At 43.4% G+C, this 112,666-nt stretch overlaps 4 protein-coding genes, 1 long non-coding RNA gene and 8 other non-coding genes across 16 annotated transcripts; 7 read left to right on the plus strand and 6 right to left on the minus strand.

The window, feature by feature from the left end:
* Window positions 1–300: 300 nt before the first annotated feature.
* Window positions 301–8,345, minus strand: LOC150052538 (uncharacterized). The gene is made up of 3 exons (XR_016538126.1): window positions 8,240–8,345; window positions 963–1,058; window positions 301–480 (listed from the first exon to the last, which is right to left on the minus strand). It is a non-coding gene; the product is annotated as an uncharacterized LOC150052538 (long non-coding RNA).
* An 89-nt stretch (window positions 8,346–8,434) lies between these two features.
* Window positions 8,435–37,338, plus strand: Patl1 (PAT1 homolog 1, processing body mRNA decay factor). 4 transcript variants are annotated; one of them, XM_090347611.1, is made up of 19 exons: window positions 8,435–8,758; window positions 11,116–11,227; window positions 13,464–13,681; window positions 14,083–14,163; window positions 15,850–16,044; window positions 16,945–17,046; window positions 17,678–17,767; window positions 17,971–18,188; window positions 19,945–20,034; window positions 24,172–24,352; window positions 25,310–25,433; window positions 26,771–26,868; window positions 27,217–27,276; window positions 28,912–29,060; window positions 31,455–31,614; window positions 34,352–34,501; window positions 35,107–35,198; window positions 35,285–35,434; window positions 35,751–37,338. In XM_090347611.1, the coding sequence occupies exons 1-19, from the start codon at window positions 8,744–8,746 to the stop codon at window positions 35,770–35,772; spliced, it is 2,307 nt and encodes a 768-aa protein (XP_090203737.1). In that variant the 5' UTR covers window positions 8,435–8,743; the 3' UTR covers window positions 35,773–37,338. The 4 variants fall into 4 exon arrangements, with proteins under 4 accessions (XP_090203737.1, XP_090203738.1, XP_090203740.1 ...); XM_090347612.1 differs by having other exon boundaries at window positions 18,148–18,188; XM_090347614.1 differs by lacking the exons at window positions 8,435–8,758; window positions 11,116–11,227; window positions 13,464–13,681; window positions 14,083–14,163 and having other exon boundaries at window positions 15,969–16,044; window positions 16,921–17,046.
* A 13,722-nt stretch (window positions 37,339–51,060) lies between these two features.
* On the plus strand, window positions 51,061–76,207 carry Osbp (oxysterol binding protein). The gene is made up of 14 exons (XM_090347615.1): window positions 51,061–51,497; window positions 55,630–55,838; window positions 58,245–58,495; window positions 62,712–62,910; window positions 63,151–63,253; window positions 63,609–63,663; window positions 63,836–63,967; window positions 66,946–67,191; window positions 67,460–67,580; window positions 69,770–69,873; window positions 71,632–71,727; window positions 72,508–72,689; window positions 73,625–73,845; window positions 73,933–76,207. Exons 1-14 carry the CDS (start codon window positions 51,091–51,093, stop codon window positions 74,073–74,075), a joined length of 2,469 nt encoding a protein of 822 aa, XP_090203741.1. The 5' UTR covers window positions 51,061–51,090; the 3' UTR covers window positions 74,076–76,207.
* Window positions 76,208–83,350: 7,143 nt separating this feature from the next.
* Trnaf-gaa (transfer RNA phenylalanine (anticodon GAA)) lies at window positions 83,351–83,423 on the plus strand. The gene has a single exon. It is a non-coding gene; the product is annotated as a tRNA-Phe (tRNA).
* Window positions 83,424–84,593: 1,170 nt separating this feature from the next.
* Trnak-uuu (transfer RNA lysine (anticodon UUU)) lies at window positions 84,594–84,666 on the plus strand. The gene has a single exon. It is a non-coding gene; the product is annotated as a tRNA-Lys (tRNA).
* A 1,844-nt stretch (window positions 84,667–86,510) lies between these two features.
* Window positions 86,511–86,583, plus strand: Trnaf-gaa (transfer RNA phenylalanine (anticodon GAA)). The gene has a single exon. It is a non-coding gene; the product is annotated as a tRNA-Phe (tRNA).
* A 640-nt stretch (window positions 86,584–87,223) lies between these two features.
* On the minus strand, window positions 87,224–87,296 carry Trnak-uuu (transfer RNA lysine (anticodon UUU)). The gene has a single exon. It is a non-coding gene; the product is annotated as a tRNA-Lys (tRNA).
* A 2,731-nt stretch (window positions 87,297–90,027) lies between these two features.
* Window positions 90,028–90,110, minus strand: Trnal-uaa (transfer RNA leucine (anticodon UAA)). Its single transcript has one exon. It is a non-coding gene; the product is annotated as a tRNA-Leu (tRNA).
* Window positions 90,111–90,696: 586 nt separating this feature from the next.
* On the minus strand, window positions 90,697–90,782 carry Trnar-ucu (transfer RNA arginine (anticodon UCU)). Its single transcript is given in 2 exon segments — window positions 90,697–90,732; window positions 90,746–90,782. It is a non-coding gene; the product is annotated as a tRNA-Arg (tRNA).
* Window positions 90,783–91,030: 248 nt separating this feature from the next.
* Window positions 91,031–91,103, plus strand: Trnav-uac (transfer RNA valine (anticodon UAC)). Its single transcript has one exon. It is a non-coding gene; the product is annotated as a tRNA-Val (tRNA).
* Window positions 91,104–91,439: 336 nt separating this feature from the next.
* Trnav-uac (transfer RNA valine (anticodon UAC)) lies at window positions 91,440–91,512 on the plus strand. The gene has a single exon. It is a non-coding gene; the product is annotated as a tRNA-Val (tRNA).
* A 4,074-nt stretch (window positions 91,513–95,586) lies between these two features.
* LOC150052549 (olfactory receptor 4D11) lies at window positions 95,587–96,522 on the minus strand. Its single transcript, XM_090348708.1, has one exon. It carries the CDS (start codon window positions 96,520–96,522, stop codon window positions 95,587–95,589), a length of 936 nt encoding a protein of 311 aa, XP_090204834.1.
* A 6,193-nt stretch (window positions 96,523–102,715) lies between these two features.
* Window positions 102,716–103,657, minus strand: LOC150052550 (olfactory receptor 4D11-like). The gene has a single exon (XM_090348709.1). It carries the CDS (start codon window positions 103,655–103,657, stop codon window positions 102,716–102,718), a length of 942 nt encoding a protein of 313 aa, XP_090204835.1.
* Window positions 103,658–112,666: the final 9,009 nt, after the last annotated feature.

Below are 112,666 nucleotides of genomic sequence, written 5' to 3' on the forward strand. Positions count from 1 at the left end.
TCCTGACTAGATGTGAGAGAGAGAATTGAGCTCCAACTTGTAAGAGTATTTGTCTGGAAAAAATAGATATTACATGGACATATATTTTCAAGCCACCACAACCTACTAAAAAGGCAAACTCCAAACATTTCAATCATGTCAAATATTCTGGGGCAGACAAACTGATTCTAATGTGTAGTGCAAATGAAGACCAAATAACTGTGATACCAATTGTGTGATACTGATGCAAAATTATGACTTATTATGGAACAGAGTCAGTAGCCAGGAAAATGATTAAATAGACATTTAATAGACATGTGTGTTAGTCATATTTCCAGTGATAGAATTCTTGAGAAAGACAACTTAAAAAGAGAAAGTTCTTTTGGCTCAATTTCAGAAGCTTCAGTCTAGCTGTCTCACTTCATTGCTTGGGGCCTAAGGTGAGTCTGAATATCATGGTTCTGGACAGCATGAAGGAAGAGACTGATCACGTCATGGCAGCTAGGAAAAAAGAAAAAGGAGCTTGGGACAAGAATATATATAAAATATATAATACATATATAATATATTATATATAACATACTATAGCCTTGAAGAGCATATCCCCAAGGACAATTTAGGAGATCCCATCTCCTAAATTATCACCTCCCAGTATCCCCCCAGATTATGAACCTATCATTGGATAATCCATTAATGAGCTCAGAGCCCTTAAAATCCAATCACTTCCCCTAAAATACCACCTTTGAACATATCTACCAACACTTTATACATAGACCCTTGTGTGGATATTTAAAATTCAAACTATAATAACATGTGGTTTAAACTTTTTAAAAAGGATATCTGAGTTCAGTGACTAAAGGAAATAAGATGTGAAAAAGTATACTGAAGTAGTTACTTGGGGATAAAGGCTAAATACCCATAGCACAGTACACAATGGAATAAATTCCAAAGTGGTAAATAAAAATGGCAGAAAAAAATGGTACCTTAGAATGTATCCCAGGCAACACTAATAGGAACCTTCTTTCCTTTACTTTCCAAGTTCTGGGGTTATAGGCATGTACCATCATGCCTGGGAAGTTCTAGGTAAAAAAAAATTAAAGATAACCATGTTAAAAGTTATGAAATCAGAATTACTATGACTTCACAGATAATGCCCAGGAGATTATTTCTGGGTAATGTATAAATTCTAAAATGCAGGGGTTACCTAGCACTGATGGGTTCATGCCTGTAATCCTGTCCACTCAGGAGGTAGAGATCTAACAAGGGCAGTCTAAAGCCAGCTCAGGTAGAATATGCCTAAATATTCTTTTATTTTTTTTTTTGCCAGTCCTGAGGTTGAACTCAGGGCCTGAGCACTGTCCTTGGACTTTTCTCAAGGCTAGAGCTCTACCACTTGAGCCATAGCACCACTTCCAGCCTTTTTCTATGTATGTTGTACCAAGGAATCGAACCTGGGTCTTTGTGCATGCTAGGCAAGCACTCTACCACTAGGCCAAACTCCTGGCCCACCTAAATATTCTTATCTCCAATGAACCACCAAAAAGCGGGATGTGAAGCTGTGATTCAAGTGGCAAAGTGCCATCCTTCAGTGAAAATGTCAAACAAGAATTCAAAGCCCTGAGTTCAAACTCCAGGAACACACACACACACACACACACACACACACACACACACACACACAATTTCAGCTGATTTTTGCAAAACAAAAATGAAGTCAATGTCTTCAGCTTAACACATGGAGCAAACTAACCTGACTCATTCATGATCATAAATTTTACAATTAAACTGAGTTAAGTCTCTTGAAAATGTAAGATGACAAACATGGCCTGCACAACATAAGGTCATCTTCCAAGTGACCCAGGCTGCAGGTGAATAGTATCATTGTCTAGTATCAGCTGGGAGCCCCAGGTGAGACTAGCCATCAATTGCTAGGGACAGAAAAAAATATCTTCTTTTCTGAAAAAACCCACTATGCCTCTTTTATGGAATAATCCAGTTCCATTTTTCACTCATCCTGTAGGCAGGTACAAACCATGAGTGAAATGATATAAACCATTGCATTCCTATGTGCCAGTTAGGTACAGTGGTTTTGTTCAGTTCGAACATTACTGTTCCAGTTTCTGATTAGAAAAAATAAATGCTTAGTCACTTAGGACTAAGTGCAAAAACAGATGTCGCGGTGAGAAACAAGAAATATATAGTTCCTTATCTGGAAAGGGTCTGGGGAGGGAGGGAACCATAATGTTCTAGTGGGCTGCATAAGTGACAAGGGAACCAACTGTTGCCCTATCAACATGAACTAAGCAGAGTCCAAGGACAATAATGGTGAAAGTTCCCCTTCTCTTACCAGTTCAGCAACTAATACAGGAACAAAATTACTTTTCACTCTTATCTTCCAAGGCCATGACCTATTCTGGAAAACTACTATATTCCTGACCTCTAAATGACATTGAACCAAATAACACAGGAGGGAACTTCTACACCTCATTCCTACTGCCAAGCCTGAGTTTCCTCTTCGATGGCTCCACGGAGGACAGAGCTGTATACTCTCTCACTCCATTACTAGCCTTCTAGTCTGTCCAGTTAGTTCACCTAATGATAGCTTCCATTTTTGAAATGTCATTATACACTACCAAAAATTATCTGAAATAAAATCTGAATGATTTGTTACATATCATAAGTGGTAGGCTGAAAAATAGCTCCCCAGAGATGTCCTAACTCCCAGAACTTATGAATATGTTTCTTTACATCATGAAAGGATTTTAAAGACATAATTTAATGATCTTGAAATATGAAGCGAATCCTGGATTATACGAGTGCATCTGTTATCATAAGATCCCTTTTTTGGGGGGAGGGAGGCACTGGTAATTGTTGTTGCTGCTGTAAACAGTCTTATTTTATAGGCTAGGATAGCCTGGAACTCATGATTCTCCTACCTCAGACTCCGGAGTGCAAGAATTATAGACATGTGTCCACATCCAGTTTTCAGAGAATTTTTTTTCCTTTTATGCTAGTACTGGGGCTTGAACTCCAAGCCTCTTACTCAAGCTTTTTCACCCCTACCTGGTACTCTACCACTTGAGCCATACCTATAATCCTGCAGGCTGCTGATTAACTAGAGATGTCTTAAGCCTTTTCTGTCCAGGCTGGCTTTGAATTGCTCCTCAGATCTCAGCCTCCTGAGTCGCTAGGGTTACAGGTGAGACCCAGGGGCACGTGGCTTTTTCAGAAGAGTGGGGAAAAAGAACAAGGCAATAGGAAGGTACAGAGAAAGACAGACAGACATGCTGGGCTTGAAGAACAGAAATTAGGACAACACACCTTCTTGAAAGGTAACAAAATACCATCAGAGCTAACAACAACATCAAACCCTGAGCCTCCAGAAGAACATAGTACTACAATCTACTTGAGACTTTTCACCTCCAGTACTCATAGAAAATAAATCTTAAATACTTTCAGACACTAATCTTATGGAAATATGTTACAGCAGCAAAAGAGATCAAATAGCTCATACATTAGAACTTAACTCACACCTAAAGAACTATAATATATTATCAATCTGCTTAATAGATTCTTAATATGTACTAAATATCTGGGAAATGCTTAATATAAATAAGTTTCTCAAAATAAAATTTCCCCCAAATTAAAATATTCTTCTATTTTCAAACCATGAGTAACAAAAATTTGTTTATCTCACTGAGTGAACACAGTAAGACAATGAAGCTGAGTCAAAAAAAGAAACAAACTATGAAATAAGCCAGGCACAGTGACTCATGCCTGCAATCTCAGCTACACTGGAGGCAGATATCAGGATTATTGGGGTTCAAGGCCAGCCCTGGCCAAAGATGTAAGCAAACCCTCCCTCCCCTTGCCCCATCTTAACAACACAACAACTGGGTATGGTGACTCGCACCTGTTATTCCAGCTATGTGGAAAGCTAAGTATGAGGATTATGGCCCAGACTGCTCAGAGGGGAAAATATGCAAAAATGGCTGAGGGTATGGTCTAAATGTCTTTGGAAATGCCCTCACAGATAGTCCTTAATCCAGTCAAACTGACAATCAACCACCACCTTGTGGTTTGCAATGTCTGTTTGGTTGTGCTTGTTTTGGCAGTTGGTAGGGTTTGAACTCAGGACCTCATACATGATAGGTAGGTGTTCTACCACCTGAGGCGCCGCACATGTGCTTTTCAGTACAATTTAGAAAAAAAAGAAAACATATGCAGTCTGAACCTATGGTTGATTTTTTTCCAACTGGAGAAGGCAGACAAGGAAAAGAAGTGGCATACAGTTTGAATATTACAACTACATTTTTCCCCTTCCTCTCTTCATTCATCAAACCTCCCTTAACACATGCTCCCCCACCTCTGCCACCCCCAACCTTGAAGTATCAGTTTTCTAAAACAAAACTCTAAATCTTCCTCACAAAAATATTGTATGAGAAGGGAACTTGTTTTATCCTGCCTTTACACTTTATTTCTGCTTTGTACTAATTCTTTATACTCTTTTTGGCCTTGTCTTATAATTTGTTTTTTTATAGTTTTTTGCCAGTCCTTGGGCTTGAACTCTGGGTGTGGGTGCTATCCCTGAGTTTCTGTGTTCCAAGCCAGCACTTTACCACTTGAGCCATAGCTCTGCTTCTGGCTTTTTCTGTGGTTAACTATAGATAAAGAGTCTCATGAAGTTTCTGACTGGGCTGGCTTCAGAAAAACCTCAATTCTCAGATCTCAAACTCCTGAAAAGCTAGGATGACAAGTACGAACCATTGGCACCTAGCTTATAATTCATTCATACTTAGGATTTCCTACTTTCTAAACTGCTCTAGATGAATTATTCTTGATACATTAAAATGTTGATCATTCAATTCTAAATATAGTTTTCTTAATTAGATGGCTTTTTGGATAAAACACTGGATGGCTCTTTTAATTTCTTAAATATATGGAATTGCTTACTAAATGATTATCAGCATACATTAGTTACACAAGGCAGGATGGTGACAGTTCTATACATGTATACAACATATCCAAATAAACTCACTTCCCCTCTAATTCTCCCTTACTTTTCTCCACATTCCAAAAGCCATCTCAACAGGTTTTATGTTTCTATTTTCACACATAATAAACTATCTCAACTATATTTATCGTCATTCATCCTTTTCATACTTGTTATACATTCCTGTCATTGTTTTTATATGTGTTAATTGTAGCAAGTGTGTGTGTGTGCATACTTGGGCCTGGATGCTGTCTCTGAGCTTTTATGCTCAAAACTAGCACTATCCCATTTGAACCACAGTTCTACTTTATCTTTTTGGTTGTAAATTGGAGATGAGGAGAGTCTCACAGCCTTACCTGCCTGGGCTGGCTTTGAACTGAGATCCTCAGATCTCAGCCTCCTCAGTAGCTAGGATTACCAGCATGAGCCACCAGCGCTTGGCTTTCCCTGAGCTTTTTAGCTCAAGACCAGCACTCCATTACTTGAGCCACATTCCTACTTTTTGGTGGTCAATAAGAAATAGAGTTCACAGACTTTTTTGCATGAGCTGGCTTTGAACATTGATCCTTAGATCTCAGCCTCCTGAGTAGATAGAATTATAGGCATGAACTACTGGCACCTAGCCCAATATATTTTCATCAGAATAACTCCGCTATGACCTTGTCTTTCCCTGCTCCCCAACTCCTTATTGATCAACTGCTCTGAAATTCCCTGTGGCATTGTCATTTTTTCCTCATTCTTCTCCCCTTTATTCCATAGCCAAAATCATGTTCTATGTGTATATTCTATTGACTACTTCTAACATAATGATCAGAAAATATGATGGGCAACACAAGGGGTGAGTCATTTCTTTCTCCGAAGGGCCAGGTACTAAATATCTTTCACGCTTAGCAGCTACTCATTTGTAATTGCTCAACTCCTGTCTTGCAACATGTGAGGGCATCTTATCAACTTGAAAAATAAATATTCAGGAGATAAACGGTCTAGGAACATCTGTAAGGGATTTCCAGAGATAATTAGATAGTGTTCTGACCTAATCAATAGATGAGGAGCTGGGAAAAGGCTGGGTGCTTATGCATGCCTGTGATCCTACTTCTCAGGAGACAGAGATCTGAGGATCAAAGCCAGCCCAGGAACAAAAGTCTGTGAGACCCATATCTCCAATCAGTCACCCAAACAACAACAACAAAGTTGGAAGTGGAGCTGTGACTCAAGTGGTAGAATACTAACCTTGAAACAAAAATCACAGGGGCAGCACCCAGGCCCTGAGTCCAGGTCCCAGGACCAGCATCATAAAAATAAATACTAAGAGGTGGGAAAAGGTCAGGAGGCGGGACCTAGTGGGAGGAAGTAGGTCAGTGAGGGGGTGGCCTGGGGGCTATTTATTGCCCCATCCTCTTATATATTTACTTTTTGCTCTGCTTCTAGTTCCCTCTGAAGAACTGCTTCCACTGAACCATCTTCCCCACTGACCCCTGACAAAATTCTGCCCAAACACAAGACCACACACCAACTAAACACTCTGAAACAGTAAGTTAAAACACAGCTTTCCTTCTTTTAATTTTTCTCCAGTAGTTTGGTCACTGTGATGCAAAAATAACCTAACACATAACAACACAATGTGTAAATGACACTGAATGTAATGGTCTTATAAAAATAGATGGCTGGGCCAGGTGCATTTGTGGGTCACAGCTTGTCAGTTCCTGGTCTATGAGACATTAATACTTTGGTAATGGTTTAAAAAGTTGAGGCTACCCGCCCAGTACCTCAAAGTTATGTTGTACACAAGCTTGAAAAAACAATTATCTTATTCCTGATCCGCTCTACTTCTTTAAAGCTGATGACTGAGTCATGCAATTATTAGCTTTTGTTATTTTGTCACTGTGATTAAGAGATTGGGTTTTAGAAAGTCCTCATTCGCCAGCTTTGCCATTTGCCATTGGCTTGAGGCAAATTAATTTAAGGTGTCTAACACTCAGGTTCCTTCTTATCCATAAACTGAAGAAAGTATTTGTGCGTACTTCTCTCCGGGTGAGTGAAAGGAATGATTCAAAGATAATCTATCTAAAGCAGCTTTTAATTATTATCATTATTAGCAGCTGCTGCATATCGCTAATTCACTCTATTCCGTGAGGCAGACGTGATTAAGCCTACTTTTACAAAAAGGAGGGCCCAAAGTCACATCCAAAATCTCATTACCAGTGGACAAACCAACGCTGGCCACCCAGACTTTCTATTTTCAAATCCTGTTTCCACGGCGTCAGCTCCAATGAATGCACCCCGCACAAACACGTGAGGAATTTACAGTATGCCATTCCTAGGCGAGGCTGCATTTTTCAGACGCTAGAAGGGGTAGTGCAACTAGCCAGAGTAACTTCTGGGAGGTGGGGAGGGAAGAACACAATGACAACACGCAATGACTTTTGCTATGAAATTAGGAAAATTCAGGGGATGGGTGGGGTTGAGAAGGAGGGGTGAGTGGGAATGATGTTTTAAAAGGGTGATAAACTGATCAAGATTCGTGGTACTCAAAACTGACGAGCTGAATGGCAATCCCTTGGTACAAGATAATAAAATGTAAGAAATTAAAAAGAATAAAACATAAGAACGATTAAAAAGAATGTCTCCTGGTACAGATTAAGGAAGGAGACAGAGAGAGCGGAGTGAAGTGAGGGAGAAGAGTGGGGAGAGGAAGAGAGAGGCTGAGATTCAATGGAGGGTCCAACCGGCTTAGGAAGGGCGGGAGATGTTCCAGGAGGTCGCGAACCGCCAGGACTCCTGGAACCGGGTGTAGAGGCTGACCGGGCGGCGAGGGCCCCCTCCCCGCCTCCCCCCCATCCACCCCGGCCCGGAGGTGGGGCTAGGCAGGGCGCACTGCGGGGCTGCAGGCCGAGGGCCCGCCCGGAACTCCCTTCCCGGCCCTCTCCACTCCGGTGGCCTCGGGCGTGCAAAATGCTTCCCGCGGCTCCCGGCGGCCCCGGCCCCGGCCCGGCCGCGGGGCGCGTGCGTCGCAGCCTCGGAGGCCGCCCCGGGCCACAGCCCCGGGCCAGAGCCGGGATCGCGCAGACACCGTGGACGTGTGTGCCATCCGTATCTGTCACCTACGAGCCGGGCGACCCGTGAAAGTGCCCAGGGCCCGTCTCCCACCTAGGCGAGGGACCATTCACGTCAGGTACACGCATCCCGCCCCGCTCGGGCGCCTGAGGGGAGGACCCTCCCCGTCCTCCCCCGCCCCCGCCCGGCTCAGCCCCGACCCCCAGCGCACACCGTGTGACCGTCACAAGCTTTCTCCCCGCCCCGGCGGTGACGGAGAACTCGTGACTGGCGGCGGGCGACTGACTGGGAGCAGAACGCCCGGCGGGCGGGCGGCGTGCGGAGAAGCCGGAAGGCGGAGCTGCTGATTTGCCCTCCGTCCCCCGCCCCCCAACCAACCCACCCAACGGAGGTGCGCATGCGCAGTCGCTCTCCACGGGACCTCCTTCCCGCCGCGGATTCTAGGAAGCTGCACGCCAAATCCGTCCCCGCGCGCAGCCTCCGCTGCGCTGCCACGGCCGCCGCCGCCGCCGCCGCCAGGCGCCCAACGGGCCCCGTCCGCCCTACCCGAACTGCGCCTGCGCACGTTCCCACGCACGCTCCGGCGTACGGCGGCGGCCAGGGGTCGCGAGCCGGTGGAGGACCCGCGCGCGCCGAGGAGACCGGAGCGTCGGCGCTTCTTCCCCCCCCTCCCTCCCCCCCGCTCCCCTCCCCGCTCCCTCCCCCCCTTCCCCAAGAATGTTCCGCTACGAGGTGAGTGCGGCGACCGGAAGTGGCCCCTCCCTCCCCCCTCACGCGCCCCTGTGCGCCGCTGCCCGCGGGCGCGCCGGTCCCGTGCTCCGGGTGTGTGTGTGTGTGTGTGTGTTGGGGGGGAGGGGGGAGGAGAGAGGCCGGCGCCCCTGGGAACCCCGAGACCCGCGAGGGGCGCCGCGGGCGGGCGAGCGGAGGAAGCGGGAGCTGTCTGCAGGTGGTGCGACTTGCCCGGCCGGGCAGTGGGCGCTGGGGAAAAGTTGGCCCGTGTTTGGGGATGGGGAGGGGCCCCCACTCCACCCACACCCCCCCACCACTCGAGAGAGGGGCCGGCCGGCCGCAGGGCGGCGTGGGCTCCCACCTGCCTGGTGGCTTTACTCTGAGGGAGACCTCCCCGGGTACCCGGAGGTGAGCTTCCCGCCCTGGCCCCGACACCCCCCTGCGCAGTGGCACACGTACCCACGCACACACTCAGGAGGCGTGCGGGGGTGCGGGGGGGGGCGTCCTGTGACTTGAGCTGGGGAGCTGCGGGCTGGGGAGGGGGGCGTGTCCACACGTTCCCGCAGACCCTGGAAAGGTAAACGGATTCTGGACTCTGTGACCTTGAGTGACTCTCGATCTCCCCAAAATAAGGAGGGACCGCGCTGGGTTATCCCTGAGTCATTTCAGGGTCTGGATTTGGTCCTTGAGAGCAGTGATTTGGTGAAGGAGATCTTGTATGGTTTGGAAAAGAGTAAGGCTGCGAGTTGCCTCTGCCGCAGAGACCAGTTCCACCGCCGCTGCTTTGTGTCAGCATGAGAGTTGTAGGATGGACGGAAAGGCTCAGGCAAACTCTTTCACAAACTAGTCCATAATAAAGAGCGTGGAATGATGACTTAAGGCATGATAAGGGATCCACTTATTAGCATAATGTCTAATAATAAGTGAGGAGAGAGAATGATGAGGTACAGTGGGTATAGAAGTTGTTGAAAGAATAGTTGGGAGAATAAGTCAATTGAATAAAATGAAGTTGAATGAAATGAAGATGGAAAGGGGAAATGTTTAAAATAAAATACACAAACCTGTAATTCCAGCACTGTGGAGGCTGAGGTAGTCATGAGTTCAAGGCCAGCCTGGGTTACATGATCAGACACTGAGTTGTGGAGGGCCTGGGTGGCTCACACCTCTAATCCTAGCTACCTTGGAGTCTAGGTTTGAGGAAAGCAGTTCAGAACCAACCTGAGTAATAAAATATGTGAAACTCATCTCCAGTTAACTACCAAAAAAGCTGGAGGTGGAGCTGTGTGTGACTCAAGTAATAGAGCTCCAGCCTTTAGCACAAATGCTCACAGACTGCTCCCAGGCCCCTGGGCTGGCACCAAAAAAAAAAAAAGACTTTGGTTTCTTTGGTGCCAGTCTTGGGCCTTGAATTCAGGCACTGAGCACTGTCCTTCAGCTTTCTCAAGGCCACAGCACCACTTCCAGCTTTTTTCTATGTATGTGGTACCGAGGAATCAAACCTGGGTCTCAGTGCATGCTAAGCAAGCACTCCACCACGAAGTCAAACTCCTGCACATCCCCCCAAAAAAGACTTTTAAAGAGTAGAGGTTGATGTCTCAGAGCTCTTCCCACATAAGTGGTAGAGAATGTAGCTTTCAGTAGGAGTTAAAACTACAGGACACAGAAGGGGAGATGGAATGCTAAAGTTTTAAAAGCAATAATAAAATTGAATGTAAGGAGGCAAGTATGATTTTGGTTGAGAAAGTTACATGAAACACAAGCAAGATAACAGTGTTCCATTTTTATTTGTAATCAGTATTCCAGCCTGTGAGAGGAAGAATGTGTACACCTTATTTAATGTGTACATGAGGATATCCTGTTGTTGGATTTTGATTAAATAGAGAAAATAGACAAGCTTTAGGGGTGGAGAATAAAGTAAATGAAACAATGAATAAGAAATAGAAACAAGAAGATAATGAAATCTCCAACTGCCAGGGAAATTGGATAGGGAGGGAAAACCCTGCCCGGTACTGGTGGCTCTTATTGTACTCCTAGCTAATCAGGAGGCTTAGATCTGAGGATCAAGTTTCAAAGCCAGCCAGGCAGGAAAGTCCTTGAGACTCTTTATCTACTATTAAGCACCAGAAAACTGGAAAGAGCACAGTGGCTCAAATAGTAGAACAATAGCCTTAAGCAGAAAAACACAGGGACAGCACCTAGCCCTTGAGTTCAGGCCCCATGACCAACAGAAAACAACTTATCCTTACAAAAAGTTATAATGAAGCTAATGTACTAATTAAGAGGTATGGTAGACATTTTTAGGCCTTTGCAAATGAGCATGTAAGTTTAATGAGCAGCTCAACTCTTGTTTTTTTTTCTAGTCTCTGGAAGATTGTCCTCTGGATGAAGATGATGATGCATTTCAAGGCCTGGGAGAGGAAGATGAGGAGATTGATCAATTCAATGATGACACGTTTGGGTCAGGTGCCATTGGTAAGTGACTTCTTTCTCTTATGGTACCATGTTATTCTGTGGCCCTTCACAAGGGCTTTGCTAGGGGCAACACCACACTCTTCAACCAAAAAAAAAAAAAGAAAGTTGCCAGGAGTTTGGCCTAGTGGTAGAGTGCTTGCCTAGAATGCACGAAGACCCAGGTTCAATTCCTTGGTACCACATACTTAGAAAAGGCCAGAAGTGGTTCTGAGGCTCAAGTGGTAGAGTTGTAGCCTTGAGAAAAATCCAAGGACAGTTCTCAGGCCCTGAGCTTAAGCCCAGGACTGGCAAAAAAAAAAAAAAAGTTATTTATGGCAAGCTTCTGAGAAGAGGGAGAAATTACTGCTTTTAAATACTGAAAGAAGTGGGATTATAAGTTATTAAGAAAGCAGAGTGGAATGTGAGATACGATAGAAGTCTATTTTCTCTAGTTCTAGAGAGCTGATGATGGTTCTAAAGATTTTAATATATTCTGCATTGGAACTCAAAAGTAATGCTGTAAGGTTATTAGTAAAATAGTAAAGCCATAAAGGACAGCTTGACCCTGGTACAAGTCGTCTCCTTGGTTTACTTCAGTAGCTACATAATTGGCTTCCAGTATTAACTCTTCTCCCTTCTCCAAATTGTTTTCATTTTGATAGCCAAAGTTATTTTCTTTCTTTGCCCTTTTTTTTTTTTTTTGGTGGCGGGGGGGGGGGGGGGGGGTGTCAGTCCTGGGACTTGGACTCCAGAGCCTGGGCCCTGTCCTGAGCTCTTCAGCTCAAGGCTTCCGCCCTACCCCATGAGCCATAGGGCCACTTCCTGTTTCTAGTGATTAATTGGAGATGAAAGTCTCACAATTGGCTTTGAACCATGATCCTCAGACCTCAGCCTCCTGAGTAGCTAGGATTATAGCCGTGATCTACCACGCCCTGTCCAAAGTGATTCTTTTAAAAGGTTAAACTGCATTTAAACTTCCTTTAGCCTGTCCCCATATCAATCTAAGTGGCTTGAACTCAGGGTCTGGGTGTTGTCCTTGTGCTTCTTTTTGCTCGAGACTTAGCACTGTGCCATTTGAGCCACAGCATCATTTCCAGCTTTTTCTGTTTGTGAAGTACTGGGGATCAAATCCAGGGCAGCACTAACACTAGGGCACTCTTCTAGCTCCCTGAATTAACTTTGATCTTGCCTTTTTGCTTCCCTTCTCCTCTAACATCCCCTCTTACTCATACCATTCCACAGTCCTTGCCAGTATGCCTTGCTTCCTCCATAACTCACTGAATTTTCATTGACTTTGTTATATATTTTCTGTCTCTTCCCTGCTTGAATGATGGAAAAGTAGAAGCCCCGACTATTATACCACTGATCCCATGCACCTAGAACAGTGCTTAGTAGATACTTAACAATTGAATAAAATAAACCACTTATAATAAATGTAACAGTTACAACTTTACAAAAAAAAAGTGCTATGCTAGTGCTGTGGAGTTTTTTTCTTTGAAAACAAAACGTAATAGTATACATTTATAGCTGGGCGTAGTAGCTCATGCCTGTAATCCTACCTACTCAGAAGGCTGAGATCTGAGAATCACAGTTCAAAGCCAGCTGGGGCACTAAAGTCTGTGAGACTCTTCTCTCCAATTAACCACCAGAAAACCAGAAATGGCACTGTGGCTCAAGGGGTAAGATGGTAGCCTTGGGGTGAAGAGCTCAGAGACCATGCGCAGGCCCAGAGTTCAAGCCCCACAACTGACACAAATCATCATCATCATCATCATTATTTAGGGTAAAAATTGGTTTCAGATTAGACATCATTGATAAATGTTTATCCAAACATTTAAATTCTCTAGTATGGTGTTACTTGCTTATAATAATGAAAAGCCCATGTTCTGTCTCATAGATGAAACTTTATATCTCTAGATGGAAACTTAACTTTTTTTTTTTTTTTTTTTTTGCCAGTCCTGGGCTTAGGCTCAGGGCCTGAGCACTGTCATTGGACTTTCTCAAGGCTTAGCACTCTACCACTTGAGCCTCAGCACCACTTCCAGCTGTTTTTCTATGTATGTGGTACCAAGGAATCGAACCTGGGTCTTCGTGCATGCTAGGCAAGCACTCTACCCCTAGGCCAAACTCCCGGCCCGGAAACTTAACTTTTTACCTATGTTCTGGATGTGGATTGTTCATTTGCTTAAGATAAGAATGTCATGAAATTCTTCCCTATGTGAGCTATATTTCTAACCTGAATGGTTTTGTCTTATAGATGATGATTGGCAGGAAGCTCATGAGCGGCTGGCTGAGCTGGAAGAAAAGTTGCCATCAGCCACTAATGAACAAACAGGCAATGGCGAGAGGGATGAGATGGACTTGTTGGGTGACCACGAAGAGAATTTGGCAGAGAGGCTCAGTAAGATGGTGATTGAAAATGAATTTGAAGATCCAGCTATCATGAGAGCAGTGCAGACAAGGCCAGTTTTACAAGTGAGTGAATTATTCTGATTTGGGAGCTTTAATAACGGTTCAGATAAGAAACAAAATCAAGGATTGAACTTCACCTTGTTATTTCATGTATTTAATAAGATAATTATATATATCATCAATTATAGACATTTCCTTATGATGGCAGTTCTGGAGATGAAGGAATGATGTAAATTCTGTAGTAGTGTAATATATTATTCCCAAGTAGTTGAGGCTCTTTTATTTGGGTTGTTGTTTTGTTTGTACTAGGGATCAAACCTAGCATGTTGCAATTCCTAGGCCTTGCCACTGAGCTGTATTTCAGCCTTATTGTTGAGGCTCTTTTGAACCTTGTTCCTCAATGGTGGATTAGTCACCCAAAGAACCACACTATTTCCAGACTTGATGAGTATGTTTTTTGATAGCCTCAACCGGGAAGCCTGAATTCCAGTATCTGGGATGGATCTGAAGTTCTGAGGCGAATACGAGGACCACTACTTGCTCAGGTATTAAAATTTTTCTTTATATAAAATTTCCCAGGCTGGCTGAGAGTGTGGCCTAGTGGTAGAGTGCCTGCTTAACATGCATGAAGGGCTGCATTCAGTTCCTCACTACCACATACCCAGAAAAAGCCAGAAGTGGTGCTGTGGCTCAAGTGATAGAGTGCTAGTCTTAAGCTCAGGGACAGGTCCTGACTTCAGACCCCAAGATTAGCAAAAAAAAAAAAAAAAAATTTCTCATATCCTCAAATTTTAAGTTACTTCCTGTTACTATCTTCTGCCATACTGTTCCTGTTACCATACTCCTAAAAATGGATAGGTATGGGGCTTGGAGTTTGGCCTAGTGGTAGAGTGCTTGCCTAGCATGCATGAAGAAGACCCAGGTTCAGTTCCTCAGTACCACATACATAGGAAAAGCCAAAAGTGGTGTTGTGTCTCAAGTAGCAGAGCATTAGCTTTGAGCAAAAGGTGTCAAGGATAGCCCCAGGATAGGCAAAAGGAAAAAGAAAAGAAAACAACAATGTATAGCTATATATCACCTCCTCATACGGTATGGACTACTATATCTAGCACTTAAATGGCCAAACCTGTTGGCTGACATATGTCAGTGTATGCTACATGTTCCTTAAAAAGCCCAGGCAAAACTATATACATGAGTTTTTGGCAATGTTTGAGCATAACACAAGGGATTAACTATCAAGTAACAATACCAAGGAATTTGAGTTCATGGTAAACTGTTCAATAGTTTCATTGGAGTGACAGTTTCATTCCATGTATTTACCAAAAAATCAGAACTGCATACCTAAAAGTGAATTTTATCTAATAAGGAATCCTAAAAAGATAAACTTTGACTCTATAGACATGTTTTATTTCATAAATTAATGTTTCTATGACATACAAACCCTTAGCCTAATTTTGATTAAGTTCTAAATACTAAGTCCCAGTGATTGTAAATAGAGATTCCCTCCTTGAACACTTGTTTGTTAAACTTGTCATTTAAAATATGATGTAAAAATCAACGTTAATAAATTCTTTAATAAAAAAAAAACTTTACAAAAAGGTGACGTTTTACTAACTAGAATGACCATTTACATTTTGTAGAATTTATTTTCTGTACATATGAAATAACATGACTTATTGGATAATAATCTGAATAAAACTGACTGTAAGCTAAAAAAAAAGATAAACTTTTTGTTTCCCAGTTCTAGAGCTTGAACTCAGGGCCTGAGCACTGACCTTGGGCTTTCTCAAGGATAGAGCTCTACCACTTGAGCCACTGTACCACTCTTGGCATTTTTCTATGTATATGGTAGCAACAGATGGAACCCAGGTCCTCGTGTATGCTCGGCAAACACTCTACCACTAGGACAAACTCCCAGCCCAAAGATAAACATTTTTTTTTTTTTTTTTTTTTTTTTGCCAGTTGGGGCTTAGACTCAGGGCATTGTCCTTGGGCTTTCTCAAGGCTAGAGCTCTACCACTTCTGGCTTTTTTTTTTTCTAAGTATGTGGTACCCAGGAATTGAACCTGGGTCTTTGTGCATGCTAGGCAAGCACTCTACCACTAGGCCAAACTCCTGGCCCCAAAGATAAACATTTTTAAAACAAATTTTTAAGATCTCTTTGGTAGCCCAAGAGATGATCTGACCATTCCAGTTTGCTAATTTCTCTCTGTTTTCTGAACAACTTCAAGGAAATGCCGACAGTGTCTGTATTGGAATATGCCTTGCCTCCGAGGCCCCCCCAGGGCCTGGAAGATGACCGGGACCTTTCTGAGCGAGCATTACCTAGACGATCAACTTCACCCGTCATTGGGAGTCCTCCTGTTAGAGCTGTCCCCATAGGCACACCACCTAAGCAGATGGCTGGACCCAGCTTCAACCAACAGGTACTTCTCACAACAGGCACTCAGCCCAAGATACTGGGAATCTGGGCAAAATTACTGGGGAATTGGTGATTGCTGGGAGGAGGGTGGAAGTTTGGGATAGGTATTAGAAGAATAGTTAGAGAAGTTAGTGCAAACAGGAGACACTTTCCCTAATACCTTTTGCTGCTGCTATTGCTGCTGCCTCTTAACTGGGGGAGAAAAGGGTAGTTTACCACATGTAGTGCCTATATCCTTTTTCAGTGTTTTGCTGGCTGCCCAATACATTGGCAGAGAGATAACTGAAAGCTGGGGGGGATGGGAACACACAGCACTGTCCACATCCCTTTTTACCTTTAAGATATCCCTGCTTTCCCTAGAGCCTGTGCAGTCCTGTTCCATAGACTTTCCTCCACCTGAAACCAGCAGCTGAAAAGGAAGGCCAATTTGGAAGGTATGGGGGGAGGGTGGTGTTGGTATGGCCTAGTTAGGCTCAATATCCTATGAAATGGTGGAGTCACAACATAACACATTGCTGAGCATGGTGGCCATATCACAGAGGCTTCAGAATAGGACTTAGTTAATCCTCCAGCTTTCTTATTCCTTCTCCCTCACTACTGCCAAAATATTTCCTCTTGGAGAAAATTCAAAAGTCACACTGTCTGCTGGTACCTCCCTCAGATAGCATGGAAGGGTGGGGATACCTGGAGAATTAGCAAAGTCTTTCTTATTAAAATGACACGGCTTGATCTGTGAGAGGAATTGACTAAAGGTACTGTGTTCAACCCATAGCCATAGCAATTTGCTTAGAAGTAGGGCTTTATGTAGAGTTCTGTGTCTCTGCTAGTACTTGAGGAGAGGGGGTATAGGTGGAAGAAAAACTGATTTCATTGAGTGTAGTTGTGTGTATGTTTGTCCTAATAGATTCTGTGTCCGAAGCCTGTCCATGTTCGGCCCCCAATGCCACCACGTTACCCCGCTCCCTTTGGTGAGAGGATGTCTCCAAACCAGCTCTGTGGTGTCCCGGTATGTCACTCTATAGTTTAACAAATGATCACTATCAGTATGTACAAATGCTGACATCTCCTAAATTATACATATGGCTTATAGTCTCTATCTTTGAACTTCTGGGACTTAAGATCCCAAGAGAAGAAAGATGTGGTTCACTTATATCTTACGTTGCCTTTGTTTAAAAATCTAAGATTAGGGCCAGGAGTTTGACCTAGTGGTAGAGTGCTTGCCTAGCATGCACAAAGACCCAAGTTCAATTTCCTCGGTACTACATGCATAGAAAAGCCAGAAGTAGTGCTGTGGCTTGAGTGGTAGAGAGCTGGTCTTGAGGAAAGTCCAAGGACAGTGCTCACCCTGAGTTCAAGCCCTAGGACTGGCAAGAAAAAAAAAAAATCTAACATGATTCTTATCTAGTTTCTTGCTACTTTAGACCTTCCTAGTCTTTTTCCTTTTCTATAGATATAGTGTTTTAAAATTTATAGAATTACTCTTTATGTTCCTCTAGTAGAAAACTACACTTGGGGAGTTTTTACACCCAAATTTATACATTTCCATTAAGTTTCCTTATTATATGGACTTACTGGTTTCATAATATAAATGTTATTTTTTCACATCCCCCTCTCCCCCCCTTTTTTTTTCTCCTTAGAACTCTTCCCTCCTGGGTCATCCTTTTCCTCCTAGCGTTCCTCCTGTTTTCAGCCCCCTCCAGAGAGCACAGCTTCTTGGGGGAGCACAGGTAAGCTTGTGGTTAGCTCTGCCTTCAGGACTCCTACTGTTTTCTTACTGTCCTAAAATTCATTAATGACACCTCCTTCCTTTACCATTAGTCACGGCTACCTTTTGGTTATTCAAACTTACTGATGGAAGCGGTATTTGCTTTTCTGTGAATAAAAGCAGGGGACTGTCTGACTATATCTAAGATGCTATCCCCCTTTATAGTTACAGCCTGGACGAATGTCTCCCAGCCAGTTTGCACGAGTCCCTGGGTTTGTAGGTAGCCCATTGGCTGCCATGAATCCAAAGCTGCTGCAAGGGCGAGTTGGGCAGATGCTTCCCCCAGCACCAGGCTTCCGTGCCTTCTTTAATGCTCCACCCACTGCTCCACCCCCTCCACAGCAGCACCCTCCTGGCCCCGGACCTCACCTGCAAAACCTAAGGTACAGAAAACATGCTAGTGTTTATCCAATGTCAACCATGTCTCTTGATCATTCACATCATAATGCAAAACTCTCCTGATAATTGCTGAGCCAAATATTTTGAGGTGTTACTCAGCCCTCAAGTTAGCAAACAGAAATATCTGATGGTCTCCAGGCTTCCTTACATTACCCTCAAGAGCAGCATGATTCATTTGTACATTATACATTAATCACTTTTTCATACTAAGATACACAATGCTAATGACTTAAGAATTAGCATAAAGAACAGAAATAGAATTGTGAGAACTTAGCTAATATCCTCATTAGTTAAATTGCTTAGTTCTGTCCTCTTTCTGTTTTATAACAAGAGGGTTTTAATTCTTTCTTTGGTAAGACTTTTATTACATTGTATCAAAGTTCTAAAAAGAAAAAGTTAATACCAGAGTTAGTACTATAGCTATGGCTCCTGTGGTAAAGTGCTTGCTTGCCTAGCTAGAGCTGAACCCTGAGTTCAGATCCCTGTTATACCAAAAACAAAAGTAAATTACATATATATGGAGAGTTAATTTTAAGGAATTGACTTGTGATTGTAGAGGGTAGCAAGTCAAAATTCCAGTTGTTAACACAGCAGGCCAGAAACAGTAAGAGTTGAACATACGTTCTCTTGTCCTTGTGTTCCCAAACCCCAGGTGTGGTAGCTACTTCGTTGAGTACCAATTCTGTTGCCATAGTGATTGCTTTTTACTATTTTTCAGTTTTACCACAACCATTTAACACATTCCGTGTATTAAACTTTCAAATACCTTAAAAAAAAAAAGTAAGAGACCAAGTACAGGTGACTTATGCCTGTGTAATCCTAGCTATTCAGGAGGTTGAAATCTGAGCATTGAGGTTCAAAGACAGCATGGGCAAGAAAGTTTATGAGATTCCTATGTCCAGTTAATGCCAAAAGCTGGTGATAGAACACTAGCCTTCAGCACAAAAGCACAGGGACAGAGTTCAAGCCCAAGGATCAGCACAAGAAAAATAGATTGATATACATAGTTTGAAACAAAGGCAGGCCTTCTTTGTTCTACTTTTGATCCAGATTCTTTTCTGAGAGATTTCATTGTGCTCTTTAAGCCTTAAAATGCTGGGTGGGTAAGGATCACTCCTATTATGATAAACTTGTTAGTCAGCTGATTATTAATCACATCTTAAAATGTTGGTACAGCTGGGTATTCAGTGGCTCACACCTGTAATCATAGCTACTCAGGAGACTGAGATCTGAGGATCACACTTCAAAATCAGCCTAGGCACAAAAAGTCTGTGAGACTCCAATTAACCACCAGAAAACTGGAAGTGGCACTGTAGCTCAAAGTCATAGAGTGCTAGCTTTGGGCTGAAGAGCTCAGGGACAGCACTTACAACAGACCAAAAAAAAAAAAAAGGTACTCTATCTCACCTAGTAAACAGATGAAATGGACCAACACATGTATATTTTATGTGTCATTCCTGCATAGTTAAAGCTGAATATCTTTACCCTACTTGAGACTTGTTTTATATAAAGTCTCTTCTACAATTCTTTTTCTTTTTGTACTACTAATGCATTGAAACTTCATAATCATCCTCTCAGTAGCTAAGAAGTTGTTTGGGGGAAGACATGAGAAATATGGCTCAATCTTTTTTTTTTATTATTATGGCTCAATCTTTCTACAGTGGACAGTTTTTAGTTCTTTGAATGAAGTCATATTATCCTAGATGAGAGCATTAAGGATTTTTTTCTCCTTTCTCTTAGATCTCAGGCCCCAATGTTTAGACCAGATACAACTCACCTTCATCCACAGCATCGGCGACTCTTGCATCAGAGACAGCAACAGAATAGGAAGTAAGTATTCCTCCTAATCCTTGATTTCTTGAACAGTGTAACAAAAAAAATTTTTTTACTTAGCTTAATTTGTGTGAAGCTTATTTTACTGCTAGTTACCATAAATACTATCATTTTATGTCTTTGATCCTCTTGCTTAAATGACAAGGTGTTGTCAATGAATTTCCAACCTATTACACTTTTGATGATAGTGAGTCTGAATTAAAGTCAAGCTCTTGATTCAGCCAACATTTAACATTGCTTACAAAGTTCTTAACCATACTTCTTTGTTGTGTTTTTAGCTCAGAAATATATTCAGATATAGTGGTCAGTCTTGCATGTGAATTTTAATAGACTTAGCAGTTGGTTATTTTTTTTCTTCAAGTTATTGCTCCTCATTCAGATATAAGGGTATGTGTACACACACACATACACACATGCATACAGCCCTGCTAGGTGCCAGGAGCTGCTATGTTTTGAAGATTATTCAAAAGAAAAGGATAAAGTGTGGGCCCGGGAGTTTGGCCTAGCATGCACAAAGACCCGGGTTCGATTCCTCGGTATCCCACATACACAACCAAGCCGGAAGTGGCAGAGACGAGACACAACCAAACCGGAAAAGTGGCAGAGAGAAGACTGCAACAAGCGACAGAGAGCGAAAGAAGCGAGCTGAGCTGAAGTGAACAGAGCCCAACCGAGTGGTGGCCGGAGCGAGCAGGACCGGAGCGTGCAGGACCGGAGCGTGCGGGAGCGAGCCGAGCCAGAGCCAGCGAGGCCGGAGCGAGCGGGGCCAGAGCGAGAAGGGGCCGGAGCGAGCAGAGCCAGGAGCAAGCGAGAGCTGGCCGGGCCAGAGCGAGCGGGGCCAGAGCAAGCCAGGAGCAGGGCCGGGCTAGAGCTAGCGGGGCCAAGAGCAAGCTGGAGCGAGCCGGGCGGAAGCAAGCAGGGCCAGAACGAGCGGGCCAGAGCGAGCGGGGCCTGAGCTAGAAAGGGGGGCCTAGCCGGGCCGGAGCGAGCGGGGCCAGAAAGAGAAAGGGGCCAAAAAAAAAAAAAAAAGGATAAAGTGTTTGCCTTGCTGGGTCTAAATAAAGTAATTCTAGCCAGATGTGGTGGCTCACACCCGTAATCCTAGCTACTCAGGAGGCTGAGATCTGAGAATTGAGGTTCAAAGCCAGCTCGGGCACTAAAAAGTCCATGAGGCTCTCATCTCCAATTAACCACTAGAAAACCAGAAATGGAGCTGTGGCTCCAGGGGTAGGGCTTGAGCTGAAGAGCTCAGGGATGACCCATTAAATGCAAAATGCGTAGGGAAAGACTCGTGTATTTGATGTATTAAAATTTGCCTATGGGAGTCAGGAGTTTGGCCTAGTGATAGAGTGCTTACCTAGCATGCACAAAGACCTGGGTTTGATTCCTCAGTACCACATACATAGAAAAAAGCTGGAAGTGGGGCTGTGGCTCAAGTGTCTAGCCTTGAGAAAGCCCAAGAACAGTGCTCAGGCCCTGAATTCAAGTCCTAGGACTGGCAAAAATAAATATTTGCCTATGTATAGCGATGCATGCCTGCCCATAATCCCAGCACTTAGGAGACAGAGGCAAAGGAAAGAAAGAGAAGGGAAAAGAGCCTCTATATGGCAGAAAATGTATCCAATCATGCAATTATTAGTAGAAGAAACCCAAGTGGCTCTTTGGGGGTGAGAGAAATAGCAAAGCTTACTCAAATTAGAAAAATGGAGATTAAAATTAGATCAAATTATCAGACCCGGGAATCTTGGTGTTTCTTACCACTGTCACTTTAGGCAAGATGGTGGGTATAGCTTCTTGAATGAGAATTTGAAAATAGGTTAAAAATGTAACTGTAGGTGGCTGGGAGTTTGGCCTAGTGGTTAAAGTGCTTGCCTAGCATGCATGAAGACCCGGGTTCGATTCCTTGGTACCACATACATAGAAAAAAAAAAGCTGAAAGTGGTGCTGAGGCTCAAGTGGTAGAGCTCTAGCCTTGAGAAAGTCCAAGGACAGTGCTAGGCCCTGAGCTCAAGCCCAGGACTGGCAAAAAAAAAAAAAAGTAACTGTAGGGCCGGGAGTTTGACCTAGTGATGGAGTGCATGCCTAGCATGCACGAAGCCCTGGGTTCAATTCCTGGGTACCACATACATAGAAAAAAAAGCCGGAAGTTGTGCTGAGGCTCAAGTGGTAGAGTTCTAGCCTTGAGAAAATCCAAGGACAGTGCTCAGGCCCTGAGCTTAAGCACAGGACTATTTATATATATATATATATGTGTGTGTGTGTGTGTGTGTGTGTGTGTGTGTGTGTGTGTGTGTGTGTGTGTGTAACTATACCACATTCTAGCAGATCTTTTTAATTATTTATTTTTCATAGTGCTTAAATTCTGGGCCTGGGCTCTGCAGCTCAAGGCTGCTGCTCTACTCCTTAAGCCAAGGTGCCTCTTCCAGTTTTCTGGTGGTTAACTAAAGATAAGAGTCTCACAGTCTTCAGTGCCCAGGCTGGCTTTGAACCGTGGTCCTCAGATCTCAGCTTCCCAGAGTAGCTAGGATTATAAGCGTGGGCCAGCAATGCCCAACCAGATCTTTTATTTTATACCAGGGTATGTCAGCAGGGTGGATAAGAATGAAAGGTATATTTGGAGGTGAAGCAAGGAGAATTGTGTTTTATCACTTAGATAAAATGTGAAAGCATGCAGGGCCCAGAGTTCAAGCACCATGACCAACAAAATAAATAAATAAATAAAATTTTTTTGAGTGTGAAAGCATTCAGAATACTACTGCATAATATTGAAAATGATATACAAGTATAAAAACATTTTGGGAAGGAGTCATACCAAAGCCAAAATAATGCTTCCCATATGAAAAGGCATCTGGAAACAGATCTAGAAGGGTATATGAGGGCTTAACACTCTGTAACTTTAATAGCACACCCTGCCCCCACCCCCTCCCCGATCTAGGAGCTTGAACTCTGGGCCTGGGCACTGTCCCCTGAGCTCTTCAGCTCAAGGCTACCATCCTATCCCTTGAGCCACAGCCCTACTTCCCATTTTCTGGTGATTAATTGGAGATAAGAATTCTTTAGTACCCTGGCTGTCTTTGAGCCGAGGTCCTCAGATCTCAGCCTTCTGAAGTAGTTAGGATTACAGATATGAGCCACCTCGCCCAGCTTTTAATAGCACTTTTTAAAGAAAGATCAAGCAGATTTAACCAAATACAAAATGTTTTTTCATTAAGATCAGATGTGGGTTAATTAGTTACAGTGTTTTCTGGAGTTTTTAATGTTTTATTTTTCAATGGGCTAAAAAAAATTATATAAACTTTAAAGTCAAATTGACCTGTGTTCCGACTGGGGTAAAGCTCAGTCTGCTGTGATTGGCTTGAACAAACAAGGTACTGCATTGATCCCCAGCACTTTAAGAAAAAATTGACCTGTATTCAAATATTCCTGTCACCAGGGATGCAGCTTTAATCTTCCTTGGCCTTAGTTTATTGTCCTAAGTGAAGGAACTTTAGATAGTTTGGGCAAAGTCGACGGGTAAAAGTGCTTAGCATATAAAAAGGTCTTCTAATTTTAGTTTTTATTTACTTGATCCTAAATCATATAGCTGTTTTGTCTTACATTCTATTAAGACTTCTTTTTCACTTTTATTAAAAACTAGATTAAAATATAAGCATACATGATAACATATAGAGTTATGAATACACATAGAAACTGATTAAAGGATGGCATACTTAGCGAAGGAGTCCAAAGGTGGAACTCCTCTGAACAACTAATGAGCTGTTTATCAAAGTGAATACCCGGAAGCAGGAACATGCTTGTGAGAGATGGGGAGGATAAGAAGAGGTACATAGATGGAAAGAAGAAGGCTGAATATAATACAATGTACATTTCAGTAATCTGTATTATATAAAAGTTGAACTATACAACTTGAAGGTAGGAACAGGAGGGGAAAAGTGGACAGAATGAATGTAAGGGTGACATTGACCAAAAGAAGCATTGTATTTATAACCAGGCTTGAGGAATTGTAACCTCTTTGTACAACATCACATCATAAAGCAAAGGAAGGTATTTCCTAACTGCCCGTTTTATTCCTGCTCTGCTAAAAAGGATGATTAAGCCACCTTGGAGTGATTGGTCATACATATTGTTTTCCAGTCAGCATCGGAATCTCAATGGTGCCGGAGATCGAGGAAGTCACCGGAGCAGTCACCAAGATCATCTCCGGAAGGATCCCTATGCCAATCTCATGTTGCAGAGGGAGAAGGATTGGGTCTCTAAAATCCAAATGATGCAACTACAAAGCACTGACCCCTACCTGGATGATTTTTATTACCAGGTACACCCTCAGTGCTAGTTTTTTTGTTTTCTCTTTTTTGTTTTGTTTTCATGGGGCTGGGTGTGTCGCTGATCTCTTCAGCTCAAAACTACCGACCTACCCCTGGAGCGACAGCACCACTTCCAGTTTTCTAGAGGTTAATTGGAGATAAGAATCTCACAGTCTTTAGTGCCCAGGCCCAACTTGGTGGTAGTTTTAAGGGTAACACTGTGGTCCCTCATGCTAGCTAGAAAGGATATTCACTTAAATACTGATGAAGTTAAATACTGGTAGGATTTTTATCTTCAAATGGGTGAAAACTGACTAAATCCTGTTTTCATGCTAGAAACTCTTTCAGTGTTCCCTAACTACGTTTTGGTTCTTTTTTTTTTTTTTTTTTTTGGCCAGTCCTAGAGCTTGAACTCAGGGCCTGAGCACTATCCTTGGGCTTTCTCAAGGCTAGAGCTCTACCACTTGAGCCACGGCACCACTTCCAGCTTATTCTATGTATGTGGTACTGTGGAATCCAACTCTAGTCGTCATGCATGCTAGGCAAGCACTCTACCGCTAGGCCAAAATCTGGCTCCATTTTTTTATTCTTTTTCTTTTGACAAGAGTAACCTCACTTTTATAGTTATAAATACTAGTGATGTACATTTAAAGACCTTTCCCTTGATTAACATTTATGAAATGGGAGTTTTTCTTGGGGTTTGAATGTTGGGGTTTTTCTTGACAAATTTGAATGGGGGTGAAGGGTTTATAAGTACTGGGGACTGACCCTGAGGCCTTGAACACACCAAGAACACATCTAGCCCAAAGGCTAGATTTGGTTTCTTTTTTTAAGTAAATACATTTTTAGCAATCTAACAAATTAGAGATCAGTATGTTTCTAGAGTTGACTGGTTGTGTTACTTAGAGTGGTACAAATATTTAATGGTCTGTGCTTGAGTTGCCAACTGAAATCATCTTTTGTGGTAGAACTACTTCGAAAAACTGGAGAAACTGTCTGCTGCTGAAGAAATGCAAGGGGATGGCCCCAGAAAGGAGCGCACCAAGCTCATCACCCCACAGGTGGCCAGGCTAGAGCATGCCTACAAGCCAGGTAAGGTCTCCGGCCCGCGGTGAGTGGAGCTGAAGATGCTGCTGAAGTCATGAAACATGTATCTCTATATGGATGGAGGGATAGTAGCAATGTTTGGAAATGATTTACAAAGGACCACTGTCCTTAGTAAATGGCAAGTTTAGTATAGAATGAATGGCCTGACAGGTGCTATCTTTTAAGTCCTTTCCTACTTGAAAAGAGTAATTTTGATTACTCTTGAAGTAGAACAGATGAAATACTTTAGATTTTTCTTTACTGTTTATTTTATCCTTGAATAGTTATACAAAGGGATTTCAGGTTAGATTTTTCTTCTGATAAATATTGTAACAAAATAAAATAAGTAAGCTGGGTGCTGGTGACTCAGGCCTATAATCCTAACTATTCAGGAGGCTGAGATCTAAGGATTATGGTTTGAAGCCAGTCCATAAGATTTATCTCCAGGGCCGGGAGTTTGGCCTAGTGCTTGCCTAGCATGCATAAAGACCCGGGTTCGATTCCTCGGTACCACATACATAGAAAAAAGCCGGAAGTGGTGCTGAGGCTCAAGTGGTAGAGCTCTAGCCTTGAGAAAGTCCAAGGACAGTGCTCAGGCCCTGAGCTCAAGCCCAGGACTGGCAAAAAAAAAAATAAAAATAAAAAAATAAAGGAGGTGAACTTCATTAAAAAAAAAAAAAAAAAGATTTATCTCCAGTTAACCATTAGAAAAAAAGTTGGAGATGGAGCTGTGGTTCAAGTGGTAGAATGCCAGCCTTGAGCAAAAAAGCCCAGGGACAGTGCTCAAGGCGAGTTCAAACTTCAGGACCAGCACCAAAAACTAAATGAAAATGAACTGGCATTGTAGCTCAAGTGGTAGAGAGCTAGCCTTGAGCTGAAGAGCTCAGGAACAGCACCCTATGACCAACCAAAAAAAAAAAAAAACTGAAGGAGAAAAGGTAGATTCTGATAAAAAGGCACAGTGGTGTATATTTGCAGTCCTAGCACACAGGAGATAGAAGCTAGAAGACTCCAAGTTTCAAGCTAGGCTAAGATATACGGCAAGAGGGAAGAGGAAACAGAATACAAATAATATGTAAACATTTACAGGGGCCAGGAGTTTAGCCTAGTGGTAGAGTGCTTGCCTAGTGTGCTCGAAGACCTGTATCACATACATAGAAAGAAGCCGTAAGTGGTGCCGGGCTCAAGTAGTAGAGCTCTAGCCTTGAGAAAGCCCAAGGACAGTGCTCAGGCCCTGAGTTCAAACCCCAGGACTGGCAAAAAAAAAAAAAAAAATGCAAAGCCAAGAATTGTTACCTGCTTATACTGTTGAGTTTTTTATTGAAATTACTTTGTCCTTGCAGTGCAATTTGAGGGCTCTTTGGGGAAGCTCACTGTCTCTAGTGTGAACAATCCTCGAAAAATGATTGATGCTGTTGTGACATCTCGGAGTGAGGATGATGTAAGTATCAAGAGTTGTGTATTTGAGGACATCTGGATTATCGTCAGTCCTTTGTGACACTGGGATGAGATGAGGCTTTGTGGAATAGAGGGCAGAAATCTTAACTAGGTGCTTCTAGCTATGCACAATACCTATTCACACCATTTTGCTGTTTAAAATAATTACTATTTTCTGTTTTTTCAAATTTTCCTGTATCTTCATCTTTTATGACTCTTAATTACCATTTACCTGTGAAATTAGTGTGTGATTTAATTCAGTCAAATCTAGTACCTTAAGTAAAACTGTAAGTGTATATTGGGTAAATTGTTCTTAGCAAAACTGAATTTATACTATTGTTCTTTTTTTTAGGAGACAAAGGAAAAACAGGTTCGAGACAAAAGAAGGAAAACCCTTGTCATAATTGAAAAAGTAAGTTCTAGAATTTTTTGCTATAGTTTCAAATAGGAAAAGGTAAAGTGAGCAGTTACCATTTTTTAAGAAACATTAATTATATAAAAGGGTTTTATTGTGATGTTTATGTGCATGCAGACAATGTATTTTGGTCAACACTGATCAGATTCACTCTATCTGCATTAGCTCTCTCAGCATGTTCCTCTTCCCCCCCTTGTAGCAGTTTGTAGTGAATTTAATTATGCTCTTCTCATAAATATATGATATACTTTGTTCATATTTAAACTGTCCCTTCAGTGTCCTATGATTGTAATTAAAAATATATATATATTTGGGGGGTTGGGAGGCCACTCCTGGGGCTTGAACTCAGGGCTTGGGTGCTGACCCTGAGTTTCTCTGTGCTCAAGGCCAGCACTCTACCACTTGAGCCACAGCACTACTTAATGGCTTTTTCTGAGTAGCTTAATGGAGAAGAGTCTCACATACTTGCTTGCCATAGCTGGCTTCGGACCATGATCCTCAGCCTCCTGAGTAGCTAGGATTTACAGGCGTGCTATACAGGTGCCCCTCTAAGAATGTATTCTTGTTACATGCCTAAATTACTAGTTCCCAATGGAAACCATTACAGTATACTTGGCCAGTGTATCATGGAGAGAATGCTGCTGTTGAAGTTGGAAGTACTTGGGTTTTATTCAGATTTGCCGTTATAAGCTGAGTACCTTCAGGCAGATCACTTTCCTAAATTCTCGGAAAAAAATTAGAATAAATAAAATTGCGTTGTTCTGAGCTGGACTCAGGAGGCTGAAATCTGAGTATCATGGGTTGAGCCATCCTGAGCAGGAAAGTTTTTCAGACTTTTACCTATAACTAACCACCAAAAACCTGGAAGTAGAGCTGTGGCCCAAGTGGTAGAGTGCTAACATTGAGCCAAAAAAAAAGCTGAAGGACAGTGCCCAGCATTCACAAACACATGCATTGTGTGTGTGTGTGCGCGTGCGTGCATGTGTGTGTGTTATCATATATATATTCTGCCTGTGGCTTAAGTCACTTCACATATAATTATTGGGCACTCGCTTGGTGCTTAAAAAAATGAGCTACAGAAATAGTTGTTTATAAAGTACAGATAATGGCATTGTAAGACCATGCAACGTAATGGTTCAAAGGACAGACTTTCCAGGATGCAACTCATTCCTTTTCCATTTCTGCCTGAGGTGGTGACTTGGGCACAAGTTATTTAATCTTCGTGGAGTGATTATAGTAGTACCTTCATTGGGCTGTGGTAAGTGTTCAGTTAGGTCAGTGGCTGGTACCCTGAAGTAAACTATTAACATTTTTGTTGGTATGAAGGATGACCAGTGGCAACAATATAAAATGCTTGTGTTGTAGTGTAATGTTTGCTGTAAACATTAGAAATTTCATTATCTTTACCTGCTAATTTGGAGGTCAGTGAGGAACCAAGAATAGTGTTGAAACAATTGTTTAAGTTCACAATGTTCTCTGTGTATTTTAAAGAGCATCTCCCCTCCCCATCTTAGTCTTTGTATGAGATTTCAATTCTTATTTCTTGACTAGATAATCTAAAGTATAAAGTTGTTTATATGATACCCTTTGGTCCTGACCTAGTGTACTGTGACTGTTCTGTCTCATCCATAGACCTATAGCTTACTCCTTGACGTGGAGGATTATGAAAGGCGCTATCTCCTAAGCCTAGAAGAAGAACGGCCTTCCCTGATTGAAGAAAGGAAGCACAAAATCTGTAGCATGTATGACAACTTGAGGGGTAGATTGCCTGGACAAGAGAGGTGAGCAGTGCTGGGAATGTGGCTTAGTGGTAGAGTGCTTGCCTAGCATGCATGAAGCCCTGGATTCTATTCCGCAGTACCATATAAACAGGAAAATCTGCAAGTGACACTGTGGCTCAAGTAGTAGAATGCTAGCTTGGAGCAAAAAGCAGCTCAGAAACAGTGCCCAGGCTCTGAGTTCAAGCCCTAGGATTGCCCACTGCCCCTTCCCAACCCCCTACCCCCAAGAAAAGAGGTAAGTATTGTATACTCTAAGGAATAAAAGTAATAAATTCCTTCCTTTAGCCAAACTGAGTTTTACACACTCCTGCTTTCTGGTTTGCTCCCTCTTGCCTCTAAGCTCAGAATCTTCTCCCTCTCCTCTCTTCTCCCTCTCCCTTTCTCTCTCTCTCTCTCTCTCCCTCTCTCCCTCTCTCTCTCTCTCTCTCTCTCTCTCCCTCCCTCCCTCCCTCCCTCCCTCCCTCCCTCCCTTCCTCCCTCCCTCCCTCCCTCTCTCCCTCCCTCCCTCCCTCTCTCTGTCTCTCTCCTTCCCTCCCTCTGTCCTTAAATTCAGGGCCTGGGAGCTGTCCCTGAGTTTTTCTGCTCAGTGCTAGTACTGTACCACTTTGAACCACAGTGCCACTTCCTGTTTTCTGGTTTTTCCTGCTGGGGTTGACTTTGAACCATGATCCTTAGATCTCAGCCTCCTAAGTAGCTAGGATTACAAGCATGAGCTGCCACCACCTGGCTGCTCAGAATCTTTGGCTAAACTCAAATGCCACTTCACATAAAACATTGCATCATCTAGGGGAAAGGCTGTATTTTAACAGAGTTCATGTATTCAATCAATACAAATTTAGTATCTACTAGAAGCTGTGCAGGGTGCCAAAGAGATAGTTGGGGGACATTTTATATTTCTGGTTTATAGTTTTCTTCTCATTAGCTTCTTTTTTATTAGCATCAATTGACATATCCAAGTAAGTGTTGCCATGGGCTCAAAGTGGTAGAGTGCTAGCCTTTAGCAAAAAAAGCTCAGGGTCAACATCCAGCCCCAGTGTTCGAGTCCCATGACTGACAGAAAATAAGGTTGACTTATCAGTGTATATCTTGATCAGACTCACACTGTTACTCTCTTTCTTCTTTCTCTTTCCAAAGCAATCTCATCAAACTCCATTATTCTCTGCATAGATACACATAAAGATATAGATACACATAAAGGTATTTTGGCCGTACTTACTTTCCTTCAGCTGGCACTGGTATCCAGTCTCCTTTGTGGAATGTTTTGCATTTCTTCTAGTGCATGCTAATTATTCACAGAACTTTCATTGTGATAGTTCACACATGTATATACTTTAATTAGATTGACCCCTCCACCCCATGCTTTATGATTATACTTGTAGTCATGGCTACTCAGGAGGCTAGGCTGGAGGTTCAAAGAACCCATGCAGTCAAGAGTCCACAAGACTTCATCTCCAACTAACCAGCAAAAAGCTGAACTAGAGGTATAGCTTAAGTGGTAAAGGCACAAGGAATGAGTAAGAAAAGTGGAACCCTGAATTCATCAGGTGTGAGCCACTGGCGCCTATCATGTTAGTTATTTTTTTTAGATAAGGTCTCAGTTTATGCCTGTGCTAGCCTGAACTGTAGTCCTCCTGTTTGTGTTTACCCCCGTCTCTAGAATGAAAGGTACAAACCACCAGACCCAGCCATTATTCTTCCCCTATTAATAGGAACGATAAACAAATGCCACCTTACCCAGCCATTGGTTAACATGGAGTTTCAGACTTTTTACTTGGCTTGCCTCAAATCATAATCCCATGGTCTCTGACCCACAAGCAGCTAGGATTTGAGACTTGATATACACAGCCATGGGCACATTTTTTAAGGAAAAACTATGTAAGATACAGTAGACAGGGTGTGTCTTTACCTTACTACCTTAAAACTTAGAAATTGATTGTGAAGTTATATTTTTATTTTCGATAATATTTTTTCAGATTGCTTTATTAACCATGTTATCTTTATATAGTTGTTTAAATTTAATAATGAAGAAATAGAGCTGTTCAAGTGGTATAGTGCTTGCCTTGAGCAAAAACACTCATGGACAGCACCCAGACCCTGAGTTCGAGCCAGGACTAGCCAAAAAAAAAAAAAAGGAAGATCATGCATGTAGTTAAACCATATGTTCTTAGCATATAATTTGTGAAATGATAATTCTCTACCTTGGTGAAACTTGAAGTTTTACTTTTTGTTGAGTTAAGGTTGAAGAAGTAATTCTTACTGTTTTTTTTTACTACAGATAAATGTAAGAGTGAAAATGAGTGCAGTGTATTTGTTCGGTGACATCTAAGTGGGGGAAAATGAGGATCTCCTAAAATGCTGCTGCTGACACAAGTTGGCATTTTTCTTCCCTTGTAGGCCAAGCGATGACCACTTTGTACAGATCATGTGTATCCGAAAAGGGAAGAGAATGGTTGCCCGCATTCTCCCTTTTCTGTCCACAGAGCAAGCAGCTGACATTCTCATGACAACTGCTAGGAACCTCCCTTTCCTTATCAAGAAGGATGCACAAGATGAGGTGATCTGCCTTGTGGATATTATGCCACACCTTTGTTTTTCCTCTCCTTCTTCCTTCTATGTTGCTTTGTCCTCTTTGGCAAATAGGATTCAATTAATTACAGCAAAACCTTAAGAACTCTAGGCCTGCCTTTTTAATCCCATATTTGACCAAACAGACCATGTCTCTAACAGAAGAAATCAGTAATTTTGTCTTACTTGAGAAATTATATTCTATGTCCAATTTATTTGGGAATCAGATAATTCTACCCTACCTCAGAATTCTGAATGAAAATTTATAGTAGCCAAATCAGAATGTTGATGTTTTAACAGGGTTCCTATCTGAATTAGGTGCTTTGAAAAGTTGGGAAATTCCTGATCTTGGTTATTTTTTCTGGATATAAAGTATCATTATTGGGCTATTACCAATAGCTTAATATTAGCCAATATTAAGCTTAATAGAATAGACTCCCCCCAAATAGTCACACCAGTGCTTTTAAATAATTCTATCATGATTTAAACTTGGCTTGAAACTTGACATTTAGAACATACCTGTCAAGTCTGGGTTTTCATTAGACTTTTCTCTGCTCATCCATATAATAGCTCTTGAAAAATTAACAAAATTAGCAAATTCAACACATTAGTTAAATAATTAAGACAAAACTAATTTCTGAGATTTAGAATTTAAAAAATATGTGTTAGTGAACTTAAGTTGATTACAGTTGAGTTAGCTATTGTCTGGGTATTTACAAATGATGCTAGTATATCTTGTTAGTGGGATACAATGAAAGAGTTGGAAATGATTCATTCTAACCTTTGAAATTTAATCTCTATAGAAATGAATGAGATGTAGATAGTAGATGTTTAGATATTACCATTAGAAAAAAATGTGATAGGATAAAGTAAGTACATTTTAAGAGGATTCCAGGAATGAAATGGCCTGGCGGAAAATTTAAGACTATGAGGGTTTTTTCCTAGAAAAAAAAAGATGAAAAAGTTTAGCTACTGTATAGCAGACACACTGTAGACAACAAGGCAGTAGGCACTCTGTTCTCATAATCTCCCAGGAACTCAATATGGAAAGCTGGCTTGGGAGAGCTTTATTAAGCAGATACTAATGAAGTACTTCTGCGTACCTGGCACTACATTAGTGCTAGTTGATAGGAGCTAGCATTAAATTCATGCCTTTGTAGCGCTTTCTTGCTAGTGAGAGAAACAGGTAAAAATCTTAGTGTGGCCGTGTTTAGCCACGTGCATTATAGATCACATCTCTAAAAACCATTCTCTTGAAGCAATAGTCTGAGGTATGAAAGATACAAGATAATCCCATAGGGAGGAAGCTAGCAGATTACAAGTGTGCTCTGATGTACAATCCAACTTGATGGGATTGTTGGCCAGAAGTAGGATAATTTATATTCTAAAAACTACAGCTAGACTGAAATTAATTTCATTTAATCAGTTCTTAATACCAAGAATTACACATTTCTCAAGTTGTCACTGGAAAACAAGCAATCTAGCCTGACAGTCATCCTTACCTGCTAAATGCTTTAGTTAAAAAATGGGTAGAAAATATTAGAATGGTTGGCAAGCTGACATCTGAACCCAGTAATGCAGTCTTAACACAGTATAAGCAGGACACCCAAGCACTATATGCTTCTTGGAATAGAAAGCCTGCAGCTCTAGCCATGAAGATTTCCCTTACCTCTTCCCTGTTGAACTTGAGTGTAGTTGAACATAAAATTCTAACCATCAGCTAATTGCAGCAAATGGCAGAGATCCAAATGACTCACAGTTTCTTCAACAAATAAATGGCAGGAGGAGATGGACAGCGACAGGAGACCTATTCTGGTCTTTAAAACCTTATCAAGCAAATGTAGTCAGTGTATCTTGTTTGAATTATGATTAGAACAAGCCATGGGCTAAAAGATTCTTGAAACAAGTGAAGAAATTCAAACTCAGTTATAGTGAGAAATTATTAAGTTAGATGTAATATTGTGGGAGATGATATGATATACCAGAGAAACAGCCTCGATAAAATTAGAATGTTGATAATTTGGCTGTTGAAGATGGCTAAAACTTTTAGAGGTGAACCACAGAAAGTAATGTGGTGTCTATCCTTGGATAGCATTTCAATAAATACCACTAATTTTATAACTTGAACATGGAGTAGCCTGCAAAATACCTTAGATTTTCTCTCATGGTGTATAACCTGCTTTTACTAAAAACTTCGTACCTTTCTAGTTTGGGCCAGGTGGCAAGAAGTTAAAATGGTTAGTTCCTATCTCTAGGTTCTAGCTGTATGATTCTGAACACTCAATTTCTCATCACTTCTCTAGTACTTCATCTTTTCTTTGCTGAGGTTCTATAAAGCGAAAACAAGATGCAAGTGGTTCTAAAAACACTTGTCAATTCTGTAGCACTCTGAACTTAAAGAGTGCTTTACAATTTATTGTAAGTGCCGCTTAGCTATGTCTTCCCCACTGCATTCTGGATCCATGAGAGATGGTTCTGCTTACCATTTGTTTTTAGCCAGTTTTAATGTTTGTGGAACAAGCTAAACTATTGGGATTTAACTGTGAATCTTGGTGTGTGAAACAAGAGCTTAACATCAGATACATAAGTCATGAAGTGTAATGCAAATTGAGATGAATCCATTATTGAGACCCTAGTCATACCTGCTAGACTTTTTTCTTCTAAAATCTTGCCTCAGTTAAGCATCCTTCCAGACCGAATGTAATGTTTTCATGTATTTCTTATAGGTGCTGCCGTGTTTATTGAGTCCCTTTTCTCTCCTCCTCTATCATCTTCCATCAGTGACTGTCACCAGCCTTCTGCAACAGCTAATGAACCTACCTCAAAGTGCACCAGCACCCTCCAACCCTCACCTCACTGCTGTGCTTCAGAACAAGGTGAGCATGCCTTTTGCATCCCTGAACTTTGTGAGGCCTTTGAACTTGAGTTACAGATCAGAATAATGGCTACATGGAAATAGGTTTTGGATGGTCTTGTTTGGTTTGGGTTTTTGTTTTTTTGTTGTTGTTTGGCTTGGTATGTAGTATGGGTACTTGTTAAAGGGCCGCTTTGTATACAGTAGAAGTGAAAATACTTTTTTGTATGCTTTGTTTTGTTTTCCTATGAACCTCATTCCTGTCATTTTGGTTCTTGTAAATAGGAGAAAAGCCAAATCTCAACTTAGGCAGGGAGGAAAAGACACCTTTTACCTCAGATTCGACACAGGAATGCTGGGCTCTGTCTTGGGCTCTTTTGGGTTCCACTGGCTGTGCTAGGTTGCTATTGTGCCAGAAGTGAAGCTTAGAGAAAGGCACAGTTAGAGGCCTGGGGCTGTCTGATCTCCTCTGGCTTCACAGAAATGTGCAGCAGAGAGACCATCTGTTTCCCAGCCTGTGGCAGGTTCCCATCTCCTGCAGTGAGGTGGCTGCATTCCCTCTTTCTCTTCCAGTTTGGCCTGTCACTGCTCCTTGTCCTCCCACTGCATTCCCTCTTTCTCTTCCAGTTTGGCCTGTCACTGCTCCTTGTCCTCCTGAGCCGTGGGGAAGACCTACAGAGTTCAGACCTTGCTACAGAATCTACACAGAATAACCAGTGGTTAGTATTGACTGTATTTCTGTCCTGCTTGTAGGTAACCCTTGTTTTACTTTGCTTTGCTCATTATTTGGGGTTTTCCCTACTAGGACAGAGATGATGTTCATGGCAACCCGAGAACTTCTACAGATTCCCCAAGCTGCTCTGGCCAAGCCAATCTCTATACCCACCAACCTAGTGTCCCTTTTCTCTCGCTATGTTGACCGGCAGAAATTGAACTTGCTGGAGACAAAACTACAGTAAGTTTAAACAGGGGAAGTCCGTGTTTTGCTGAAGTTGGTACTTGGAAAGGGTGGGAGGGTGAGATGAACTGAGTTGGGTAGAAGTGGAAAGGGTGGGGGGTGAGATGAACTGAATTGGGTGGAAAAGGTTGAAGGCTTGGATGAAACCTATAGTGTTTAACAGTGCCTTCAGAGAAGCGGTCCAATGTCGAGCATGGAGAAATACCTTGGGTGCTTTCTTTTGAGAATTTTCATGAAGATGTAACTTTAAAGCAGAAGATTGCTGTTCTATTTATACCATCCTATTTCTCTTTTTCTCTCTTTATATCCTCAGGCTAGTTCAGGGGATTCGGTAGAAGATCTGCAGATGTGCCCTGTACCTCCTTTTGGCTGCCACTTGCACTGCTGCCAACACCAATGGAGTGTTTTTAATAAGGGAGGGAAGGTAGCTTATTCCCCAAAGCAAAGTCTGGGAGCAATTCCTGTTTTCAGGGGTTGTCCCCAGATGCCAGGGATGTTTCCCCACTGCTCTATGAAATTTGGCCAGGTGATACTTCTGCTGGTTTCTTCTTTACCTTCTATGTTACACTTCTGCATGTCCTGCCTTTATGCAACTCTTCTCAATTTTGCGTTTTCTTTGCCCTAGAGATACAAATATAAAATCTCCCTTCATCCCACCACACCACTACTCCAATTCAAGTAGATCGTAGCCTGCCAGTGGATCTGTTCCCTCATCCCACTGAAGTCTTTTATTGTCCCATACTAATATGACTATAGGAGAGCTAATTAAGTAAAGTCAAGACATTTACACACACATCACCCTATCATACTTTTACATGGTCTCCATTGGATCCTTAGGGAATGAGCTTTAGACTGAATCATATTAGGTTGACACATACCTCCTTCTAAATACAAACCAGTTGGCATATTTTTAACATTTCTGTTCCATCTTGTAATTTGGTGAGTTCTACTTGTTTTCATAGAAATACAGGGTATACAGCATGTCTGATGAGGGAAGAATTCTTCATCAGCTGATGCCCAGCTCTAGGCTGAGAAGTCCTTTTACTCCTCCCACCTGTCTCCTTTGGTCTGCTCCCTTCCCACCTTCCCCCCCTTTAGTGGAAACAGCACACGGTTAAGCCTGTTACTGGTAGAAAAACACCGTACTTGAGCCTGTCCCCTCAAGTGCATTTAACAGTACCCAAGAGGGTCCTCACGAACAGCCTGCTTCTGCAGTGTAGCTCTGCACACTTGCACTGTCTTCCTGTGATGACTTCAGTAAGCCATGCTTGTACTTCTCTCTTCCCCTTTTTGTTATCAAGTAGAAACCCCCAAACGTAGCCATGGAAGCTAAGCTTGGCCAGCTCTGCTCTTCAGTCTCCTCCACCCCTGAGCAGAGCTGCCCTTCAGCTGCTCATTCTCACCCATGCCCCGTTCACACAGGCAGCCAGGGGCCTGGGTGTGAATCTCAGCAGGGACAGCCTGCCATTATCTTTTTTACTTATTTACCCTTCTGCCATTCAGCAATCAACCAGGATAAGGGGTTTTGCTCCCTCGTGATTATAGTCCTGAAAAAGAAAATAAATAATCTTGAGTTTTATATTCCCATCTTGCTCTACTCTCTGCTGTTCTCACCTTTTTGAATGTAGTCAGGGGACAGGCTATGATATTTAAAGAGAATAAACGTTTTGCACATACATGTATTGTACAACAGCAGACCCCTCTGTTCTAACCAGCTGTCCCTTCTTGCCTTCCTTCTGTTCTGTAGCCCAGTGATGCCACCTACTGACCACTTCCACCATGCGCCTTTCCCTCCTTCCCCTCCCAGCCTATCAAGTGAACACTTGATTACTACTTCTTCCTTCCCGTGCTTTATCTTTTTGTTCGGTTCTAATTAATGAAAATAAAAGTTTCTAAATTTACATTTTTATAGGGTATTGTAAATAAAAACAAATTGTATACTTGAAAATGTGTATTTCCACTTTTTCAGTACTGAACTGATGTTAATATATTTCTAGTATATTTCAATGTATGTTAAGACTCTTTATAGTGGGGATTCATAAGGGTATTGTTACTGGCACTGGGGTATGAAATCATTGCCAACGTGCATGCTAAGCGGGCATTCAGCATGTCTTGACCCTTTTTTGTACTGATTATTTTTGAAACAAAGTGTCTTACTTTCTGCCCAGGCATAGTTTCAGTGGTAGTCTCATGCTATTATACCCAGCTTCTTCATTAAGATGGAGTCTCACAGAATTTTCTGCTTGGGAGGCTTGGAACCATTGCCCTCCCAATTTCAATCTCCCATTTAATTTAGAATGATGGGTGCATGCCACTGTGGCCAGTTATGGTTTAAGGGGCTTTCATGTGATACAAGAGGTAGGATTGATTGGAATACAAGGTATGTGGAGACCCAACAATGAAATCTCCTTGCTGGGCATGATGGTACATTGCCCATAATCCCTCTATTCCAGGCAAAGGCCAGAGGATTGTGAGTTGAGAGCTGGCCAGGCCTACATAGAGATACCCATCTTTAAAAGAAAATGGAGGGCTGGGAGTTTGGCCTAGTGGTAGAGTGCTTGCCTAGCATGCACGCAGGCATACATAGAAAAAAGCCAGAAGTGATGCTGTGGCTCAAGTGATAGAGTTCTAACCTTGAGAAAACCCAAGGACATTGCTCAGGCCCTGAGCTCAATGCCCAGGACTGGCAAAAAAAAAAAAAAAAAAAAAAAGGAAAAGATTAATCAACTTCTAAAGGGACTGGCTTATTTCAATTGTCTCAGACTTGAGTATCATTTTTTACTTGGAAAATACTCAAGAGGTACAGTCAAGAAAAAGGCAAGCCTGGGCACGGTCACTCATACCTGTAATCCTACCTACTCAGGAGGCTGAGATCTGAGGATGGTGTTCAAAGCCAGCCCAGGTGCTAAAGTCTGAGACGCTCTTATCTTCAATTAACCACCATAAAACCAGAAGTGGCGCTGTGGCTCAAGTGGTAGAGCACTAGCCTTGAGCTGAAGAGCTCAGGGACAATGTGTAGGCCCAGAGGCAGTCTCACAACTGACCAAAAAAAAAAAAAAAAACAGTCAGTGGGAAGGGAGGTAGTTGGGCATCACTGGGCACTGCTTGCTCATGGGCGCTTTTCCTAATGAGCAGAGTCCTTGAGGTCACATAGCTTGCCTGCAGGGACACAGCTAGTAGGTAGCTGAGCAGGGTCCTCAGGCAGAATGTTACTGCTTTGAGGCCTGAGGCTGTGGCAAAGCCAAGAAAGCAGCTTCAGCATGTACTCATTGTTCTTCACCTCTGCCATTTAAAAAAAAAAGCAAACAGTTTTTCCCAAGAGCACTTGGTGAATTCTAATGCGAAACGACTGAAAATAGTTTGTAATACTTGGGCCCGTGTTCTTCGTAAAGAAACATAATCCTAATTCATGTTAACTCAACATAAAGATGGCTTCTTGTGCATTGAGGTATAGGGCAGACAGCTCAGAGCTGGTTTAATGGCTCACTGAGGTCCTGTCTTTGTGAAGTTTTGTTTCCAGATGTCTAGCGATTACAACTACATTCTAGGCAGAAAGATGGAGAAGGATGAGAGGTACAAGGGGCAGCCCAACTTTTAAGAAGTAGTTTTTCAGAAGTTGCTCAAGCTGTCTTCATGCTTCCCTGTTAGGTGGAGAAGTCGTGAAAAATGAGCTTTGCTTTTTCTGACACTGCAAGTGTGTGTCAAGTTCATGTCATGTTCTTCCTTTAAATGCAAACACCTTCCTTTAAACATTCATTTTAAAGAGACATAAGTGCTCAGAAATATAAAAAGAATCCCTCAAACCTTCCAGATGTTGTATATGGTTATACCTAATATTTTAGAAGCTCTAATAAGTATTTGGCACTTATGTATTCATTTGGTAGAGCTACTGCAGTGACTATATAGATTTTTTTTTTTCTCACAGTTCTGGAGATTAGAAATCCAAGATCAAGGTACTGGCGCAGTGGATGTAGTAGTGTGAGGTCTCCCTAGCTTCTGTCTTAGCATGCTCTTCCCTTCCTTTGCTTCCTGGTCTCTTAGAGAGACACCAGCCCTGGGACTAGAAGCCACCCTTCTGACCTTGTTTTGATTAAGTACTTCTTTGAAGATCCCATCTCCAAATATAGTAAAATGCTCATAGTATTGGAGGTTAGAACCAAATCAGCCCCATAACATGACAGAAAGCAGATGATAAATGAAAGGTAAACACAATGGTAAAACTAGTTAATCCACTCAATATAAGACAAAGGAGCATTTTCCTATATCCTTCCTATATCCTATCTCACATGAACATTCCAGAGAGGACTGTTCCAAATCAATTTGCAAAGAGTTTATTTCCTGAGTCATTTTGTTTCTGAAGTCTTGGGGCTTGAACTCAAGGCCTGGGAACTGTCCCTGGAAATTTTTTTGCTCAAGGCTAGTGCTCTAACACTTAAACCACTGCTTCAATTCTGGTTTTCTGGTGGTTAATTGGAGGTCAGAGTCTCACATTCCTCGAGTTGACTTCGAACCATGATCCTCAGATCTCAGCTTCTTAAGTAGCTAGCATGACAGGTGTGAGCCACCATCACCGGGCCTCAAACTTGCTCTTGTCTCTGGAACTCCTGAACTGCTGTCCCCTCATCACTATTCCATCTCTAATTAAATGTCACCTGTCATCAAGGCTTCCTGTGGCTACTCTCTAAAGCACCATTCCTCCTCTCACACGGTTATTCTTTCATCTTCTCCACTGTCCCTGTCTCCTTCAGAAAGTTAGACATGCCACAACGGTGGCTTAGCTTGTTTACCACTTCTGTAAGCAAGGGCCTGTCTGACTTAATCCTATTATTCCTGACTTCAAGGCCACTGTGATAAAGTGAGAGACAATGTATTTCAAAATGGGCCTTCAGTAACAAACTCTAAAATCTGGATAGCCTTTTACATTTGGTTTCTTAATAACATAATTATTTCACAAGCAGATGCTTGTGGATTGCCTGCTACGTGCTGACTTTGTGGGAAATTTTGGAGTACGTGGTACCTTCTATGTGTGGTAGCCAAACCCGTCGTGACTTAAGACACCTTTCAAAACACTGGAATGGAAGAAGAGCAGAAGGAAGGCATGTCGTTTGTTTCAAAATATTTATAGGATGACTGACAGCTGCATTCTCTTGCTCTTGCTCTTACCTGTTTCAACTGGTCCTGATAATTACAACCTGAATCCACTTCCTCCCATTTTTTTTGTTTTTGTTTTTGGCTTTATTTTTAACATTCTCAAGGAGGGATTGTTTAATTTGCCTTCTGAAAGTGAAGACAGTGAGATCTACCTCGGATATAACAGATTTTAGCTGCTTCAATTTGAAACATAGGTCTGGAATAGGAGACTTTTCATAGCCAGGATACAAAGCCAACTTTTAGTCCTTACCAGATGAGTGCTCTAGGTGGTCAGTTTGGGAACAGAAAAAATTGTGGTTGGCAAGCTTGTTTCAAAAAGCTAACCAGATAGTGGCTCACTCATGTAATCCTAGCTACTCAGGAGGCTGAGATCTGAGGATGGATTCAAAACCAGCCAGGGCATAAAAGTCTGTGAGACTTACCTCTAATCAACCACCAGAAAACCTGAAGTGGTGCTATGGCCAGAGTGAAAGAGTGCTAGCCTTGAGCATGGAGAGGCACAGGGACAGAGCTCAGGGCCTGAGTTGAAGCCCCAGGACTGGAAGGGGGAAAAAAAAAAAAAAAACTATTGAGAAGAGTAGAAAATAAAATAACTATTTTTTGCATTACAAATATAAAATGATATTGTGAGCTGGCTTACCTTTGTTTGCAGCTGGATAAGCAATGAGTTGATAAGTAGTATTTAAACATTTTAACTGAGAGGGAGGGGGATCTATGGTACAGTGGGAAACAGTGGAACATTATACTACTATAAAAAACAGCAGAGTAGGGCCAGGAGTGTGGCTTAGTGGTAGAATGCTCACCTAGCATACATGAAGCCCTGGGTTCAATTCATCAGTACCACATACACAGAAAGCTGGAAGTGCTGTTGTGGCTCAAGAGGTAGAGCTCTAGCCTTGAGAAAATCCAAGGACAGTGCCCAGGCCCTGAGCTGAACCCCCAGGACTGGCCAAAAAAAAAGCAGAGTAACTGACCTTACACTGACATAGAAAGATATCCATGATGTATTAAGAGAAAATAAAAGTAAAGTCAAAACATCTCTGCATTCATATGCAAAGAAAAATCACTTGGAGGGAAATCCACTAAAACTGTTAACCAGTAGTTTTTCTGGATGGGGTGAAGTAGAGATGTTTTCTTTTGTTAGGTATGGAAGTTTTCTTCCTTATTTAGACTGTGTACAGCATAAGCCATTTTAAGAGATTTTACATTCGTAACTAGCAAGCTATGCACATTAATGATGCTTCTACTTCTGCTGTGGATTGCAAGGGTGATTTTGGTTAACATTGCTTTGGGAGAATGAACTTGACTAAATTGGGAGCAGGGAAAGTCACGTTGAATGATGAACACGCCCTCAAAACAACCTTCTGTACAAAATTTGCAAATTAAAAAGCAAGGCCCAGACTGTCATGAGACTGCATCTTCATAACTGTGCCTCTAATGCAAGAAAGAAGGTTAAGCCCAGACACCTGTGACGCATGCCTATAATCCTAGCTACTCGAAAGGCTGAGAATCTAAGGATCACAGTTCGAAGGCAGCTCTGGCGGAAAGTGCCCCATAAGACTCTTATCTCAAATTAACCACTCAAAAACCAGAAGCGGTTCTGTGGCTCAAGTGGTAGAGTGCTAGCCTTGAGTACAAAATGGCTCAGGAATAGCGCCAAGGCGCTGAGTTCATAACTCCCAGGAAGTGGGAGTTATGGCTTAAATGATAGAGTACAAACCTTGAGTGATAAAAGCTAAGGGACATGGGCCGGGAGTTTGGCCTAGTGGTAGAGTGCTTGCCTAGCATGCACGAAAACCCAGGTTCGATTCCTTGGTACCACATACATAGAAAAAAGCCAGAATTGGTGCTGAGGCTCAAGCGGTAGAGCTCTAGCCTTGAGAAAGTCCAAGGACAGTGCTCGAGCCCTGAGCTCAAGTCCGGGACTGGCAAAAAAAAAAAAAAAAAGAAAACAAAAGCTAAGGGATAGTAGCCCTAATAAAATGCCAGACATTGAATCCTTAAATTTACAAGATTTGTTTAAAACAAATATATATATATATATATATATTTGTTAGAGATTTAATTGTCAATTTAATCTATTGGACGCAGCTGGGAGGGAGAGGAAATGCTAAAGATCCCTTCAGGCATCTCACATAGTGAACTTTTCTGTGCTCCGAAAGTAAAACATTATGTAATTCACAAGTCATGCTATGGCTTTCCTGAAGTTATGAAGACAGTGGTGACTATTCAGTAGCAACTGTGGGGGCGGGGTAGAGGGCCCTTACTAGGAGATACAGTTTGGAGTTATTAAAGTGGCTTCTTTTGATCCTCAGCTGCTGTCTTTATCAGCTGCTTTGCAGTCAGGTGTAATGGCCCTGAAGCTAAGTACATCTAAACACTCTTTTCCTTACAAAACGTTTATCTTGCCACTAGAGAAGGAAGTTGCTATTTTGGCACCTTTTTTTTTTTTTGGCCAGTCCTAGGGTTTGAACTCAGGGTCTGAGCACTGTCCTTGGGCTTTCTCAAGGCTAGAGCTCGACCACTTGAGCCATAGCCCCACTTCTGGCTTTTTCTGTATAAGTGGTACTCATGAATCAAACCCATTACCCAGACCCTGAGTTTAAGCCCTAGGACTGAAGAAAAAAAAAAAAGAAAAGGAAAAGGAAAACAAAAGTAACCAAGTCAAAGGTGGTGAGTCACACCTCTACTCCTAGCTACTCAGCAGGCAGAGACAAGAGTATTGAAGTTGGAGGTTTTGGAGACTAGACTAGCAAAAAAAACACAAAACTTCATAAGAGCCACCCCTTCCTCCCTGAATCTCAAGCAATAAAAACTGGAAGGGCACAAGCATCATCCAGTTAGGTAGAAAACATACACAGAAGGGTCCTGGTCTAGTCTTGACTCTGCATAAATGGGAGCCCTGTTTTAAAACCATCTAAATCATCAAGGGATAGGGGTATGGCTCAAGTGATAGGGCACCTGTCTATCAAGAGAAGGCTCTGAGTTCAAACCCCAGTACCACCAAAAAAAGAAAATCTATGCCACATGAAAAAAATATCATGAATGAGTGTGGCAGGCAGAGCAGTTGGATTGAACGGAGTAGTAAAAATGGGTCGATAACAAAAAGGTAAGGCACGAGTAGTAAAGGGTCTCTGAAGGCCAAATGAGTTATTAACTCTGTCCTATAGGCCAAAGGGGCTGTGGAGGCTTCCTGCACAGAAAGTATACATGGGTTACTGTTGTGGTCTGGATATGAAGTGTCTTCCAAAAGGCTCCTGTGTTGAAGGCTTGATCCCTGGCTGGAGGTGACTGGACCAGGACGGCTCTGTGTTCACTTTAACTAATGGACTAAGCCACTCAATGGATTCCAATTCCAATAGAGTAATAAATGCTAGTGGAACCAGGAAGGAGGTTGCTGAGTAAATTGGTCCCTGGCAAAGTAAATCCATCAGCTGGATGCCAGTGGCTCATGCCTGTAACACTAGCTACTGAGACCTGAAGAGCTCATTTTAAACGCAGCCCAGGCAGGAAAATTGATGAGACTCTCAGCTCCAAGTAACCATACAAAATATGGAAGTAGAACTGTGGCTTACGTAGTAGAAAGCCGGTCCTGAGTGAAAAAGCTAAGAGACAGTGCCAAGGCCCTGAGTTCAAGCACACACACACACACCCTTCCTTTTTTTTTGCCAGTCCTGGGCTTGGGCTCAGGGCCTGAGCACTGTCCTTGGACTTTCTCAAGGCTAGAGCTCTACCACTTGAGCCTCAGCACCACTTCCGGCTTTTTTCTATGTATGTGGTACCGAGGAATCGAACGCGGGTCTTCATGCATGCTAGGCAAGCACTTTAACCACTAGGCCAAACTCCCGGCCCCCCCTTAAATTGTTTTTCCAAGTATTTTGTCACAGCAGCAAAAATTGACTGATACATTGAATAAATTTGGCTGATTCTGTCTCTCTCTCTGTCTCTCTGTCTCTCTCTGTCTCTCTCTCTGTCTCTTTCTCTCTCTCTGCATCATTTAAAAGGAAGTAGCACTCCACTCTAAAGTTTTCTCCAAGTTTTAAAAATGTTTTCCTTCATATCTCCCAGAGAAGATTTAACAACTGCTCACTATAAATCCACTATCAACTTGCCCCAACTGTCTTCACAATGTCTAAAAGCCCCTCACCCACCTTTTTTGCAGAAACAGAATAGAATCAAGCATTCAATTGCATGTTGACAGGCAGACAGGCAGGCAGACAGAGATAGGTAGGTAGATATTTAGACAGACAGGTAAGACAGGCAGCAGGCAGGCAGGCAGGCAGGCAGGCAGGCAGGTGTCTGAGGATATAGACCAGAATGCCCAGAAACTCATCATCCTCTAGCCTCTACTGCTCAGGGCTGGGAATATGAGCTTGTACCATCATGCTCTCTTCATTTGTTTTGTTATTGTTGTTTTATCAGCACAACATATGTGTGTGTTGTTTCCACACAAATATCTGGTGAATCCTGATCAACTCACCCTCTCTATTGTGATATCTTATTTCCTATCCCCTTTTTAAAATAATTTCAACAGGTTTCAGTACAGACATCAAAGTAAACTTCTTCAAATATATCCAATCTCATTCACTTTCTTTGTTAGCCCTCATCCCTCCTACTGGAAACTGCTCAGCACTTTTTTTTTAAGTGTGTTATTTGTACCAAAAAGGCTTCACCATGGTATTTTTTCTTCCATGCCAATCCTGAGACTTGAACTCGAGACATTTTTGCTCAAGGCTAGTGCTTTATCACTTGAGCCACAACTCTACTTCTAGCTCTGTGTGTGTGTGTGTGTGTGTGTGTGTGTGTGTGTGTGTGTGGCTAATTGAAGATGAGTCTCACAGACGAGGCTGGCTTTGAATAGTGATCCTTATTTCTCAGCCTCCTGAGTAGCTAGGATTACAGATATGACCCATGGGTGCTTGGCTTTTTAAACTGCTTTTTATTATCGATAAGTAGTTGTGTAGTTTTACTACATATATATGATGTGCACGTATTCTACTTTGCCCAGAATAAGCCTGTTGCTTTCTCTTTCCCCACCCTATAGATCAGCAGCTTTCACTGAGGTTCCTTAGGCTGTCTTCATACAATGTATTTTAAAAATATTTGCCTTCCATCTTTCTTTTTCTCCCTCCTCATTCTCAAGAGTCCCATAGTTGAAGCATGTCCCCCTCTGTACACATACCTATGAGTATGTATGAATATGTAATGTATATTTGTGTGTATTAAATCTAGCTTCCTGTAAGTGAATGCATACAATATTTGACTTTTTTGAACATGGTTTATCTTGCTCAACACGATGTTCTCCAATTCTATCCATTTTTCTGCAAGTGACATGATTTCATTTTTCTTTCTGGCTACTAATATTCCATGAGGTATATGTGCCATATCTTCTGTATCCATTCATCTGTTGTTGAGCATGTTAGCTGATTCCACCTTTTAGCTGTGGTGCACATCCCTGCAATATATATGTACAAGCATCTTCTATGTGTGTGGTGGGGTCACAGGCTGATCTGCAGTCAGGTTTTTGAGAAACCTGCATTCTGCTATCCTTAGTGGTTGCACTAGTTTACATTCCCACCAACAGTGTCTTAGGTGCCTTTTTCCCTACATGCTTGCTAGTATTCTTTTTCCTTGATGACTGCTAGTCTGACTGTGGTGAGATTGAATATTTGCATGGTTTTGATCTGTACTTCCTTGATGGCTGAAGATATTGACATTTCTTCATGTACCCATTAGCCATTGGTACTTTTTCCAGAACTATCTGTTCAACTCACTTGACCATTTATTAATTGGATTTTTTTCTTTTGAATTTTAATCTTTTGAGCTTTTTGTTGCTCTTTTTGTTTTTTGGCTTGATAGCCAAGATTTTTTATGGGTTGTCCTTTTGTTTTCTATGTGTGGGTTGTCTCTTGGTTTGATTAATTCTGCCTTTTGCTGTGCAGAAACTTTCTAATTTGACATAGTTCCATTTGTCAGTCCTTGTTCTTATTTCCTGAGTAATTGGAGTTCTAGTCAGAAAATGACTGTGCCTATAGCTTCTAGATATTTTCCTATAGTAGATTTGAAGCTCCACGTCTTTGATCATAGTTGGTTTTTGCACAGGATAAGAGATCAATTCAAGTTTCAGTCACCTGCAAGTATTTTTGCCAGCTCCTAGAGATTGTCTTTTCTCTAATGTGTCAAAAATTAAATGGCTGTAGCTGGTAATTTTCTCCTGGGTATCTTATTCTGTTCCTTTGGTCTCTGGGTCAGTTTCTGTGCTGGTGACACCAACATTGTTTGGCTGTTTCGGGTCTTTTATGTTTCAATGTGATTTTAGTACTAGAGTTTGAACTCAGGGCCTTTATTTGCTTGGCTGGTGCTCTACTACTTGAGCCATGCCTCCAACTTGGATTTTTGTTGGTTATTTAGGAGGCTGCATCTTATTTACTTTTTTGCCTGCATTGGCTTCAAACCTCAATTTCCCAAAGCTTTATCTAAATAACTAGGATTATAGGCATGAGCCACTGGCATTCAGCCGTATGAATTGCTTGATTAATTTTTCTGTTTCTGTAAAGAACAACATTGGTATTTTGATGGGCATTGCATTGAATCTGAATGTTACTTTTGGCAGTAGGTCCGTTTCACACATTATTTCTGCCAATCCACGTGCATAGCAATTCTTTCAGTGTTCTTAATTTAAGGTTTTAGTTTTCATTAGAGAATTTCTTCATTAAATTAATACCTAGCTATTTTCATTTTGTTGAGTTATTGCAAATTGAATTGTTTTCTTGATTTTTCTCAATTCTTCATGACTAGTATATAAAAAAAACTAGTATATAAAAAAGCTACTGTGTTTTGTGTGATTTCATATCCTGCTAGGTTTCTGAATGTTTATCTTACTTTGAAGTTTGGTCTTGTTCTTTTTTTAAAATTAAGAACAATCACCACTGACTTTATGATATTGATTCCCATAATCTACTTTTTGCTTTTGTAAACAGTTGTCTTATTGAATGGTGCACATTCGTGACCTGACTATCTCCTTTAGTGTATCATTTAACTGGTTTCTCCAGCCCCTATAAACTGGACATCAGATCAGAAGGCTAGATTCAACGTCAGAAATTTTGGTAAGAAAACATCATACTGTGCTGCCACATAACAGGGACCTTATAATCATTTTGATTGTGTGGGGGTTAGTGATACTAAGCTAGAGAATTAAGATGGCACAGCCAGACCTCTTAGTAGCACATTTCACCACTGAGAGTGAGCTGAGGAATATTTGGCTCTATAACTCATATCTTTGTAGCAGTTCGCAGTTATCAAACACATTCAAGTATACTTACAAGCCCTATCACACACCTGTAAGTTTTTATTCCTTTTTAAAAAATAGTTTTAATAAAATTTCAATTTAAAAATTTCAATAAAAGTGAAAACTGAGCCTGTTAAAACCAGTGTTTAAATGATGGTGTCAAAGTCAATTCCAATAAGTAGAAAAAGCAATACTCAAGCATATATTTAGTAATTTTACTTCACTTTAGAATGCTTGCCTAGCATTCATGAAGATCTGGGTTCAATTCCTCGGTACCACATACATAGGAAACAGCCAGAAGTGGTGCTGTGGCTCAACTGGTAGAGCTCTAGACTTGAGAAAACCCAAGGATACTGCTCGGGCCCTGAGTTCAAGCCCAGGACTGGAAAAAAAATAACCTTGGGGCCATGAGCGTGGTCCAGTGGTAGAATGCTTGCCTAGCATGCACAAAGATCTGGGTTCAGTTCCTTGGTACCACAATACATAGAATAAGCGGGAAGAAAGTGGTGCAGTGGCTAAAGTGGTAGAGTGCTAGCTTTGAGAAAGCCCAAGGCCAATGGTCAGGCCCTGAGTTCAAGCCCCAGGGCTGGAAACATAAAATAACCTTATCCTTTGTTATGACCTATAACAGAGGGATGCTTTTTAGTGTATTTTTTACCTACAAAATTCAATAAACATATGGAACCATTTTTAAAGGGTGTTGGTGGTGTATTTTTCTTTACTGTTTTTGAAATTACTGGGGAAAGTTATTTTGTTTCATAGTGTCTAAAACCTATTGTATTAGCTGTTCAAACTGGTAAAATGTAATCTGTGCCCATTTTCCCAAAGATCCTGCTTTTGGTCACATTCCTTAGTAATAGCTTGGAACATCTAAGCAGAATATTAGTTGCTGAATTTATATTCACAACGGTGTCAATAAATCCAACTGATAAGATAGGCTTTGGTGGCCAGGCACCGGTGGCTCATGCCTGTAATCCTAGCTACTCAGGAGGCTGAGATCTGAGGATCATAGATCAAAGCCAGCCAAGGTACTAAAGGCCACGAGTCTCATCTCCAATAAACTACCAGAAAATCGGAAATGGCTCAAGGGGCAGGGTGATAGCCTTGAGCTGAAGAGCTGCAGGTCCAGAGTTCAAACCTCATGACCGATTCTCCCCCCCCAAAAAAAATAGACATTGGTGGTTCACAGATTCACACTTGTAATCCTAACTACTCAGGGGGCTGAGATCTGAGAATCCCAGCTCAAAGCCAGCCCAAGCAGGAAAGTCCCTGGAAGTGAAGCTGTAGCTCAAGTAAAGGAGAGGGGGAGGGAGAGAGAAAAGGAGTGGGAGAGGGGTCGGGGAGAGGGAAGGGAAGAGAGGGAAAGACACCCCCTAGCTTGGGGGCTTTGCCCTGTCCCTTTCCAAATAAAATTTCCTATCTTTTTTTAGGTCTGAGCCCAAGCATTGGTTACCGTTCTATCAACTAAGCCACACCTCCAACCACTAAAGGGTTGGTTATTTTTTTCTGTGTAAAGTCAAAGAAAAGTATATGCATGTATGAGTGTGGATATGTATGTGGATATGTATATGTATATGTGTGTATGTATGAGATCATTAGCATCAAGTTGTACAGTGGGCTTTCACAAGTCTATTTATGCACATAATGCATCTTAATCATAATCATTCTCAGTCTTACTCCCAATCCTTCCCAAACCACTTTCATTTATACAGATATATTATACAAAATATTTTACCCTGTTTGTTGTCTGCCACCTCTCACTAGTTCACACACCCTAGACATGTTTCAATTTCCTAATACTCATTTTTGTTCAAACGAATGCTTAATTGTTCAAAAGTTTCATCAGTTTCTCACACTTACATATATCACAGTCTGATTGTGTATGCGTGTGTAAAACCCTGAATGTGTTTACTTGTAGGTTTATATTTTAGGCCACATATGCATTTTTTTTCCTTATTGCTAAACCTAACATGAGCCTTTAGACCTACTAGAGACAAGTGAAATCAGGTCCTGGCAAGTATATTTGCTCCAGAAGATAGGTCAGCAACTGTGGAAATGAATGAGCAGGGGCCCATGGCAGTCTAGAAGCTAGAGCTCAATCAGGGAATGATGGGTCCAGGAAGGGTCTGGGGAAGATTTCATCCTCCAGAAACCAGGCCTCCAGCTCTAAGTGAGAAGAGGCCACGTAAGAGGGGCTCTGGAGGGGCCTGAAAGGGTCACCAGCTCGTCCCTTCTCCTGGGCGAACACTCCTGAAAGCCTCAATTCAGAAAGAGGAACCTGGATAACGCGCCCTCAACCAATAACAAGGATTCAGAGAGGCAGATGAGCTGCCCTCCTCCCACCAACTTCCCTAAAGCTAAAAGTAGGCGGGACTTCTCCACAGGCCTACATTTCACTGGTTGGCGTGACCTGCCATTCTCTTGCTTGGCCTTTTCATTGGTCAGCATTGCCAAACTGCCGCGCTCACAGACCATTCCAGGAACCAATCATCGCCCGCACGCCTTTCCGTCGTATGAGCGATATGCATGTTAACCAATAAGAATCGAGAGTGAGGATGTCAAGGCGAGACTCCTCCTCTTTTGCCCCGACGCGTTCAGCAAGTGGTAGAAAAGGTTTGAGTAGCTGATACCAACCTCCAATCCGTCTGGGCGGAAGGGAATGACGCGAAGGGTGATGGGAGGAGGTGACGTGGCAGTGACAGAAGCATACACTGAAATGAGTGACGGAAAACGCCAGCCAATCGGCGATCAGAGTGGCCAGGCACTCGGCCTGGGCCCCGTCCTCCCGGAGCGCCGGGGACTTGAAGAACTCGCCAATGAGCTGGCCTGTGCTTTTGATTGGCCTTCGTCTCAGCCAATGAACGCCAGGGTTGGTGGACGCGTCCCACCCCCCTCAGGCTCTCACTGGGCGGAGTAGAATGACAGGCCCGAGAGAAATGCCAATGTCCGCGGGGTCTCCCGCAAGTGACACTCGGCGGCACCAATCCACGTCCTCCTTCCCGGCGGTCGCGCCCTCCTTTCCCCGGCGGGCCTGGCGGGGCGGGGACGCTGCGCGGCGGCGGCTGATGCGCTAGCCGTGTGGGGAGCTCCGGGAGGCGGCGGCGGCGGCGGCGGCGGCGGCGGCGGCGGCGGCGGCGGCGGCGGCGGCGGCGGCGGCGGCGGTGGAGGTTCTCGTAGGCGGTTCCGGTCCTGTATCTCAGGGCGGCGACGGTTCATGGCGGCGACCGAGCTGAGAGGAGTGGTGGGGCCGGGGCCGGCAGCCATTGCAGCTCCCGGCGGCGGCGGCGGCGGCGGCGCCGGTCCTCCGGTGGCGGGCGGCGGCGGCGGCGGCGGCGGCGGCGGCGGTGGCAGCGGCGGCGGCCGCGGGGACGTCGGGCTCGGCTCCGGGATAGCGTCAGGGACGACGGTGGCCTCTGCGGCCGCCGGTGGCCCGGGTTCCGGAGCCGGAGGAGTGGCGGCGTCGGGCCCGACTCCTGCGCCGGCGGCCGGGGGTTCGGGCGGCTCGGGCGCCGGGGGTTCGGGATCGGCTCGAGAAGGCTGGCTCTTCAAATGGACCAATTACATCAAAGGCTACCAGCGGCGGTGGTTCGTGCTGAGCAACGGACTCCTGAGCTACTACAGGTAAGTACTTCCGGGGCGCTGTCACCCACCGGCCCCGCGCCCCCCCGACCCCCGGCGCGGCCGCCAAGGTCGCCCCCCACCTCCCCCGGGCCCCGCCGGGATTGACGGCCCACCGTCCCCGGACGACTCCGCCCCTGCCCCCGCCCCCGCCGGTGCGCCGCCGCCTCACCTTCCCCGCCCCTCGGACGGGGACGGCGGGTTTGGGTTACTTGGGGTGGGATGGGGCGGGGCGGGGCGGGGGGGGGGGACGCCTCTGTTTGGGCTTCCATTGTACTTCCGCCACCACGTGGGTGCCCGCGACGGATTCCGCAATCGGGGCACCCACGGGCGGAGGTGCCCCCGGTGGTGGTGGTGGAGGGGGGACTCGACGAGCGCCCTGCCCAAGCAGCATCCGGACACCGCGCTCCGGGCGGCCTCCGAATTCCGCCCCTCCGCGTCCGCCTGGCCCCCCGACACGCGCACCTAACTCTGGCGTTCTGGAGAGCCCGGGGTGGAGATGGGCGCTCCCGTGCCGCTTTTACGTTGTGTTGGTCTCGTCGTCGTCTTCCTTAGGAACGGTTGGCTTCCTCCCTCCTCCTCCTCCTCCTCCTCTTCCCTTCTCCTTCCTCCCTCCTCCTCCTTCCTCCCTCCTCCTCCTCTCCTTCTCCTTCTTTTCCTCCTCGTCCTTCCTCTTCTCCTCCTCCTCCTTCCTCCCTCCTCCTCCTCCTCTTCCTTCTCCTCCTCCTCCTCCTTCTCCTCCTCCTCCTCCTCCTCCCTCCTTCCTCCTCCCTCCTCTTCCTTCCTCCCTCCTCCTCCTCCCTCCTTCCTCCTCCTCTTCCTCTTCTTCCTTTTCTTCTTCCTCAGTGTTAAGTTATATTAAAAGAGGAACCTGTGTCCTGGGTATGTGTTTGTTTTGGAATGGTTAATATACACCTACGGTGACTCACAACTTGGTTTTATCCTAACACGCTTTTGGGCTTATATTATTTCGGATAGAAGTGCTAAGATAGGTGATCCAGGGACAGGACAAAAGCATTTCCCAAGGGCAGGAGATTTCACATGAAGTAGTTGGCTCCTAGCCACAGCCTTGGTGTGCAGAGATAGTCCCATCTTCCTGATCCAGAAACTGAGGCTTAGCATTCACACATCCCAGGGAGTGAAAGTATTACTCACCTACACTAAGTAAATATGACACAGGCTGTATTTTATACTACATTTAGATTCAGAGGGAAAACTTGCTTCCTAAAAATGATTGTTTGGCATCCAAAACATTGATGTCTGTAAGTAGCTCACCTTGTATTTCTCCCCCCCCCACCAGCAGTCACTTTGATAGCACAAGTTAAGGTGACCAAATCCTTTTCCAATGCCATTGCCCTTCAGAATTTTGAGGAGAAATTGAGAGTTGGTGGTTATTGGCAGGAAAACATCTTGTTTGTCCTCAGTAGATAAGATTCATTCCATAGTTCCTCCTCATTGCTCAAGTGGCATTAACTGTGAACTGTTCTATGTTATCATTGGCATTCTATTTAGGACTGATGTTAATCTAGTTTTTCTAACTGGATTAGATCACAAACCTAAGATATTTAGTTTGCCCTGAAATTCTTACCCCTACTCAAACTTATTTTTCCTATTATCACAGTATTTGGGTTCAAATCCTGATTTTGCTCATGAATCACTATTTACACTGATTCTTTTTTAGAAATTATACGTAAATTGATGTGTGTGTGTGTGTGTGTGCGTGCGTGCTCAGTTCATCCAAGTTCTTGATTGTCCAGTGTCTAGGCTAGTTGATTCTTATTCAGTACTGGTTATTAATTTTGGATAGTAATGACTTACAAATCGCTGTTTTCTCAAGTATTTGTACCCACTTTTGATGTCTCTGTAACAAGAACCAGTGGTGACACATGTCTGGCTACAGAAAAACTCCTAAAACATACCAAGCCATATTTTAGGAATTATGACATTGGCCTGTCCTACCCACCACCAATGAAGCAACAGAGGATTGACACCCTCAAAACCACAGTAAAGTACTACTTCCAACTCTATTTGCAGTTTATTCTTCCTCTCAGGGCTCTTCTGGTCCTTGTTGCCCTCTTAGAATTAATCAGTCTTTTTGTCATTCCTCCTGCTTTTCATACCTTCAGAACCTGCAGTCTGTACCAATCTATGCCCTTTTCAAAATACCATTTTCCTTTTAACTGAGATCATGTGCTTCCTAGACCCATCATCTCACGAACTATCCTAATAAAAGTTAGCAAGCCACTTATTTCTTATATATTCTGGCTTTCTGTACATACCCAATTATATAGACACCTCTCTACCTAAAATCTCACATATAATCATTGCTCTCAGAGACATGACAGGCTGTCGTATTTGTTTTCTTGACTAGCTTCAGGAGATTGAATTACTATTTTGGCTGGTCTTTTTCAGGCAAGATCTTTCTAGCCAGAAAGCACCACATCATGCTGTAATACCATGAGAACTCTCCTTGTACTCTGAGTATCATGTTTTTCTGGTTTCTGAACTAATCATTTATAAGTGTGGACACATCTACCTCCCTAAGAGCTTTGTAATCAAGCCTTTCTCCTAAAATTCCTTGGAGTTTGTTAAACTGCTATACACTTTGTTATTTAAGAACCTTCTTTAGCGCATAAAGATGACCTTGACCTAGGCAGAAGAGACTGCTAGGAAGTAGTTAGTGAAAAGTGCTTATACGTTGGAATATGATAGAAGGCCCAAGTAGCACCCTGCAAATAGAAGGCAAGGGTGGCGGGCCTGTCAGCTGTCCATCTGCCATTCAGCCTGCATTATTCATAATGTAACTAAAGCTTGGGAATGGGAAGGTAAGACTAGGAAAGAAAAAGAAGAAAACAACAACAGGGATTCATATTACAGTGTGGCAGGTGCAGGGGTTGGAGCACAGCCTGGTCCTATGAGACCCCCGTGTCAGCCCCAGGCTGTCATTTTTGCATTTGAGGAACCAAAAATGGTCTCATGTGAGAAACCAGATAACAGCAAATCTGTCTTCCTAGACCTAGTTAACATACTTTTACAGTCATACCAAATCTTTGTTTCTGGAGATAGGGCGTGTGTACCATTTCTGGCATGTAGGAATTCTGGATGTGCCAGGTGTATGTGGCTACTTGGCTTGATTGAAAGGGAAATGGCGCTGCTCTGTACTGTGGCAGTTGGCAAAGGACTTGAACCGATTTATGTTCCAAGTTGGACAGAGTAAACTGCAGTAAACAGTCTCAACATATAGATCCCTGAGGGTGAGCAGCAGGTGGTGACGTCATTAGCACAATTTATTCTGTGTATTCAGTTGTGCTAGTAGCTGGAAGCTGGTTTTATGTGAATTCCTTGTAGCTTGTTGTCACCAAGTAGCACTGTGAAGTGGAGAATCTATTAATAGAGCTGTCAGTCAGTAGACATTGGGAAAATTTTTACACCCAGCCCTCTGGGCGTAAAGATCTGCTGAATCTTTCCTTGCTATTAATAGGATGGCTTAGGAGTTCCCACCAAAAGACGTCTGTTGGCCTTCGTGGGCAAGAGCAATTTCCAGAAAGATTACAATGTCTGGTAATCCACTTGTGATGAGTTTTTTCTTTTCTGTCTCTGATAGCCAGATGCTCTTATTTTGCCCCATCGCCAATAGGTAATAGTCTACACATTTGAGGTCTGCCTTTTTAGACATTTCTGAAATCGAGTTCTAAGCATGGTGTGATAGCGCTTGTTTTGTGGTGACGTATGATGAAGGGGATGCCCTACTGCACGTAAAATGGAGCTGTTCCTAGTGAATCAAATTGTTGTACAAAATGTTGATGCGTGGGGTTATAAAACACTTGGTAACTTACTAAGTAGTAATTATTGACTGCAGAAGAGCATGAGGTCAGACTATTGTATGTCTGTATATACTTATCCAAACATTTAAAAATTTCTAAATTAATATAACATGTCCTTAAACCTTAGTCAAGCCTATTTTTAAACACCAATGGTGAGAGGAACAGCAAGGCAGTAAAACCTGATTCAGAAACTTCTAGGAAATTTATGGTGCTTCGTAATCCTTCTGAATTTACAAAGGGCTCAGAGTTACGGAACTTGAAGGTTAGACTATCACCTTTCTTTTCAGTTTATCTTTGTGTCATTATTGCAGGTCAAAGGCAGAAATGAGACACACCTGCCGTGGTACCATCAACCTTGCCACTGCAAACATCACTGTCGAGGATTCCTGCAACTTCATCATTTCCAATGGGGGCGCCCAGACCTACCATCTAAAGGCTAGCTCAGAGGTAGAACGGCAGCGCTGGGTGACAGCTCTGGAACTGGCCAAGGCCAAGGCCGTTAAGATGCTGGCAGAATCAGGTGGGGAGCAAGGAATACTATGCCTAGGAATCTCTGTGTTGACCTCTGCGTCATTTGATTATCATCTGTCTCCTAGATGACTCATGCTTCTTATACAGTATTTCTCCTGGAGTGCTGGCTTTCAGCTGGGGCCAGTTTTGTGTGTGCACAGATGTGCACATGTGTCCACACACACGAGGGGTAGTTGGCAATGTCTGAAAATACATTTAGTTGTTACCTTGAAGAGTGGAGATATTACTGTCAGCTAGAGAGTAGAGATGAGCAGTACTGCTAATCTCCCTCCAAAGCACAAGATAGTACTGCCAATAATGAGAGTCTCCTGGTAGCTTATTATTTGTAGTTAAGTTGAAATAAGCTTAGTAGACACCCCAAAACTATGTATGTAATGCTTCTCTAGAAAGTCATTTTACTTTAAAAGGTACAGTTTATTTTACTATTGGAGGGCGGGAGAGTGCCAGGCCTTGAACTCATGGACTTGTACCTGCTAGAGTGTCACTCTCCTGCTGAGCCACTGCTCCAACTACTTTTTTGCTTATTTTAGAGATGGAGTCTAGCAAATTTTTCAGCCCTCTGACCTTTAACTGTGATTTCATCCTCTTGAATAACTAGGATTATAGACATGAGCCACAAGTGCCTGGCAAAAGAACAGTTTGTTATGGTCTGATTTTTTTTTTTGTTTTTCCCTTTAAGAAAAATGGTAAGACTTGCCCATAGTTCATCATAGTAGCTTTTTTCTTTTCAGTGAGCCTAGAAGGTCACTGATTGACTTTGCTATGGTATTGTATTTAATGACTCTCATTTTGTTTTGTTTTATTTTGTTAGTCCTGGGCCGTGAACTCAGGGTGTAAGCATTGTCCTTGGGCTTTCTCAAGGCTAGAGCTCTACCACTTGTGCTACACAACTTCTGGTTTTTTTCCATACATGCAGTACTGAGGAATTGAACCCGGTCTTTGTACTTGCTAGGCAAGCAGTCTACCACTAGGTCCAATTTCTGGCCCAATATTTAATGACCCTTAAGCAATGAAAAGAAAATTCTCAGCCAAGTGCCAGTGGTTGACGCCTGTAATCCTAGCTACTCTGGAGACTGAGATCTGAGGATTGCGGTTCAAAGCCAGCCCAGGCAGGAAAGTCTGTAAGAGTCTTATCCCCAATTAACCACCAGAAAACCAGAAATGGCACTGTGGCTCAATGTGGTAGAGTGATAACCTCGAGCTGAAGAGCTCAGGGACAGTGCCTAGGCCTCAGAGTGCAAACCCCATGACCAAAAAACATAACAAAACAAAAAATTCTCTGCTTGGTAAACTTTTCAGTAATAGGTTATATTTTGACGCTAGTCCTTCCTCTCTCTTTCACAGATAGGACAAGTCTTTTCTTCTTTTGTTTTAATTTTGGTGATGGTGTTAGCTCTCCCCAAAGGAAATGGCACTGCTGGAAGAGCACTTTGCAGGGCATTTTTACAAAGTGTTGCGTACACAAGTGATAGAGGTACAACACCACCTCCCATTTACTATTGGAGAAGTAGTTTATATAAGATTTTGTATTGCTTTTATTTTCTTCTGTTTATTTATTTTTATGGGTCATGGGGCTTGAACTCTCGGCCTGGATTCTGTCCTTGAGCTGAAAAGCTCAAATCTACCACCCTACCCCTGGAGCCACAGCACCCCTTCCTATTTTCTGGTAATTGATTCAAGATAAGAGTCTCATGGATTTGTAGGCTTTGTAGTTCCTGGGATGGCTTTGAACCAAGATCCTCAGATCTCAGCCTCCTGAGTAGCTAGGATTATGGGCATGAGCCACTGGGCCCAGCAGACTTTGTATTGCTTTTATAATGGCTCTTATGTCAAATGAATTCTTCCTCATGAAATTCCTAAGCTGTCCTTCAGAGAAGATAAATTGATTAAGCTTGATCACGGAAGTAGACTCTGATTCACAACTCATTTTTCAGAGAGTTCATTAATTACCTGACAGATAGTGGTAGATTTGTCTTAGTATTAATTTGAACAATCTGGAACTCACAGGGTAATGTTTAAATTCTGATAATACAGTTCCTAATTCCAAGAGCCATTCAGGCTCTTCTTCATACCTACAAGACCAGTACTTCTTAAACAGTAGTATGCAGCTGAAACACCTGAGCAGCTTATTAGAAGTACAGATTCCCAGGCCCTCAGCAGCTGAACCAGTGTCTCCGGGAATGTAACCAGTGACTTTGCAACTTTAAGAAGCACTCTAGATATTTATAGTACAGGTAGTCAATGGACCACATTGTAGAGAAATTGTGTGGTAATGGCAGGCTCCCGGTCACTGAGAAAGCATATCAAGAACAGTGTCCATTTGGCCCAGTAGGTAGGGTTCCAACTCTCAGTCCTGATCCTGGAGTCCAATAACTTACCCTTTGTATTCCTACAGATGAATCAGGAGATGAAGAGTCTGTCTCACAAACTGACAAGACTGAGTTGCAGAATACCCTCCGAACCCTCTCCAGCAAAGTAGAAGACCTGAGCACATGCAATGACTTGATAGCGAAGCATGGCACAGCCCTGCAGCGCTCCCTTAGTGAGCTGGAATCCCTGAAGCTGCCTGCTGAGAGCAATGAGAAGATCAAACAGGTCAACGAAAGAGCCACACTCTTTAGGATAACATCCAATGCCATGATCAATGTGAGTGCAGATGGTGTCTCTGTTGCTTTCTGATACTTCCCTTCTGTGAAACGCAATTCTTTCCCCAATGCTGAATTGTCATTGATAAAGCCCAGAACATTAGGTCCTACTTCAGCGCTCAAGGGCTTTAAGGTACATGGTTTGTTTCATGAGATAGAACAGGCTGCGCAGATGGAATGATTTTCATGCTCTGCTCAAGTAGTCAGGAAGACATTGCTCTAGCCTGGAAGTTTGTTAGGGCTCCAGCCCTGCTTCTCACCAGCAGGACATCCGCTGGTCATAACTGTTGAATCCATGAATCTCTTCAGGTTGTCTTTATTTGCTTATGTTTATCTAGTTTAATCTTTCGGCAAAGGATTACTGTAGGTCCTTTTCAGTGTCCTATTATTTACCTTCATGTCGGGGTCTTCCTCATTACATGGCTAATATATTCTGGCATGCAAGGTGGTAATTAGAGGATTAAGAACTAAAGAGAACTTACAGCACGAGTTAGTCCCATCATTAGTTCTCAATTTTGGGAGCCATTCTGTTGCTAAGACAAAATATTCAACTTTGGTTTCCTTTCCTTAAAAAAGAAGGATCAGTGGTATTTCTGCCTCTGCATGATTGCTGCCTTGGGTGGCTATCATTTGTTTGCAGGATATTTTAGCTGCTTGGGTGCCAGATTCCTGCAGTCACAGGTATGAAATGAATACATGGTTTTAACAATGCTGTTTTTTCCTCTACTGGTAATTCATTCTCACTTGGCAGGTTGTTGTAGTTCCCGTCCACATAAAAACACTCAAAGACATTTCATAAGTGAGAAGAGAGTATCCTGTGAGAAAAAGTTTTCAGGCTTCTTTCCCTGTCTAATTAAGTGGGATGGAATTACCTCACTAGCACCAGATTTTCTCTTGGTAGTTTAAATCACCTGACTCTAAAAGATCAAAGACCTTTTCCTGTGACCAAGTTTTAGACTTTCCTCACTTTTTTCCTTTGTTACTTGCTGACAGTTGTGATACCTTTATTTTATACCACATTCTGACATGTTGGGCACTTTGTTCCGTCCTGGGATCTACAGAAAGGAGACAGATTTGCTTTACCTGGAGACTGCAGGAAGATCTCCTAGCATCCTGAGTTCTTTTGTTTAAGGCTAGCACTCTACCACTTTGGGCCACAGCACTATTTCCAGTTTTCTGGTGGTTAATTGGAGGTAAGAATCTCACAAACTCCTACCCAGGCTGGCTTTGAACTGCGATCCTCAGATCACAGCCTCCTGAGTAGCCAGGATAACAGGCATGAGCCCCTACAGCACCCGGCATCCGTCAGAAGGCTGGCCTTCTCAGGGCTAGTCAGTTATTCTTTTTCCCAAACTGTTGAACTTTTTAATAGCTGTATGCTTGCTTTTCTGTTTGCCTCAATCTCAGAAATCCTACAATTCAGTACATAATTTTGGGGTTCTTTTTTTTCCCCTTAGACTGGGACTTCAATTAGATACCTGATGCTTACTTGTGTTCATTGGCTGGTGCTCTACAACCTGAGCCACACCTGCAACCCAAATAATAATTATTTTGTATAGATCAATCTTACTATATGCCTTTCAAATAGAAAAGTCAGGGCACAACGGTCTACTGAGAGGGAAGGCTACTTTTTAATAAATGGCAGGTGAATACCTCATTCTGTGACAGCTTTTATTTTCTATTATAAAATGAAAAATTTTCTAAGCTGCACTGAATTCTGAGATCTGTGATCACAGTTCAAAGCCAGCCCAAGCATGAAAGTCCATGAGACTCTTATTTCCAGTTAACCACCAGAAAACCAGAAGTGGCATTGTGGTTCAAAGTGGTAGAGTGCTAGCCTTGAGCTGAAGAACTCAGGGACAGCAAACACACACACACACACTCACACGCGCACGCGCGCACACACACGGAAAGAAAGTCTGATTCATAAAGCAGACTATTGGGGCCCTGTCTCTTGAAATTGTATTCCTCTTTGTTCCTTGGGGAAATTCTTCCCTAGGTTTTAAGTGTTCAGAATTTGTGTTAAAGAGAATGATCCCTTGAAAGTCAGAGATGTGCTCTGAAGCTGGGGGCGTTGCTCAGTGGTAGATTCCTTGCCTCGCGTGCTAATCAAGTAAACTCTGAAGGAACAATGAAAGGCTTCCATGAAATAAAACCAATACAGAGGTTAGGGCCTAGATCCCAGCTGCCTCCTTCATCTTCTGCGTAAGCCAGGGCAGCCTTGGTTATGTGTCCTCAGTTTGTTATCTGTAAATGACTTTCATACTAGTAGACCTTTTACTGTATTGTTGAAAGGCTTTTATTAGATAATTGATGTGAATTACTCAGCAAAGTACTTGGCATGTAATTGTCTAAATTTTAATTACAGTCCGTGTTATTAAAGGAAATGAGAGACAAGAGTTTGTGGAGTGGTGACGAGGTGTGTATGTGGACTACACTCCCCGCCCCACTTCTCCACAGTGTGGGAACTGCTGTAATTGACTTAGTAGAACAAGGAAGTGGATGGAGGTGAGGCTGGAGAGGAGGAAGAAGGGACGCAGATCCTGTTGCCTGGGCTTGGTAGAACAAGGAAAAGAAGACTGGTTTTGTTGTAAGCATTATAGTAGTGGCTAATTGAATGCTTACGCTCAGCCCTGAGCGATTCTCATTGCTTTACATGGAAAGCAACTACTCTTGGAGGTAGTTCTGACTGTAATGCTGTGTGTAGATCATGAAAGTGAGGATGGAGTGGTGCCCAGCGGCTCCGTTCTTAATGTGGATATGTACTTTATACCACCTCCAGCGTAGAGGACTGGACGAAGTGTAAAAGCTCAAAATAGTAATAGTAGATTTGGTAACTGAAGATGAGGGAGGAAGCAAAACCAAAAAGACACCCCTCTGGTTACTACCTTGGGCAGCTGGGAGAGCCGTGGAGCTGGTTCTAAGCATGGGGAATATTGAAAGAAGAAACAGCGCTATCAAGATGGTACATGGTACATTCAGTTTGGAGCTTTTGAGATTACTTTCAGCCATTGAGTAGGCATTTGTGTAGTCTAAATTAACTCAGTGAGTGATGTTAGAATTCCTGGTTTAGCCATTGACTTGTGGACAGTTGTTGACACCATGGGAGGAAGTAGGCATTCTATGTGCCTTTTAGTTTCTCTGTAATAGGAAGTAGATTCAATCTTATGTTATTTCCCTCTTTCATGTATTTATTTCATAAATTTTATCAGGATCTGTTATGTGTTAGGAGGTAGAGATCTGAATAAGCTATAAAATGTGTCTTTAATGTTGCTCATGATTCAACTGGATAGACAGTCACAAACTCAAGTGTGGAAAGTGCTAAGTAGAAGTAGAAAAGAGAGTGGCTGTTATGAGACTAAAGGCAAGTACCACAGAAGAAATATCATATAATGTAGATCTTCCATAGAGAAAGTGGATAGAGACATGCGCTGTTGGCTAGGTGAGTAGCCCTTGAAGAATCCCATGTGTCCCAGAAACAGTGAGCTTCGTTGCCGGGCCTGGGGTCAGTGTACCTGCCTGGAAAGGAAGATGCAGGGCAGGTGGTGTGCGCACTGGAAGGGCTGGGAAGGGCTCCCTGTGTTCCTCACCAGTAAGTAGACTGTGGTTCTAATCACAGGGGAGAGCTAGAAAAGGGATTGTGATTGAAATGGTAAGATTTGTGTTTTGTCTCTAGACACCTTCTTTGATTCCTCAAATAAGCTTCTAATGTTTAAGGTCAGATGTTTCTCGTAATGACCAAAATAAAAGAAAAATGTTTTCCTGAGTTGAGTCTAATTTAGTGCAGGTTCTCTGATCTTGCTATCTAAATTCCTCTGCTTCCACTTGAGTTTAGTCAAGAATTTATTGAAAGAAGTTATCTTTCAATAAAGGTAACTTTTTCTCATTTTTTGTCTTAGATCGCTTCTGGTGTTCACATACCTGCCCTTTGTGATTTTACCACAAATGCTTTGCCAGGGTTTACTACTCACTTGGCTATTTGTTTCGGCCTCATGACCAGGAAAATATATGAGAACGCTGACAACTGTGTTTACTCTGTTTGACCTTGATTGCAGCACAAAGTGAGTTTTCCCTGATGCTGTGGCATTGCAGGGAAAGCCTTCACTATTACATGCCCACAAAAGTGCCTAGAATAAAGTCACTTAATGGGCTTACGGAGGCCAAAAAGGGAATCTCTGCCTCATTGGAGTGATACAGTCAACGCTCTGTCTCTACAGGCCTGTAGAGATTTTCTCATGTTAGCCCAGACCCATAGCAAAAAGTGGCAGAAGTCATTACAGTATGAAAGAGACCAGCGGATCCGATTGGAAGAGACCCTGGAGCAGCTGGCAAAGCAGCACAATCATCTGGAGAGGGCCTTTCGGGGAGCCACGGTCCTGCCAGCAAACACTCCTGGCAGTGCTGGTTCTGTTAAAGGTAAGACATGTGATTCTTGCATGGCTCATTCTGATAGTAGCCAACTAGTTGATAGGACTCCAAACTTTCCACAACCAGTGACTAATGTAAAGTGCAATTTGAACCATTTATTTCTTCTGGCTTACCAATGCTTTCTACCATTTGGTATCTTGTCTGGGATTAGTATTTAAAAGAACCAGCTGTACCAGGCAATTGGTAAATATAACCAGAAAAAACAAAAAAAGGCTTTTCTCCTTGTAGATCAGTGCTGCTCTGGCAAAGGGGACATGAGTGATGAAGATGATGAGAATGAATTTTTTGATGCACCAGAGATCATCACCATGCCTGAAAATTTGGGCCACAAGTAAGTTGTCCTAGGCTGTTGAAGAAAAGGAACATCACAGGTCATTAAAAGCTGAGAAACTAGCTGAGTGTCTTTGGCTTCTACCTGTAATCCTAGCTACTGAGGAGGCTAAGATCTGAAGTTCAAAACCAGCCCAGGCCGCAAAGTGTATGAGACTTGTACCTTCAGTTAGCCATCGAAAAGCTGGAAGTAATGGTACGGTTCAACTGGTAGAATGCTAGTCTTGAGCAAAGAGCTCAGGCACAGTGCGCAGGCCCTGAGTTAAAGCCCCAGGACTGCAGAAAGAAAAAACTGTTGCGGACCAAACTATAATTTTGGCCTTTTTCTAATTCTCTTGTGCTTCCCCTCCATGCAGACGCACTGGCAGCAACATCAGCGGCGCCAGTAGTGACATCAGCCTGGATGAACAGGTAACCGTTCTGTGGAAGTTACAAGAAATCAGGGCCCTGGGTGGGATTCCAAAGGATTTGCTTGTAAAATGCTAAGACAAACTGCATGTTTAGCATGGGGGAAGGGAAGGTTGTAAATAGTGGATTTTCTGTTCTTTGTGGATGATTGAATGAGCTTTGTGTTTGCTCTCAGTACAAGCATCAGCTGGAGGAGACCAAAAAGGAAAAGAGAACAAGAATACCGTACAAGCCCAACTATAGTCTCAACTTATGGAGCATCATGAAGAACTGCATAGGAAAGGAACTCTCCAAGATCCCCATGCCGGTGAGCAGAGCACAGTGTGACAGCCCAGCCCGTTTAAGTGGCAGTTTTGAACGTGGTCTTTCATTATTTCTCTAGTCATAAACTCTTCCTTTCAACAAGCTGGCTTAGTTTGGCTGTGGATCCAGTATTACTCCCAGATCACCTAGAATCAGATGTATATGGTCAGTGACATGATGAGCAAATTCCTGTGGTAGAAGTGCTGAGGCTTGCAAAATAAATACAAGAAGCATAAAATTGACAAGAACCACGAACATAGACAACAACTGGTATTTTCTCCTAGTGTTGGGGGAAGTGCTATACATACAAATGTTTAAGGAGCAGAGAGGCAAAAGCAGTGCATTCCAACCAGACTGATCTCTTTGCCTCTAGTCCTGTTTTCTCCACTCCATTCTGTCCACACTGTTGCCAAAATGACCTATTTAAAATTAGAGGTGTGGTCACGTCATTCCTCAGTTTAAGTCATCCCTTCATTGCATCCTTGTTGCTTTGAACATAGTCTAGATTTCTTTGTGGACTTGATAATTCCTCCATGTGCCATCTGCATCCAATGTTCTGCTTAGTACATTGTTGTCAGGTACTCAGAAACATCTTGTCTTTTTTCTCAAGAGCATTTACATACTCTGCTCTTTCTGCTTAAAGTCCTATCTACCTGTCTGACTGTCTTCCCTCCTTCCCTCCCTCCTTTTTTTCCCTTCTTTTTTTTTTTTTGTCTCTTTGCAGTTTTGCTTTCTGAAACAGGCTTTTGGTATGTAGCCCAGGTTGGCCTGGAACTCCTGGCTCTCTTGCATCAGCCTCCCAAGTGCTGGCTTAGAAGTGTGTACCACCGAGGCCAGCTTCTATTTGACTTTCTTCAGTTTCCTATAGACCCTTATCACTTCTTTTGCTGTGGCTAAAACCTTTTTCTTCTGGATTCATCTACAATGCTGCCTACCTGTAAACCTGTCCAATACATCCAGGCAGGATGAGCTGTTTCTCCTCTGTGCTCTAACAAGTTAGACTGGACAGTGTATTTCAGTCGTTTATTCATTATACAAGTGTGAATTAAATGTCTCCTCTTTGCCCAAAGTACCAGTTCAATAGTGGTTCAATTTAAAGGTCTAAGATACTACATTGCTTTGAACCAAAGTAGTAAAATAAGGCCCTTGGGCCAAATCTGGAGGCAGACCATGCAGTCCTCGAGTCAAAAATGTCTTCATTTTTTCTTTTAAGTGGCTGAAATGACTGAAAAGGACTAAGATAATTTATGAGGTTAATGTCCATAAAATTTTACTGGAGGGGCCAGGTGCATAGCCTAGTGGTAGAGTACTCGCCTAGCATGTACGAAGCCCTGGGTTCAATTCCTCGGTACCACATACACAGGAAAAAGTGGAAGTGGTGCTGTGGCTCAAGTGGTCGAGCGCTAGCCTTGTGCAAAAATACCCACGGACAATGCCCAGGCCCTGAATTCAAGTGCCAGGACTGGTAACAACAGCAGCCACAAAAATTTATTGGAACACAAATACTTGTTCATTTAGATCCTGTTTGTGGCCACTGCCACACTGCAACAGAAATGTTGAGTGGTGTGACAGAGACGGCCTGTTCTAAAAGTCCTTTACGGAAAAGCTGGCAAACTCTGGCCTTACACAGATACTGGCTTAACTCATTCTTGTGTTAAAGTTCAGAGGTCAGTGGTCCAAAGATTCTACTCCACTCCACAGTGTCAGGACAGGCTTCCTTCTGTCCTGTCATTCAGCTGCCTGGTGGCCTCTGTGCCTAAGTGCATAGTGATTGCTCCAGTGTGAGCCATGCAGGTCACACTGCAGTCAGCTGCAAGATAGAGAAAGAAGCTGAGCAGCCTGTCTTTTAAGGCTACTTCCTGGAAATTGCATAATCCATTAAGCTCTTAAATCTCTAGAATTTATATATGGCTAGAATTTATGTATGTTCACAGCTAGCTGAAGAAAAGTGGGGGAAGAGGTGTCTCTTCCGCATAAGGTTCTGTCCATAGCCATTATTTGACAGGTATAAAAACATTTTCCCTATATTTACCAATATATGATTTCTGCCTGTTCATATACTTCATTACTCATGGACAGGATTTGTATCTTATTGTTGGTCATGGAGAACAATTAAGATTCTATACAGGTATGTGGGATCTGTATGTTTTTAGATATTGTCTTGGGTCAGGGTTATAGCTCAATAGTGTAATGCTTGCCTATCATGTTTAAGATGTAGGTTTAATCTTCAGCATAGCAAAGGTGTAGGGGGCGGGGGAGGAGAGGAGAGGAGAGAGGTCGTGCATAAGACCCACTTGCCTGGGGCAGTAGATGCCTTTAAGGAAGTAGTGGGCAGATAGGTGTGCAGGTCTTCACAGGGTTAGAAAATGCAGTTTCTAATTAGATGTAGCTCTTCTGGGCCTGGGTGACCTTTCCATCCTCCTTTACTTCCTGAATGACACTGCCATAAGATTGTACAGTCCTGTACTTCTTCATCTGAAGATTAAGTCCTTATCCTTCTCTGACTTTGTCCTCTGTCACTGGAAAGCTGACCTCTCTGGGCTGTGAGGCTTGGTGTCTGTTGGAGTCTGGCTGGTCTCCTCCAGTACAAAACACTGGTAGGAGATGAGAGCTGAGAGGAAGGGTGTTTTTCCCCGGGGGCAGTTTTCTGGCAGCCCCTGAGTAGACCTAGCTTTTAGTGGACTGTCTCCCCACTTGACCAGGTTTGGCTTATGTCCAGATGCCCTCAGCCTCCGGTGGCAGCAGTACTTCTTCATTTCTTTATTCTTCCCTCTGTTCATCTCCGCTCTCCACTGGCTGTATGACGGAGTCGCTGCTTCCTTCCATGTAAACACTCATTTGTTTGTTTCCTTATTTAGCCCCCGAGAGAGGCCAGTGGTTTATCAACTCAGCATCTTAATGTCTGTTTCTCAACCTGCAAAATGTGTAAACTGGCTCTTATAAATGTCTGGCAAGCTTTTGACAGCTCTTCCTTTCCTACAGGTAAACTTTAACGAGCCCTTGTCCATGCTTCAGCGCCTTACTGAAGACCTGGAATACCATGAGTTGCTAGACCGTGCCGCAAAATGCGAGAATTCTCTGGAGCAGCTCTGCTACGTTGCGGCCTTCACCGTGTCCTCCTACTCCACCACTGTCTTCCGAACCAGCAAGCCATTCAACCCACTCCTTGGGGAGACCTTTGAGCTGGACAGGCTAGAAGAGAATGGGTACCGATCCCTCTGTGAGCAGGTGACGGAGCACCACCATCGTAATACATTTCCTTCCCGAGGACAGGAATGGGATTTGGGTTGGTCCTCCAGTGGGAGCTGAAGGATATGCCAGTTCTGTCATCCCCGTCTGTTTCCCCCTTTCCCCCGGAGTCTACCCTGAAGGCCCTGCTGCTCACCTACTGCCTCTGGTATAATACAAGGAAATGCTGGGTGCCTATCACCAGTGGATAGGTAATGTCTTCTCCTATCCCTTTCTGCCTTCTCAGTCTGAACCTGATGTCTTCCAGGTGAGTCATCATCCCCCTGCCGCTGCTCACCATGCGGAGTCCAGAAATGGCTGGACATTGCGTCAGGAAATCAAAATCACCAGCAAGTTTCGGGGCAAATATCTCTCCATTATGCCCCTCGGTAAGACCACCAGTCCCTGGAATTACCATTGGGGGATGAGCAGTTTTCTGTCAAGGTGGAGAAGTCACTGGATCAGTTCTGATTGGAGAGATGATTGGATTTCTCAGTTATCAGTGTGTTCCTCAACTTTGTTTCATAATGCATTGTTGAGGATTCATAGGCTTTTCGTAAGGCATACTGATGGTGTGGTTTTGTTTTCTTGTAGTGGATTTTCTTGCACTTGTCTGGCTTTGGTATCAGAATAATACTGAGCTCATAGATTTGAGCGGTTGGGCAGAAGAAGAGTTATTGATAGGAGATTAAAGATATATTTAGGCAAACACTTCAAAGATGTTTGTGAAGATTTGAAGAGCAAATATGTGAGAAGAATGTAGTGCAGAGCCAGGCACATGGCAGAGCTCGAATCATCATTAGTGTTATTGCCACCACCATTGTCACCAGCCAAGCTACCAGAGTTACTTGAGCCTTTATTTTTTTGTGGGGCTTGAACTCAGGGCCTGGACCCTGTCCCTGAGCTTCTTTTGCTCAAGGCTAGCACTCAACCACTTGAGACTCAGTGCCACTTCCGGCTTTTTCTGTGTATGTGGTACTGAGGAATCTAACCCAGGGATTCATGCATGTTAGGCGAACACTCTATCACTAAGCCACATTCCCAGTCCACTTGAGTCTTTTCTACATGACTCTCCTAATCCACAGCAAGTTTGTTCTTTTCAATCGTGCTTAGAGAGGAAACTTAGTTGTTCTGTTAATGCAATTGATCAGATTACCTACTATTATTTTGTAAATATAGATACATATTATTTTGAATCCTCAGTTACTTGTGGGCAAAGTACAGATTTGGATTTGGTAGTTATTTGAAAACAACTCATGGGATCTGGAACCTATATCAAAGGGCACATACTGTATTTCAAGCATTTTATTGGACAAATCAACATTGCTATACACCATAGTTACCCCAAGTCTATAGATGATAAAACCAAGGCCTCTGGAATTTAAACACAGGGTTGAGTACTATAACGCAATTCTGATGCTAACCACCAGAGTTTCTGCAGACTGTATACATTAAGCACTCAGTCTCCAACAAGACTGTCCTTGCTTTGATGCAGACCACAAATTTGGGGTTACCTAGGCCACTCATACTTCGTGGGAGCTCCCACAACTGCCTCAGATTTAATAATTTATTAGCATGACACATAGGAGTCAGGGAAGTATACTTACATGATGGTTTTACTCAGGGTACTAATCAAATGAAGAGAACTATAAGGTGTTATCTAGGGGGGTTCTGTGAATAGAATTTACTTGTCTTCTCCACATGAGCAGGGCACATCACCCTCTTTTCACATTGGCATGTTCACTGGCCAGGGGCCTCTTCTGGGATTTGGTTTCCAGGGATTTTACAGGGGGTTCGTTGACTGACTTATTTCCCATATGATTAAATTGAGTATCTAGTCCCCCTTTGGGAAGTTAGGGGGTTGGGCTGATAACAGATGACTCTTAAGCCCTAACTCTCTTCTGGACTGCCTTCTTCCTGGGTTTTCTCATTGGAGTAGCTATCGGAGGCCTACCTGGAGTCATCAATATACAGTATCAGGCCCTCTCCAAATAACAGATGATCCTATTCCTAGAAAATGATAGGAGTTTAAAGGTTCTCTTGCAGAAGCCATAAGTGAAGACTGGGCACAAATCTTTCTTATACAACACATATTAACAACATAGTACCAGGACTATGGTCTAGCCACTCCTCTATTTTAACTACTAAAGGCAGCAGATAAGTGATTTGTTTAAGGTCATACAGCTACTTGGTTATTAATAACAGGTCCTGGCCTCCAGAATGATTAACCAGCATGAGCCCTTTTTATAATGCAGCTTCATGTTTTCTTGTTGGGTCATGTTTGACTTGTTCAGTCATATATATTTTGCCGTTGGTTTTATGAAATGTAATTTCCTAGCTAAGATATATTGGCTGTTAATATATGTTTATCATGATTCAGCTATATTATTTACATATTTACAAATCAAGAAAGGAAAAAAATTGAAACAATGCTTCCAACATTTAAGGAGGCTATGTCCATTTTGTATTCTTTGTTTGAGAAATAGTAATAGAAAGGAATTGGTCCTTTCTTAATTCTAGCCTGTATGGTGCTGTTTTTCTGATATGTGGCCTGATTTGCATTCTTCTTGGTATTTAGGTACCATCCACTGTATTTTCCATGCAACTGGGCATCACTATACTTGGAAAAAAGTGACTACAACAGTGCATAACATTATCGTGGGCAAGTTGTGGATAGATCAGGTAAGCAAAACTACCTACCGTGCTTCTGAAATTCAGAAACACACTTCTTCCTATGACCTCTGCTTTTAAGTCATGGGAACTGACCTCAGAATGTTGCTACTGCTTTATGTATAGTCCTACCTTCCCCTTGCCAAGTTTCTGTACCACAAATAATTATGAGTGGCCAAATTTAACATTTCATCCGCGACAACTAAAACTGTATTAGGCTGTATTAGACTGCACAAAGAATAAAGACTAGTAAACAGCACTTAGCTGGGCACCTGTAATTGTAGCTAGTCAGGAGGCTGAAATCACCCAAATAGAGAAGTTATGAAACTCCATCTCAATTAAAGTAGGGCATCTTCAGCAAAAAGTAGGTCTGGAGTTGTAGCTTAAGTAGAACACGATTGTGAGCAAGAAAGTTGAGCAGGTAGAATATTCTTGCGTTAAAGCCCTGGTACCAGGAAAAAAAGCTTTTAATTATTTAGCTAATTTAACTACTGCTTGAGCCATGCTTTCACCCTTAGCATGATTTCCACTCTTCTTCCCCCCCCCCCCCCCCCCATCATGGGACTTGGACTTGGGCTGGGTGCTGTCCCTGAGCTCCTCAGCTCAAGGCTTCCGCCCTACCCTTGAGCCAAGCCCAACTTCCCGTTTTCTAGAGGTTAATTGAAGATAAGAGTCTCAGGTCCTTTTGTGTCTGAGCTGGCTTTGAACCTTGAGCCTCAGATCTCACCCTCTTGAGTAGGTAGGATTACAGGCGTGAGCCACTGCAATCAGCATGATTTCTTTTTATTATTATTATTTTTTTAATGTTTATTGTCAGGATAATGTATAGAGATGTTACAGTTACATTTGTCAGGTGGTAGGTGAGATTTTTCTTTTAAAGAATTTTAGTAAATACAAGAAGGCTTTCATTATGACATTTCTGCTCCCCCCCACTCTAAAACTTCTGCTATGTTGCTGTTAAGACAATGGTTGCTGTAAATTCACAAAAAGAGAATACTATCTTCTAAGCAGTGAGGAAAAGCTTCATACTAGATAAGGAATTAAGCAGTCTGGGATTCAGAGAACATAAAGGAGGCAAAAAAAAAAAATCAAGTCTAGAAAGTCCTTCTACATATAACATTGAAACCGAGTGTTGGGGTCGGGGAGGGAAATGGGGACAGAAACTCTATTAATTACAACAACAACAACAAAAAGAAACTGAGTGAATACTCTGATGTAAGCCGAGGAGTTCAAGGATGGTACTCTTGCATTGGAACGGTAAATTACTATGTGAATAATTTCATTATTCAGAAGGTCAAATCCTGCCACTTAACATGTCACCTAAAACAAGTGGTATTAATCCCAACTTGAAATGACAAGGTTATAAAAGATTCCATAGCATCCACAAGGCTGGCAGAGAGACCCAGACTTAAGCAAGAGAGTAGTAGAATCTAAGACCAAATGCTCAAGAATTAGGAGGTATAAGCCAGGTGCAATGACTCACACTTGTAATCCTAGCTACTCAGGAGACTGAGATATGAGGATTGTGGATCAAAGCCAGCCAGGGCACTAAAGATTGAGAGACACATCTTCAGTTAGCCAGCAGAAAACTGGAGGTGGTGCTGGGGCTCAAGGGAAGGGCTGTGGCCTTGAGCTAAAGAGCTCTGGGACAATGCCCAGACCCAGAGTTGTGTCCAGTGACCAACAACAAAAAAGGAGGTGTGGGTGTTGGAAGATATTCAAGTCATCTAGTCTCCATAAAACTAATCCATGATTCTTTTCACTTTCCAGTCTGGTGAAATTGATATTATAAATCACAAGACAGGAGACAAGTGTAATCTTAAATTTGTTCCTTATAGCTACTTCTCTCGGGATGTTGCAAGAAAGGTAAGAGAAGTTGAAATTTATATGTGTTTTTTTTTCTTACGCGTATACTTCTAAGAAAACCTGGCCCTTTGGGGCTGGTGTTTAGGTATACATCCTAGTATGATGATTCAAAACAAGTAGACAGTGCCAGGTGCTGTGGACTCAAACTTGTAATCCTAGCTACTGAGGAGGCTGAGATCTGAAGGTCAGGGTTTGGAGCTAACTAGAGCAGGAAGGTATATGAGACTCCTATCTCCAATAAACTACTCAGAAAAGGCCAGAAATTGAGCTGTGGTGAGCACAAAGAGGCTCCGGGACAGCACCCAGACTCTTGAGTTCAAGCTCCAGAACTGGGAGGGAGCTGGGAGGGAGCGAGCCGGGGAAAGCAAGTAAAGATAGAGAAAGTCAGCAAAGGGGACTGTACTGCATCACAGACTCCTTTCACTTCTTAGACCACAAGTGGGACACGAGCGTGGGTTAATGGTACTACAGGAAGAAGGGGGGAAGGGAAGGACTGCTGTTACATTCAGGAGAGAGCTGTGTTACCACTCTGTTCTGAGTACCAATCTGATGCTTTTCACTGCATGGAAAGCCCCGTGCAGCACACAGCGTCGCCTCCATGTCATGACAGAATTCCAAGTCATGTCTCAGGACAACAAAACAACTGGGAGGGCGCCACGATGTGTGTTGTAACAGGGAGTGCGCAGTCTGTACCCTAGGACTTTGATTTCTGGATTAGTCGAGTTAAGCCCCTGCAGTGTTTCCTTGGATCCAAAGCACCTCTCTTAACCCTTGCTGCAGGTGACTGGGGAAGTGACAGATCCATCAGGAAAAGTTCACTTTGCCCTTCTGGGGACATGGGATGAGAAAATGGATTGCTTCAAGGTACAGCCAGCTGCCGGAGAGAATGGGGGTGATGCCCGTCAGAGAGGCCATGAGGCAGAAGAAGGCAGGGCCATGCTGTGGAAAAGGAACCCTTTGCCGTGAGTATGGGCTTGGGAGCCACCGGGAGGCACCTGTCCCTGGCCAGCCTTCCTACTTCGTTATGTGAGGGTCCACCCTGGGAAATAGAACCGTTAGGAGAGGTCTTCAGCAGGTTGTCACAAGACCATTTGAATTGTAGCCTGCCTTGTCCCAAGAAAAGCTCTAACTAACATCTGCCACTCAATTTTTTATTTATTTATTTATTTATTTATTTATTTATTTATTTATTTATTTATTTATTTATTTGCCAGTCCTGGGCTTGAGCTCAGGGTCTGAGCACTGTCCTTGGACTTTCTCAAGGCTAGAGCTCTACCACTTGAGCCTCAGCACCACTTCCGGCTTTTTGCTATGTATGTGGTACGGAGAAATCGAACTTGGGTCTTCGTGCATGCTAGGCAAGCACTCTACCACTAGGCCAAACTCCCAGCCCCTGCCACTCATTTTTTTTTTTTAATGTATTCTATTGGATTGGGATTCAGAAGAATACCTCTCCATCGTTTAGTACAAAACTGTTCACCAACAGCCAGAGAAGCAAGGTTCCCAAAGGCCCCAAGGCAGGTCTTGGACCTCATTTAATATATTCCACTGACAGTGATAGCCAAGACTGTCCTAGGAAAGGGGGGAAAACGTTTGGAAGGACGCAAAAGCAATAGAAATGAGTAATTTTGATTAAGTAGAGTGCTTTCTTCATCCCAATGGAGACAGACCGTTTGGGCTGTGTAGTGTAAAACCCCAGATGACAGTTTAGTGGAATCACACTGGAGGGGCAGAGAGCGATCTGGGTTGGCTCTTTCCATTAGAAGTACCTGACATGGCCCTAGAATTTTTTTTTTTTTCCCACTTGTAGAATAATCTTGGTAATCTCATCTTGGCAGTATGCTGAATTGTTGCTCCTTAACTCAGACTGAACTTTTTCTTGTTGTTCCTTTTTTAGGAAGAATGCAGAAAACATGTACTACTTCTCAGAGCTGGCTCTAACTCTCAATGCCTGGGAAGGGGGCACTGCACCCACAGACAGCCGGTTACGGCCTGACCAGAGACTGATGGAAAATGGCCGCTGGGATGAAGCAAATGCTGAGAAGCAGCGCCTGGAGGAAAAACAAAGACTTTCCAGAAAGAAGAGAGAAGCAGAAGCTATGAAGGCCACAGAAGATGGTAATGAACTTGCCGTCTATTCCTGCTTCTTGGTAGGTGGATACAGCCAGCTCTTAATTTTGCTTCTTTTCCCTCTTCCCCTTTTAGGCACACCCTATGATCCCTATAAGGCACTGTGGTTTGAGCGGAAGAAGGACCCTGTGACCAAGGAGTTAACCCATATTTACAGGGGTGAATACTGGGAGTGTAAAGAAAAGCAGGACTGGAACTCGTGTCCAGACATCTTCTGAAGGAGCAGTGGCACAGAGGAAGAGGACCGATCCGAGAAGAGGACAGAGGATGTGTGGGAAAGCTGGCAGTTGTGACTCTTACCAAGTGCTTTCCTCAAGTTTGTCTGTCTTAACCAATCACTTTTTCCAAATCAATCACCAGAAGCAGATACCAGTGGTGGTGATTGGCTGGTTGCCTTAGCTGATTGACACTGAAATCAACATACTAGATCACTATGTTTGTAAGGGAGAGGATTAGTGGCTGAAAGTTAGTGTTACTCTCCATCTGCGAAGTCAAGCATTCTTGGCTCTTCTTTCTCCTTCTGCGCCCATTTAAGATGATGTCATTTACCCTCCCCTCGTAGCCTCCCGTGCTCAGCCAAGATCTGCATAAGATTGTGATTCATGAGCATTTTTGGTGCTGTTCAGAGCGAGAACTGATTTTAAAGTTCCTTTAAAAAGAAACACACAAGACTTAACCAGCAGAGGCACTGTGCATGATTGCGGTGGTGCTTAGGTCTAACAGGAGGCACGCGCACATGGCGTCCGCGGAGTGCACCATCGGTGTGTAGATAACCAAGGTACTGGATCGGCTACAAGAGAGATGGCTCTGTGGGGCTGGAATATTAAGTTACGTTCTTGGAAGTTTCTATCTCCACTTGCATCAAGTACCCTCTGCCATTCTCTGCCTTGGACTGCAGCTGGAATCCACGTCGGTGGTTCCTATGAAGGGCATGGTTCCCCACATCAAGCGTTCATTAAAGGACTCCAGGCAGAGAACAGGCAGGATGGAAAAGGACTGCTAGCCACTGTTACCATCCCAAGTCCTCACCCACCCCCTCCATTGCCTTTCTCCCCCTCCCCCTCTCCCAGCACATACCTTATATGGGTTTGTGTCCCAGTCTGGAGCCAAACATTATCTGTCCATTCTGATATAGTTCAGAATTTGAAAGCAATTAATCTGGAACCAAGTTTTCACCATCTCTCCAACCCCCTGGACTGGAGCCACCTCGGGAATAATGGTTAAATATCTGTATATTATATATATGTAGAGAAAAATCTTAATTTTTTTGGTTTGATTTTCCTTCCCCCATTAAGAATCTTGGTTTTGTACATCATTCGTCTCCCTGGGACTCTGTCTTAGACGTATGTTCACAAGGATGGGCGCCCTTCCACTTCCTCCCTTTCAGGAGCACATTCGGAGCCCAAGCCGGATCACCTCTGGTAGTTACTGGACTGAGACGTGTCCAGGATCTGTATCCTGGGGCGCCCACGGCTGTGTAAGCTCTCCTCTCCTTTGAAAATGAAGTCCTGGTCTCTTTTCCTGCTTCCTTGCTGACTTTATTAGGAAGAATATGGGTAGAAAGTTAGGAGAGTACTTGCCAGTTTATTTCAGCCTCTGTTCCCCACACAGTCTAAATCCCGAAAGAATTTTCTTGCCGTAAATGGGGTGGGGGACCTGAAATCGCCATCATGTGAGGTGAAGAAGAGAACTCCTCCTGAGCTGGCTTCCTTCTTTGTTCTGTATTTGTTCTCTTTGTCTTATTCAGAAATCTAACCCCTGTGCCACCTGGCCTTGGTTGAGGATCACAAATCGAGGTGCCTTCCTTGTATGCTTTCTGTTAGCGTTTTCTGTTTCTGTTCCTTAACTGCTGAGCCTCAGCCAGTGTGGGGTCTGGGGGAAAATATCATTCCAGAGGAAGCCAGCCCTCCCGGGAAACTGGGTTTTACTGGGTACATCAGTGCTTTTACACTTCTCCCCCATGCCTTCCTCCCTTGCCGAAATAAGCATGAGAGAGGAGCACGCTGGGAATTCCTCCCAAGAACCCTTTTTCCATCCCAAGCCAGAGTTATGCAAGGGCTTGTTCCAGAAGGCCCATAAAAGCTGAGGCCTTCTCCAGGAACTTTGGATGGAATGGGAATTCCCTAACTAAACTGAATGTCCCTGCTTTCTCTCCCCTTTCTTCCTCTACAATCTGCACTACATTTCTGGCTCAATCCCCAGATTCCTGCTAATGGAAGAAGCTTAAGAGTCCTTAAAGGTGGAATAAAGTCACATCAAAACAAAACTATATATATTTTTGGTTTTTTTGCCTTATTGCTTTTTTTCCAAAAAAAAAAAAACCTACTAAATTAAATAATTTTTAAAAAGCCATACTGTTTGTCTGATTTCATTTCTTCTAGGCCAGAAGCATGTGGGGGAGGGGAGAGTGTAGGGGGAAGAGAACTAGCCGATGGTTTTGTTTTGCTTGGGAATCTGGGAGCCCCGATCTTTGTGAGAAATTGAAAGGGGGCACGGAGCACTAATAGTTGAACTATTGAGCACGGCTCCAGCGGGCCTGTGAGCAGACAATTAGATTTAAAAGCCCTGCCACTTCAATGCCATGTGTTATACATTGCCTCATCTTGACCTTGATGGAGGAATAATTGCCAATGGCTTGGTTTTTTAAAATATTTTTTATTGTAATTAATAAAAGGGTTACATGATATTTGCCAGATATAAGGTGCATTAATTCACATACATTGATATCCTTTCACATGTCTTGGTAATGGCTTGGTTTTAGCGCTGAGCCTGCTTTACCTCAAAAATAAATAAAATAGGGGCCTGCACCAGATCCTGAGTTGAAAAGTAGCACTGCAAATAACACAATTCTTACGATTAGCTGGTTTATATAGGAATTCATTTTGTTTTGTTTGTCCCTTGTGGGGCTTGAACTCAGGGAGGGCCTGAGCACTGTTCCTGAGCTTTTGAGTGGTTAATTGGAGATAAGAGTCTTATGAGGACTTTTTAATTTCTGATCCTGCTTCGCTTCCAACAGCGATCCTCAAGATCTGAACCTACTAAGTAGCTAGGATTTCAGGCATGAGCCACTGGCACCCAGCACCTTTTCCTTTTTTTTTTTTGCCAGTCCTGGGGCTTGAACTCGGGCTGGGCACTATCCTTGGCCACTTTTTGCACTAGGCCAGCGCTCTGCCACTTGAGCCACAGTACCACTTCTGGCGTTTTCTGAGTATATGGGACTGAGGAATTGAACCCAGAGCTTTGTACATGATAGGCACTCTACCACTGAGCTATGCTCCTGCCCCATTTTTCATCTTAAATGATATATTTGGAATTTACCACTATAGTTCCGATGTGCTTATAATGGCACAGATTTGAAGACATTCTTTTTTAAAAATGTATTACTATCATTACGTAAGGGTCTACAATTCCATGGTAAGTTAGGAGTACAATTCTTGGTCAGTACTCAAAGACATTAATTCTTGCAACGAAAGGGAAAGAAATCACAAAATTTACCTCTTCAGCTCCTGTTTCAAATGAAACAATTGGCATTCTACCGCTTGAACCACAGCCTCACCTCCAATGTATTGCTGTTAGTTCATTGGAGATAAGTATCTCACAGACTTTCCCGACAGAACTGGCTTCACACTGTGCTCCCCAGATCTCAGTCTCCCGGGCAGCTACAGGCATGAGCCATCGGCGTCCAGCTCAGAAATCCTTTATCATCAGTGTTGGAAGACACACACACACACACACACACACACACACACACACACACACACACACACCTCAGTTGCTTTTTTCTCCCTGGAGAAGTCCCCAGGAATACTGCATCCAGATGGCCTTGTGGCAATATTTACAAAATCCTGATAGTTCAAAAGGAAAAGTGACGACCCAAGAAGAGCAACCGAGTACTGGGGAAGACAGAAATCCTTTGGCAAGTCCTGAGTTCCCTCATGAGGTTCTGAGAAGACTATCCAAGCGTCCATGGTCAAGAACATGCTCTTCCTGTATGGTGTTTCCAGTTGATCGCTCTCCATGTTCACTCTTCTTGGTCCTCTCACCCCATCCAGCTGCCTTGCTTGGCCACTGCAGGGCTGGTTCAATCTACCCCTGGGCCCAGAGGTCAGCTGGCCTCAAGGAACCACAGTCCATCTTCTCTCCTCTCTAGCTTGCAGTATTGAATGTCCTGCGTTAAAGGCAACAAAAACAGTAGTGATCCTTCCTCGAGTCCTTCGATGTGGTCTGGTGGTTAGGGTTACGAATCCTAAGGGGTTTACCATACTTGGTCATGATTCAGAAGGATACCTCGGCAAAATTAAATTCTTAACACGTCTCACAAAGATGTGAAACATCTATGTCTCAGGGGTTTGCTTTACACTTGTCAGCAGCATGATTCCCCAAAGGAGGTGTGGAAAACTCGACTTTATTCACTCTCTGTATATACCATGGGAATTTCTAAAGACTATTATAAAAAATATAGAAGCTTGGGGCCATGAGTTTGGCCTAGTGGTGGAGTGCTTGCCTGGCATGCACGAAGAGCCCACCTCTATTCCTCGGTACCACATACATAGAAAAAAGCCAAAAGTGGTGCTGTGGCTCAAGTGGTAGAGCTCTAGCTTTGAGAAAAACCCAAGGACAGTGCTCAAGCCCTGAGCCCAAGCTCAGGACTAGCCAAAAAAAAAAAAAAAAAAAAAAATATATATATATATATATATATATATATATATACAGAGAAAGAGAGAGAGAGAGAATCTATCTTTCTGAAACTTCCTATGTGTTTTTGCCCTAGGGCCAGAGTATTTCTGAAGCTCATACAATAAGCTCCTGAGGCTTTTTTCAAGGGTTTCCTTTTTTTTTTTTTTGGTATGGAGGGGAAAAGGCATTTGCCAGTCGAAATATCTTTTTATTTTATTTAGTTATTGTGTGTGTGTGTTCTGGTCCTAGGGCTTGAACTCTGGACCTGGGCACTGCCCTTAAGTTTTTTTTTTTTTGTGGATGGCTAACCCTGTATCAGGTAAGCCATACCTCCACTTTTGACTTTTTAGTGGTTAAGTGAAGATAAGAGTCTCACAGACTTTCCTGTCCAGGCTGGCTTCAAACTACAATCCTCACATCTCAGCCTCCTGAGTAGCTAGGGTTACAGATATGACCATGGATGACTGGCTTGAGGTATCTTTTTTTTTTTAAAGAGCATAATTAGTTCCACAAAGAAGTGCTTTATGATATTTCCATACATGCATACAATGCACTCCACCAACGTGATCCTCTGCCACGTGCCTTAAAACAATTTCAGCAAGCTTCATTGTTCTATTTTCATAATTGCTTATGAAATACTACTTACATATTCATCTTCCCTACTCCAACTGCTCCTCCACACTCAGAAGCAGATAAGGTACCTTTAGAAGCAAGGTACGGATCTCAAGAGCTTACAGTAGACAGCTCAGTGACAGAGTGCTGAGTACTTATGTGCAAAGGTCCTGAGTTGGAGAGGAATGGGGTTCAGAAGCTTCTATAAATAGCCTCGAAAACCTTGCAGAGGTTCCAGTCTCTGACCTTGATCCGGTTCAAGGTTACTAAAAAATTGATCCTAAAAACTGTCACAACCAACTCTTCCTCCTTGTAGAACTAATGTATATTCATAGGAAAAAAGAAATACTGGACCCATGATATGACTAGGAATGTTTCAATTCATTTATTCAAACATGCATGCATCATGCATTTGTTCACTATTCCACATATAATCCAGTCCCTTTTCTAACATAGACTGAGAGATAAAAATGGGAAGAAAGTTAAGGTAAACAGGGAGAGCTGCAATCTAGTTTGATAATAAGTGGTGTAAAAGCACTGAAAAGGGACAACTAGACTGTAGGTGGGGAAAAAGACATGGCAGAAAAGCCTCTGAACCCGAAGAATGTGAGGTGGGAATTGTGGGTAAAAGAGAAGTTAGGGTAAGAGCAATACTTAAAAAAAAAACTTCATGGACAAGTATGAAGAACAAGTTTTATAAAGCATACAGAGGGCCGGAAATTTAGTCTAGTGGTAGGGTGCTTGCCTAGCATGTACGAAGACCTGGGTTTGACTGATTCCTCGGTATCACATACATAGAAAAAGCCAGAAGTGGTACGGTGGCTCAAGTAGTAGAGCTCTAGCCTTGAGAAAGCCCAAGGTCAGTGGTCAGGCTTCAAGGGCCAGGACAGGCAAAAAAAAAAGCATCTGGAGCTGGGCCCTGGTGGCTCACGTGTATAATCCTAACTACTCAGAAGGCTGAGATCTGAGCATCGCGAGCATCCTGGTTCAAAGCCAGCCCAGGCAAGAAAGTCCATGAGACTCTTATCTTCAATTAGCCAGAAGTGGAGCTGTGACTCTCAGGTATTATCTTTGAGCAGAAGAGGTGTATGCATGCAGGCATACACACACACTCACATACACATACACACACACACACACACACCTCTCTCACATATATATACATATGTACATATATATATACATATATATCTTGAACCTTATATGCAAAAATTCTACTTATTTTACTAGGTGAATTACATATGCAATAACTGCACTATCTGGATATTGGGCAATTATGTCCAAAATATGACTAGGAAGAAACTGACTTGTCCAAAATCACAGGCAAATAAACGGCCAGGCTGGGATTAAAATGTTCTCTTTCTAATCTATCTGTACAAGCTGGTGCACTTCTATATGAGTTTTCCATTGCTACAACTGCATTACCACAAACTTGGTGGTTTGAAGCAATTCCTGTTTATTAGCTCATAGTCTGAAAATGGTGAGAATCCTGTATGGTGTGGCTGCCTCCTCTCTGCTCAGGGTATCTATCCAACAACCAGTGGAACTACTGGGCATCCTTCATTTTCTTTTAATTGATGAACGGAGGGCTGGTTTTGTTGGCAGTTGTGGGCTAAGGTAGCCACTGTCAATCGATGTTTAGAGGCTCTCTCTATATACCTTGCTATGTGGTTGCCATTTTAAAGCCAGTGAGTTTATATCGTGTCCTTATATTTTGAATCTTTGAGTACCTTTGTGGAGAAAACCCTGTTTTAGCCAGAGTTTGGCTCAATAGGACAAATTCTTGAGAGAAACGGTTTATTTTGGCTTCAGCCATGGTTGGCTAGTTCCATTACTTGGGGCGGGAGATGGACTGGGACATCATGGCAGAAAGGGAGTGAGTGAAGCAGAGCTGCTCACCTGTTGGTAAGCAGCCACAAAGAAGAAAGCCCTAACAGGAAGAGGGGCATTCAAAGGCCGCCCCTACAGGTCCATCTCTTCCAATTAATACCACTGTTTGGGTCAGAGCCCTTCGGGTCCAATCAACTCTAGAAATACCTTTAGAGCCACATCAGCAGTGTGTGTGCCAAGTCTTGTCTGTCTTCGCCACAACTCCACAGCCTTTCCAGGGCACCTGAACTAGGTCAGGTCTATCTAGATAATTATATAGCATAGAATGCTATCTAATGTAACCTAATGAAATCCCTCATATTAGCCACAGTTCCAGGGATGATGCAGTCCCCACTGGACTGGCTGAGAGAGTGTTGTGTGGAAAAGAAAAGAAAAAAAAAGTGTAGTCTAAGCTAAACAAATGAGTTTAAGGCATCTCAGCTCTATACTTCTCTCCTCAGATGCACTCTTTCCATAACCTCTCAGGATGTGCAATCTGGAACGATTCTCCACTTTACATCTATTGTTTAATTCGGAACCAATATATTCTGAATAGGTTCTTTGCAAGTGACATCTATGGTTCTCTCCCTGTGTATGAATTAAGTGAATGCTGGATGATTCTAATAGTCTTATGGAATTTATTTAAGACATTGTTTTAAATTGAATGAATACCTCGTTATGCAAGGAGAGGCAGAGGTGGAATAGCATTAGCCTGCTAAGGGTATTATGAAACCACAGGTGGCTTCTTAGAATGTGAAGAGGCCTTTGAATATTAGGTAGGCCTTTTTCTCAACTGCATATGTATATAAAAACTAAGAAGAAGACAACCAGACATGTATATTTGTGATATTAGGTGTAGCAAATTGATGCTTTAAATAAAGATGACTTTGTATACAATGGGGATAATATCAAAAGACTACAATATGCAAAGATTTTACAAATGGGGGAAAAAAGATAGAAAGAAAAAAAAAAGTAACCAACCCCAGGGGTTGAAGGTATTGGCTTGGCCATCAAACTAGCTAAGCATCAGGTACTGAGTTTCAATTCCCATCTCAGACTCACAACAACAACAAAACCAAAACCAAAACACCAAACTAAATCAAAACAACAACAAAAAACCCCAAAACAACAACAAAAAACCCAAAACAATAAAAAAAAAGGAGAAAAGAAATTTCAGTCCCAGACTCACAACAACAACAAAACTAAAACCACAACACCAAACCAAACCAAACCACAACAAAACCAGAAAAGAAGACTTAACAAATGGTCTTCCTGTGCTTGTGTTTGTTTTAATTTGGTGGAACTGACGTATTGCCACTCAAGCCACATGCCCATTTTTTGGGGGGGTGGGGGTGGGGGAGTCTCTTTTCAGTGCTGCAGATCAAACTCAGGCAGATTGTGGAAGGAAACAGAATCATGAGGTTATCAGAATGAAGAAAGGGCAGAAAGCCAACTCAACAAGTCCAACAGGCTTTCTGGGGAAGTCTCCCTCTGCCCAAGGGAATGGTGCACTCCTTTGCAACTGAGGTCTCTTTAAATATTAGGCAGAAAGAATGAAGTGAAGGTGTGGGGGAGGGCAGAAGGAAGTGGGGTGAGATGGAGGCCAGGTGGAGTGGGTGAGCAGTGTTATTTTGACTGAGGTTATTTTGAAGAGGCACTTTAGGTTATGTCATTTTCCGTCATATAGGACAGGCTACGTTTTTCTAGTATTCTTCCAAATATTTTCTAACCATAACCTGGCACCAAATAGATAACATCTCATAAAAAAAACAAAAAACTTACCAAAATGTTCATCTTTTGCCCTTGTAAAATCTGTCTTTCCACAAATACATGGGGGGGGGGGGGGAATCAAAGGCAATGCAAAAAGTTTTTGATTAATTTTTTTAGATGTCTATTTCCTGCACAGAGGGTTTTATTGAGTTATTGTTGAACATTGCACAGAAGGTAATTTGACCATAGGGACCCGTCCTATTTCTTTTTTTTCTCATCCTAGTATTGTTTTACACAAGGAAGTTTTGACTAAATAAACGTTTACAATAAATCCAATTTAATTTCTGCGCGAATAAACCATGAAGTCAACACAATTATAACCCTCATGGGGGGGGGGGAAATCTGTGAATTTCTCTTTTTTTTTTTCTAAAGGACAGAAACACGTTGCAGAACGATTAGAAGAGGGGGGGGGGGGACACAAAAACCACAGCAAAGCAGTTGAGCAGCTCCAGGGCGTCCCCCAGGCCTGCGCCTCCTCACTGCCTCTGCCCAGTGACCTTAGGCGGTTGCATTGTTGCATCATCATTACCTGGGAGAGGCGGGGAAGGGACGACAATGTTGGCTTGCCGAAATAGCTCAGTTGGGAGAGCGTTAGACTGAAGATCTAAAGGTCCCTGGTTCGATCCCGGGTTTCGGCAGTAGTTTTTTTCACTTCGATGGGCCTGCTCTTGGAGCAGGGGTTCAGCCACGCCCCCGGGGGTCTCCCTGACGCCCCCCCACGTCCCCGCCCCCTCGGGTTCTCATCATCTGCGTCCTTCTCCCCGCTCCGCCCCGTGGCTCCTGTTTGGGCCCTTGTAAGAGCCAAGATGGCTCTGGGATGGGGAAGGAATCCAGATCGCGGGGGCACCTGACTTCCCGCTCTCACCCAGGTTTTCAGACGGTCCCCCCTGTCGACCCCCAGGCTTGGCCCTCCACGTCCTCCACAATTGTCTGCGCCAAGCCCCACTTCATCTGCTTCCTTTCCCCTTCCCGCTACGGTTTTGTCCATGTCTACACCTTCCTTTCTCATGGGCTTTGATCACTTCTGTCCCTCTGCTAATAATGCGTTTAGAATACGTTTCCTGGGGTCCCTCGAACTGTTTCCATACACGGACAGGGGGTGAAGGCTAAGGAGGGGGGGCTGAGGCTGACCCCCCCCCACTCCCACCCCGAGCCCACCCAGGACAAAGCCTGGTGGCTCACCGATCCCGGGTCTGGAATTCCGGAGGGACCCACTCAGGAGTGTCGCCTGGAAGGAGTGGGGTGGAGGGTGGAGGGGATGGAGGCTGGAGGGGGCGGGGACACCGCGGTCGGCGCCGCGCATGCGCAGAGGCGGGTGGGTGACACCCGGGGCGAGCGCGGGGTCCTCGTGGTGTCCACGCTCTGAAGACCCCGGCGGGCTTGCCAGGGTCGCCCATCGCATCGGATTCCACTCCCCCAACTCCAGAACCGCCCCCCCCTCCACCCCCGACGCGCACACCTTGGCAGCGGACCTGCCTCGCGCGCCTGGGGGTGGGGGGGGGACAGGCCGCGTGGACGGCGCCGCAGAAGGCGGGGTCCACAGTGGTGGGGGTGAGGGGGAAGCAGGGGTGCCAGTACACGGAACGGCAGCGTGTCTTATTCGAGTCCGCACCCAGCTGCCAGCGCCCTCCTCCGCCCCGCTCCCTGCGCCCTCTTCGCGCCCCCTCCCTCCCCCGCGCCTCCAGGCACCCGTGCGCCCCGGGAACGGCGCGGCTCGCCCACCCCAGCCGGACGGGCGTCGCCGTGGGCGGGCCCGGCAGAACGCGGAAGACCGTTTTCACGGACCAAAGCGCCCCCTCGCAGCGTGAGCCCGGATAGCTCAGTCGGTAGAGCATCAGACTTTTAATCTGAGGGTCCAGGGTTCAAGTCCCTGTTCGGGCGGAAGCGTTTTACCACCCCGTCCTGATGAGAACCACATGGAAGGGCGTTTAGAAAGCGCCCTTATTATTATTTTTTTTAAAAAGAAAACCATAGTAAAATCTCGGCGTGTGCACAGTGTGAGAAAAAGCCCGGGATGGCACGGGGAGAAGCGCACCCCTCTCCACGCGTTCACTCAGCCGCTCTGGATCCCAGCCTCCCAGTGGTTGCATGTCCCGGGGGGACACTCAGCTTTCCACCAGACCCGGCCGTGGCAGCCCCGGCTCCTCGCCCCTCGCCCCTCTGCGGCGCCTGCTGGCCTGGGCTGGGTGCCTGCGAGTGGGGCCTGGCCCACCCCGGAGAAGGCCTTTCCCGCCAGTCCCCTCCTTCGGAGGACCTCAGATCCTCCCCCTCGCTCTCCCCCGGGGACTCAGGTCAGGGTGCGGGGTTCAGGGTTGACGGTTGCTGCGGGACAGTGTTCCCCAAGGTACCAGAAGAAAACTAAAAAGAACAGCAGAACAGCCAGCGCCCACCCGCAGCGAGAAGAAGGGAAAAGCTTGGCTCTTGGAGGTTGTTAGAAAATGGATCTCAGCCGGGGGCTGGAGGCTCACGCCTGTGATCAATCCTAGCTGCCCAGGAGGCTGAGAATCCGGGTTCAAAGCCAGCCAGGGCAGGATAGTCTGAGAGAGTCTGAGACACCCAAACAAGCAAACACCAGAAACATGGTGGAGCTGTGTTCCAAGTGCTAATGCTCCAGCCATGAGCAACAATGCCAAGGGCCTGTAGTCAGGCCCTGAGTTCAAGCTCCAGGACCAACACACACACACACACACACACACACACACACACACACACACACACACACACACACACACACACACACACACACACACACACACACACACACACACACACACACCCCCTTCCTCATTCATAGAGCTCAACTTCCCAGGAGAAGAATGTTGATGATGATGATGATGATGATGAAAGTCACGACCGTAAATGAGCTGGCAACCCCATTTAGAAGAATCTAAAAGCAAGTAAGTCAGACATACTTGCTATTCTAGAACAATCGAGATTTCAGGCTAGCCAAATAAGGGATAACACATAGAAACAGGAAAGGAGTCATTTTAGAGAAATCTATGCCCAACGTCATAAAATATAAGTTAATGATTCAAAGAAGGGTGAAGTGATCAAGATGGCTATTCCCCCCCCCCCAAGAAACAGCTGTAGTAAACACCCATAGTTTTCTCTCCCCTTCTTCCTGCCCCCAGGCCTTAGGGAAGCGATCAATCAAGTTAACTTTTGACACCTTTGGAAGATGGAGTCTCTTTGCCCCTACCTATTCTTTGGGCAAGGCAAGAGATGGAATTTATATTTTCAGCCATTGTTTGCTCCCTTTGGTGAAAGTTGACAGACTAAAAACTGAAGTCTGTCTCCACCTTAACTGAAAAAAATGGGGGTGGGGGGAGTGGGGCTTCAGAGCTGCCAGAGAGAGCTCCTTTAGTCCTTGGAGGATTGAGGACTCTATGCCTGCATAACAGAATGGGTACTGAGTAGTTGGTTTTAGCCTAAGGCTAGGCAAGTCAGAGTAACTATTTCCATTGTCACTGGGGCTTCCAGGAGGAGCAAGAATGTCTAAGAAGATCATGAAAGGTAACCAGAGGCAAGACAAAACAACAACAAAAATGTCCCTACATGACAGGGATAAATGTTCTTTTTTCTGAAAAAAAAAAGAGCATAGAACTAAAAATAATACAGTTTGAAAGTTAAAAAGGTGGAAACTAAAAGGTTGAAGATGAAGGGGATTTTTTTTTTCTTCCACTTTTAAATTTCCCATTCGTAAAGAAAGGGTTTTCAGTATCCTTGCCGAAATAGCTCAGTTGGGAGAGCGTTAGACTGAAGATCTAAAGGTCCCTGGTTCGATCCCGGGTTTCGGCAGTGGTTTTGTTGGTGACGGAATCACCTTCCATCTCTGGAGGTTTGCTTACATACAACTCATATGCAATAAATAACCTCATAATGTTTATGAGGGTCCAGAGTTAGAAAAAAAAAAAAACCCTAAGTCGTAGAATTATCACAATCTGTGTCCACAGTGTCTTACCCACAGTGTGTTTCAGGGTCTGACATTGTGCAGACTGTTGTGTCTGTGACAATCAGTGTAAGATCATGGGTATTACAGCCCCCTCATCATCATCTCAGTAGGATTACAAGTTTTCTTACCACTGTAGAACATAAGGAGAATTTTCAAAATGTTTGTTTCTACAGTTAGGACTGCCAGATGGATGAATACCTTCTGGAGTCTTCATCTATTTCTTAGACCCTATTTCCTCACTTTACTCTCAATACAAAGGACGTTTCCACATTTCTCTGCCCAAACCCGCACAATTCCTACAATTCTGCTGTGATTCTATCCAGAGGGCAGGTATGTACATCTCCTGGTTATATCTTTATTGAGGTTTAGGTTAGTTTGAGGGGAACTACTTGAAGAAAAGGTAACAGTAAGTGGGAAGAGAAACCACCTTAGGAAAGGTTTGCTGTTTTATTTGAAGCAGGGACAAAGAAGGCTTAAAATGAGTTCCGCCCGAACAGGGACTTGAACCCTGGACCCTCAGATTAAAAGTCTGATGCTCTACCGACTGAGCTATCCGGGCTCACGAGAACTCTCATTTCCTTAGATTAACCACAAAAAAATAGGCAAGCATTCCGTTCGGTAGTGGGGTAAAATCTCATTCCTTCGGTGATTTCCCCAGATGGTGGTGGGCAGTGCAGGTAGTGATCTGGAGAAAGAGCAAAGATTATTTTATTTCTCCTTTTTCTTTCCTCATATCACACACACACACACACACACACACACACACACACCCTGTCCATTTGATTAGTTTGCTTAAGACAGTTAAGGCAGTATCCTCTCCCCACTGGTCAGCCTGGAAGGGGACCTTTTTCCTATGAGATGAACCCCAGATTTCAGATGTCTGGGCAGACAGGCTTTGTGATGGAAGCAGAGAGTTCCACTGTATGACCACAGAACAGTAACACTTGCTGAGGTTGAAGGGGAGAGGGGAGGGAGAAGAATGAGGGGCTGAGATTGAATGGAATAGATGGTATACATGCCTGGAAATCTCCCAAGCGGGCTCCCCTTCCCTGGCAGGAAGGACAGTGGTGGGAAATGAGGTCTTTTATTTCTCTAAAGCACCTGGACATCTCCCCCCCCCCCCCGCAGCGTCCATGGGAAGAGTGTGATAACTGGAGAAAGGGCTGGAGTTGATATTTTATGGGGGGCAGTGTCCCAGGGGAATCAGATGAGTCAGTTTCATAATTTATCCCGGGGCTTGGTGATCTTCCTTAAGTCAGGGGGTAAAGTCCCTTGAAGAGAGATTTGGGATTCTGGGAGGTGTCATAACTTCATCATACGTGAGGACATAATTTCTGTAAGCAATTCTTTGATGTAAGGATGCTGGGCAAAGATGAAAGAAAAAAAAAGATAGCCAGTTATGGGAAGATAGCCAGGTTCTGATAAATAGAAAGAATACATTGTGCCAGCTAGTATGTGTGGAAGGAAGAGTGCTTTGTAAAAAAACAATTTAAAGGGTGATGAACATATATGGGCACTTACGGAACGAAACAGTGATGAACTCTCTTGACACAATTAATGTCCATTTACACAAAAGCATAATTACAGGTGGGCAAGACAGGGTGTGTTGGGGGAAGGATGTCAGGCTGGGGGGCGGTGAATGGAGAGGGTGGAGATGGGTAAAGTGCTTTGTATGCATATATGAAAGTCGACAAAATTGGATTATCTGTTTATTTTTATTTTTTTTCCACCAGGTTGAAGGTTTTTTTTTTTTGTCATGGGGCTTGAACTCTGGGCCTGGGCACTGACCTTGAGCTCCTCAGCCCTACCTCTGGAGTCACAGCTCCACTTCCCATTTTCTAGTGGTTAATTGGAAATAAGAGTCTCATGGTCTTTACTGCCTGGACTGACTTTGAACCTCGAACCTCAGATCTCAGGCTCCCGAACAGCTAGGATTACAAGGGAAATTCTTTTATTTAAAGGCGATGTACAGAAGGGCTACAGTTACGTAAATTGGGTAGAGAGAAAGTTGGAATTTTTAAGTGTAGGGGTAAGAGGTAAGGAAGAGAGTTAGAAAAAGTAAGGTTTATAGATTGTCTCTGTAGGTATGGTAGTGTCTTAGGAAAGCGTCATCCTTGTACAACCGATGTGTGTGAAAAAAGACTTTTAAAAAGAGGAAAAATAAAGGACACATGTGTATCTGAGAATATAAATCTATTAATTGCAGGTACAGTTGTATGTATGTTGTCGTGTACCAGTGGAAATCTCTAAGGATAATTAGTCACCTTTCAAAAAATGGCAACCGGGCTCTTATTGTTTCCTTTATGAACATCAATCTGTACGCTTCCCATTTCAAAGACAAGCACGCATTACTTTTTTTTTATAAAGAATTTATTAACGTTGATTTTTACATCATATTTTAAATGACAAGTTTAACATACAAGTGTTCAAGGAGGGAATCTCTATTTACAATCACTGGGACTTAGTATTTAGAACTTAATCAAAATTAGGTCAAGGGTTTGTAGGTCATAGAAACATATTAATTTATGAAATAAAACATTATGTCTATAGAGTCATAGGTTTTTATGTCTATATAGTTATGTTTATATTTCCATTACCATGTCTATAGCTTTGGGTATGCAGTTATTGAGTCCTCGCTCTTGTACTCTTTGGATTTAATAGCCACATATTAAGGATACCATGCGCCTTTTGTTCCTTAGGTCTTGACTTGTCTCACTCAACATGATTCTCTCTAGATTCATCCACTTCCCTGCAAATGCCATTATTTTATCTTGTCTGTTGGCTATGTAGAATTCCATTGCGCATTACTTTTTATTGTTATTTTTTTTATTAAGTAATTGTACAAAGGGGTCTCAGTGCTAAAAGTCACACTGTGAGTCCACTCCATCTTGACAATGTCACCCTTCCTTCCTTTCTTCCCCCTCTCCCCATCCCACCCATACCCTCAAGGAACTTGTTAGATAAGGGCCACTAAACCCTAGCCTAAAAAAAAACAACAAAAAACAAAACAAAACAAAATCAACAACCCACCCCCAAATCAAGCCAACAAACCTGCCTGCGTTTTTCTCCAGAGTAGAAGAAGAGTGTTTGTTGCCTGCTCCTTGCCCCAATCCCAGCCTGCAGAAGTAATCCCTTTCCGCCCACCAAGCCATCCAACAGTCCTGACGTTGTCTTGTCCCTTCTGAACTGACCTGAATGAAATACATTGTTACTGTCGCTCAGGGGTGGCACTGGAGAGGCCAAGAGGCGCTCAGGAAAAAAAAAAAAAAAAAAAAAAAAAAAAAGGCATCTACCAGAAGTGGGGTTCGAACCCACGCGGATATGAATCCATTGGATCTTAAGTCCAACGCCTTAACCACTCGGCCATTCTGGTAAGCGGCGGACGGGGCCTCGCTGCCGGGTAACCGCGGCGATGCGGGGCAGCGCGGCGCCCCGGGGACGCGCCCTCGGCGGCGGGCGCACGGACCGCGGACCCCGGGCGGAAAACCACGGGTCCGAACCCGGGGAGGGGACGCACGCTGGGGCCACGCAGCCGCTGGAATGACCCCGGGACGGGAGGGTAGGTGGGAGCTGGGCTGGAGAAAGGGGGTGACTCACCCCCTGACCCGTGGAACTGGAACGCCTTCGTACACCCACACGACCCCCACGCCAGTCCCTGGCGATCCATGTACTGGAAACCTGAAAAAAAAAAAAAAAAAACCGATCCTCGCCCCCCCCCCCAGAAAAAGCTTCCAAACCATTTTGATGTTTTATTTTATTTAAAACAATTTTCTTGAGGTCAGTTATAAGAACAGGGCGGGGGGGGGAATGAGGGACCCTTAGAAACTGGGATGGCATCTCCTGGATCCCTCTGATCGTCAGAAACGCGAGGTGGGTTGGGGGGGGACGCGCCTGCACCCGCAATGGGGTGGGCAGACAGGACCATCCCGCAGGGTAAGGTTTCCTCAAAAAACAGAAAACGACTCTGGTGGGACTCGAACCCACAACCTTTGAATGCCTCCATCCGTCTAGAAGTCCAATGCGCTATCCATTGCGCCACAGAGCCAGTTATTGTTTTTTTTCCTCGGCGTTGCCTACATCAGGGCCAGGACGGCTCACGCCGTGGCTTTCCTCCCCCGGGAGCCCGTGCGAGGCCTTCGATGGCTTGAAAACCGCGGTCAAAGGTCCCCAAGCCTCCCGGGAACTCTCGGGGCTCCGCCGCCCATCCCGTGCACCACGTTGTTGCCTTGGCTCGCGCCAGCGCCCAAATCTCGGCGTCTAGTTAAGAAGCCGAAGCGAAGGCCCTGAGCGCCTGGTTCCATAGTGTAGCGGTTATCACGTCTGCTTTACACGCAGAAGGTCCTGGGTTCGAGCCCCAGTGGAACCACGTGAACTTTTCTTTCATTCTACCCATCCTTTTTTTCCCCCCCTTTGATCGAGGCCGGGATCTTGACGTCTCCCCACCCCCACCCCCCGCCGCGATCCTCCCCCTCCGTCCTCCCCCATTCCTCCGCAGTCCTCCCCCAGCCCCCGCGCAGCGTCAGCAGAGCCGCGCGGCGGGCGCTCCTTCCCAGCGCTGAGTCCTTTCGTCTCCGCGCAGCACCCTGTAAAATCCCTTCCAGCACTCTTGTTTCCTCTTGTAGATGTAGAATAACGTCTCCTAGGTTGTCAAACACCGTTTCTCTCTTGATTTATTGCCTTCCGGCAGCCACCTCCGCCGTCTGGTTCCGTAGTGTAGCGGTTATCACGTCTGCTTTACACGCAGAAGGTCCTGGGTTCGAGCCCCAGTGGAACCAGCATGGCTTTCAGTTTTGCCATGCCCCCGCGGCCGCCCCGAGACAGGCCGGGCGCCCCATCCACCCATCTCCCTGTCATATTGAAAACACGGAAACGCCGTGTCTCTCCTCTCCTCTTCCCCTTTAATTCATCCCCGCCCTCCCTCCCTCTGTGGCTGTGTTGAGATGCATTCGTGTATCCCAGGCTCTGGTTAAATCCCTCCTTCCTCCTTTCTGCCTGGACCCCCCAAGGGCTGGGGTTACAGGCGTGTGTCACCACCCCTGGGGCTTAGTAGGGTTCTCGCAGAGGAGCCAAGTTAGGATGTCACCTCACAAGGGTGGGGGGATCTTCAGAAACTAGTTTTGCAAGATTCTTTCTAAACTGGACTGTGTGAGGGGCCTGCGGAGGCTGAAATCCGGGCTTAGTGAAGATGCTCAGAGGGGACTGAGGTCTGGCTCAGGAGAGACCGTTTTGGTCAGTATACCATGCAGCCTGCAGGCTCACACGGCTCTGAGAAAGAGACAGTTTAGCTGGGGTACTTTAAAAGTTCAATCTTCTTATGAAGTAAGTTTCATTTAGGCTTTTTTTTTTTTAGAATTGAAATTTATCCCTCAAAAGAAAGAAGGGAAAGAACCATTTTGTAGTTTGTCTTTGAAGGTTTTCAAATGAGGCACAGACTTTGCAAATAAATGTCTTATCAGAGATTCCTGAGTTTAAAGCTTCAAGAAGACAGGATCTATTATACACTAAGACATAAAGGCTGAATGTATTATATATCTCTTCTAGAAGAATACAGAAGAGAAAAACCTTTGGATCATCCGATAGTTTAAAATTTCTTAACTCAGATACAGAAGCTATGATCCATGGATTGAAAAAAACCTGAATTCATTTGATGTCATCAAAAGGTACTGTTCAAAGAAACAGAGAAGACACAAATGTTTTGTAAAAGCCTTCTCTGTTACAAGTTTTATATTAAGATTTTATTTAAACTCTCTTATAACTCAATCCTAAGAAAATGGACAACTCAACTCAAAACACAGGTCTGAGGAGAGATACATCACTGAACATAATTCAGAACATAAGGAGATTCTCAACTGCTTTAGTCATCACCCGCTAAAAACCATAAAACAAATATTGTCACTCATGTGAGGAGATTTAATTATGAAAACAAGACCCATACATCTAACTCTCCAGTGTTGACAAGAAAGAGGGATTAGAACTCTCAGACATGGCACCGGGAATATAAAATCACACTGCCTCCTTGGAAGAGTTCAGCAATCTCTTGTCGATGTGAAAACAGTATACAACTCGGTTATTCCATGCCCGGGTATTTACTAGAGAGACCTTAACGCATATAGTTACACAAATGCTCTGGGGAATCAAACAATAGCAATGCATTTCTTCACAATGGCTGACAAGTCCAAGAGCACCGTGTGCAGAGACTGTGGATGCTGTTCTGACTCCTGGCATTCGTGGCAGTCTTGCAACTGTGTCCTCACTCAGGCCTTTTGGTCTTCTGGTCATTTCCCAAAGGCTTCACTTCCTTATGCTGTCATATTAGGGAATGGGGTGTGTGTGTGTGTGTGTGTGTGTGTGTGTGTGTGTGTGTGTTCACCTGTACTAGGGCTTGAACTCAGGCCTCCCAAGTTCTCACTTGGCTTTTTTGTTGTTGTTGTTCTTGCCCAAGGCTACCACTTGAACCACAGCTCCAGCTTCTGGCTTCTGGTGTTTAATTGGAGCTAAGAATCTCAGGCATTTTCCTCCCCAGGCTGGCTTTAAATTGTGATTCTCAAAGGTCAGCCTCCAGATAAAGGTGTGAACAGGCATTCCCTGGCCCATGTTAACAGCTTCTGAAGCTTCATTTTGGTAAAACAACAACAAAAAACCAATCTAAGCAATCTAAGGTTCTTAAATAGCTAGAGAAACAGGGAAAAGGGGGAATGGCTCCCTCTAGTGGTAAGGCAGTTTATTAGGTAAGTGCTACTCAATAGAGAAGGAAAAGCTTTTCTTCTTAAATTTTTAGTTCTTTTAGAAGCTCATCTTCTTCTGATAGGGTTCTCCTACAATCCTAGCCACTTGGGAAGTGCAGATTGAGTGGTAGAAGCCAATAAGGACACAAATTTAGGGAGACTTCATCCCAACCCCAAAGCCTGGCTTTGGGGATGATACCACCTATGGTACCAGTTTCATAGGAGGCTGGAGATTTTTCCCACTCAAAAACCAGGAGACTCTACTTGAAAAATAATTAAAGCAAAAAAAAAAAAAGAGGGAGGAAGGGGCTTCTTGTAGCGCAAGGGGTAGGTCATGTGCCAGCTTAAGAACCTGACTTCAGCATCCAATGTGAATTTTGTCACCAGTGTCTGGATTGATCTGCTAGGTTTCCTTGCTGAAATGTTCCCTTCCTCTGTCTTCTAGACTCTCTGAAATTCATCCTTCGAGAGGTCCTGCTGAGAATGGATGTGTGGACACACACCTCTGCATCCTGTGGGGACCACTGCCTTCTCATGGATGCCCAGGATAGGCTGAACTTCTGGAGCTGTATCTAATTGGTAGAGTTGTGGCTTTGGAGGTAACTTGTTTTCAGTGACCCATGTCTAATTAATAAAGTATTCCTGTTGGGTGGCAGTGGCTCATGCCTGTAATCCTAGCTGAGATCGGAGGGTAGCAGTTCAAAGCCAGCCTGGGAAGAAAAGTACCTGTGAGGGAGAGGGAAATGGGGACAAAAACAGGAAAAGGGGTATTAATGTTTGTGAAGTAATACATCTTCTATCTGGTGACTATAATGTAACCCTTCTATTAATTACAATAAAAAAGAAAATTAAAAAGAAGAAAAGTACCTGTGAGATTCTCATCTCCAATTAACCACTCAAAATCGGAAGTGGAGATGTGGCTCAAAGTGGTAGAGCACTAGCCTTGAACAAAAGAGCTCAGGGACAGTGCCCAGGCCCTGAGTTCAAGCTCCATGAATCACACACACACACAAAATCTTACTTTGATTCTTTTCTCCTGTGTTTCACTCTGTTTTAAAGAGATCATGTAAAACAAGTGCTACTTTGGGTGTTAACACACATCTAGATGTAACGGTTTTTTCAGTTCTTTAAAATGAGTGTGGTTAAATGTTACACCTTGGTGGGGGAAGTGAAGTGGGGAAGGGTACGTGGGAGAAAATGAGGGAGGGGGCAAGAGTATTTAAAGAGAAATGTGCTCATTTCTTTACTTATGTAACTGTAACCCTCCTGTTCACAATCTTTATCAAAAAAAAAAGTAAAATGAGCTTACTCTTTTCTGCTTTCTTTTTCTTTCCTTGTCTTGGCAGTACAGGGAATTGAATTCAGAGCCTTGCACTTACTAGACAAGTGCTCTATCACTTGAGCCGTGCTGCCAAACCTATTTTGCTTTTAGTTCACTTCTTCTTTTTTTTTTTTTTTTTTCCAGTTCTGGGGCTTGAGCTCAGGGCCTGAGCACTGTCTGTGGGCTTTCTCAAGGTTAGAGCTCTACCACTTGAGCCACAGCATGACTTCTGGCTTTTTCTGTGTATGTGGTACTGAGGAATTGAACCGAGGGCATCATGCATGCTAAGCAAGCACTCTACCACTGGGCCACACTCCCAGACCCTTGGTTCACTTTTCTGATATGGTTTTATGCTTTTGCCTGAAGCTGGCCTTGAACTATAATCCTCCTATCTCTGCCTCCTAAGGAGCTGGGATGAAAGGTCTAGGCCACCATTCCCAGAATCAGCTGTGTTATAGCTGTGTTACATGCAATAAACTGCCATATTGAACGGGTACACTTTGATGGAGCTTAATATCCAGCTTTGACACGTGAGACTTAGTCATACATTGTCTTGATGGGCATGTTATTGCTTTGGTCTTTGAAAAGACCTCAGTGTGCTCAATCTCACAGCCTGAGTGGACTTCATGCCGGACAGAAGTTACTGTTACCAGCACCACATGAATTTAAATAGCAAAATAACTAAAAACAGGTTACTTAGAACCCGGAGGTGCGCATCGGACACAGTGTGTCCGTGTCTATAGATTCATGAACAACAAAATAAAAGAAGACGCATTTATTGGGGAGAGCCAGGGATTTCTTTTTCATTCCCTTTGGGAAGGCCCAAGTCTGGTCTTGAGCCTCCTCATGGCTGATTTCATCTCCTGGTTCCTCAAGGTGTAGATCAAGGGGTTCAGCAGAGGGGAGATGACAGTGAAGGTGACAGAGATGGCCTTATCTGTGGGGAGGGCGGTGAAGGGCCGGGCGTAGACGTAGATGCAGGGTACGAAATGCAGGGTGACCACGGTGATGTGGGCAGTGCAGGTGGAGATGGCTTTCCTCCTGCCCTCTCCTGCCTGAGACCTCAGCATGGTCAAGAGGACCGCGTAGGACACCAGCAGGAAGAGAAACCACAGGGTGGTGACCAGGCCGTTGTTGGAGATCATCAGGATCTCCAGGAGGAAAGTATCGGTGCAGGCGAGTGTGAGGACCTGGGGGACATCACAGTAGAAAGTGTCCAGGACGTTGGGCCCACAGAAGGGGAGGGGGAGCAAGAGGGCGACCTGCACGATGGAGTGGACGAAGCCCCCCAGCCAGGAGGCCGCGATGAGGGCCGTGCAGCGGCCCCTGCCCATGATGGCCACGTAGTGCAGGGGCCTGGAGATGGCTATGTAGCGGTCCAAGGCCATCACAGACAGAGAGAAAATGTCTGCCCCACCAAGGAGGTGAAAGAAGAAGATCTGAGTCATGCAGTTGGCATAGGAGATGGTCTTCCTCTCAGACATGAGGTCCACTAGGACCTTGGGGGCGGTGATGGAGGAGAAGCAGATGTCAAGGACGGCTAGGTTGCGCAGCAGGAAGTACATGGGGGTGTGAAGCCGCGAGTCCCAGCTCACCACCACCATGATGAGCACATTTCCCAGCACAGTCGTCAGGTACACACAGCCCAGAAAAAGAAATAAGACCAGGCTCAGCTCTTGGGACTGAGTAAGTCCTTGGAATATAAATTCTTTTATTCTGGTTTTATTTCCCAACTCCATTGAGTCATGTTTCCCCTTGCCAGTGCATCTCAGAAAAAAAATAAAGAAATAAGAATGTTAGTTTTAAAATGTCCTTTAGAGATAGAGTCAAGAGTTAGGTCTCAAGATCTCACAAAGTTTTGCCGCCATGTGGGTTGCTCTTCCAAATGATATTTTGTTTGCAGTTGGGTATTTCATTTTTTGTGTGGGGGGGTGGATCATGGGTCTTGAACTCTGGGCCTGGGCGCTGTCCCCGAGTTCTTCAGCTGAAGGTTATTGCCCTACCCCTTGAGCCACAGTGCCACCTCTGGTTTTCTAGAGGGTGATTGGATATGAGTCTCACATTCTTTAGTGCCCAGGCTGGCTTTGAACCATCATCCTCAGATCTCAGCCTCCTGAGTAGCTAGGATTACAGGCGTGAGCCACCACACCCTATTTCCAGTTTTTTGACTACTACATCCAAAATTACTATGAACATCCATGTGTAGTGCCTTATGTGGCTGTACATCTTCATTTCTCTTGGGTAAATTATCTATGAGTGTATGACTGTAACACTTACAATTTATTAAGAAAACAAACTAATTTCTTTTGTTTCTTTCTTTTTTTTTTTTTTTTTTTGCCAGTCCTGGGCTTAAGCTTAGGGGTTGAGCATTGTCCTTGGACTTTCTCAAGGCTAGCACTCTACCACTTGAGCCTCAGCACCACTCCCGGCTTTTTGCTATGTATGTAGGGTACCGAGGAATCGAACCAGGTCTTCATGCATGCTAGGCAAGCACTCTACCACTAGGCCAAACTCCTGGCCCCGAAAACAAACTAATTTCTAAAAAGAACAAATATTTAGACAGATGCTTCAGACCAACAGAAAATAAACATATCAAAAGATCCTCAATATCATAATAGTTTAAAAGCTATGTATATATTGCTACATAGGATGAGGCTAAGTGAAATAAACTCCAGGATATGGAAACGAGAGGTTTATCTTTGTGATTGTTGTTCTTAATATACTATGTGAAGCTTTTTCTTTTTTTCTTTCTCTTTAAGGTTTATCTCATGTTGTTACTGTATCTGACTTTGGTATTTGGTATATTGTATGTATATATATTTATTTGTGTATTTGAAAATGGGACGGTAAGGGAAAAGCAAGACGAGTGGGAAAGGCTGGGGGGGGAAGTGAGAGAAAAACTTGGGAAGGGGTAACAATGTTCAAGAAGTAATGTACCCACTATCTGATGAATGTAAGTGTAACCCCTTGGTACATCACCCCAACAATAAAATAATTTTTAAAAAAAATCACCAATGCTGTTTAAATAAAATCATAATATAAATTAAAAACAAAATAGTATAATTTACTAGAATGTCTAATATAAGAAGCTAGTACAGCAGGAGTGGGCAAAGAGAGAAAGTGACACACTGGCAGGCATGTAAAATGACAAAACAGGTGAACAGTTTCCTAAAATGTTAACCCTATACTTACTTCACCACAGTGTTGCCTTTCTGTTCTTTTCTTTGCTTCACAAACTGGGGAACTTGTTCTGTATTTCTTTCTTCTTTATTGATTTGCCTTTTCGTTTCCTGATTAGAAATGAAAGGACAGAAGTTGCTTTCTTCCAGTTTTTTTTGGTTTTTTGGAGGGGGGATGGATTGCCTCTTCCGTTCCTCATTTTTTCCCATTCATACAAAACACACTTAACATAAAGACCAAAAAAAAAAAAAGGTGCAAGTGGTGCTGTGGCTCAACTGGTAGAACTCTAGCCTTGAGAGAAGTCCAAGGACAGTGCTCAGGCCCTGAGTACAAGCCCCAAAACTGGCAAAAAAAAAAAAAGAAGAAAAATTGCCTTTTCCATCAATTCTAAACTGACTCATTTTAGTGTCTCAAAGTCTCCTTTGTGTTGATATTTCTAACCTGTACAGTCACTGAAATCCTCTTTAGAATATAGCTATGTACAGAATGACATTATTGGCAGTCAAAACCAAAAGACCACATGAAGCTTTCAACATCTCTTGTTTTTCTCACTCTTGTGCATACTTGCAGACCTAAGTCCCCACCTCAAATGTCTCCCTGCTTCCAATGCTTCCCCATCCTCATGTATACGTGAATCTTGGCAATCACTTGGCTTCAGAAAGTTCAGCTTGCACCAGCTAACTTCAGTGACCTCTTTTCTTTCTTGATTGACTAAGGGCAGACTCTGAGTATCATATTTTCTGGACTCTTCCATGTGGATTCAGGGTGTTTTATCACATCTCCCTTTTTTTTTCTTAGTCTCTGGACAAGTATGTAAATCATCAGAGGGATTATACAGGGTGTGAGGGTAGAAAAGTTCCATTGAGGGTGAGGTTGTTGCTGTGGGAATAATCAAGAGGAAATCCCAGGCAAGAACCCTAAGGAATTCACATTTTGTCCAGCATCTAAAATGATCTAGAGGGAACTGAAAAGGGGAGGCCCTCTCATCCTTTGAATTCAATAGGAAAAGAGGTTTGTTTTATATATATATATATATATATATATATATATATATATATATATATACATACATATATATATATATATATGTCAAGTTGTACTCCTTAGAAAACCCAGACAATATTAATCTGGGTCCTCAGAGGACCTGTGAGGAGCACATAAGCATGCTGTGGGTGGGGCAGGAGGCTTTCACTTGCTACTTAAGTCCTGTATGCTAGTCCCATGTCTTGTCAGCTGATGCAAAGAGAACTGTAAATAATGTTCAGGAGCATAGAGTTTACAGAAAGCCCATTCCTCCCCATATCTCAACGCTGTGTGCAAGACAATCTCCTATTTGGGAAGAACTTAAAGGTGGAGGAGGGGAGGACAAGTTACACCAGCAAACTAAGAAAAAGCAAGATGCCAAGATGTTTGGACTTGATTGCAATTGATAGACAGCTACCATGCTTGACCCTTTTATAAGATCTATAGTTTCAAGACCCTGGAAACAGAATGTTATTGGCAATTGTAGCTCTCTGCATCTATCTGGGATGTTCTGACCAGCAGAAGATGGCACGTTTTCTTCTCCTTCCTATTATCTCAGGCTCAAGGCAGCATGGTTCTATTTGCTTCTGTGAGCAGAAATCTCGCCCCAGCTTCATGACAAGTCCAATCCCAGTGGCTTCCCACCAGCTGCAGCTAGTGGAGCCACCTGCAACTTCGTGTATCCAGCTCTGCTCCTCACAAAGATCGTGAAACAGAATGCTTCGCAGCACTCGAATTAAATGGCTGGTTGCATTCCAAACTATTTAGCTGCAATATGTAAGGACTGACTTCACACTGGCTCAACTCAGTAAATGACAAATCTTTTCAAAATGACAGACAATGCTAGAGTCTGGTGGTTCACACCTGCAATCCCAGCTACCCAGGAGCTGAGATCTGAGGATTATGGTTTGGAGCCTCAACAAAGTTCAGGAAGGAAAATCCATGAGATTCCTATTTCCAGTTAACTACCAAAAAAGCCACCGTTGGAGCTGTGGTTCAAGTAGTGGAGAACCAACCTTGAACAATGAAGCTAAAGGATGTTGTTACTATACCTCACTTTGGTACCTGGTATATATTGTGTGTGTATGTGTGTGTGTGTGTGTGTGTGTGTGTGTGTGTGTGTTTATTTATTTATTTGAAAAAGGGAAGGTAAGAGAAAAACAAGATGAGTGGGAGGGGTGAAGGGAGGAAAAGTGGGAGAAAAACCTGGAAAGGAGTAATAATGTTCAAGATGTACCCACTACCTGATGAATGTAACTGTAGCCCCTCTGTATATCACCCCAACAATAAATTGTTTACAAAAGCTAAAGGATAGCTCCTTCCTTCGCCCTGTCCCAACTTCCTACCTCCTGTCCTTCCTTTTCTCTTTTGTTCTTTCTCACTGTCTTTCTCAATATCCATTTTTTTCTCACTCATATATTTCAGTTATTCAGAAATTTATGTAACATAATAAATGATATGAAGGGGTCGGGAGTTTGGCCTAGTGGTATAAGTGTTTGCCTAGCATGCACGAAGACCCGGGTTCGATTCCTCGGTACCACATACATAGGAAAAAGCCGGAAGTGGTGCTGAGGCTCAAGTGGTAGAGCTCTAGCCTTGAGAAAGTCCAAGGACAGTGCTCAGGCCCTGAGCTCAAACCCAGGACTGGCAAAAAAAACCCCAAAAACAAAAAAAAGATGATATGAAAACTGAAAACAAAATATATACTCCCTTAACACTTAGTATGACCAATCCCTTCTAGGCACATCACTTATTAATAAGTACAAAAATTAACTATTATTTTCTTCGATGAAAATTATTTTTGAGACTGGGTCTTTTTATATAGATAAACTGGACCACAACACACAAGCCTGTGTTAACAGTCTCTTAAGTGTTGACAAATTTTACTCTGTATTTTTTTTGTTAATCTGTCTCTTCCTAGTTTTGATTACGTGATTGCTTTCTGCAAAGTTTGAAATCCTAAGAAAATTGTACAGCCATAAATTTCTACAATTTGACCAAGTTAACATCTGACTTTTCTTAGGAAATAACATTGTTACATTGAGGGAAATTGCTAACACCTGCCTCAGGCAACTGCAACTTCAACTCAATTCAATTTGAATTCCTAGTGTATGACACAGAAATGCTGACATCAGATCAGAGGGAGTCATGTTATCAGAATAAAGAAGCTCTCAAGGGGCCGATGACCTGGCTAATTCAGTTCTCATAGAATACATAGGCACCTGGTCTCGGTGGCACACATCTGTAATCCTACCCACTCTGGAGGCTGAGATCTGAGGATTGAGGTTCAAAGCCAGCCCAGGCACTAAAGACTGTGAGACTCTAGTCTCCAGGTAACCACTAGAAAAATGGTAAATAGCACTGTAACTCAAGGGTAGTGTAGTAGCCTTGAGCTGAATGAACTCAGGGACAGCACCCAGCCCCAGAATTCAGGCCCTTGCCCCACAAAAAAATAAAAAAATAATAAAACAAAATACATATTCAAAATATATAAAGTGCACCAAATAATTAAACACCAAAACAAACAACTTCTCTGATGAATAGCTGGCAAAGATTTTGTCCTATTCTGTGGTCTATCTCTTAACTCTATGCAGAAAGCTTTTAATTTATTGCAGATCTATTAGTCAATCCTTGCTCTTATTTCTGGATATATTGGAATCCTATTCATGACATTTCTCTCTATGCCTCTAGCTTCGAAGATTCTCCCACTTTCAAAGCTGTGGGTCCTGCTTTAAGATGTTTCCAATTTCTTTCTTTCTTTTCTTCTGCTTTTCTTTTTTATTTTTAAACAAGATGGGAGGCAGGGATTTAGTTTCAGTCTTACATGGGCCATTTGTTGATGATACTCTCTTTTCTCCACACAGACACAAACACACAGACACACACATAGACACACACACATACAGACACACACACACACACACACACACACACACACACACACACACTGGCAACTCTACCAAAAAAACATTGGCTGTAGTTGTGTGAACTCATTTCTAGATATTATTCTTCCAACTTACTCTTTCGTGTCCTTCAAGTCTATTAGATTTAAAATATATCTCAGGTGAGGGCTGGGAGTTTAGCCTAGTGGTAGAGTGCTTGCCTAGCATGCACGAAGACCAGGTTTAATTGATTCCTCCGTACCACACACATAGAAAAAACCAGAAGTGGTGCTGTGGCTCAAGTGGTCGAGCTGTAGCCTTGAGAAAGCCCAAGGACAGTGCTCAGGCCTTGAGTTCAAGCCCCAGGACTGACAAAACATATGTATATATCTCCGGTGAGAGTAATTTGTTTAAGAGACTTAACAAGGGAGATTATTGCCTATGATTGCTTGGTTAGTATATGATTATGTCAGAAGACATCCTAAAGCCCACAAGCACATGCAATACCTATATATAGCTTACTTCCTTCTCTCTCTCCTAAGGATGCAAGAACATGGTAGGAATGTCTGAGTGAGTTGCAGTCAATTTTCTTTATTCCTGCCAAATTTGTAATGTAAAAATCATAAACATCTCTACTTGCACCAAAGAATTCCTTTATCCTCCTCTCTGATATGACTTGGGTTTTTATTTTAGTTTTTGCTCCTTTTCTTCCTTTGCTGACATACTGTACTAGAATCTTTGAAAGCCATGCATGTTTTAGGAGAAGCAGGTAATTAATTGCAAATAACATTGCAATATGACACTGACTTGATGTGCAAACGTTTTCAACGGTGGTGATAGGGAGCAGCTACTGGCCTCTTCCCTCAGAAGGCCCAAGTCTGGTCTTGAGCCTCCTCATGGCTGATTTCATCTCCTGGTTCCTCAGGGTGTAGATCAAGGGGTTCAGCAGAGGGGAGATGACAGTGAAGGTGACAGAGATGGCCTTGTCTGTGGGGAGGGCGGTGAAGGGCCGGGCGTAGACGTAGATGCAGGGCACGAAATGCAGGGTGACCACGGTGATGTGGGCAGTGCAGGTGGAGATGGCTTTCCTCCTGCCCTCTCCTGCCTGAGACCTCAGCATGGTCAAGAGGACCGCGTAGGACACCAGCAGGAAGAGAAACCACAGGGTGGCGACCAGGCCGTTGTTGGAGATCATCAGCATCTCCAGGAGGAAAGTATCGGTGCAGGCGAGTGTGAGGACCTGGGGGACATCACAGTAGAAAGTGTCCAGGACGTTGGGCCCACAGAAGGGGAGGGGGAGCAAGAGGGCGACCTGCACGATGGAGTGGACGAAGCCCCCCAGCCAGGAGGCCGTGATGAGGGCCGTGCAGCGGCCCCTGCCCATGATGGCCACGTAGTGCAGGGGCCTGGAGATGGCTATGTAGCGGTCCAAGGCCATCACAGACAGAGAGAACACGTCCACGCCCCCGATCAGGTGGAAGAAGAACATCTGAGTGAGGCAGCCTTCCAAGGAGATGGTCTTCCTCCGTGCCAGCAGGTCTGCCAGCACCTTGGGGGCTGTGATGGAGGAGAAGCAGATGTCGGCCAGAGACAAGTTGCGCAGCAGGAAGTACATGGGGGTGTGAAGGCGCGAGTCCCAGCTCACCACCACCATGATGAGCACATTTCCCAGCACAGTCGTCAGGTACACCAGCAGCAGGAGAAGGAACAAGGCCAGGCTCACCTCCGGACTCTGGCTCAGGCCCAGGAAAACAAGCTCTTTGACCCTGGTGCAGTTTTTCATGGCCATGGATGCAACCATCTGCTGGCTGTTGGGGTGCAAGCTCTGTCTTACTTAGGGAGGAACTCCTATTTCTCTTGTTCTCCTAGCCTCAAGAACCCTCCAGTGAGAAGCTCCGGTGAGTGGATGCGGTGGTGGAGTTTGTTGATCACCATCAGGTTTGTAATCACATCAAGTTGTCAGTGGGAAACCGTTCCCCAGTTCCTTTCCTTTCTTTTTGTCTTGTTTGTTCACGCATCTGTCTTTAGGAGGGTTGAGGGGGGCACAGAAAGGGAGGGAGAAAGCTTGAACGAATGCAGCAGTGAGATTCATGAGATACTATGTTGACAATGAACTGTACAACCTGTAAGCAGGGATGATAGAAGAATACCTGAGAGAGAGCAAGGGAAGGGTGGATATTGTCCAAAAGTAGGTGGACTCATTACCTGACTTATGTAATTGACTCCTGTGTACATAACTTTTATAATAACAATCAAGAAAACAATTAAAAAACCCATAATAGCTCTTTTCCTATAGAACTCTTCTGAAAAGGAAAACATAGTGAGTTGTAAGAGTTGCATAGCATATTTTAAAAGCTCCATAGACTGGGCTGGGGAGCTTGGGGGGCAGGGGAAGGAAGGTGTAGGGAGGGAAAAATTGGGAGAAAGTGAGGGAAGATGTGACATTGTTCCAAAAGAAATGTACTCCTTAGCCGGCCTATGCAACTGTAACACCTCTGTACAACACCTCTATAATAAAAATATAGTTATCAATCTTCCAATGTTAAGTTGCACGCTTTGGGTACAAAATGTACAAGTAACTAATTTTTTCCACATTGTCCTTGAGGGGGAAGGAAATAGTTCTCTCTTTGATAAAAAGCATAGCGTGACAACTTCATCCGCAGTTATTTCTGCTATGACTGCTCCTGGTTTGCTATTATATTACTATTATTGTTGTCATTATTTTCTGCTTTTTTAACACTAAATAAAAGCACATCTGTATAAGAACTCCTGTGGACTTTCAGACATTAGAAAAATATTTTTTTTTTTTCAAAATGGGGAATTTCTCCATGCAGGGAGGCAGTGGGATATAGTGCAGATTTGACTCTACTGGGCACCTGTAGAGTCATGGCTCTACATGCTGTGTGTTACCACCCCACGAGCTGATCAGCGGCCCCACACTCAGCCCTGCGTGGTGTGGATAATGAAGTTTGAACCAGCATGGAGAAAGAAGAGCCTGAGCTAAGGTTGATATAAACTTGCGAGACAACACGACTGGAGGAGGGCAGAATTCTGCATGTCAGAACTCACTGGAGAGAGCTACCTTTTCCCCTTCCCTGATTCTCCTTTCTTCCCCTATCTCTGCCATCCGTAGGGCTCATTTCTATGTGATTGTCCTTGATGCCTTCTGAAGCCTTCACCTGTGAATGGTTCTCCATGTTCACATAGGAAAAAAAAAAAAGATTTTTAATTCTTTCCTAACGATGAAGAATGGTGGTCAGCAAAGAGATCTCATTTCTCCAAACTCTCACCATCTGTAAGTTGAGGACTCAAACTGCAGAGGTGACTACTCCACTCCGAAGCCTTCATTCCATCTTTTCTGACAAACATTGTTTAAGTATTGAAGAGATTGCAATGATTTCTTTATCTCAATTTGAGGCTAAAAGTAGCAGAAAACAAGAAAAGGCTAGGTTTAGTAAAGTCTACCCTTTCTTCTTCACTTTAGGCATGAAGCAGAATATAATTTCGCTGAAGAAAACTTGAGAGCCAGGCGAGGTGGCTCACACCTGTACTCCTAGCTACTCAGAGACACTGAGATCTGAGGGTCGTGGTTCAAAGCCAGCCCAGGCACTAAAGTCAGTGAGACTTATCTCCAATTAATCACTAGAAAAGGGGAAGTGGGGCTGTGGTTCAAGAGGTAGAGTGGTAGCCTGGAGCTGAGAGCTCAGGGACAATGCCCAGGCCTGGAATTCAAGCCCCATGACCCTCCCCCACACACAAAAAAAATTAAAACAGTGTAGGTGATCAGTGGTTCATGGTGAATCTGTCGATATTTTTGTGCACATCATTAGTTATAAGTCTTTGTACTTCAATCGAACAAGCTTAGATCTGTCTGGTGGGATGAATAATACACAATTCACAGGACTTTATATGGTTTTTATATATTCATAAAGACAAGGGGTAAAGAATGTAGCTAAAAAAATATAATACGTATCCTACAAAATCCAGAAAAATGAGGAAAGGGGTGGATTTTGATGGATGGATGAGAATGTTCAAAAGTATTGATCAAGATGCACTGTACGAGGGGCCGGGAGTTTGGCCCAGTGGTAGAGTGCTTGCCTAGCACGCGGGGAAAAAAAAAAAAAGATGCATTGTGCTCATAAATGGCCTTGTTAAATAGCAACTCCTATGTATCACTACTTAAAGATAATTTTTTTTTTTTTGCCAGTCTTGGGCTTGAGCTCAGGGCCCAAGCACTGTGTCCTTGGACTTTCTCACTGCTAGAGCTCTACCACTTGAGCCTCAGCACCACTTCCGGCTTTTTTCTATGTATGTGATACCGAGGAATCGAACCCGGGTCTTCATGCATGCTAGGCAAGCACTTTAACCACTAGGCCAAACTCCCGGCCTTAAAGATAATTTTTTAAAATCAAAGGACAACAACAAAAGCCATCACAAAATTTCCAGATAAAGGCTAGGATTTTTAGAATTCTTTGTATCTATACTATGCTCAAAGTAAATTTGTTTTATTCTTCTCTTCACTCATTAGATACATGGCAGTGGTAATCTTATTTTTCACAAACACCTCACAATGGCTCTGGAGTGGAAGAGATGGGAACAACAGGAAAGAGAGCTGTCTTTTTACCCTACATTATGCTATATTGTCACGGTTTGTGCTGCAAGGCTATTTGAAAAAGTCTGTCTGAAGAAAAGCATTTTCCAGAAACCCTCTGTACACTAATCTTAGTGTCCACCAATACACAACCCAGGAATCATTTTTATGATTTAAAAAACATGATTAACATGGCTTCTCCTTTGACACTTACCTTACCTGGGTTTGTTCGTGGGATACTCATCTTTGGACTGAAGCACTTGCTAGACCTGGGAATCAGTGAAAGGCAACATCCGTGACACAGAACCATGACGTCTCCACTGCACCATGCATAACCTTAACCCAGGCTTTTGCTTAATGCCCTTATGTCTTGAAACCCCAGCTAAAACTCACATGCTAGGCATTATTTAACTCCTGAAAAATTTTCTTCCTTTGGGCTATTAAATATCTTTTTTTATTTCTGGTCAGTCATTGGGCTTGAACTCAGGGCCTGGGTGCTGTCCCTGGGGTCTTTTTACTTGAGACTAGTGCTCTACCACTTTAAGCAATAGCTCTACTTCCAGTTCTCTGGTAGTTAATTGGAGATAAGAGTCTCACAGACTTTACTGCCAGGGCTAGCTTTGAATGTGATTCTCAGATCTCAGAATCTAGAGTGGCTAGGATTACAGGCGTGAGCCACCAGTGCCTGCCTTAAATATCTTAATGTCCTTTGCTTTCAGAAGACAGAGAATAGATGCAGGAATCCCATCTGTAAGGTTTCTCCACTGTGTCTCAGTCTAATATTCAATTCTTTACCTTCAGGCTTTATGTAAGAATGGCCGAGGGAATATTCTTGTTCAAGAAAGTTGAAGTAAGTGGCTGATTGCAGTTTGGGGGATGCAATTTTAGTGGGAATTATTAAATGAATGTAACCAAAATAGCACATGCACACACACACACACACACACACACACAGATATTGGTACACACACAGATATTGGTAGGTGTCTAAATTCTTTAGAGGCAATAGAAGAAATCAATCTAATTTCTGCTTTCAGCAATTCTCCACTGGGTCTCTGGTGCCATGTTCCGTCCCTTAGTCCCAGGCTAATTATGTGAACTAGCTGAAGCATTATTTTTGGACATGGAAATAGAAATCAAATGGCTAGTTTCCCTAATAGTCCTGGAGTTTCAGTGAGACTTATTAAATAGATGGTTTTAGTATATATGCAAATACATAAACACAAGGAGTCATGGAAAGCAGCCACCTCTTGGGTTGTGTCCAGATTAACTAATGTCTAGAGAGAAGAATGAATCCTATTATCCCCAGTTTAATCAGTTCTTTATTACAAAGGCCAAGCATCATGTCTGAAAAGCCCACAGGGTCTATATTCATTTTTGAAACTATGGAAGATTGGATATTTAAACTATACATGGACATATTGTCATATATGTGCATCCTATATATGTATATATTATTATATGCGTATATATATAGTACAAGCTGTCAAAAAGCTAGAACAAGAGAATGTACTGTACTGTGAGCACTTGCTTTCATTTTCTTTTCAAGCACATCACAAATGATCCTTAGAAATGGACACTTGTAAATTGTTGCCCTCAACCCTATATGTATGTTATATAAAACCTGAACCCTCAGGAAAGCTGGGCAGAATTAAATTCACAAATAGGTAAAGGTAATCTGTCAGAACTGGTCATACAACATTTTGAGCTATATGTAAATTTAACCTACTGATCCATAGTTTAAAAATTGCTTGAAGAAAGGTCCTGGTAGTTGAAAGAGGTGTTGTACTGGGCCTTGTACTCAGGGCCTGGGCATTGTCCCTGAGTGAGTGCTTTCCTGCTCCAGCAATAGCTCCACCCCCAGCTCTTTTGTAGCATATTACAGATAAGAGTTTAAGTATCAAGAGGCTCAGATCTGAGATTGCAGTTCAAAGTTGGCCCAGGCACTAAAGAACTCTTATCTCCAATTAATCACTAGAAAATGGGAAATGGGGCTGTGACTCAGGGATAGGGCAGTAGCCTTGAGCTGAAAAGCTCAGGGACAGCTCCCAGGCCCAGACTTCCAGCCCTATGACCCACAAAAAAAAGGAGGGGGGAGGAAGAGAGGGAAAATAAGTGATGGAGACTGAAGAATATCAAAATTTAATACAACAATGTACTAAGTATAGGAATCTCAGTGAATGCTGTTGACCAATAGAAGAATGGGAAGACAAGGAAAGCAATAAATAATTACCTGATTGGAATAGAATATATGCACGTCCAAAATACCATGGTGAAACCCTTTGGCACTATTTTTACACACTGAAAAGATGAATGACTAGAGAGTAAAACAGGTGTGCTTGAGGAGTGGGTATCAGCAGGACTGGAGAAGGCAAATGGAAAAAGTGAAGGAGGGAGGATGACTATGGTCAAAGTAGTTTATTTACATATGTGATAAAAGAATAATAAAACCCACCAAAGTTGTTTTAAGTGGGGAGTGGGGTATGGGAGAGGGTAGAGGAATGCGTTTGATTGGTATACATCATATGCATGTGTAAAAAAGTCACAGTGAAAAGTCTTCCTGCATAAATAATTTATGCTGATAAAGTTTTTTTTTGAACTCACCATTCCCTCATCACTACCTTTCAGAAGTTGTAGACCTCTGCTAATTATTTTCTGTCATTTACCCTGGTTTGTACTCCTCCATATTGCATGTCCCATTCTAATAGTCTTTATAGTTGTTTCCTTGTAAAATGCATGATACCTTCTGTCAGGGTCTAGGGATGTTCGTTTCACTATTTCATAGTTGGTACCATAACATTTTTGAGTAAATGCTGGAGTTTGTCTTTTCTTTTTTTTTTTTTTCTTTTTTTTGCCAGTCCTGGGCTTGAGCTCAGGGCCTGAGCACTGTCCTTGGATTTTCTCAAGGCTAGAGCTCTACCACTTGAGCCTCAGCACCACTTCCAGCTTTTTTTTTCTATATGTGGTACCGAGGAATCGAACCCGGGTCTTCATGCATGCTAGGCAAGCACTTTAACCACTAGGCCAAACTCCCGGCCCTGGAGTTTGTCTTTTCTCTGTGTTTGAAATACATTAGAAATGTCAGTGCTCCTCCTATGGCATTACTAAGTTCCTTTCTCAGTGATTTTGAGTTCTGGCTTTCTATTCACAGATCTGATTGGACTTTGCTCTTTAAAATGCAATTTTTATGCAGTGTAGATTCCTGTTTCTCCACAACAAAATTCAGCGTGTACGGCACAGGTCCTTTTGCCTTCCCTTTTCTGCTTCATGGCAGTATTGAGAATTTGTAACTTGGTGAATCTGTTAATCAATTCTAAGCCTCTTTTTGATCATATTCCTACTTGTCCCTTCCACGTGTTTGTTGCATTCTTCTCTTTGTTTCTAGTGCTTTTCATTGAAGATGGAACAAGATGGCCGAGAAATCAAGAGTAGAACTAAGGAGTCACTAAGTCCCGAAGACAGGGTCCAGAGCTCATGGTTTTAGAAGTAGCATCAACTAAGAATTCTTTTTTCAACTGCCCGAACCTAGCTTCCCACCATTTTATTCAATAGAACAGTAATGTGAATTCAAATTCCCATGACTTTAGTTCTATCTGGCTTTCCCAAGGAAAAAGGTTTTATGTGGCATGCAAATAAAGTAGAGGCTAACAAATTATAAGTGGCATTTCTAATGCCTGCCTGTGATGTGATTTACAGGTTCCTGGAGACATAACTATTCTCTGCTTGCAAAGAAAATGGAAGGTAATGAAAGGAAAGTGTTTAGGGGCACATTCTTTTGTTCTAGCTTCCTGCTAGCTTAATTATAATAAGGAATATTATCTATCGTGTTGAATATTATCATCATCTCTCTTTATCTATCTTGATTTATTGTGATCTCTCATTCACCTAATTTAAACATCTAATAGTCTATAGACGTCAAAGCATGAATATGACATTTTTAAAACATGGTTTGGCATGCCTTAACAAAGAATTAATAACTTGGGGATGATAGGATTCATTTTTCTCTCCTGCCATTAGATAACCTGGACTAATACTGAAATGTGTTGCTCTCCATTTGTTTCTTTGTATTTATACATTTGTATATATCATCAACAGTATATTTAATAACTCCTGTTGAATCTTCATGACCACCAGCTATGACTACTAGCCACTTGTTTTTCATCTCCATGGCCAAAAATAATCCTTTAGCTACCTCTTGTAATTGGTCTGGGACAAAGGGACTAGAACATGGTACAGGGACCCAATAGAGAATTATTAAAGACATAATTTGGTTAGACTTCTTATATTACTTCTAAATAATTTTTTTACATCAAGCAAAACTTGTGCCTATGTGCATGTGTATGTGTGTGTTCTTACCTTGGTGACATTAATTTAAAAATTCCCATTGAAATTACATCACTAAAACTGGAATCATCTATCTAGTTCCATTTCCTCGAACACTAATAGTCTCTTAGCCACCAAGACACAAGTGGAAGAAACCTTATAAAGATGTGAATGCTTGAGACACATTTGCTTTGTCTCCTGAAAATGGAGCAAGGACATAAAGATACTTAATCCCTCAAAGTACTTTACTTTCAGAAACAAAATGTTCAGGAGTTAACGACGCCAGTTGTTATGCACGGTACCTCTTACTGCATGAGTTTTAGCTGGAGTTTCAAGAAATAAGTAAGGGCATTAAGCACACATCCAGGTTAAGGCTTTGCATGGTGCAATGGAGATGATGTCGTGGTTCTATGTCAGCGATTTGGCATTCACCGATTCCCAGGTCTACAAAGTGCTTCAGTCATAGGTGAGCAGTCCACAAATGCAGGAAAGGTAAGTGTCAAATAATTGGGGGAGGGAAAACTGGTGTTAACTATCTGTTTTCTTTTTGTTTGCCTTTTTTTTTTTTTGGTGCCAGTCCTAGACCTTATCTCAGGGCCTGAGCACTGTCCTTGGGTTTTCCCAAGGCTAGAACTCTACCCCTTGAGCCACAGTACCACTTCTGGCTTTTTCTGTGTATGTGGTACCAAGGAATGGAACCCAGGGTTTCATGCATGCTAGGCAAGCATTCTACCACTAGGCCATGCTCCCAGCCCTTAATCATGTTTTTTAATCATAAAATATGTGAGAGGTGATCATGTATTCATCAAGACGGTAAGGGTTGTATATTGGTGGAAACTGCTGCACAGTAAAATCAGAGGGTTTCTGGGGAATGCTGTTCTTCAGACAGACTTTTTCAAATAGCCTTACAGCACAAACTGATGAAGTAGCATGATGGAGGGTAAAATGACAGCTCTCTTTCCTGTTGTTCCCATCTCAATCGCTCCAGAGCCATGTGAGGTGTTTGTGAAAAATAGGATTACCACCACATATCTAATGAGTGAAGGTAAGAATGAAACAAATAAATAGCATGTTATATACATAGAAAGCTCAAAAGTACTAGTTTTTGTTATTGTCAGACATAATCCTATAACTTATTGTAGCCTTTATACTACTAATATTTATCAAAATATCTCAGCCATCATAATGTGTACACAACTATTATTTTTTAAAAGACTATGATCAGGAGCTGGGAGTTTGGCCTAGTGGTAAAGTGTTTACCTAGCATGCATGAAGACCTGGGTTCAATTCCTTGGTACCACATACATAGAAAAAAAAAAGCTGGAAGTGTGCTGAGACTCAAGTGGTAGAGCTCTAGCCTTGAGAAAGTCCAAGGACAGTGCTCAGGCCCTGAGCTCAAGCCCAGGACTGGCAAAAAAAAAAAAAAGACTATGATCAGCTAAATACTAGTGGCTCACTGTTGGGGACCGACTGTGGGGTCAATGACCTTGGACCTGACCTTGGACCTACACAACGGTATACACAAGGAAGTAACTCTTATCAGGATGACTTTAAGCTATGTCAATCAGTTCTTATCATGATGACTTTAAGCAATGTCAATCTGATCTTATCATGATGACTTTAAGCTATGTCAATCAGTTCTTATCATGATGACTTTAAGCAATGTTAATCCTTTCTCAATTATCCTATATGTGATTTGTTTACTATTTTGTATGAATGTAGCCTCTGGCAACTCCCTAGTTTTAAGAAGAGTATTTAAGGTCGGAACTGAAAATAAACGAGAGAGTCTTAGGCGGCAGTCTGGAGCTCACAGTCTTCTTGGACTGCTGACTTGGGCTGTAGTCCTCCCGACCTCCCGAACTCCATCTGTTTGTCTCTCTTCTA

The sequence above is a fragment of the Megascapheus bottae genome, chromosome 16 (genome assembly GCF_031878675.1).
Source record: "Megascapheus bottae isolate mThoBot1 chromosome 16, mThoBot2.hap1, whole genome shotgun sequence".
Taxonomy (NCBI): Eukaryota; Metazoa; Chordata; class Mammalia; order Rodentia; family Geomyidae; genus Megascapheus; species Megascapheus bottae.

Excerpts from the sequence above, each read along its gene's own strand:
- Patl1 (XM_090347611.1), top strand. Across the intron at positions 18,189-19,944 it reads CCTCACCTGCAAAACCTAAG|ATCTCAGGCCCCAATGTTTA; the intron begins GTACAGAAAACA and ends CCTTTCTCTTAG. Across the intron at positions 35,199-35,284 it reads TCTACACAGAATAACCAGTG|GACAGAGATGATGTTCATGG; the intron begins GTTAGTATTGAC and ends TTTCCCTACTAG.
- LOC150052550 (XM_090348709.1), bottom strand. The coding sequence starts at position 103,657 with ATGGCCATGAAAAACTGCACCAGGGTCAAAGAGCTTGTTTTCCTGGGC.
- LOC150052549 (XM_090348708.1), bottom strand. The coding sequence starts at position 96,522 with ATGGAGTTGGGAAATAAAACCAGAATAAAAGAATTTATATTCCAAGGA.
- Osbp (XM_090347615.1), top strand. The coding sequence starts at position 51,091 with ATGGCGGCGACCGAGCTGAGAGGAGTGGTGGGGCCGGGGCCGGCAGCC. Across the intron at positions 55,839-58,244 it reads TAAGATGCTGGCAGAATCAG|ATGAATCAGGAGATGAAGAG; the intron begins GTGGGGAGCAAG and ends GTATTCCTACAG. Across the intron at positions 71,728-72,507 it reads CTCGGGATGTTGCAAGAAAG|GTGACTGGGGAAGTGACAGA; the intron begins GTAAGAGAAGTT and ends CCCTTGCTGCAG.